At 39.2% G+C, this 102,864-nt stretch overlaps 1 protein-coding gene across 1 annotated transcript; it reads right to left on the bottom strand.

The window, feature by feature from the left end:
* Positions 1-9,677: 9,677 nt before the first annotated feature.
* Positions 9,678-102,127, bottom strand: GALNT2 (polypeptide N-acetylgalactosaminyltransferase 2). Its single transcript, XM_032184000.1, has 16 exons — positions 101,971-102,127; positions 52,003-52,093; positions 46,769-46,922; positions 44,644-44,742; positions 44,021-44,088; positions 43,033-43,098; positions 39,794-39,915; positions 33,826-33,913; positions 29,998-30,085; positions 28,803-28,906; positions 24,567-24,693; positions 20,814-20,906; positions 20,532-20,615; positions 18,627-18,753; positions 14,738-14,857; positions 9,678-12,607 (listed from the first exon to the last, which is right to left on the bottom strand). The coding sequence occupies exons 1-16, from the start codon at positions 102,079-102,081 to the stop codon at positions 12,452-12,454; spliced, it is 1,698 nt and encodes a 565-aa protein (XP_032039891.1). The 5' UTR covers positions 102,082-102,127; the 3' UTR covers positions 9,678-12,451.
* Positions 102,128-102,864: the final 737 nt, after the last annotated feature.

The following is a 102,864-nucleotide window of genomic DNA, read 5'->3' as shown; positions in this document are numbered from 1 at the left end:
CTTGTCATGTGATTTTATTTCTTCAACAAAGTTTGTTTACAATCAACAACTTTGAAATACAGTCAGATATATTACTGCTTGCTTTTTCTGCCTCATTCTTTTCGAGAACAGAGGGAGGGCTGAACACGGGATGTGGGCGGCTGTGCTGGGTCTCAGACATCACCTGTTGGAAACTTGAATCCACAAAGGGAGCAGAAACCTCACAGGGGAAAACCTAAATGAGGTTACAGTGGGCCTGTACCAGAGAAGGAGCAGGGGGGGGAGTCTCGCATGCTCAGTGCCCCTGGGCTCTCACACCTCATCAATTGCAGGTAGCCGAACTGACAGCCCACGAGTGTGCTCCGCAGCCAGAGGGGACCCAAAGAGGCTGCTACAGGCCCCTGCAGTGAGACCTGCCACACGCTGGCCGGGACAATCAATGTGATGAACCAAATGGGAATTTCTTTGAGTTCTCTGTCACGGTTGGAGAACCACCCCCAGCGCTTTGCTCACCGGGCCCTGGATGTGCAGCGACCTGAGCTAATGCGGTGTGTAATCGGGCTCTGTGCTCACAGTTGTGAGCAGCAGTGCGGATCAGCTTTAGCACACTAATTGAATAAAACGAGGAATTTAATTTGTGAAATTATGAAATCCAGGATCTGATTAACACCAAGATGTGTACACATGCATACCCTCAGCATTGTCATTTAAAACAATGGCATCTTTTCAGACCAGGCCAAGGCACGCAGTAAGTCAATCTCCTATCAAATTATTCTCGATAGAATTTGCAATTAATAATTCCAGCACTGTAGTCTTTCTTCATTAAGCCAAACTTAACATTCCATTTTGCTGTGCTTCTAATATCCTAACTTGCCTCTCCATCCCCAGAGAGGAGCAGAGTGAAAAAGGTACCAAGTCACAGATGCTGCAGAGATACCCCCAACCACCACTAAGCCACAGCACAGGCACTTTTAAATCACCTTCATCCAGGGCTCAGGAAAATACTTCATGCACATTTAATGAATTGCAGCTCATCAGACCCCTGCAAAGCAAAATCATCTCAACTCTTCTCACAGACCATCTCCAGTTTCCTTTCAGTTACTGAGCCTGTCAGATCCGCAGCCAGCAACAGGTTTGCTTTTGGCAATGAGGGTTTAATATAGGAAAAAGGTGATGAGAATCAAGGAGCTCAGCACATGGGACCCAGGCTAGAGTCAGCATCAAAAAAAAATAAATCTCTCCAACACACAGGGCCCTTCTGCCAATACCTTAAACAAAAGTTTAGGTATTCCTTCTGCCGGATTTGGACTCCCCAAAAAGAAAAAGGCAAATTTAAGTTCACTGCATTGTCTTATACACTTTGGGGAAACAGCAAAGGAAAATACTAATCTCTTTTGGACAGACACACAAAATTAAAACAAAAAATCTTGACAAGCTTCCAGCAGCCAGACACAATGATGCCAAATAATACTTGATCAAAAAGGAAAGTTGTGAGGGGGAGGAGGGAGACATTTCTTTAATTTGCTGTTAGATTAGGATCTGCAGCCAGCTATGGCAGAATAAATTGCAAATCACTCTTCGAAATTGTAAAGGTGAGTTGCCAACTAGTTCTTCTGTACCTCAAAGCCTTTTAACACTGAGCCTCCAGTCGCACTTTGGCACTTAGAGCCAGGGGTGTCCTTGTGCAAAGAGGGAGGAGCAGCATCCTGTGAGCAAGAGAGATGAGGTGCCTGATGAAACCAGGCTGCAAGGGGTCTTCTGCACTACTGCCCATACCTCTGGGCACTGGAGGTCTTGTCCTGCAAGTTGGGACCCAACCTCATGCCTGGGCATAAGGTTTAACTACCAGGCAAGCCAGACAAACCTCCTCCATGTGCTCACCCTAACTGTTGTCCCCTTCTTTTGCTGCTGTTGTGTTCTGATGTTGCCCAAAAGGGAGAAAACTGGAACAGAAAAAGAAAAAAAAATTGTTTTTTCTCTTACCATTTCCTAGTAATGAGGGAGTTATTTATAATGTTATTAGGTTCATTGTTGCGAGACAGCAGTGCCCTTTCCCAGCTGAGAGTCTCTCCAGCAATGACAGCCTCGCAGCAGCCTGCAGGATTTTATCACCTGAGGTAGCTTAACCCAGTTTCTCATTTGGATAATGAAAATCAGCAGTGGGTGAGATTTGCTGCCGTCGGTGTTCTTCGGGACCCTACACAAGGGCTGAAGCACCCCAGCACACGCGAGGCTCTTCACTTAAACGGATTCGCTTAAAAATGGTTGCAAAGCCACCATCCCCCACTGAAAACAAAGAACAACATCTTAGCTGAAGCCTAGGGGGTTTACAATCCAGCCAAATGCCCTCCTGGCAGCCCTCTGGGGCTCAAAGGCTTTGTGGCTGAGGCAGAGCACTGCCTAGGACGGCAGCCTGAGCCCTGCCTCGCCCACCATGCTGCAGGGCACCGCGTGGTTCGTGCCGCCTTCTTTCCCCTGGGCCTCATGGCCACGTAATGCCCTCGGCAGGGCCTGCCACGAGGTAGTTTGGGGGCATCACTCCCCGTGGAGCAACACAGAAGCTCTGCAGTCCCAAGTGCTGAGGAAGACCCAGCCCCTCCTCAGAGCACAGCCTTCAGGGGCACAGTCTCACACACGCCAGGCCCTTGTTGGCCCTTTTTATCCCCACACCATGGCTGACAGGCCTGGATCAGCCCTTCTCAGCTCCCCAAGAAGCATTCAGCGAGCGTTTGCTCCTGCGTGCCTTTATACAGGCCTTGAGTTACGTGAGAGGCTCCCAAGATGGAGCTGAGCCACCCGAGCCAGGATCTGGCCAAAGATCTTCACTCTGACTTCTCAGCAGCTGGAGAGGGACGCAGGACGAGTGCTTGGCGTGGCTGCCAAAAGTTAATTAAAACAACAAACACAAACTGAAGAGAGAACTCTGCATGCGACATGGTTCACCAGTCGGGTCAGGTAGGACTTGTCGGATGCGTCAAACCAAGCTCCCCACAGCGAGCTCTCTCTACCTTTCCACCTCCTCAGGGCTAATTTAGGAGCTGCTCTTCGCAGCCCATAATAATCGCGAGAAAAATCAAATTCTTTTCTGCCAAAAGGAGGAAACTGGAGCACGGGAGCCAGCAGGGAACTTGTCCTGCTGCCATCTCCGACTTTCCTGAGAAAACTTGTGCTCCAGGGCACTGAGTCACAGAAAGTGGAGCTGCCGCCACACAGCGCGCCTCGGTCTCTGCCCGTGAGGGAAGCCAGGCCAGCAGAAAGCCGTCTGCTCGGAAGGGAAAGGCCACCTCCAGCAGAGAGCAGCAGTGCATCGGTACCTGTAGATTAGATTTCTGGATGTAGAAATAAGCGTACAGTGTAGAGAACCAGGTGGACAAAGCACTTTCTCCATGTATGCCTCATGCTCAGAAAACCTCTTTTGTATGTACAGTCCCCTCAAACCCATCCTCAGGGGCAAGAAGTGTTTAAGAGGATAAGGAATATCTTTTTTTATCATCATTTATCTTTCCCAGGGTACCCCCATCTTGAACCAAGACCCACTTTGTGCTGGATAAGGATATTCAGAAACTCATATAAGCCTTTCTCTGAGCACTGCAAATAAAGGTCTCAACATAGACGCATAGATTCAGGCTAACAGAGAATTCCATGGTGTGTTTTCAGAAGTGCATAAAAACTTATTTTCTTTAGAAGTCTGTGTGAGCTTTCAAAGACTGTCCTTTGTGACTGTGCAATGAAGAGACACCAGAATGTCAAGGATGCTGTCTTCTATCCAAGATGCTATTGAAAATGCTGGCTTTTATATCTGTAGTCATTTTGGATAGGAAGAATATTCTTGATGTTGCATGAGGCATTGATCCCCAAAGGCATTAAACTTCTATTAACAATTATATATATATAAAAAAATACTTTCCTGACTATTCTATGCACTTTTTTTGTTTCATTTTTCATCTTTCCAGATGAAAGTCTGAAATTTAAATAACTTTCTGCAGCTACACACCACTATAATACCAAAATCCACCAACCCCTTTATCCCCTTATTTTTCAAGATGTTAAACAGATGACTTTGTAGGTAAGTTGTAGCAAAAGAAAGCTAATTTGAAACAACAGCTGGAGACAGGATTCTCTATGGAAGATGTTAAATTATCAGTTTCTCCATACTTGTGGGTGTACCACATTAGCACTGCCACCTTGCACACGCCAGGAGATGCACTGTTGTTTACCTGCCCTCCTGTTCTCCAAGATGCTCTGTGCATCCACATAATTGTCCAGCCTCAGGTATGAGCCACCCAGGGTATTTCAGTTGGAAACCATTTGCCCACATGGACCAAAGGATGATATAATCCAGCATCCAGACTTTGACAACAGCATGTGCTTAAAAAAAAAGAGATCAACATTCATGAGATTAATAAGTTTGATATTAAATAGTATTTCCTCCACTTGCCCTCCAAGCTCTCGACATCTCACTTAGAAACTCAGTTTCCATAGTTTTTGGCATCACATGTGCTACTGGATTTCACAACCATGGGGTAATTTCCAACAACATGAAGTACCTTTGTTTTAAACTCGGTACCTGATATCACCCTGTTTTGCTTTTACATTCAACTGAGAAGAACAACAAAGAGTTACTCCCTATGCACATTCTCCTTTACTGTTCAGGATATAACCTTGTCTTGTACGAGCACCATGCTTTTCCATCTCACATCAGACAGAGCAGGACGATTTCTGCTCCTTGCTGATAAAGGACTTCAAAGTAGCAGGAAAAGAAAGCGGGCCACGGCACCCGCTCTGCGCCAGGCAGCCTGCAGTTCAGCTGTCTGCCTCCCTCATTCTATTTTCCACACACCTTCAAAGGTTTACCAGAATGCTGTGTGAATATATATTTTTTAATCTATTCCAGAACATAATCCTGTTCTGAAAAATAGGAACCGTGGTAGGTCAGGGGTGGACAAACACAACGTGGGGCTGTTCCCTAAGCAAACTGACAGACCCTCAAAAGTATTCAGTGCAGATCAGTGCCTGCAAGCACTGCTCCTGGACATCTGACAGCATTTTATTTATTACATGCACATACACCACAAACCTGCCTTATCACCTACAGGTGGAACGTTGATTTTATCTTGCTGTGCTGGATTTGCTGGAAGTCAGGGAAGATCTACCATCCCTCGGGATCATTGATTCAGAGACTCTCAGAGTGCTGTCTAAAAACTGTCTGTCTTTATTACCAAGCCCAAAGCACACCACAAGTGGTAAGCATCAATGGACATCTTACTCAAGCAATAGCTGTAAGGGCCTAGTTCTATTTTTTCTGGAGTCAGGAGGAGGACCTTGGATCCTCACCATCCCTCCATCTGCCCTGGGAACAGATGGAGCATCTGATGGTCTGGGAAAGCTGCTTCTCAGCTAGACTCATCCTGTAGGGGGAAGAGTTAAGAAATAACAGGATCAGACTCCAGAAGCTCTGACATAATACAGAATATTTCGAGGAATCAAAGTTAATTAGCAGAAAAAATGGCTGGGAGTAGAAGCTAGGCATTCAGCCTGGAGACAATTACTCATTAAAACTACCTTCTGTTGGAGTAGCTGACAAGAAAAGGATTAGATCAGCTGAAGAATAAGACTTCCCAATTCTCAAAATTCATTGATTCCCCATGATATTTATCTGCCTAAAATTTATTTATAAAAAAGCGACTGTCCTCGACAATTCTGAAAATTGTATCCTGTCTTTTATATCTGAGAGCATCCAAGCTGTAAGTCACATCCAAACAGAAACTGACGACTCAGCACCGATATCCCTGTTGAAGATATCAGAGCTTATGCTGTAGCACAGAGGTCAGTTAAAGCTCATTTTACCTTCAACTGCAAACTTACTGACTTTGAAATACATTCTAACAATGCTGTAAATGATGCTAGTCTGGAATAAGGAAATTAAGATTTCTCTCATTTTTTTCTTCTTCCCTGATGAAACTTTCCATGTGTTCCCACCTGCAGAGCCTGGATCAGCTTGACCAGGTAACCATTTAGCAAGAATTTTAAGTCCAGACAGAAGGAATTAGGACCCTCAGTTTCTTGAGGGAGGAGACTTCACTCTGCAGGTGCTTCTCCATACCCTCTCACTTTGCACCACTTTCTCTGACCTTTCTACTTCACTCTTCTTTCATTTTTTCTACCTACACATCAAGAGACCAACACAGCATCATTTTCTTTTGTAGCTCTTCCTATGACAGAAGCCCTGACTTCACAAGTGACTGAAATATATCACTCAAGTAACTCATTCAGTAGGAAAAGTCAAATCAAAGCCTTCATACAATTCTGAAACCAGTTGGGAGAGAGCTTTAACAGCAGCACGGTGTGCACCATACCACACAAAACACAAACTGCATGCAGAATGCAGAATTTTCTTTCTGAAGAGCATCTAAAGGAGTGTTAAGTCCATTCAGAGTAGGCAAACCCTTATCAAACATTAACTTGTTGTTGAAACTGAGACTTTGATGCAACTTTAAAACTTCCCCTCCCCATTGCTCTCTCTCTTCTCTTCCCATCTTGCCCCTTTAGGCACAGTTTTCTTAAGACTCTGATACTAGCCGTAAGGCTGTTTTGGCAATAAATAGTGATAACAAAAAGAAGAAAAAGCATCTCAACTGGAAAGCAAAACAGAACATCCCTCAGCTCAGGCTCGCTCGCAAAAACAAGAGATTTGATTTTGTGGTCTAGTTAAGCCAAACTCTAATGACTTGCAGCTACAGAACGTAATAACTCTACTCTTTGCGTTTGGTTTTTGGTGTTTTTTTGTTTGTTTGGTTGGTTGTTTTTTTGGTCAACCTTCCTTACACCCACGCTGGCTCAGCACAAAGCTCCTTTTAATGGTTCTTAGCCCGCTGATCAGCACAGGACAGCAACAAAACAGTACTCAAGGCCTCACTGTGATGCACAGAGAGGGGAAATATCTTAAGCAGATGCTCAGTCCCTCAAGATGGGCAAGAAGCTTTAGCATTTCAGTGTTATTAATGTTCTTGACAGGATGAAAGGAGCATAAAAGTTAAGAGAAGCCCATTTTGCATGAATAGTGCCCACCATGCAGCCAAAGCACAACAGATACTCGGAAGTCACTTTCTAACCCCCAAACCCAAAAGCCTGGATTAGCAAAGGCAAGGTTTAAATAATAGGAGCATAGCAGAAAACAGGTATTTGCCCTATCAAGATCCCTTTTAAATTAAGCAAAACCATCACATCCGCTGGGTAGAAATGAAGAAATGAAGACTTGAAATCACGCAGGTCCCTCTTGCTGCAGGCAGATCAGCAACATGCTTCTGCACTGAAAGAAATCAAATCAAACCAAAAGGGTATCTTGCACCCATTTCAGACAGCCTCTTGGAGGGCTGCACAGAGAGAACATCTGTGGACTGACTTTAGTCCCAATTTTTAAGCTTGATTACTAGTGGATCTTAAAAATAGCTACTGGATGTTAAGCTGCAAATAAAATATGCAGTCTAACAAAAGATCCAACTCTGACATTTTTGCTCATTCTGTAATCATGGCCTATTATCCCAGACTGCTTTTTCCAGTGGCTTCTATTCATTTGAAGTCATTCTGTACAGGAAGAAGCCACTTTCTAGAGTATTCTGTAACAAATTATTTCTATGCAATTATTCCTTGTATTTCGGGCTGGATGAGGGCATTGATGCATGCAACCGAGGACCATGCCAATTTAGAGCGTATCTACTTTTAATATAAATACAAGAAATACAGAGTAGAGTCTTTTCTGCATACAAAAATACAATTTTTAAAAATAGCTACGGTTATGGTAGAAGCATTTCAGGCCAGAACTAGGCAATGATCTATAGGACCATACGAGCCACCTCAAACAAGACAACTGTCCTTAGCTCTAGCAGTTTTCAGAGTTATAAACTCCCTCAATATTCAGGTACATACACTCAGGGATCTTCTTGAAAATTACTAAATAACTAAGATGTATTTTAAATTATGAAGAACGATTAAATGCTCCTTCATAAAGACGGTATAAATATCTGATTTTAAGCATGGGGTAGGCAGAAAAAGCCCATGGGTAGGCACAGGCTAAAAAGCATAACCTGAAATTTAAGCTAAGAAGTTGCACTGAATGAGAAACTTGCCTTATATCTGAATATATAAGGAAAGAAAACAACGGAGCTTTAGTTAGAAGGAACGCAAACTTTGCTGGACAGTTCAGATACTCACACCAGCAGTTTACTAAAGAGTACCCACAGAAAATGCACAAGACTCTAAGCAGAGACATGAGATAGATTTCTATGTTTAACAACAGATTAAATTAAAAGCTACTGCTGCCAGAAGCCTGACATAATTACTTTGTAGTATTACCTACCAGCTCAGAAATGTCAAAGGGTGGTTAAGATGAAGAACCCTCATCTGAGTTCTCAAATACAATCTTTGAATATAAGGTGTTTTCTTCTGTTTACTGAAGTTTGTCGGGGCCATTTTATTTTTCCAGCAATAAATATTAATCAGCAGTCTATCTTCTTGATAGAAGATTTAATTAAGATTTCATTTAGTTTTTGAAAGGTGTCAACTGGTCATCAACCTCTGGCACACGGGGAGACTAAGTTTGCACTGAAGAACTCTCCTTCCCTACAGCTTGAGAGCTAAAATCTTCTTGTCAATACAATTAAAAAGGTACAAAAGCTTAAATCTCTCCTGCAAATGCTTCTGCTGGTTATGCTAGCTGATCAGGTCCTTGGGGCTAATTACAAGGCTAGGTTTCTTAGAGCAGGAGCAAACATCCTAGTCCTGTGTGCTACTCAGAGTGGAAAAGGATGTGTCCAAAGAACTGGCAGCTTGAGGAGCCTCAGAAACTGGATGTCTAGATGTATCAAGGGAGGATTTTACTCTCATTCTCATACTTATCCTTCTGGAGAGCATGTTAGATTTGCAGCCTTTCTCAATCAAGGTGATATTGCTGATGTTGCAATCAAGCAACATGCCCCAGCTGCAGCCCCATAGGAGGACAATCTCACATTCACAGCTTTCCATCACCTACGGTGAAGAGTTTATTCCCTTCCCAATTGGGCCAATATAACACTGCATTTAAAAGCTCTCTGAAGATATACCTGTGAAGTGTTTGTCCTCACAGGGAAAAAAAAGTCATCTTTTAGTTTGTTTGAAATATGGATTATTTCATATCTGGTTGCAAGTGCACCACAGACATCTGAATTACTACCCTGCACATGGAAGAGGCAATCTCTGATGGAGCAGAGAAAGACAATGTGAGCAGATGAGGACAGGGACCCCAATCAACTACAAGAGCTGTTGCTGCAATCATCTTCCTTCAGTTCCTCCAGGCTGAAGGAAGCCCATGATGCTTGGAATAGCAGTTTATGGAAGTGAAGACAGGCATTAGTCTTGAGAAGATTAGATTGAACTGGGCCAGGGTGGGCGAAGTACCTTAATGATGCCTTTTCAGGTGACTACAGTCAGTGTCAACTCACTCAATGGAAAACAGCTTCTAAAAAAAGACAATTTTCTCAAAGCTATCATATTAAATACAAACACATTCTGTCCTTACATACAAATATATAACCACGTATACATACTTTTAGAACAGGAGCTTTATGAAACAACCAAGTGAACTGAAGCATTTGAAAACTGCTACCATTTATAAGTTCCAGGCAGACTTCTTGGTTTTACTCAATTACATTAGCCACCACACATTTATCTATAAAGCATTCTTCTTTATTTAAGTTAAACAATTTTTCAAGGATGGTTTCCATCTATAAAATGAACAAAGTACAAGCTCTGTACAGCAGACTTTTCAAACCAACTGAAAAAACAGTTTCCAAACTATGTTTTGAAAATCTGCAAAACAAACAATATCACCATTCTTGCTCTGAAGACAATAAGAAAAGTTCTCAGAAGACTCCATCACAATTTGCTTCAAGGGCTCTTAATTTATCTTTCAAATGGGCAATTTTCTTAAACATTAAAAACCCCTAAAATCACAGTACGTAACTTTGGCACACTGTCATGTAAACATAACAAAAGGATACCACTTCTTGTCTGTTCTCTCAAAGAAAAGTAATGCTGTCTTTAGCGTACAGCTCCTATATTAAGACCCCTATGCACAGCATCCAGGGGGAATTAGCGAAAATATTCCTACTTTAATATAACACCAGTTGACACTAAAGACTTAAAAGGTGGAATAAGGATTTTGTACTTTCAGTTCTGCCTCAGAGTTAAAAGGCAGGCCAATATTCAGAGTTGCAACTACCGATTTCAGTTAGCACTGTTTACTATGATCAAAGTTGCAAGTGGAAATACATCCATGGCAGAAGTTGTGTTTTTTCTTCTAAATTCTGTTTTTCAAAACCTTCAACAACTGACTTGCTGCTGAGCCCATATATCAGCATTTATTCTCCAGAATATTAAGAAATCTACTGCTATGTTTATGAATCATGTTCCTCAAGTTCTCACCTAGGTTAAAAGACTACAGATAGGGAGGGACAAAGCTGAAAACTAGTTTATCCACTGCATGGCCTCTAAAACAGGCTAGATCTGGGGAAAGTAGACTGTGAAGCAAAAAAAAAAGTATTAATTATCTCTATTAAAGAGTCAGATGATGGATGGGAGAAGCTGTGTTTAATTTCCCCATCCAAAAGGTATGCAGGTACTTGCAGGTCATAACTTCAGAGATGAGACACCAGATAGTTGTGGGCATGCTGACTGACAAAGTCATTTTGCCCATAAGAGTACCACTTCTACACCTAGTGCATAGATGCAGCCAAAGGAAACTGAAAAATCAGGAACTATCCTACCTCCAGAAACAAAGAAAGAAGGGAACTGAATCAGCGTTATACAGTACAGCAAATGGTTTTCATCTCCTTATGATCAACCCTTACATTTTCCCCCGCTGAGATCCATATCTTACCAAACCCACTTCCTAGCATGTCTGCACTCTTATATTTCTTTTTTTTTTTTTGGTTGATGCTCTGTCACTTATTAGTGCTGGAACTAGTTACTCACTTTTTTCATTTTAAAAGCTAAATGAAGCACTTGCTTTTAATAAAAATAGTAAATAGTCTATGCAGATATAAGAAAGGACAGATCAAAGTTGAGGTTAACTTTGACAGTATTATTTTAATATAAAAATGACATGGATTGAAGCTGTAAAAATGCATGGGTTTATGGTTAAAAACACCATAGAGGATCTGCTGGTATCCAGACTGATTTCCAGAACCAAGCCTGAATACATTCAAAAGCCTCGTTTAATGAAAAAACAAGGGGGGGGGGGGGGGGGAATACCGCAGTAGTAGGCCTATAAATTAAGCAAGTACAATTCAGAGAGATTACTTAGCTGCTCATCCTTGCAAATTAAAATTCAGACCTCGTGCTGTCAACAATGACATTATTATTCCATCTTAGAATTCAAAAGGGGAGCTTGAGACAGATTTTTTTCTGATTAGGGCCCAGAATAAAATTGTGCTGAACCCACATGGCTGCATCTGTGAAAGATCTGGACTGTTCATACAATTTTGTAACAAAGGAAGTATTTTTAAGAACATAATATTACAGAAATGATGAACACAAATATCAAGTACAAGATTAACAATATCCAGAGCACATGTAATGAATCTCCAAGTAGGAATAAACAATCCGAGCAATCATCTGTGCAGATGCGTGGGCTTATTCTGCTATTTTCTTTCTCCTCCTGAGTTTCATGATCTCCAGTGAGGGCAAAGCATTAAGAAGTAGATCCAGTTTGCAAAGCAAAAGCATCCAGTGTTAGCACGGACATCATACTCAGCTGCACAAAATCCACACCTTGAGTTTTCACTCTCCTAGCATTCCGATCCAATTTCTGGCTATACATACGTCAATGAATTCGTTGATAATTATAGGGTGATGAAAATTGATATAAATCATTGGGAGCTGACAATATATATATATTTTTATATATTTATATTTAGAGTCCATCATAGAAAAGTCCATATTCAAATTACCAAGTACACACAGGAAAAAACCCTTCAAAATGACACTTCTGTTTCTGGAAACAACAAACGATGATTTCTATGCAAATGGAAGTTTCAAATGACCTTCTCCTAGTAATTTTCCCACCCTCCCTCCCACACCCTGTTCCCCACAGGTGGTTGGTTGTTTGTTTTTTTTTGAGATCCTTTTTTCTATCATACATCAGTTGTTCCTAGAGTTAATTATCTGCTGTGCAAGTACATAACTGAAGACAGAAAGGAACTGTTAAAGTCTTCACACCAAGAAGGAACTGTGCTGTAGCCATGTTCAGTGAAATCTTTGCAGTGCTCCAAGTCCACCAATTCTCTGGTGTCTGCTTCAGCACTCTCCTGCTTTCAGATAAAGATGGAATACTGAGGTATATAAGTTCCGTGGAAAGTTTTAAGAAATACATCAGTAATTCAATCAAAACTTTGCCCAATGTCTATGAATTGAAACAGCATTTTGCTTGTAAGTTCTTCTACTGCTGCAGATTAAGTGTGAATTTCCACTGTTGCGACAAGGAAGGACTGCAGATCTCAACGGTGAGACCACCATTTTTGGCATTTCGGCTGTCTAGACAGAGGTTGCTGCCAACGTGCCTCAGTTTAGAGTTGCTTTCAATTTGTTCCCATTTCTGCAAGAGAAAATAAAGTTACTGAGCTGTAAATGCAGGAAGAGGATGGGCTCTACATCCTGTCCTTTAGTCCTCACATGTTTCCCTGGCTTGTACTTGGGAGAGCTCTGAATACTGCAATTATAGTACATGGTTTAGACAATCCTTGAATAAGGGTATATAAATTATGGCAAGTCTTGCCAAAGCAACTATTCATTCAGCTAATGCACTGAATTAGATACAGAATACACCAAGTCATTTTCCTTTACTTCAGCACTTCTCAAATATACTGTCACACCATGATCAGTTTTGCAAAACCTTTGGCTTGACAAAGAAAATAAAGAGTCTCAAATACCACAATATCACCACTACTACTGTTTTGAATGTAAAAAATTAAGAAGCACAATCACCAAAGGCAACCTTAGAGAAATCTAGAAATCAGTCAGATGCCCTTCAATTATATAGCAGCACAAACTGTTTGTCTGTCACAAGCTCTGTTGCCCAAGGCAATGCCACGGATAGAGTAAATCCCAACTATTGGATGTTAAAAAAAGATTTTTCCATTAGAACTTATTGTATTCTGCCTTTAAAGCAGACCTTTATAAACTTTCTTTATAAGTGTTGCTTTCTTAGTTTCTTTATCTGAAAAGCGACAAGAATATTCTTTCTTCATCAAGGAATCAACATTTCAGTGATCCGTTTGCAAATATTGGGATACAGGAGCAAAGAAGGTGGCAGAAGATCAAAACTGATGACTTTGCAGAAACAGATGAAGTGTTACATGACAAGATAAAAAGGATAGTATGTCTTTGCAAATGTGATTTTCCTCAGGCATGGGAAATAAATGAAATAATGCTGCATTAATAACAGTGCACCGAGGGAATCTAGTGATGCTGCAAACAGGTCACTGCTGACAAGAAAGGAAAGCTAAACCACTCTCCTGAGACAGACTACATTGTCTTCAAACTTCACTCAAGAAGGCCTTTCAAAATTACATCATGAAATAAGTATTTTATTTCAGAAAATGAACATGATAGTTGTAGTGGATTTACATAGCAAGGTTTGGGTGGCAGATGGCCTGCTGCTGGAGTGGCCTTTGTGAGAACTGCGGCCTGTGGAGAGGCCCCTGGAGGAGCAGGCTGTCCCCCTGCAGCCCACGGGTCCCACACGGAGCAGATCTCCACGCTGCAGCCCCCCCATGGGTGGAGGAGCCCCCGGTGGAGCAGGTGGATGTGGCCTGGAGGAGGCTGCAGCCCATGGAGAGCCCCCGCAGGAGCAGGCCCCAGGCCAGAGCTGCAGCCCGTGGAGAGGAGCCCACGCAGGAGCAGGGGTCTGGGGGGAGCTGCCGCCCACCCGTGGGGGACCCGTGCTGGAGCAGTTTGCTCCTGGGGGATGGACCCCGTGGTACGGAGCCATGTGGGAGCAGTTCTTGAAGAACTGCTGCCTGTGGGCAGCCCACACAGGCTCAGTTCCAGAAGGAAGGCATCCCGTGGGAGGGACAGAGAGTGACCACGAAGGAGCAGCAGAGACGAAGTGTTAGGGACTAACACAGCCCCCATTGCCCATTCTCCTACACTGCTTGGGGGGAGGACATGGAAGAGGGTGGATAGGGGCAAGGTGTTTTTAGTTTGCTTTCAGTTTCTCACTGTTCCAGTCCACTAGTGATAGGAAATAAATTAATCTCCCTATGCTGAGTCTGTTTTGCCTGTGACAATAATTACTGAATGATCTCCCTGTCCTTAGCTCAGCTCAAGCCCTTTCCTTTGTATTTTCCCCTCCTCAAACAAAAAAGGGGAGAAGTGGGAGAGTCGTCATGGTGGATTTCAGCACCTAGTAGGGTAAAACTACCACAATAGTAGAAGACTGTCATACATCAGTGCTGCTGGGTGAAACCTCTCTGTATGGCCAATTGAGATAACAGCTGTATATGACAGTATGATTGTTACTGGCTTATAAAAAGGAAAGGTCAATATACAAGATTATTCCTGCTGTTCTGCCCCAACGTCACGTTTTACATACAAAAACAACAGTGAGACACAACAAAGAGTGTAACGGTTAGAAGAAAATACAATTACCAGTGCATTTTCTTGTACTCTCATTCACAACCCTTGTTTTCCCACTGTTTGCATAGTGTATCCATGCCATACTAACCTGTCTGCTGTCATTTTCCCTACAGCCCTGAAGTTTTATTAGTGAACCAGGTGCTCTGTCCACAACAGTAAGGCACAAATCCATATGTTTCACTGACTTGTCCTTTGTTAAGGCCCATTCCTAAAAAAAAAAAAAAAAAAAAAGAAAGAAAAATTAAAAATCATCATATACAATCACATTACTAACACGTGCACAGGGTGCACCTGCTATTTCTGCAACCACAGCACACATTAAACTTCTATGAATGGCTCAGTATGAACATTAGAACGGTTCTTTGTTTCCCACAGAGCGGGAGATGAAAAAACTGCTTTTCAGACAGTAATTGTTCCAGTATCCCCAGACCAACCCTGGGCTGGGCTAGCTGACTACTCCCTCTACTGGCTTTACAGAAGTACAACAGGAAGTTACACAGGACCTTGAGTTGAAAGAGACGCCTTTTCTTTTAAGGCAAGTTATCTATCCAGCTGTATTTTCTGTGTATATTCTACATAGATATTTTGTGTGGATAAATACAGAAATTTTACACACAAAAAATAATCACTTGGGCTGCCATATCACTGGTCACTCTATCCATAAACTAAATAATGCATGTGTGTTACTGGGGAAAACATAAGTTCCTAATATGACAGACCACCAGAAAGCAAAAGACAAGACAGTCAAACCAAAGGGTAGCAGGAGATTGACACTTCCTACCCAAAGCATGACATACAAAAGTACTTCTTTAAAATACATTTAAATATGCCATTTCTGATACAAGAAAGAAAAGCCATTCTACATGCACTGGTGCCTCGCCTGTTCGATCTCAGTGTCCTCCTACACAGGTCCTGATCTTACCCTAGCGTTCAGACTCTCCCCATGCATCTCACCCTGAAGTTTGGTCCCCAGGACCCAGATCAGTCTCCATTTGTCTGATTGTCCTTGGAGGAAGAAAGCTGAGTTCTTCTCTCACTGAAGCCACACCAGTTATCCAACTCATGCTCATTGCTACTTAAAAAGGAAAAGTTAACTTTTCTTCAGTGACTAAAGAAGACTCAGAGTTGTGTAATACAAAATCCTAGGTAAACAGGGCCAAGTTTGACTACACTTTTGTTATTTTGCAAAGAATGAGTGTTTCAGAAAGAAATTAGATGACTAATCCCAGCCCATTTCTAAGCTTGTTTTCTGATACCATAACTCAATGTTTAGCTTGCATGATCACTTCAACTCGGTAGATTTAACAGTGATTAAATTCCTTTGAGAACAGATGCTCAGGAAACAGAGACTCCTCTCCCATGCAATTGCAAGTAATCGCCACCACAGAGGTAGCAAGTCCAGCAGCAAGTCATTAGATGGGTACCATATAATGCAACTACTGGAATAATAACGATTATGAGAAACAAAAAGGCAGAACTCTGCATAACCCCTTACTTGTCTCAAAGCCATATACTGAAGGCTTTTCCTTCTGCTCTTCATACATAAAATATTTTTTCACTATATTGAGACTGGGTGTTAGGAAAGAGTTCTTCACTGATAGGGTGGTTGGGCACTGAAACAAGCTTCCCAGGGAATTCAAGAAGCATTTGGATGATGCTCTCATTCATATGGTTTGATTGGTGGTCCTGTGTAGAGCCAAGAGTTGGACTCGATGATCCTTGGGGATCCCTCCCAGCTCGGCATATTCTGTTCTAACCTCACTTGACAGCAAAATTACTTTTCTTCTCAGTTCCAAACAGCTTGTACAATGTCAACAAGTATCATTAATAGCCACTTTTAAGAATTTAAGGAATTAAGCAAGTATTTTTAGGGCTTATCAAGAATGAATCACAAATGCTACTGAAACAGATGCCACCCTTATAAGATTTATACTCAGTGACATTAAAATACTATCAGGGTAGTGGTAAAAACTTGGAGTTCAAGGACCCTGCAGTCAGTGAAAGTAAGAGCCTTGAAAACAATGATTTTTACATCTTCACCCTTCCATCAGCAGACTGGAAAAGCTTCAGACAAACCAGTAATCACGCGAGAATGTAACACATTTAAAAGCCAAAGCTACAGCTTCATAGAAGTTCCAGGCTCTGCTGCTGGAGACAATGTGATGGCCCTTCATGGTATGAAATTCAGTGTACAGACACTTTCTTCCAGAGATCAGGAACTACGACTTGCTATAGTACAGGTAAGTTTCAGCAAATTCCACTACACCAGAACAGGAAAAAAGAAATGGCAAACAGTGCATGTATGTGCTCAAGGCACAGGCTGGAAACAGGACAACTGTGTAATAACTGGACAATCAGGACATCCAAAAAACCCTGTATCATAAATTAGAAATACAAAGATGGTAGGACAGCAATAACCTTGACCCTTCCCTTTTCAGCTGAGTGCATTTGCCTTTACCTTTAGCTCTTTAACAAATATTTGCATGTAATTGTCAAACAATATACTAGAATTTCTTTGTCCCTTTAGAGGTGCAATTTTTAATCACTGAATTCTAACAGGCTGCTTTAGGAAAAGAATCCCTTTTCAATTAATTTTATTTTTTTTTTGTGTGTGCATGTGTGTGTCATGTACAAGACAGAGCATACTCTCCACATGCTATAGTAGCTGAGTACTCTCAGTAAGAGTAGTTGCAAAACACATAGGACAGAGTTAAAGACCCTGGTTTGCTCCTCATCCCTATCCCATGCTAAGGTCACTCTGTTCATTCCTCCAATCCAGTATGAATTGTGTGTGGACATAAAAATCCTCTTTTGACCTGTTCTGCTTCCTAATCTGTTTGAATGCCTTGTCACAAGGTTCAGAACAAGCATATATTACTTTTTAAAGGTCATCTTCACTGAAGAAGCTACACAGAATAGAGGATCAGATTTGGAGGAGGGGAGTTTGAAAGAAGATAACTTCATACATCTACAGAGAATATACAAGATAATGAGAAACTTCCAAGATTTCTGCACCAAGGCAATTCTTGACACATCCACCCTTTCTTCTAAAAAAATAATATTGTGGTGCTTTGAAACGATGAGTGCATTTTGACAAAAACAACAGAAAAAGCCTCCCCAAATATATTCTTTAATGATATGGAAGAGAGGCATGTCAAATATATGATGGCAATTCAAAGCAACATGATAAATTGCCTGAAATAATATATTTTAGGTTTCATCTGATTGTAGAGTTTTCCCCTTTTAATTTAAGTCAAAGCAAAATTCTGATACAAACACTCTTTCAATAGCGAATCTTAATTAGTAAGCCTTCTATTCTAATAGATGCTCTTGATTATAAATATGAATGTAAAATTAATAATCAGGTTGGTTCTGAAAAGTTTACTGAAAAAGTAGCACACAAAACTGTGAGCACATATGCACACATTTTGTTAATGGTGATGAAGTCACAACTGTATAATTAGATTCTTCAAAATAGTTAATCTCATTTGGTTCCTGGTTGTTTTCTGGAAGAGCTAAACAGGAATTTGAGAATTTTTCACACACCACTACCATAACACATCACGGTAATGCATTCTGACCATTTGACTGACCTTAGGTCATATGCTTAACAATACATCTTTTCTTAAGAAATAGCTCCCCCAAATCAAATATACAAATTCATGGATAAAAACTTCCTATGAAAGTATGAAATTTCTTGGAAGGATGTTACTGGCTTCTAGTATAAAAATAAATATTAATGGAGAAAAAGGAAGTGGATAATCAATCTCTGTGCTGAGATTCTAAACCTGAAGGCACACAAAATTAAATTTGAGAAAGAAATTATTAACAGACTGACTAAATAACAACTCTTCTGTTCATCTGGGTTTAGATACCTATCACACAGTACCTGCTTGAGTTAGTTTCAATTTTACTTTATTTTTTTCCCCTCTTCTGAAGATCACATTTTGGGAAAAAAAAATCAGTAGCATACAGACCTGGTTTCCCCCGGCATTATGACATTCATAAACTCCAACAACACCATCCGCAAAATGGCCCAAAGTATCAAGGCAATTGGTACCCTGCTGCAAAGCCCCAAAAGCTATATCCTGATGATCAGGTACCCTAAAATAAAACCAGAAATATCTGCTTAGATTGTTGGTTTTGGTTTTTGTTTTGTCTTGCTTTTAATCTGTTTTTACTTGAAGTATTTTTAAGGTGAGAGGTTAAAGATGAATGATAATTATGATTTGAAAATTTCAGTTGTCTTTTGAAGATAGAAGGCAATTATTTGATCATATAGATAAAACAAACTTCGAAGCATAGAACAGAAAACGAAAAGATTTGTATATTCATCCTTGTTTTCTCGTATAAACTCAGTATAAGTAAATTAAAGGTGACAATATCATCATTTGAGGTCACTCAAGTCTTAATTCTATCAGTTAAGATCAAACCTTGTTTGTTGCGCTGTTTTTTTCAGCCACGCTGAAATCAGAAACATGAGACTCTACGTTTCTCCTAAAGTGTTCTTACTGAAGTGTTAGAAATGGTGTTGAATAAAAGTGTTTTACTGATATCTCTTTAAACAGCTGCATAAACTGGAATTCACGTAGTCTTGAAATACCTAGACAAATGCATTCAGTACACTTGTTTGATATCAACTTATGGTCTGTCTGCCCCACAATAAAGCAAGGGCATATAAACTCCTTTTAAAACTTCACATTATTATTATAATCTTACTTAATAGTTCAACCCAACAGAATGAGCACAAGATAACATAGAATAAGGTAACATTACACTCCAGTAATGCTTGTTGCAGCACATTTTCCAGCAGAGCTTACAAGACATATTTCTTCTGGCAAATGAAACAAAAATAAATATCCTCTGGCACTTTTAAGAGAAAATAAAGAGTAACTTCCTTCCTCAGCATCATCCTGGTTTATGAGACCCTTTAGTATGTGTGGATCTTCACAAGTTTTACTAGGGCTGTGATAGCTGATAGTCTTGCATTCCCAGCATGTATGCCACGAGTAGTTATCTAACTTTACTGACACAGTGCCCCCAGGAGGAAAAAAAAGAAAACTATTCTTATGAGCCATGTTGCCAGTACTCAACTGACAACAGGCAAACTAGTTTAGAGACTCAGATCTGACAGACATACATAGTAGGATGTTATTGAACAAAAACCTTTTTATTCAAAGTGACAAACGTTTTCTTAGAGGATTTTTCATTAGATAGATGCATTCTAAAGCAGCAACTTTCAATTTATGTCACGTATTGTGTTAATGCTCTAAGTGTTGACTCATTTTGCAGAAAGTATTAGTGATGTTACCACTCATTTCTGTTTATGCACGTGCATAAAGGTTAGCAGTTACCCACTGACAGAGTAAGAGATGATAAAGATGACCTCCCTGCTTCTTAGAACAATGCATTTACCAACACTTGCAAAGTTTACAAGGCTTTGTTATCTAACTTGTGTTATTTGTACCATACTGAGATTCAGTCTTTTCACTCAGATAGGCATGTGCTTAGGTGAAGGCAAAGCTTTAAAAAGAAGAGAAGATGACAGAGAACATTGTGTCTTCAAGCAAACAGCCTGTGTAGGTGACTAACTCCAGGCTCAGAGAAGTTTAGTTCTTTGGACACTGTTCTCTAGAATACTGCGACTACAGCTGCAGTTGCATTTAAGTAGAAAAAGATTACCTGGGAAAAATGAATTTTTAAGAATAGAACTAACAAAACTGAAAGCAAATAAGCCTACATGATGGATTTTATTTTTTTTTTCCCACAAATAAATCAAAAAATGTATCTTTTACATCCAAGGAAGTAGAAAGAGAAACCAATGATTTCTGAGGAAGGCAAATAAAGAAGTCCATGTTATTGCAGTTTCAGCTGAAACTCACCGCAACTCAGGATAAACATTTTCAAGATACCACTTGAAGGGCTTGCAGCTAAGTCTCTTTCTGAGTTCCATTCGGCTTTGAATACTAGAAGAGGAGTAAAAAAGGAACAGTTTTCAAAGTCTGGCTGTTGTATTTATATACAGTAGTGAATATAGAGGAAACTCAAGGTTCTCAGTAGAACTACATCTTAAAGAGATAACAGGAGATCCAGCACTACTTTTAACTCAAGAAGGCAGTATTTTGTGAAGAATAAATGAAGAAAAAGAAGCAGTTGTGACTTACTTGCCATAAGGTACATTTCTGGCTGAAGGCACTGCTGCATAATAAAAGTTTTTGTATTCATCCATCCATACTTCTGCTGCCCTGCGTGTATTTCTAGAGACAAGCATATGAAGTATAGGTTATATTTTTCTCCAGCTGCAATTAAACAGTTTATTCCTGTTTTGATTTTAATCCTCCCTAGTGCTACATAGTCAGCTGCCTCAAGCCAGGCAGACTGATTCCCTATTAAAGACCCACATAACAGAAAACCATTAGAAAGTCACACAACTGAAACCTACGCATTTAGAACAAGACTTGTGCCTTTTCCACACTCTTCACTGCTTCATATTTTCATCTGGAATTTAATACGTCTTGAAGATCTTTCTGTAAGCTTCAGAGAATGTTTGTTTTTGTTTGTTTTAATAAGAATAACTTGACAGAAACCAAATTCCATGAGTGTTTACCTGGATAAGCAAGCTAATTAGAAACAGAAAATCTCAACAATTGGCAGTATTCAATAATGTGTTTTACCTTGCTGAAAACAGATATGCTAACTTTGGCAACACATTCAGTCTGCATCTCACTACTACCAGTATAGCACTCAACATTCCAAGACGACATAAGCTGTTGTGACATTTAAGGCTATGAACCAAGCAAGTCTGCTGCAGCTGAAGTAACAGAGGAGAGACAGCAATTAGAAAATACTTCTAATACTTTAAAAGTCAGAGTAATTATTACCGTAAGTGCAGGGGAAAAAAATAACCAAGATTCTTTACTTCTAATGAAACATCTAAGATTTCTGTCTTTATGTAACTGGTGTCTTTAAATCTCCTTTTGGACAGCAAGATGGTAAGGCTTTTTTCCACCCCCTGGCTTCTATGTCTATGTAAAACTCATTTACTTATTTTGTTCATAATTTTATGCTTAGAAAAAGTCTTACTTGCAACACTGAAGCTTATTTTACATTTGGCAGCAAGTTCATCTTGAGCAACCAAAGTAAACGCTGTCAGCCAACAACTTCAATAGTACTCTTTCCAATTCAGAAGGCAGAAATAGCCAGGAGAAAGTCAGTAAAATTAGTAAGACCCCAAAGAAGCCAAGGTATGGAAAAACAGAGTGTAGGGTGCACTCAGCACTTACATTAGACCACAGATAATGAAACTTAGCATCATGCCATTAGAGACAGTTCTACACGGACCAGACTGGGCTCTGCAAGGTTTATTAGCTCAGATGAAGTTGCATATTAAAGCAGCTGGCCCTACAGAGCAAAGCATATATGTGCAAAGCTAAACTGATCTAGTAAATCCTGCCAGATGCAAGCTGTGTCTGCCCACACCACACAGCCAGGAAGTCATCCCCTCTCTCCTCTCGTAATACAGGACTCCCAGTCTCTCATCCAGAATCATCAATTTGTTTTGGCTGCCCAAAGGCAATGCACACTGACTAGTCAGCTAAAAATAGGAAGCTTATCCAGTGCACTCCAGAACAAGTTACACGCAGTCAAGGGACAGATGATTGTATAAGCTAACAAGTCCCCAGTTGCACAACCAGCACGGATTCTGTGCACCAAGTTTCTTGGCACCAAGGTCCCACACATATCTGATAATATCTGCACCGAGATGGTATCATATTACCCTAGGTTTCTCATTCTATCACTGCTTTGTCTGTTTAAAGGAGCTTTGTTATATTAGACATATGAGACAGCTGACTGAGGAGGAAACATGACCTTTAACTATACAGCAAGTTGTCAACCCTGCTTTTAAGTGATATGCAAGTTTTCTAGGTCAATTCAAAAATAACTCCAGTGAAACAGAGAACTTTAATGGCATTGCAGCATTTCAGACATCTCAGCAGACAAAGGCAATAAACAGCCCACAGAGAAAGATAGATCTGGAAAGGGATGCAAGTTCCCAGGATGCTAGTTCGTAGGCTTTAGTTGTCCTCATCACTCGCATCCAGGTGGGACCTCTTTTTCAAGTAATTTTGAACACAAGTGACCAGAAAGCAAAACGCTACTAAAAAAAACTGTCATAGCAGCTGTCAGGACATTTGAGTGATCAAATTACAATGATTATTCGACTTCACAGCAACAAAATTTAAAAGTTTTAACCACAGTATAAATCAGTATAAATGCAGAATCTTCAGCCACTGCTAATGTGATATATTTCTGATGCATGCTCTATCCTTGCACACATACAGCCAGACCCTTTTCTTGCTTTTCAGACGAGTTATGTTTAAGTACCTATTTAATATCACAAGAAAAGCAGCATCTTGGCAACAGACCAAAGACAGAAAAAGCTGCAGAGCAGGAAAACTGCACAACTTTATTAACCATATTATTTATTAACCTTGATCCTTGTTATGACATCAGCATTTTAAAACCTACTGTAAAACTAAAACAGTTGCTTCCTAATCCTACATAATATGGTTTAATAGGTAGATCCTTCTATCCTCCTGGCACACACTATATATAGGGGAAGTTCAGATTGGATGTTAGGGAAAGGTTCTTTACCAAGAGGGTGGTTGGGCACTGGGACAGGCTCCCCAGGGCAGTGGTCATAGCACCAAGCCTGACAAGAGTTCAAGAAGCATTTGGACAACGCTCTCAGACATATGGTCTGAGTTTTTTTGGCACTCCTTTGTGGAGCCAGGAGTCGGACTCCATGAACCTTGTGGGTCCCTTCCTGCTCAGGATATTCTAGGATTCTATACTGGCAGAGATGTAACATATTAAGAGAGGATACTTCATCACTAGCTTTTGCTTTCCCACCAGTACTGTTATTCATTTTCACTGTAGCATGAAATACAGAACTCAAAGAAGAGGGGAGCAGAAAAATCCCTACTATGACTACTGGAAGAAATGAAGACTGTGACTTTATTTTAACAGACTTAAATTCATTAGTGTCACATTGCTGGCACAGCCAACATGGAAAAGAACAATTTATACCTCCAAGGTGATTGCTCAGCCAAAGGTGAAACACTATTCCAAATATATGGGCAGCTTGGAACTTAGTTCCAGACTTAAATACAACAGTGCTCTGTGCTGTTTCTTGTTAAACAGTGTTGGGGTCCCATATTCTTCAAGGATAAATAAATGATTTGCAGCTCTGAACTCATGGAACTTTGAGCTGAGACTTATACTCCTTCAGGCCTCTAAGCATGGAGTCCTATACTCTAGAAGAAAATCTACACAGATGCCTCAGCTAGAACTGACTGAGCCTTGGTCAAAACATGTCATACACTCATGCAGTGCCTTAAACCATGTGACTTAAAACACTGTGAACATGAATCAGGATTACTGTTCTCATTCCACAGAAGAGCAACTGTGGAAATAGTTTGGTATTCCAGCTACTGCCATGCATTAAACCAACAGCAAAATTAACACACGTTAATTTGAGTTCTTAATACTGCAGTTTCTTAGGTCTATACAAAAAAGCATTTTAATCTTGTTACAAGAAGGGGAGATATGATATAGAATGAAGCTTTCAACAGCCTGACACAAATACCAGAATCAGTCTACACAATCATTTATATATCTCAAAATTGATTGAAAGCAAAGTCAACCATTTCCTTCTCCATATTCTTTGTCTGCCTCTACTACAAATTTCCTCTCTTTTTTTAAACGAACAAGGTTCTTCTCAGTCTGCATAGCTGCCTCAAAATCATCTGCTTCCTTTAAGAAAAAGGTCCTTAAAATGAAGTTACTGCCACCTGGTGATCATTTGAGGAAATCCAAAACATTGCTATTTAAGTGAAGATCAGACTAAGAATTACCTTGCAAATACAGTACCACTCCCACCAGGAAATGTGTAGGGATGCTGTTTGCGGAATACATGACCAACTCTGCTGCAAGGGATGATTTCTAGACTCCCACCACATTGCCAAACTCGGAATGAGATCTCTGCGAAGAAAACATGAAACACCAACATCACAAGAGAATGTAATTTCACATTATATTATTTGCAGGAAACTTGATTGTTGCTGAGATCGGTAAGATTTTTTTGTTTGGAGAAAAACCTACGATAGAACTAAGGCATATCTGAGCATTCTACTTCATTATTCTCAAAGTTCGGAAGAAATAATTGTATTAACTTGGAAAGAAAACTGTGTCTTCTGTTATCTGAGGTTACCCAGTATTCTCCAAATTCACAAACCCTGCTGCACTTTGACAAAGATAGGCCTATGTTCTATTACTGTGTTTTACTTAAAAGTTAAGCAATAGTAGAAAGACATAACATAATTATCTTTTCTAAAATAAATCATCTAAAGATGAAACAGAACATCAGGCGAATTCAAAGCATGATAAAACAATCAATAGTTTTGAGCTGCTGACTTTTATCAGATAAACACTCCCAAATGCTGGCTGTGGCAGAAGTTATAGCAAGTCAATATTGATTTGAGAAAGACTGAATGGGGAGGTGACATATATAAACCGAAGGCTATGGACTATATACTTCTAAGCCAATCTAGCAAGTTTACCTTGCTGGTGAAGACAAGGTCTAGAAATATTGTTGCATGTTTCTCAGCTTAGACAATTGATAGCACAAGTTACCTTCTGCCAACAGAAAACTTGTCCTCATTCATTCCCAGTAAGCACACTGGTGCTTCCAGTAGCACTCCTTCAGTTTTGATTATTGCCCTCTTTAGCCTAACAGCTGCCACTGGTCACCAACTCCTCCCCTTAGTTTCAAGCCTCTTTATCACCACTTGACACCTTGCCACAGATTTAAAACAAACAAAAACCACACACACAAACACTAAGCAGCTCTATTTTGATGTCTACTTTTAAGACAACACTAAGTGCCATTCTTCCTCCAGAAGCCTTCCTCCCACATACACGAATAAAAAAAGTCACAAAACCCAGCATTTCTAAAATTAAAGTAGAAAAAAACTATAGAGAACATGTCTGACCAGAGGAAAAAAAAAATGGTGCTCTGATTTAAAACATTGACAAAGTAAGATGACTGCTTTTCTCCTGAAAAGTCGTTGCTTTTACACGGATTGCCTCGTATTTGCTTTACCTCAAAAATAATTGCTATTGCATCAAGGCCAGCTAGGCATATTCATGAATTCTAAACAATCAACATAGTCCCATCTGTAGACAGATAATCTTCCAAAAATATTAATAGGCAACAACATTGTCTTTGGCAGTAACTTATGACCTTGATTTTCAAGCTGAATTAACATGGAACAATAGGCAAAATGAATTTTAGAAGCAACTGAACATGACATTCTTGTTGTACATTTTTCACAGCACTTGATCTTCTCTTATTTTGAGCTTAGAACAACAAAAATAAAGAATTACAACAAATGATCAATGTTTCTATTAAACAAGTTAATAACAGAAGGGCTTTTATATTTCTACCAGAATAAACTACACAGAGAAGACTTCAGACTTTCCCCTATCCAGCTCAAATTTGATCCCACTGTGCTGAAATTGTGAAAGCAGAGAAGTAATAATTTTCTTATATCACTTTGAAGCATAATTTATGGAGTTTTATAATTCCTGGAGTTTTGCTTGAAAGTTCAGACAGTGATCAGTCTAATGTGAGAGTTTGTTACATGCAGTGAGGCTGGGATGTTGCTTAGTGTAAGATAACAGCAAAATCTGACCAAAGACAAACACTTTTGCATTAGACTAACAAATGCAGGCTAAATGCTCAGAAATCTAGTATTAAGCTTCATTAAGTATTGGGAAGTATATCCCTCTCAAGTGAAGGGAGATTCTGGATAAAAATAAAGGTCAACGCAATATACTTAAAGGCCTTTTTTTTTTTTAAAATGATTACTTTTGAACATTTAAACCAACACATCACTAACATCTTCATTAATGATCTGATCGTGACCCAGATGTAGGTGCTGAAAAACTATTCCAGATGTAGTTTAGAAATGCCTTGTGTGTTAATTTTTTTTCATTATTCATAGCTTCCTCTACTGTGTATGTTAATGCTTTGTCATTTGATTAGTTCTCCTTCCATAAATGCGCAGAACATAGACCTATAACTCAACACAACACTGAACAAACCTTGATCCGTCTTATACAACAAGCATATGTAATCAGTCAAATTTGGAAACAATGTGAAAACACACCATCTCTTCATGATAAAAACAATCATTTGGCTAATTTATGGACTGTAGGCAAAATACTGGAAGCCCATCTTGGAATTGGTAAAGTTGAACCCACACTAACATGAAAAAGAGATCTTAAGTGCTTTGTACATGCCTGAAGGAAAAATGCTAAGTTTTACAAAGTATAAATATGTTTAAACTCATTTTGCAAGTCCACCTAGCAGATCACCTGCATGTAGCATCTAGAGGCTGATCGAGAGATATTCTGGAGAATGAAGAGGCCATACAAGTGGGCATATTAGATACTAAACTGCACATCACAGATTTCCACTATCTGGCATATGTAATTTCTTGCTAATTAAATAATACACCATGCAATTTTTACACACCTTCTGTTAATCTTGCAGCTATGAACAATTAGCTGTCTCCTGTCTGACTTTGCTTTTTCAAGCAGCAGAGAAAAGGCACCCCAAAGTCTCCATCTCCTTCCTCCCATGGTAGGAGAAGGGGGAACAGAATGCAGCAGAAGCAAACAGCTTTTTGCATGCAGACTTTCCACCTAGAGTAACGAGCTGTTGCTTGTGCCTTTTACTGCTATCATGTCCTCAATTATCAAAGCATACAAGCAGCTGTTAAATTTTCAGGAAAAACTCAGTCACTCAAGTACATGTTTACAGCTAATCAAATATTTAAGTGCTTTAGTGGCAAAAGAGGTTCTCAGAGAATGCAAGTATTGCTGTAGTAAGCTTATCCAATGACTTTCCAGGATGTTTTAAAAAGCAAAGAACAGTTACAATGTTCTAACTCCTACAACTTAGTCACATGCAGCCAAAATGGGGGGTGGGGAATAGAAATAGAAAGTAATTGTTCAGAATGTGCAAATATTTGAGTACTGCCCAGGAAGGTCAGACAGCAGACCATAAGGATGTTATCTTCCAGCCTTCAAGTTCTTTACGCAAGTTCAAGGAATTTTAGGATTTTGTAGATTGCACATGCAATAGAGAAGTTTTAATCCTTAGAACTGGTCCTAAAACACACTTATTTAACTTGTCTGAGATGCATCTCTACCTCGAAAATAGAATGACATACTGCAAGTCTTGAGAAGCTGCAGAGTTTGGCTCCTCGTAAATCACTTTTAATACAAGTATTAAAAGTCTTAGCTGAAAAAAGTCATTCCACAATACTGCTACGCAAAAAGCCAGAGAACCCTACTAATGCTAAATCTAACCACAATGTCAAAGAAGCAATGCTTGATGTGCAAGTTCTCTTGGCCCCTCCTCCTTCTTCCCCTAAATCCTACTCACTCTAACATGTGAAAACAAGGAATTACAGCAAAAATGCTTTCTCAATCATAATTATTTTGTTGGGCTAAAATACAGGTATAAAACACGAAGGTTAGATGCCAAGCAATATAGTAGGATCAATGATAAATAATAGACCATTCTTCGGTTAGCTAAGTTTCGATTGATTTCTTAAAGTGTATGTAAGTACATTAAACCCATGATCTCCTACATTCTGCTTGTCATTAAGTTTCAGCATCTTAAATATCAAAAAGTTGTCAGCATTTAAATACCATTTTTTAATCTAAAACATTAGAAAATGATATGACTTTCAAAACAAGGTATCATTTTTGGAATTAATTTCCTATCTACATCCTGAAGGTTGTTTTTTGCATGCCAACTTTCATTCTTTTTTTTTTTTTTTATTGTGCAGTGAGCAAATACTTGCATTTCCTCATACGTAATTTACAATTCCTACCTGTTTTAAGTCTTTTGCTGATGTAAACCTTTTGGGTTTTGCCAGTAATGCACCTGAAGTTTTAACTCTGTTTCTTAATCCTCTCCACACAAAACCACAAAGACCATGAATCCATGACAGTAAAGACAAAAGTTGAAAGGTGCTTTCTTTCAAAAGTGATCCACTGGTAAGTGATATACTTACCTAAGTTTTCTCCACCCCAAACATCCATCATCATGTCATACTTTCCTAGTTCTTCAAAATAGGATTTATCCATCACAAACAACCCGCCAGCTATCATGGGTGTCCTAAACAGACAAGAAAAATTAAATACTTATAGAACCATGAACTGGGAGGTATCTATTTGCATCTCAAGTTTAATACATCCTTGAAAAAAAACTATAATGTTTTCAAAGGCAACTATGTTTACATCTATCACTTCAAAGTTTGTCTGCATACCATCATACAACATTTCTACAACAGGTACAGAACTACGACCACCATTCAGCTTCTGAGTCAATTTCCAAATTTCCATTTGGCTCCCAAGATGTCTATTTAAAGACTGGGAATATGTGCCAACAATAAAGTATTGAAACTGATGCTATATTTCAAGCTGTCAAAACGTATACAATTTAAACACAAAATGATACGTTTGATATCTAGTTTTTGTTAAAGTAAAATAATCTAACAGTCGGTGGTCTATTTTGTTTGTTGGTGTTGTTTTTTAATAATCAATTTATTTGAGAGTCTCAGAAGGCTACACAAATATGAATGACGTTTCCATATTCCTGAAAGCTATGGAAAAGATTCCTTTTTAGACTGAGAAAATGAGTTCTAGCTTTGTTTAATCACCAACTACTTGGTCCTGAATCCATTTCTATTTTTAAATCTATTTCAAGTATAATTGCAAATATATGGTTGCTATATCTCATTGCACGTCATTTAAAGTAAAACGACACAGACGAGGAAGTTGACTTAATATTTTTTTCTTTCTTATGGGAAAACAAAGGATGCAAATTCTACACTACAGACAGTGTCTGTTTTTCAGTATTAGAGTTTATAATTAGCAACGTAGTGTTTCCATTTGAACCTCCCAAACTGGAAATATTAGCTTTAATCTGTTTTGAAAACACAACATACACAAAAGTAATAGCTACATGAACAGTCTTAGAGGTACACTCTGCTTCAAGCTATGTTCTTCTAATGTCCTGAAGCAATGGAACACTCTACATGATTTATTGTGTATTTAAATCATCAGATAAACTAACCAACACTAATCCATTTGCAATGAAGAGCTCTGACAGGAACAGAGTCCCATGAAGATGGATCAGTAAGTTTCTTTTACTCAAACAAATGAAAACATTATCTATCAAAGGGAGAAAAAGTGGGACAGACGCACTTTATGGGAGCAACTGGGTTTCCTTGCCGTGCTCTTCTTTGTTCTGGTGTCATGTAATCCCATTTGAACACCAGGTTCCAGTCAAAACCTTTAAGAAGAAAATGATAGAGATTAAGTAGGATATTAAAAAGACGGTGGTCATCATTCAAGTTGTAGTAACATAATATTGACCCAAACCACTTGGAACTGAAATTTACGTTAAAAATTTTAATTTGTACAACCTTATGGGTAGAAAACAAATGAGGAGAAGACTGGATAAAAGGTAAAGAAGTTGGACAATAAAAAATCAAACCTGAAATATAAAAAATGATTTCTCTTGTTGCCATCTATTACACAAAGTAAGGAACCCACTCGACAAATGAGAAAGTATAAGCCTTAAATATGAGATACTGGATTCATGCATAAGTCATATTGAATATCATACGAGAATCTTCATCCCATTACAATTGCTCTCAACAGTTCTTACTGTACAATTACATTTCAAGTCTACGCTCACATTTATGCTTACACAAACTTCTCAGTACTCCTCTCTATCAGCAGCAGTTCTCTATCACAAAGGTTGCAACAGATTACGTAGCTCCCACTTCTCTTACTAACATTCTTTTAAGTTCATCCTTTTCTACTGCATGCTCCTAAATACAGCATGTTTAAACCCAGGATAAGTGCTGGAGAGCCAGAAATCTTACTCTTCTTATGCAGGTACATGTGTCTGCATGCACAGCAGGAGAAGGTCTGGACCTTTTATGAGTTAAGAACAGAAAAAAAGATCACCAGTACAAACAAGACCAATAGGTCACCTCCAGCGGCTTTCTACCTGCCAACAGTTTAAAACACCTTCCTTTAGGCAACGATACAAGAAACACAACAAGTATAAGACGACCCTACTACAGGAAACACTAACTATTTTTGATCTGGGGTAGACCATTAAGCATGAACCTCTACCAAAAAACTACAAAGGCTACACAGCACTCTCCCAATATGCCTAGCAAATCAGCCTTATACAGACTGCCTGCTGCCAAAAGCATTTAGATCCTATGAGGTAATGTAATGAATGATTTCCAGATTTCTGTTGCACAGATGTCAATAGTTTTCTTTCTCTAGCATAAAGATAAAGCAATTACTTTCTGGGGAAGTGGGAAAAAATTAGCTAAACAGACAAAAATTATAGTCCTACAGGCTGTTTGTCTGCACCAATAAATGCACATGGTAAAGACTGAGGTGGAGAGTTTGAAATGAAAGTTTAGTTCTCAACTCCCACAATACTTATGTCTCATGCACACAATACAGAAGTTATCCTAAACAGTCTTTACAACATGTATGCCGAGTCTTCCTCTACAAGTTTGAGCGCTTCATAATATGTTGCGCTGTAAAAATGAAAGACCATCTAAATACTCCAAAACTCCAAGTAGCAAAACAGTAAAATGGATACAATTGATAGCAATGCAAAGCCTTCAGCTTGAAAACAAAAATGAACTCCAATCTTTCCATGCAGTTAAAAAGTCTCATTTCATCATACATACCCAGCAAAATTACTTGCATCTGGGAAAACCTGAAAAAACCCTACTGTTCTCCGGCACAAGTGGTAGAGATAGTGTTACGTACACCCTAGTGAACACAAGGGGTCTCTTTTGGAACACAGCACTGTGTTGCTAACTCTGAACAAGTGTATAAATTGTCTACCCATGAAAATGTTTTTTCCGTCTCCATTTTCACTGAGTCTGGGAAAAAACTGCACTCAATGAGATAGTATCAGTAACTTTGTAAAAGGAGTATTTTTAAACACAATTTAAACACAAGTGCATATCCAGTATGAAATTCTATCATGGGTAAATTGCATGATAGGCACAACCTAAATTATTAGATCTCAGTTAACTACAGTTTATTTCAGTAATTAAAGTGCTTCTCAGGGTGTAAACAGTTTTACAAGCCTTCTCCCCTCCAAAACAAATTTGTAATACAAAGTGCATGGATCTAGAAGCGGCCAGACTTCAGAATTATTTCAGCCCTGTCCTCTGTAGAATTTGCTGGATGGCTTGTCTTGGGTGATTAAGTCTTTTGCAAAACAGACCAGGCACAAATGCTGTCCCAGCTGTCTCAGCTCTCCATGCTTCAGCCACACAGATACTCTAAGGTTGAAAGCATGGTTTGATTTCCATGTTTAGATTTGGCCCCATTGAAAGTGTCCTGTGATGCCAAAAATGCTATAGCACCCCTTACGCGCTCATCTGTCCTTTGGGAACTGAAAGGGAATATATTATTCACACTTCAACATACCCCAAATAGTATTTAGATATTGCTATGTGAAAAATGTGTTGTTAAAAGGCAGCTTCTCACTCCCCAGTACGGTAGTACAGAGGCTCAATGCGCTTTAAAGAATCTACTTCTATTGTGTATGATGGGAGAAAACGAGCACTAAGGAAAAAAATGGGAAACAGATCCATAGATGAAGCATGAAAAGCAGTAAGAAGTAAAATGATCTCTCAATTCTCTCCCACTTCAGTTGGGAAGAATTAAAGAGCATGAACCCCACAGGAACCAATCAAAGGTTTCAATGAAAACTCCTCCTCCCACTGCAGACAACAATAAGAGCCACATAATGGTATAGAGATTTCCATACTTGCTGTATAATGAGTAGATTGGGTAAAAGCCTTAAGGTTTTAATAAAGCTGGCACACAGATAATAGCATAGTATTATATATTAGCATATTGTGAATATATCCACTGTAGGCAGTCTTTCAGAACATTAATTAAAAGGATATAGAAACTCCCACCTCCAGGTCATGACTGGAACTTGAAGCATATGCAACATTATGCAAATATTACTTTCATTTGGGTTTACTGGAACGAACACTTGGTGGCCAGATCTGGACTTGGATGTCACAGGCAGAACGGGCCTGAAATTGATTTTGCCTTCCCCACTCTAGAGAGCCCATTCAGAAAAAGCTGAAACAACGTGGGAACAGCACCATGCAATTTCTATATTGTGGCTCATCTTATATCTGTTATGCAGACAATACTTTCCAGGGTTGCAGGAACAATTGGGGGGAGGAGGTGGAGACAGCTATTTTCGATGTTAGATTCCTGCTAACAGTGAAAAAAACTTTAAAAGAACTTGTAATGAATAAGGATTTTAGCATGTGGTTGCCCTCCCTCCTTCAGAAAAGGAGAGGAAGAATTTGTTTTTACAGGGCTTCACAAAGCTTTTTGTTTCCTGTCAACAGTTTACACTAACCAGACAGTGAAACTGTAACATTTCTAAAATGAATTTACCAGGAAGTTTTGTAACAGTAAAGGTATAAACACTACAAAATTTAAGGTCACATTTTACGCTCCTCACAATTACAGATCATCACTAACAAAAACGTTTATTTTTTTTAAGCACATTCCAAAGCTTTCTGCTTTTTCAGAAGCATTTAATTAAGCAAACCAGCATCTTGAAAAAACTCATAGGCACTGCATTGCTGATGGACTTCTAAACTACAGAGCAATTAAGGCCTGTCTTATCTAAAAACAGAATCATAAGCTCTGGTCATAAGCTGCTTCTGACACATGCACAGCGCTACAAACATTGGAGTGACTCTTGCACATTAGTAAAAGGCAGCATAAACTTAGAAGAATTCGTATAACAAAAATGAACTGTTTTAAAGTAGAAGACAGTAAGGCCAATTAAAACCCAAGCCTAGAGAAATAACTGACATCTAGAAATTAAGCTAGAAAAGTAAAAGGGAAGAGCAGTATGTTAACAGCCCATTCCACAACTGCAGTGATTATGAGTTTTGATTCTTGATGCTTTTTATTTTGTATTTGTATTCCAGTACAGGTACATACCGCCTTTTAAATCAGCTGACGCCCCCACGTACTGGAAGTTGTCCATATTAATTACATCAATAATAGGAGACACAACTCTGGTCTTGTCCTAAAATAAATATTAGAAAGTGATATTGAAATAATGAAATCAATATACAAAGATTCATTCAGGATGAAATCCTACAGAACTGTGCAACATCTCATCAGCACTTCTCCCCCAGCTTTTCCCCTATTTCAGCTTCTGACTCTGAGTAGTACTGCTCACCCTTGCTTCAGAGAAAATGAACCAGACTATATAGATGAGAATCCACTCTGCATTCTAGGCTAACTTATGGGCAAGTAAACCCCCCTCTTCTGGCTTGCTCTTGAAGCAAACTCATACTTCAAAAGGCAAGAGAGCAAAGAGCACTTCCATTCCTATTTTTCAAACTGGCTCAAAGAGAAGAACTATCCAGGTAATACTTTCACAGCAAATATCTGGCCACACAGAGTACTGCAGTCTTATTACTTCAACCTTTAAGGAACATTTAGGCCTTTCTACAATCAGATAAGTCTTAGGTTAATGATAACCCGTTTCACACTAGAAAAAGAATCACACTTCACAGTCGGACACCTCTTAAAAAAAAGAAAAAGCAAAAAGCACCTCTTAAACTAATGAATGCTATTAATCTCTGGCAGCCAAGATTCCAGTGGCACGGATGCCGCATTCCTCTGTCTGAGCATGGTCTCACACACTATTCCGAGCAATGTTAATTACCTTAGCTCATGTGTTTGTCAAAATAGTTTTTAAGGGAAAAACATCTTTCCAGCAATTCCACATGCATCATCCATCAGGACAATAAGATATCTGTACTCTAGAAGGGACTCGTCTAATATTAGAAACACAGTATCATAGTTAAACCAATTCCTCTCCATGAAGTACCTCTTAAAAAAAAAAAAAAAAAAGGATTTACATTTAGACACTGAAGCATAGCTGCTTTTGATCAAACACATAGTTTGGGATCAAAATAGAACTTTGAGCGCCAAGATTTAGCACAATTCAGAGAGTACAGGCACCTTCTGAACAGTATTATCACCAACTCTGTGAATATAAAAATGCTTTAAATAAACATGGGGTATTTTGGTAACTCTGTTACAGAGAATCTGTTCTCATTGTTAAAAAATACCAACCTCAACGTCTCCATTTTATGTATGTACGCAGAAGTGTCTTCAAACAATACATGTATTCTGAGCAGTGGTTCAACAATACTTCCCCCTTATTCATCCAGTATTATACACAATAGGTCAGTACTAGAAGCTAGTAGAACAGTCTGAGCTCATAACAAGAGCTAACTAAAAAGCAACTCCTTTAGTCAAACTCTTAGGTTAGTCCAATAAGATCATTAAAAACACATTTTCATTTATTGATTCTTAACTACCAAATCTGTACTAATTTTAGCAATCCAAAACTTCATAGCTGGCATATACCAGGTCATTCTGTATGCAAAAAATCATTTACTTTCTGTATTAGCCAAAAGGAGAATCTGAGTTAGGCTTTTGGCTGACAACACAACCAACAGCTGATGGCTTGTTATTGATTCCACATTTCTTTTAAGGATCAATTCAGCTATACCATATGGACCAAGAGTACATCTTTGCGAGGAATGTAACACAAATTGTAAACAGGCCTTCCACTAAGTATTAATTAGCTAGGTCTAAAACAAACTTGTAACACAGACAAAGATGACCAGCCTCTTCCATTCTGCTGCTGATCACATCTTCAGCTCACATTTCTGTTAGCTGTAGCCCCAAGTCTATGTGTTTAAGATGACAAGCATATGGGTTTACTAACAGTGTTCTACCTGGGAGGCAACTATGATTTATTGCACCTGGACTACAAAACTCTGTGTCCTCCTACACCAATAAAGCACTTCAGGTGTACCCGTGATCTTATTTTAGATATTCTACACACAGCAATAAAGCTAAAAATCTTCTTTCTTTAAAGACCAACGATATCTTCTAAAGAAGTTACCCAGCCTATCCTGTATTCGCAATACACCCACCAGCATGAAAGAGAAAGGGTCATTTCACATTTGTATCTTTCTTGTTCTTTCCTTAGCTGAAACTGATGTGGTTTATACATTTGTGTCCATCTCTAACAATCATTTCTCGCAAAAAAATCTGTATTTTCTCAAATGGTTCACAGAGCTGAACCTGGTAGTAAGAACTGCCTAAGCTATCATCTGTCACATTAGGCAGATCTTAAGTTAGGATTCAGGTTTATCTCCACTATGCCTCCATAAGGCTGAATAAGCAGGTAGCACATTGTCTCTACACATTCAGGATTTCCTCAGGCCATTACTGTTTATCTGATTAATTCTATCAATATCAGCACAAGAGCACCACTTGCGGCACTGTAAGCTTAAGTAACATATTAAGTTATTTCCCTGACACACAAACACCCAGGTTGCAACCATTCAGTTTGATGTACAACCACCACTTTCTGGGCCTGGGAACATGCTGTTCCTTCCACAATTTGAAGTGATAGATTTGTTCAGCAGCAAAGTGGACAAAATACTTGCACATCCTTAAGGTGACATTTTGCAGGGCACTGCAAAGTTGTTAATGCAGAAACTGCTAAAAAGACCTTGCAAGTCTCCAAAGTACATGGAGTTCAAAACCATCCACTTAAAATACTAGAAAGCAACTGCTCCTGTTAAATTGATAATGGAACACAATTGGAAAATCTTGTGCTTCTATGTGAGGATAATGGAAAGAAATAGCCTGTGAACACTGCAAATCTCTAGTGACTGGAAATTTGTAGCAGACTGTTTCATTTTAATATTTCATAAGAAGGTTATGTATGCTCTAGAGAGTTAGGCTACTATTAGATATTATTCTCATAAACCTTGGGAAATTATCCTCACAATTCTGCATGTATTGCTTCCCCCTCCCCCCAACTCAGTACCCAAAAAATCTTAAAACACTTCAAAGATTAAATTTCACAACAGTCTTAAGAGAAAAATCTAAATATTTTCCTTTCAGCAATACGCCAGTTAAAAGTAACTCATTCAAGGTCACAGAATCTGAGACAGATATGAGAAAGGAATACATGTCTTATTTTTTAATTCTAGTTCCTTAACCATTTTAAGATCTTTTGTTTAAAAATATTGTCAAAAGTGATGCAGGATCAGTTGTGCTATGAAAACAGATTAGTTTAGTTCTGCTCCAGAAACTCCCTTTTTCCTGTAACTGATATTATAAGACTAGAACAAAGAGCTTAATAATAGAAAAAGGAAAAAGCGAAGTTGTAAAACATCCATAAAATAACCTAGTAATTACCAACGTTTTCAAGATAATGGGTACTCTTGATTATTATTGATATTTGGGGATAAATCTGTTGGTTAAGCTCCACTGATTCCTTGTTTAAGCTCCCCTAATCAACACACACACTGCCCTAGAAGACAAAATGCATTTAGACAGAAAACCTCTCTGCAGTAGGGAGCAAGGTGGGAGAAAGCATACCAGCTCCAGTTTACAAGGGTATCTGTACATTCTGACTGCTAAAATATTCAGTTTGTGTGTACAATTTTATTGCCTTAAGCCTTTGCTCAAATTGCTGAAGGAAATCCCTAGCACTGTCAAATCCCTCCAGGAACAGTAGGCAAGCATGGCCAACAAACAAGGACATTCTACCTAGGAAGCCACCTCAAAGAAGAACACTCTGGGATGGATCATCCTTCAATAGAAGAGAGGATCTCAAGGCCTCACATCCTCCTTACACACATAAGAGGTCAAACACACAGCTTTCAAAGGGAGTTACAGCATGTTAGATAGTATATTGTAGAACTGATTCCATTTAAACTGTTTCTGGATGCTATAATTTTTATATTTTAAAACACCCAATTAGGCCCCTAAAGCTCCCACAGAATTAAATATCAAGTGGGCAATTCTGAAACTGAAGGAAAAAGCAACCCTCCCACCACACACAGAATAGATGTAGCAGAGCATCAGAAAATGCTGCATTGATGTTTAGTAACTCTAACCCAAAAAAGCTACCTTTGAGGCTAGAAAGGAAAGGAAGTTCGAATCTATTCAGCTTCTTGTCACCAAGACCATTACGAAAATGCTATTAACATCAAGTAACACCATCTGCACTGTGAGCAAAAATCAACCCATTTAAAATAACTATACTATGTGCAAGCCCTATACATGTGTGCCCTAATTATTTGAACCAGCAGAGCACTTAAAGGCACCTTTAACAAACTCCATACCTGCTGCTTGGGAATCCTCCCAGATAAAAGTAAAATAAATGATGTGGAATTCCAGTTATTTAACAACACATCAAGCTTTTAAGAATGGAAAACTCTATTCATACAGCTGAAAGCTATTCTGAGGCACACAACTAGTATGCATCAGGGTGACAATTATAAGGAGCAAGTTTTGAAGGATCTAATCATTCATGTACTTCTAGAAGTAACTGCAGCACAAAGCAAAATATGCAGCTATTTCTCCCATCAATTACACTGCATGTAATGCCAGATCTTCATTAACCTGTCAGCCACTTAATGGGAGGTTTTACATTCAGTTATGACAAAAAGGTAACACTTTTTCATATCCCATATCAGTTTCAGAAGCCTAAATTGAGTATACCCTGAAAAAAATACCAGAGAAGAACGAGGGTAAACGGCAAAATATTTGTCTTGCTAAAAGCAGGGCTTTATTGACCAAAACTACCTTTCTTTTCAAATTTCTCAAACAGGTAGATGATTCAAACAAATTACACAAACCGGCTTGAGAACAGTTCCCACATCCTAGAATCAAGCTAGTGCTTTAGCAACAAGCATTCTTCGCTTCCTTCTGAGATGTATTTAATGCCTTGAAGTTCACTTTCCTGGTTAATAATTACACAGAAACTACCCTTCCAGGGCTGTAACATTCTACATAGTCACAAAAATAGAGCAAAGTGTTATGTTGCTCATGCTCAAGGGCTCTGTGGGCTGCAGGTACTTTAGCATCCAGGTTTGAGCTGATTAGTTATTTCTCCTCCAAAACAGGATTTTAAATGCTGATAAGTCTTAGGCAATTTACAGTATTTCTTGAATGCACTGTAAAGCTTTGCAGAAAAACAGAATAAGAGAAGTTATCAGTTGATGATGACTGGTTTCCCCATTGGCATATTGAGGACACGGCTTCTTCCTCCCCCTCTCTTTTGGAGGAAATGCAAAGGAGAGCATATGGAGAATAAGCAAGGAACTTGGCATTAACAAGACAGAGTAGCTAAGTAGAACCATTTTGACCAGGATCACTTTGAAGGAAAGCCTTTCCAGACTAAGATATGTTAAATTAAAAGAAAATGCAATTATGGAAAAAGCTTTTTTTTTTTTTCATTTGAGCATCCCCCAACATTTCCTGGAATCACACATGATTCGCTTTCTACTTCAGTAGAGTTCCTCCGGAGTAAGTTAACATGGGTAACCAATCCCTGGAGAAAACAGCGTACTTTCACTCTCAGTTCTGTCAATAGCTTTTCTGGGACACCGGCAAAGCATCGTTTTCACAAAAGCTGAGAGCCCATGGTCCCTGTTAATTTCCATGAGAATTTTCGTTTCACAGTTCAACCTCTTTCCCATTATCACACTGAATCTTAATGAGGCATAAATATTCAGGTAAACTGAATTACATTGAGATGATATTGGTTGAGGAGAACTATGCTTTGCTCTAAAGATTTTCAACACTTACTGAGAAGGTCCCTAAAGAACAAAAGAAGCATATATTTGAATTGCTTTTAAAGGTAATAATAAATATTCACATTTTATGTTCCTATGTTCACAGATTAAATGAACAAAAAGTGGGTTTTAATCACAGAACCTCCGATCATCTCCATCATCTTACTTCAGAGAAAAAGCCTCCTTACAAAAATGCATAAAATTAATGTAGTATAAACCAGATGGCTTTAAAATTTAAAAGCTACTCCTTCAGGAAATTACTTTAGAAGAACTTTACTAACCTCAGCTACTCTTTCCAAAAGTGGTTCCAGCCAGTGCTCATTGCATTCACAGTGACTATCCAGGAAGGTCAGTACTTTTGCTTGGGCTGCATCTGCTCCTCTGACACGAGAGCGCATCAAGCCTGCAAAGTAAAGAAAAAAAAAGTCTGTAGATTCTGGAGGAAAACAATCAACAGCAGAAAGACAAACAATTGCATTTCAAGATGATCATGAATTAAATTACTATAACTCAGGACATAAACACACAAGTTCCACTATAAAAACAAGATGCTGGTTAACATTTCAGTGAAAAGATCTCAGAATAAAAAGCCTGCAACTTTAACTATTGCACTCTAGTCTACAGGTTCTAATCTTATTTAAACAAAAGAATTTGAGTGCCTTTTCAAAAATAAAAGTAATATACAAGTGCAACTGGATCTACATTACAGTAAACGGCATTAATGCTGATTCATTTACTCAACATCAGTACCGAAAACAAATCTGCCCTCCCCCAAATCCACAACAGGATATAGTACCACTTTGATTTTATTTATTTATTTATTGAAGGATTACTACTGGGTGAATTAAAAGTACTCCTGCCTTTATGAAAGCATAATAGAACTGCAAAAAATATCAACTTATCCTAACCGCCTTTTTGCGCTCCCCCCACCTCCCCATTTTAAAAGTTCTCAGAAACAGTCTGTCCATCCTTCTGTCAACTTCTTCCAGAAATAGCCACACTTGTTTAATTCATGTTTAGGAGCCTTTTACCCAGCCCCTTTCTGTCTGTCCTGTGTTTCTTGCAACTCACTTGTTCGTCTGTTTTGGATTTTTTGTTGTGGTTTTAAAATCTTAACCCTGAGAAGATTTAAGAGAAAGCATCTGATGAAATCAAAAGATTCTTCTCTTCTCTACGTCTCATTTATACAGACCTCCCTCACTGATTCGCCCTGTTCCTTTTTCTCCTTTCCCTCTTATTTCCTCACTGGACCATTCCTTCATGTCCTTTTGTATTTACACATCTACCCTAGGACATCCCACCATGTTTTTCAATACATGAAAGAATGAACTTACACTCATTCCTTTGCAAGTTTCCTGCCTATTTTTCTGTATTACTGTTCAAAACTCATCAATTTCACTGCCACTCAAGATCAAAGCAATTACTTTTTTAATTTTCCCATTGATTCTCACCAAGTCTGTTTTCTTAACTGAAAAAGGTCTAAAACAGATATGCAAAAAAACCCAACTACTTCTTTCCATCCTCCTCACAAAATCAACCTGCAAAATATAGGTCTGACAAACAGAACACAAGTAGCTTAAGAGGAATAAGCTATGGACTTGTTTGCTCTGTCCAACATTCAGCAACTAAATAGCCTCATGAAGATCTTTGTGCTCTCTTATCACAAAGATGAGCACTTCACTAGTATAGATACACTCCATAATGATGCTTTATCAGTACTTTCTACCTTACCTGTTGTGCACTTAAAGCTAATCGTACCTTATGCCATCTCCCCGGTCCCAACCTTTGCATGTTTCTGTGCACCTTTTCCATGCTGTTTGTTTTACTTCTACAGTTCCTCATTCCAGAGCTTTGTATTTCTAAGTTTCATTCTTACAGAACCTTCATCTACTTCCACAGAAAATGGAAGTGACCGTTATGCCATCAAGTCCTCTGAAATCACACTGAACCATACAATAGGAAGAGTTCAGAAGGTTCCTCTCAACATGTAGTCTGTAGATTCCCCCACCCTCCGGAACACATCTGTTCCCAGAACTGTGGTCCTAGAGATAAAGCCCAAAGCTACCATATGTATTTCTGAAAGCAGAGCAGTCAGTACCATCCCTGCCTGAGATATCAGGCATCAGGCTACACTTGAAAATAAAAAGCAAAGTTAGTATTAAACTCTAGCATAAACACCCAGCAACCAAATGAAATCTTAAAATATTTTAATTAAAGAAAAATCTGATTGCATAAATGAATATCCAGGCAAAGCCTCCTAAACAGTACAGTAGCTCCCATTGGTAATAATTTCATCCTAATCTCACGATAACACCAAGTAAACTAGTATTGCACCTTGAATTTGAAAGTAAAAAATCTGTCAAATCATATTATGCATCAGTATATCTGAAAATGAAATTTGAAGTATGAAGGAAAATTCAGTTCATGTTTGTATGTACAGTACAGAATTAGTATTTATAGTACAGAATAAAAATAAAAAACCGTTGCTTCAGTCAAATTTTCCATTACTGTTATCTCAATATTTAAGCACTGCACTGCTCAGAAAATCAACTCACTGAAAATCCTACAACCATGGCAAGTCACAAAAGGTCTGATTTTCTAATAAGCCTTTGTTCGCAAGTATATTCCAAACAAATACTTAAATAGTAAGAACGCAACCGTATGTAATAGTTTTAATTATGGGACAACACAGGTTTTGTGCTGTCACTTCCAGCTTCTGACAGTCTAATGATTCTAGCTGCTCCCCAGACCAGGCTGGCAGACAAGATGCAGTGCCTATAAAAACAAACAAGCACATATCTGCTAACTCAGTCAGCTATTTCAACTGTCAGCTCTCGGTTATTATTTCAAACAGCTGTAGAATAACAGTTGCCTCTATCTAATTCTTTAAGCTCCACAGACAGGAAGCTGCTGACTGAAGGGCTCAGTGATACGAGGCCATAATTTACAAGGCAACAAAGAAGAAAAAACGCAATACAAGTGTTTTTTTATGACACAGAGGCTTCAACAAAACTGGCAGACATGGTCCCTGCCCTCCTGGATGCTCGAACTCCCTCAGTTTTGCCAAATAAACTGTCTGACAGGCTGTCCATCAACTGGATCCTTCAAGCAATCTCTAGTAAGGGAAGCAGTGAAAAAGGATACTTTTAAACAGGATCTTTGCAAACACTCTTACAGTTTACAGTGAGGCCTTGCATACAATTGGAGCAGCTTAACAGAGGATTGAAATACAGTGAGAGAAAGGAGGGGCTGAGGGTGAAAGGCAATTTCTCAAGTTGGCTTCTGCTGTGAAAGCCAGCAACGTGCAACTGCGTACAACAATACTGAATTAATTAGAACTACTATTTTTACTTGCACAAATACATGGGTTTTCATTCCTTTCACTTGCAGGTTGATTTATAAAGTGAAAATCCTCCCCTCCAAGACAGAATGTTCCTTTAAAACACCTGATCAAGATTAGCAAACGCAGACAGTCCAACACACCAGAATTTATATCTTCCTTTCCCCAGGTGAAGCCTACCTTCTCGGCGATCATTTCGAAGAACCCGCACTTTTTCAATTTTTCCCAAAAGAGCACCATCATCAGCTTAAAAAATACAAATAAAGTGATGAGAAACAGTTTGATATACCATAAAAGTACATTTTCCTTCACCAAAAAAACCAAAAACTTCATAGTGGAAAATGTTTGTGGTTGCAAATAATTAAGCTAAGATACACTTTAAAAATGCCTCACCAGAGATAAAGAAAAATTATCAGGCTAAGAAATTACTACCTTTATTATGTTATTTAAAGCTAATTTGATTTTACACTCAAATATTTTCATTCAATAATATTTTTTGCTTACTTTAGGTAGTTTCTACATGTTATAAAAAGCTAAAGCATTAAAATATGCTTTCTTTGCATATCGGAAGGCTCACACTTTAACCAACATTATACTTATTGTGGAATACATTTAAGCCTTGAACTAGCAAATTCCTTTTAAGAAGTGTTACTCAGAAGTCCACTGTTCAAGTTCGCATTATGATACCCTAGTACTTTTAAAATCTTGACTTATTCTATATTCAGTATGAAATTTCCAGAAGGCTGATGGAGACAACCATTCTTTTAAAGCAGTGCTACGAAAGTATTTGGTACAAGCACCATAGATTTAATTTTTATATCATATAACATGCTACGGAAAGGCTGTTCTCAAGTCTACATTTTGCTTCTTCAGCTAGCAGAAAGTAACAAAATATAGCTGAAGTATTCTAATCAGAAGTGGGTGATACTGGTGGTAGGGGGGTGGTTGCACCAGATGATTTTAGAGGTCTTTTCCAACCTTCGTGATTCTATACATGCAGAACTCTTCACTTTTCCATAATGACAAACATGAAAGATTTAAGATTTGGTTTTGGATCAGTCTTTTCAAACTCCTACCCATATAATCAATTCTCCACTAAACCACCCACTTTCATCTACAGAAAGTCTCAGCAAAATAAGTGAAATTTGGGCACTAAAAAATTACTTACGATCATTACTGTAGTCATCTACCAGTATGATTTCCTTAATTAGATGTGACGGGCTTTTTTTAAGGACACTGAAACCATGAAAAAAAGCATTCAATACAAAGTAGTTTTCATTTCCCATGATAACGTCACAAAAACCACTGCTTTGTTATAAGCCATACTTCAGTCTGGCCCAGGATCCTATCTTCAACAACAGCTATCAGCTTATTAACTAAAGAGCTTTTGAGAAAAAAAGGCACATGTAGAATTGTTCTCACCCCCAATAGGAATTCCAGCTTCCAGAAATCAGTGAATTAGACAACTTGGAAAATGGAAGCTTTACAGGTATCTTTAGATCAAATAGCCCCTGCGAATTTCTTAATTTTTTCTTGAAACTATCTATACAGCCAATCCCCAAACATCATCTTGTAATTAGTTCCACGCTTTCATGTATTTGTTGTTAAGGGGAACATTTCTTGTTTAATTTCAGAATGTAAGAAATGGAGTCATCAACAAAATTAAGTCTCAGCTTTCCCCTCTGTAAATAGTACAGAAAAGTATATTGGATTGTTATATTCCTTCTTTATCATAAAGTAGTATCTGACACAAACTTATTTTAGGGAAAATCAGTGTCTCTTAGGTAATACCTGACGACAGTTCGAAGCAAAGCAGATCTTGCTTCATTATGAAAGGTGATCACCACACTAGTAGCTGGCAAATCTATCCGCCATTGTTTCCGTTGACACCTGAAAGACACAATACCCTGTCATTTGAATGTAGCATTTACGTTCCAGCCTTAGCAGACAGCTGCTTCATCATGAAGGATATCTACTAAACTAGTGTATGCTCTCCATCTACCTAGGAAGTATCTTGTTTTCAGATCAACTCCTCCTCTGCCACTTTTAGTAGTTGTCTTTGTATACAACAGACCCAGTGAGTGCCAGATCTGGGTACATTGACAAAAAAAGTCACTGTACTATAATTGCTGCTGTACGCTGAGTACCTTTCATACAACTGAGTATGAAACTGGAACACTGTTTCACATTATGACCATTTAATGAATCTAAGTAAACAAGCACATTAATGAACACACGAGGGTTACTAAGCTACCGTACACATCTCCTTTAGAACAGCACTCAGCCACTTCACCCTTTATATTCAAAGCTATTGTAGCATCCTTGTCTTGCTTGTAGAAGTAACTTCTCATTAGCATAGAAAAACGTTTAAGATTCCAACGTTCAAAATTTGAAGAATAAAGCTAACAGTGACGATATTCAGCCAACTAAATGCAGAACAAAAACCTTACAAACCCTGAAGGTGACATAGTCCATCTATGTCAAGTCATTTTTCAAGACCTCTATTAGCTCTTCACAGAAAATCGTACAATTCTGATAAACTGCTTCTAAACAGCCTAGACAGTCTCAGCAATTAAGTACTACTATATGACTATTTTCAAGTAAAATAGGCTTTTAGACACATCAATACAATTAATAAAAGTTGCTTAAATAGAAACATTCCCTCATTTTTCTTCAATAAAACTCTGCAGCAGCTCCAAAGGAAATACTCATTTTAACAGAGTTGCCTTCAATTTTATTGAAAATAACGTGCCACCAAGTGTCACATGCACTTAGATCTGGAATATATTCTTTCCATGGCTATTACTCTTGCTCTTCCCATTAGAGTTTCCACATAAGCATTTCATACAAGTTCTTCAGCTTCTGCAGTGATTATCCTTGCCAAAATAGCTATCAGCCACCCTCTCCCAGTTTTGTGTCACCTGAAAACTTGCTGAGATTGTACTTTGCCCCCTCATCTAGGTCGTTAATGGAGATATTAAGCAGTAGTGGACCTAGTATTGACTCCTGCTCCCTATGTTGCTCACTCTCAGAAGTAGTTTCTATACTGCTTAGTCCACACTGCATGTTCATTGACGCTACAGAACCACAGCAACATGCAGCAGGATTCTATGTTCTCCCAGAACCAGGTAAGATAAACAGTGTGGCTGGGAAAAGAGAAGAAACTATCCTTTTGTTTACATAAATGTAGTCTATTAAACGCAATGCCATATTTAATAACTATCTGCCTTGTTCCTACAGCAAGAGGTGAAACCTGAAACTCAAGTAGAGGAATGTGCGTCATCACTGAGCAGTTGATCCAGCATCTTTCCAAAACCACACAACAATTCGATCCCCAGTATGAATTTTGATGCCATTAACTCAGGCCAATTTATATACTTGAAAAAACATCACAGCCACATGACCTTAAAGTAATCATTTTGGTGTTGATCACATGTTATTACTCTGTCCATGTCTCCCTTAAAAATGGGAAAAGGGCTCAGCAATCAGCCCAGCTTACTAGGAAAGACCTGCAAGTCAACTTCATGTAAAGAACTACACAACATGTCTCTAGAGATTAGCAAGTACAGAAATAATGTCAGAGCTGTGCTGATTGAGGTGTCAATCACCAGAGTGAAGTTAAGATAAAACCTGCTACAACTGTAGAAGCCACAAAAAGCCATCAGGTAAACAAGAATAAAGAGACCAAAATGCAACACCAGCTTTGATACAGAATACACACTGACTGAAGTCATGGAAACAGAAAAACTTGAACAAGATTTGTTGTTCTTACCCTGCTGTTTAAGGATCACATCATAGTTTGCTGTTCCTGTCATTCTGAAAGCTAGAGAAGTCCTGCTTTAGGAAAGTCACCTGATGCTCAAAAGCCATAAACAAAAACTAATCCAAGACAAACATGGCTCAGTTTGACACTTACTGATCATGCCTTGTGTCAGGAATGTTTCTGTCCATTCGAAGTTTGTCACTTTCTACCTGATTGAACTTGTTGCGGGCATACGGATCCTGACCAGATCGCACCATAGTAGCACTAACATAAGCATCTTGATCAAAATCTTGCCACCGAACTTTTCCTACAATAGAAAAACAGGAAAAAACCCAAATCAATCTTTGCAATTTAAAAGGAGAATTCAGCAATTTTTTTGTTGTTTTACAACAAAATAATTAAGTCCCAATAGTATTTAACAGCATAGCATCACACTCACTTTTGCATATTAGATTTCTATAATACCCTACAAATTAATGCAATTGAACCACTTTACAGCTTAGTTTACCCTAGTCACCACACCATGCTTTATCTTATTTACTGGTTGCTGTTTTTTGCAACAACTACCACAATTTCCATTAAAAAATGTTCCACATATCCACATGCTTTAAGATGGTAGATCTCTTTAAAGATCTAAATTTCAAAGACATGACAATTCAGTTTACTACTGTTGCATTTCATAAAAAATACAGCCAGACATAACCAAACTATTTGAGGACCAAACCTTTTAGAAGTACAAGATTGCATTTTTCTTAAAAGCTAGCATTTCGTGTAGGCAGAACACTAGATTGCTCTCCAGTACGTGTTACATGCCACAACTGCAACTTTCTTTATACTCAAAGGATTCGCAGATTAATTCTTCTTTAACAAAGAGTGTGTTATTATATAACTGGTTGTGGCACTTGGATTTGTATACCTAAAAATTGAAAGGCAGATTTAACATCAATCCCCTAGAAACAAAGTTTCAGATTATTTACCATCTTCTTCAGCTGTAAAATAGTTGGATACCAAATGTATTTAAACTATTATTTCTTACCTCCAATTAAACATTTACTTTTTTTGTATATCAACAGCCAAACTAATGTTACCTGCTGCAAATTAATACCAATTAACTCAAAGAAAACCAACAACAGAGCTTAAATTCTAATATAATGTAAACACTTCTTACATGGATGCATACAAGAATCTTCTGTGAGCACGTTATAGTGAACACAGCATGCTGGTGGCATAAAAATAGATACATAGGAAAAGTTGCCTTTTGGGGTTACTATCTATTACAGATGAATGGGGTCATTGTTTTCACAGGTAACGCACAAAGTTTTCGAAGTACTTCAAGTTCAGTAGGTGGCAGATTGCAGAGATGTCACTCCTTTCAAGCTCAGCTTTTAAACAAGTACAGTTCACGCATATCCTGAAGTATGCTGATAATGCATAGACGGAATACCATTGCAACAGCTGTGAGAGTCAGAGGTTGCTCAGGTGTTTCAAGGTTTGCCTTTGTTCTTTCTCTCAACTTGTGAATAATGGAAACTAGGGCAGTTAAGGCAGACCTCATTCAAAGCTTTCCACCATAAACTGTGCCCTACCTATTGTATCTTAACTTCTGCTAGAAAGTTCTGATATTGAAAGAACCCTTTCCTTCACTTCATATGGTAATCATCTGTTGTTTGCTTAGACAAATACCACCAAGCTGATTAAAAATGCTCTATACATGTAGTTTCAGGACCACCTGATGAGCTAATTGACAATAGCAACCTGAACAAGGTGTGATTTGGTTATCACGTAGCAGCAGAAGGTTGCAACACATGGAAGTCACTGTTTTTCTGGTCTACAAAAAAAGATTCAACGCATCACTGTATTTTACAATATATTTATTATAATCTATACTTGAAGTGCTTTTATATACATTTACATAAGAGCTTTCAAACAACACTCCAAGCATTCAAAGACTTGAATGCTTCTCTGGGGTACACTCATAGGATCCTATTCAATTTCTTCTGGGGAGTTAGCTGGCTCTGTAGTCTCCTGAAATTCAGCAAGTTTGCCATGTGAAATGAGTATGCAAAAATGTAAATATGTTATTTGAAACCTAAATTAAGCAGGTTGGTAACTTCAAACTCAAGCATGTGTTTTTTGTTTTTTGTTTTTTTTTTTTATGTTTGTTTTTTTTTTTTTTTTTTTTTTTTTTTTTTTTTTTTTAAGGATATCAATACTGACACCTAACATGACAATAAATCAAGAGCAAGTGAACTGCAGGGTTTGCCACCAGTGTCAAACAGAACCAAAAACGACTGCACTAGCTAAAAAACAGGAACCAGGGGATGCTACAGCACTAAACTTGTTTTTGACAAGTGTTTATTTTACAGATGTTCTTCAGTGTTTGTTGTTGTTGTTAATTAGGTTAGATTGTTCTGAGGTGGATAAGCTGAGCTGAGCAGAGCCAAGATAAAAAAAAAAAGTGAAATCCAGCAAAGTTGCTTCTTTTTGTCCACAGACAGAAGCAGGTATTTCTCAAATCTGAAGTTTTGGAGAAGGTAATCAATGAAAATAATGCAATTCTCTGCAATTATTTTTAATGAGCTGGTTGGTTTTAAACATGAAGCACTTTTTTTTCCTCCACTCTAACTGTAATTAGCTGCATTTAAAAGAAAATAGTACTAGTTTTGTGGATTTTATTGCATTATTTCCATCCAAGGAGAGCTTGATAAAAATCATTAGAGATATATCACCTATTATTCCCTAGGACTTTAAAGTCAGCAAATGCAAAGCTAGTGCAGAAAACATAACAAATTTGAGGAAAAATAAAGGAGACTGTGTCATAGCGCTAGATTTACTGAAAAGTGGTGCCAGCCCATAGAATATAAAAACAAATGAAATTGGCTTCAGAAGGCAGGACGGATGCAAAGCTTGGCCATGGCTCCAGCAGAGGTCCTGTCAACTGTGTGGAATATGAATCAGATCTATTAGGGAAAAGCCAGATAACAGTAAAAGCAGGTTGAAGTCAGAAGAGAAAAAAGTACAACAGAAATCTGCATGAAACCAAGCAGCAGGCACCAAGGAGTAGGACTAGATAGATACAAAATTCCACAAATAGCTTGCACTCCTTCTTACTGACTCAGAGGAGCTTAAAAGCAGTAGGATACTCAGTATAAATATGATTATTTTGACTTTCAGACATTCAGAGATTCCAGATCTTTGTTAACTAAACAGAAGGAGCTGGTTGAATAACTGCTGAAACTCCTATTATTACTTGTTCAAGGTTGAAAAACATCTATCTAAAAAGCACTGGCTATACAGTTCTGCTTTAGTTATCCACAGAGACAGTTCAGGGTCAGTCTTTCTTACTACAAAAGCTGACAATACCATTTTTACAAATCAAGAAATAGAATTTTGCAACATATAAAAAAGTCATCAAATGACAAAGGATAGATACATTCTGATGTACAGAAGGTAGAACAGCAGTTAAATCCTTATAGTAAGCCATTTCAAAGACAAAGATAACAAATAATTCTTTACTTTCTAGAAATCCTGAAAGATACCTGACAGTGAAACCTAAACCACAGGTCTCCTAACCTCAATGGAAAAGTAAGAAAGAATTGAACCAAGCCTTTCCAAAAGTTTGGTCATTTTGCCTTAAAACACCCCACAAAATATCTGCAGAAGTATGAATTCCAAGTTCCATTACCATGTGAATTCAAAAGCTTGCCTACACAAATTGGAAATAATCAAAACAGTGGTTTAAGAGTGCAAAGTTCTGTGTAGCGTTTGATATTTGCCTAGAGACTCTCATGCTACTTTGCAGTAACGATTCTCTTGCCTGTTAAATCAAGTCATAAGAGACTACTAATCAATGGATTAAATGAGAGGAGTCCTGACCTGTTCTACTTTACACTTAATTTTACTTCTAACCTTCTAGCTTCTGATCTCTCTCCCTTTTGACCTATAACACTTCCCACCTCTTAATACTCACGGCTACTTTGGGCAACATAGAAAGTCTTTGAAGACACATGTAAGGGTTTGGTTCTGCATACATAAATATTGAAGTAGAAATAAAGATAATTCCTTCCAGAAATAACTTTCCTTCTCAGCTGGAAGGTGTGAGATGGACCAACCTGTAAACCCAGTATTAGGGAAAATATTCAATAAATTTGAAGAGTTCTGTTAGATCATCCCAAGTATTTTTTTTTTCCCCTATATGAAACCAAGTTACATTAGTCAGGTTTTTTTTTTGTTTGTTTGTTTGTTTGTTTTTTTTAAAAAAAAAAAAGGATTTATTTCTCAGTTCATACAAAGATTTTTTGCTTGTTTGTTTGTTTTACAAAAAGCATACATACATAGCCAGAATCTCATTTCCCTCTCCAGAAAGCATCTGAGACAAGGTAAGCAAAATGCTACAGGAAAAAAAAAGCCGTGAAATTTAAACAGCTTATACTGTATCAGAACTTTAAGACTGTAAAACAAAAACCACTCATGTTTTGGGGGATGGAAATTTCAACTCCTTAAAGTAGAACTTAATCTAGTTCTTTCCTCAAAATCTCATAAAATTTCAAATGTTTGGCTTAACATTTGTTTTCTAGCCCAACATAAGGATTAACTGCAGAACAGTAAAGTGTTGTAAAGCCATCTGATCATAAGTTGCCCTCTCTGTACGGTAACCTTTTTGAAAGCAGTGTAAAATTTTCAAATCCATTTCAATATTTCTGCACTCCTTCATACGTCAATTCTGGCCACCCATTAAATCTCACTGATGTGAAGCAGTTAAGCTGCAAACTAAGTTTTATGGGAGCAGTCACACAAAATGAAGATTCCCTAACATTTAACCTTCCCAGCTCATCTCCAAGGAGAGACTCCATTTCATTCAAATAACACAAAAATCATGTTCTTCTGTTTATTTGCCAACATTCAACAAACACTGAGCAAGTGTGAGAAAAAATAAGGTACACCATCAGCACACTTAAAAAAAAAAAAAAAAAATCAACCTGCCACAAAACGTAGATGAAGCTACAAAAAAGTCTGAAACTTGTCTGAACCTTCAGTCAGAAGTGTAGTTTCAAGGTGACTGTCTGTTACCTGCCAGCATTCTCCACAGAGAAATGGGCTACCTTTGTACCAGAGGCTTTTACAGCAGCTCAAACCTATTGCAAGGCAATATAAGCGTACTAGAAAAGAGTAAATTTCTTTCTATGACTTAAAGCCCAAAGGAGTAGTGAAGCAGGCAAGATAAGGAAGCTGAAGCTTTAAGAACAGAGATACATACTGCTGAAGTAATCCTATCACTTCCAAACTACAAAGAATGATTAAAATCAAAAGAACTGCTTAGCTACTTGAAAGCCATAAAGCAATGATCTGTGCCCACGGATCTTTCATTACAAACTTTACTGCGATACCTGGAGGTAACGTCTCCACACTTTGTGCCTTGTCCTCCCCATCGCTGACACGCACATCTTTCCTTTTGGGGTCAACGTCATTTGGATCCTCCTGAAAAAAAGTACATACTCTTTAAAATAATATCCTTAACATAATTGTGTTTTCAATGCAAACAGCAATAACAGCCTCTGGATTTTAACTTTATGATGTGGTTCAACAGAGCTAACGATGCAGTTTGGAAGAGAAAAGTTATTTCCTACTTTAAAAATGGCAGAAATGGGTAAAAAGTTTAAGATAGGATTTTGCATTTAATTTATGCAACAATTCTTACTTGAAGAAGAAAAAGTAATATGTAAGAAGACAATGTACCACAAAAAATAGAATAAAAAAAGTTTGATCAGTAATACTCAAACGAGCAAGACAGTCAAAAATTAAATAAAACCTGAAGAAAGCCTTCTTCCAGTAAGGAATAACCCAAATATGGAAGTTACCTGAAAAAAAAGTCAGTTCACCTAGCAGTTATAACTAGAGCGCCGGTTTTCTGACTGAATAAAAACCTTCCAAAATATTTGCAAGTTGCTGTTTTCATGCGTTTGTTTCGGTGTAGCTTATTCAAGGCAACTCTGATGGATTTGTTATTCCAGTAATATTGGTAATACCCATTTAGAGATGGTAGAAAAAAAAAAGCATTAATAAGTTTCTTCTCTCCTACCCGCTCTCCGACCTCCAACGTTTATTCTCAATCTGTAAGTCTCATTTTCCTTTCAACAGGGAAAAAACCCACACTCTTGTATTCTCATTACCACAAAAATACAAGATGTCAAAGAAATTTGGATTCATATCATATTATGCATTTGGATGAAGTTGAGAAGAGGGTAACTTTTTTTAAAAAAGATAATTAGCAATGGTATGCTGATTTGCACACTACGCTTCGCCAACTGTTTTTCAGTGCCAGCAGCTTTTGCTGCTCTTGGACATGTGTCAAAGGAAATTCTGTTGCCCTTTCTACATCCGCCTTGAAGTAGTCCCGGTTTTAAGACAGTTCCATTCGCACAACCCCTCTCAAGGCAACATCTTCACTATGAATAGTGTCGTGCAAAAAGATACAAGGCTGTGCCTGTGGTAATCAATTAAGTGCACCTAGAAACAGCAGAACAGTTTTTAGCCATCTGCCCGAGCCTCCAGAACAAGGTGATGGTACAGAAGTTGCCCGTTGCAAATGGTCTTGGCCACCGCAAGTCCTAAACCATATCCAACAATTCTTTAGAATAACAAGTAGTTGGAACTGGCCAAATTCATGCTGGAGAACATTTAAGCCATAAATTATAGCATTTCCACAGGCACATCTGAATTTTTCCAATGTAAATTCAGCCAAAGTTACTACTTACATTAAGTAGGCACCACTGGTTATTTGTGTTTCAGTATTTTAGAAATACGATGCCTTATATTCAAAACTCAATGCTGATGTTTTGTTATTGGTAATCATTTATAGAAAGGCAGCCATATAAACACTAAATCAGTTTAAAATGAAATGTTACCAATGCACATTTTTCAGAGAATCAAGCATTCAGGGTATCAGAGAGGGAATATGCCCAGGTGCTTATACTATATCCCATCACGTAGTCCATGTTTCAGGCTATTGGGCCTTGTGGAGGTCAATACATTTGCTTTTCTTTTTATAATTAAGACAATAAGAGAACACATTTCAAGAGAGCTATCACAGCATGCTGATGAGGGAAATTATCCTTCACTATCCTCTAAGCCCCACCAACACACTGAAACAAAAGCTTTCTGTGGTTCTGGAAAGCTGTATTTTACTTGCTATTTGGCTCGGTACACCGTTTTAAAGATAGCAGTGCTATGGAAACTTAATTCATTAACTGCAAGTATCAACTGCACTTAAAATGCTTCTCAATACAATAAAGTCAAATTCTGCCAATTTCTACCAAGCTCTTCTCTGTCCCAAATTATTGGGAAGCATCCAAAACTATGTAAATTGGAAAATAAATGCAAAACATCCATTAAGCAAACAAAAAAATGGAGGCATTTTTCCTGAAATTAAAGAAAAGGCACTGAGTGCTTCCTCATTCTCTTTTCTCCCTCCCCCACCCACTTGAAGTCTTTAGGGGAAACCTCTGCCTTCCTTGTATATGTATGCTTAGCATGCCATTAAGCACAATTAGTTATCAAGTTCTTTCACCTTGTTTGGTGTTTCCTCCCCCCCGAGTTAAACACAAACTACAAAAGGCAAATGTTAAATTTAGAAAAGCTGAATGCAGTTTTGAATTCTTTTAAGTCTGAGGCTTCTACGCAACTATTCAGCTACAGTCTGCAGAATTTCTTAGGCGAGCCCCATTGCCAAGAGAAGTTCCTAACACAGACAGCTGGATCTTCAGCCTCCCTATCAAACGGAATAGGTCCAAGAGAGTATGGGATATTAATCTCTAATCTCTGTGCCCTGGATTAGAGTTTTGTGGTATTTTTCTTCTCCAAAAGAAGTCTATTTTAATGATGCCTTATTACTTTCACCCAGTAAAGCATTTGGAAAGTATATGTAGACATCCAATGCCTTTTAGGGGAAAAGATACCTATATCCTTTAGAGAACTCAAAATGCACAAAAGGAAAAGAAAGCAGACATTAAAGCCATAGATATAAATACACCAGACCAACCAGTTTCTTTGCTTCTAACTGTAAATTGCTTCAGCATGTTAATTTGGTGCAGCACACAACTAAAACATATGGTCAAATGACATTCCTATGTTGTCATCATCACAGGAGTTGCTTTTTCAGCTTGCTTAGAGTGAAACAAAATACCAATTTCTAATGTAATCTTCAAAAGTCACTTGCATTTGATGAGTAATCTTCTTGATAGAAGAAAACAATGCTTGCACTGACAGCATTCATTCATACAAAAAACTAAGCTTAAGGCAAGATTAAAAGCCACTGAAACTGCTCAATGGGAGGCACAGTTCTAATCAGGAGTGTGAGAAAGGGATTTAACGAGAAAAACTAGAAAAAGGCTAATGCTAAAATATTGTTAATGCTGTTAGTATTTAATACTTTAAAATACTATTTTCCTGACATACTACGAAAAAAAAGCTGACAACATCAGGCTCTAATCTAAAGCCATTTTTGTTTGCTGGAAATACATTTGGACAAGAATTTTGAGCTTATTGAAAAAAATAAAAAGGTAGCTACCCAAACAGCAAAGATGCTAACCAAACGTTAGACGCATGTGGAGCACCACTACAGCAATATCTTTGTGGTCCTCGTTTGTGATGTTACTTTCTCAGGCCAGGAGTCACACCGCAACATCAAGATGGGTGCACTCCATTGATACTGCAGGTGTCAGGGATTTGGCACACGTTGCTTTTATACATCATGTCACAGTTTCCCATTATTCTTGATTCAGGACCAGATGGGCTATGAAAAGAAAAAATTGCAAGCTTTCAACTCCGTTCAGTGGGAGTTCTTACCCCGGTATCGTAGCAATATTTTAGATGTACCAAATAAACCTAACTGAAATGCAATTAAATTTTTAAATACAATTACCAGCATACCTTTATTTCAAAAGCCCAGGAGTTAACATGATGTACATTTACCTTTGCCACATTTTTTAAAACCTGAAAATCATAACAACATTTCATTTTTTTCCCCCACAGAAAATTAAGGTAAATGGACATTTACATTAGCTACCCAAGTCTAATTGTTGTTTGTTTTTAAATTAATAACATTTCAGAAAAAAGGACAAGGAAAGTGCTTACTACTCGACATATTGAACAGAATAGCTCAGTAGCTTTAACTACAGGAAAAGGTAGATAAAACTGAATAAATTTAAGTGTGTGTTTTTTTGTTTTTTTTTTTTTTAACTCGGTCATTAAAACGCAGCAACTGTTTGTTTCAGAAGCCATTGTACTCTCTGTATGCCAGAAAAGGTTCACATTAGTTTATAAGCCTTGCTATTACCACTTTTCTTTTCTTGCTCAACTCATCCACTCCAATAAGACAACCTGGCAGATTCAATTTGAGATTTCAAACAGGTGAAGTAGAAAATTCCACAGCCTCAAGAATCAGTCTCAGCTATTTTAAAGACACAAGAAAACGCTTCATCAAATGATGAGTTGCACATTTAAGGCTGCATTGAGGGGAAAGGGAGAATGAAGTAACTTATACAAACACTAGGCAAGATTCAAACTCACTTTTTACAGCATTTCTACACAGCTACAGCAAGACATGATCACATTCAACACAAAATTTAAGAGGAGTCATTTTAGTTTAGAAAGCTGTAATTATACACAGACATACATTAGTGGATAATTTCACTACCATTACTTAGGCCTTCCAGACTGCTTACCCTTCTGGTTTTGGTATATTTATTTGCATCTAATGCCATATTCCTTAAAACTGTTTTCCTTAAAACTGTTTCAAAGCAATTAGTGTTTTGTCAATTGTTATTTCACTTGGCACCAAAAAAAAAACAAAACAAAAAAACATTAAACTCGTCCAAGTCTCCAGGTATTACTCCACTGTAAAAGTGCTTTTCCTACTTATGCCTACCTTTCTTAAAGTGAGGTTTCACATATCACGGATTTGACATTTAACTGTGAGGAATTAGACCTCATTACAGAAGAGATCCTGCACTGGTTTTCTGGGTGACAGAAAGTCATGTACCAAGGTGTAACGTCGCTAGATATATTAAGATATCACACGCTTTACAAGTGCCAGGTCAACGCACTTCTCAGCAAAGCTCTTGTGGTTGAAACATCTCAACTGCGAGCCAGGTTGACCCCAGTACCAGCCTTTTCTACCGAGGCCCCACCATACAACACCCCAGTGCAGGAGATGGCTGGGGGCTGACTGCACCAAGCTGCTCACCACCTCCTCCATGAGGATGGCAGCAAGCCAGATGAGAACATCTCATGGGCCAACACACAGTGCTACCCCACAGGATAACACCACCCAGCCCTCTGAAACAGGTCAGACACGGAAGACACCAGCTCCTTTGCTCATCACCATGTAGCAGCACATTGCAACGCTGTTCATGCAGAATACAAAGCAGGGAATTAAGCAAAAATAAAATAAAAAGTTCTACTTGCTTTGGTAGCATATGCTCAGATTTTGAGCAGAGTGGCATCATGGGATAAAATACATGCGAGGGCTTAATATCTGTTTTCGTACTTGCTTTTAAGATGTTGGCCAAGGGCCAACTGCAGACAGATTTTCTTCTACTGATAATTTTCTAAAAGGAAGCTGAATACTGCCAGCATCTTCAAAGTATCATCTGATCCAGCTGGCCTAATATAAGGCTTCTCTGCATCATGCAGTGCACATCAGTCAAATCGGTTGATTTTGGAAGAGATGCTCTTGCTGCAGCAGGCGCTCCTCACAGCACTTCATATACTTGTGCTCTGATCATGCACTTGGGGCCAGATACACAGCAGCACTTGGATGTTTCGTAGCAGGCCACTTGGCATAGCAGCAGTTGGGTGCCTGCTCGGATTCAGATGCCCGGCCCAAGCACGAAGGCTCCTCGCAGAAGCTAGTACCTACGGAAAGGATTCAAAGCCAGCTATGCTATGGATGCAGCCAAAGCCTGATCTTGTTTGCTGCTGGTGGGGTTTAATATCTGCCTCGCTTTTTCGTAATCCATTTTAGAAGCTTACAAATAGGCATCACATTAGATGCTTATAGAACAGCTAAGCAGGCTCTGAAGTACCACTTACTCCCAGTCCTGGAAAAACTTAAGCAAGGAGAGTCAAACTCGTCTGCTGGTTACTGACTTGCTGCCTTCCAAGGGGATGTCTCAAGAAATATGACTCCACGTCTCTCTTTCTGGAGAGCTTTTCTACATGCCAGACAAGCACTCTAGTAATTTAATGTAATTACATTAAGGGGCATCCATGCCTTCCCCTGTCAGCAAAAAGCGTTTTGCATGAAACGACAGAGCAGGCTCAGAAAACGCCCAGAATGCTGCTTCTTACAGGCAAGACTGGCAAGAAATATCTTGTAAGCAAATGCTGAGTTGGTGGTTGCCAAGTTGCTTAGCATTAGTAAAACAGACATGTCCAAGTACATCAAGAAGCAAAACATAAGTAACCAGAAAAAACACTTTGCAAAAATTTGATTAGAAGTAATATATTTGTTGGAAGTAACGTCTGAAATTAATACAGCACAGAATTTAATTTTCCTTCTAATTCCCTTACACAGTTTAAGTAAATTACTGCCAAAGGTACATTTCTTTCACACGTTTGAATATTCAAAGGAAAAATAGAAGCTTCCAGTAAGGGAAAACAAAAAACACAAACACAAGCACCACACATGCATACAAGAAGGCAATTTTAAATTCTCCAGAAATGTGGAAAAGTAATCAAAATTATAATTTGATAGCTCCTCATATGTTTGATATAGACTCAGGGAATATACTCAAAACATTTTGAAAGTGCCTGTTACCATAACCTGTCATCTCCAGACAAAATTAAATGCCTTTGGGCCTTACTTATCTGTAAAGTTTACCTTCAGTTAGGACAAAGCACATATTTTAGTGCTTACGGGCAATATTTGAAGTACCAGAACAACTATAAAACCTGACATGACATTTTATAAACTGAGATTGGATTAGACAAAAACAATGCTTTCCCCGAAGTTTCTGGCATACATGGATACATATTCTCTGAGGGAAAGCCTGATCCAACTTTGCGGCAGCAGGCTTATTTGTACAGCGAACGAGATAAACTGCAAGTTCTCATTTCAGCTTCGTTTTAAGATCTCTGGGCATTATAAACTTATTCCATTGACAAGAGCCAATAGCAACAGAAACCCCCCAGGTTAGGGCAGGTAGGGCTATTCAGGCAGTAGGCTTTTAAATGTAGTTATGTTGGAATGCAGATCTTTGTATTTCACACTGTATATTAAAGAAAAAATCCAAATGGATTTGAAGATAGCTTAGAAGTAACAACACATTTTATCCTTCAGATCCCTATGTTGGTTTAATGTGTTACATTAATTGAAGAGCAGGCAAACGCCACACAGTTTTTGTATGCAATACAGTGTTTTAAATAATAAGTGGTGAACTCTTCTGTAAGCATCTGACATTGGATAATGTTGATCCTAAAGGTATAAAAAGAACACAATACTCCTACAGCTTTGACAATTCATTTATCCAGTGCTAACAAACCATACTCTTATGCCTAGAGACTTTGACTCCAGTAATGTGTGTCTAAACTAAGTGGTTAATTTTAACACCTGTCAGTAGAGTAGAAGAAAGTAAGCACTGCCTGCCTTCCAAAATTGGCAAGATAAGTATGACAAAAAAAAAAAAACAAAACACAGAAGAACACAAAAAAAAAAAAAAAAAAAAAACAACACACATCACATCCTTTGTTTTCTTTAGCTTCAACAGCCTTTTTCACCTAGAGCTGAAGAGATCCTCCAGAGGACAGTCAGAGAAAGGCAACAGTATCTGCTCACTGAAACATCTAACCATTTAAACTAAGGCTGAATAAGAGCACATCTTTGTGGCAGAGGCAACTTCTAATAAAACCAGCTAACCCACATCTCCCCTGCATAAAGCAGCCCTACCAACCAAGCAAAAAATACTCAGCACAGCCTACCACAGACAGAAGCAAGAATGGCGTTTGATGTAAAGTGCTCAAGGACCAGAAAGCAAACCAGAGTCTCCCTCCGACTTGTGGAAGAGATTGTCATCTGGATCCAGAAATAGCCGAGGAATAGCATGAAAGCCTCATGCACCAGAAAAAGATGTTATTGCAATGGGAACACTGCAGAGGAACCATTAAAAAGGTTTTGCTGCTTTTACAAAGCCTATTCATCGATCCCCATAATTTAGAAGGCTGCAAAATGTGTAATGGGATGGCAGGGAAGGAAGGAAAGAAAAAAAGAGGAGAAACATTTAAAAGTACTGGGATCAATGGTAGGGTGAGTTGTCAAATGCACCGGTAACTTTGAAAGCAAGGAAGAACCATCTCTGGCAGAGATGGAGGTCAGAAGCAGAAAACAAAAAGGTCTGTCTAGTCAGTATTTCCTGTTAAATTTTTCACATCTGGAATAAAAATATCACTGGTCTTTACTAGCAGCTACAGACTACAAAAATAATACATCACAAAACATCTGCAATAATTATTTAAATTCAAGATAAATATTTAAGTCTTATCACTCAGTTTTAGTTCCCAAAAGGAGAGTGGAAAGAAAAAGTAACCAAAAAAAATGTCATTTTAAATAACATTTACAACAGCCTTCTATTCTGAACTGATTGTGTCAGTGCAAACACGTCATTCCACGATTTACATGGTAAGTACACACAAAGCAGCAAGAGCATTTACACTGCTCTTTTAGCTGCACTAGATTGGGAAAAAATCCAAGAATAAATTAATCATAAATCATCATCACTCAAAACATGTACATCGGATACCACATCACTCAGCATATGTCATAAAAAGAAGCTGACAAAAAAAAGAAGAGTCAAAGAGACATCAGAAAACTTCCCCAACTTGTTGAAAGCATCTTGTTGGTACAGCCACCTCCAGGGAGGTTTCTGTCACCACTGCCCCTCTTGTATTGGTTAAGAAGTGTTTTTAGGTATACACTCTAGCAGCAGCACTGATTTTAGTATTCCTGTCTCACACCTACTGTTTTCCATGCACTTTGTGACATTTGTAAATCATTTATTTTCTTGTTTTAAAAACTGACCAGCTTCTGGAAAGGGGCAATGTAGGAAACGCAGCCACACAGGTCCCGAAAAGGTAGGGCACGGCTTGATGCGGATACAGTTTCTGCTCGCTGCGCTGCTCTCAAAGCCCACCGGGCTCGTTTGAGAATTACTGTGCATTCAGCTTCATGCTTGACAGCTCTGCGAGATGTGAAGTCTGGACATTCAGGTAGCTTAATGCAAGGATACATACCCTGATTCAGATCCAAGAAACACAGTGGGCATTAGAGCCATTCTAAAAAAAATTAACCAGATAAGCCTAAATCCCTGGCTAACAATCCCACAGACCCAACGGACTTGGCAGTGAGCTTTTTGGCCAGAATGGGGCCAGGGGTACAGATGCATTTTGTTGGTTGGGTTTTATTTAAACCATCAGTTCAACCACTAAATTATCTGATTTGATGGATGGGAAGCAGCTGAAGGTGTGTACAGCCAAGGTAGCAGGGAAAAGTGTAATGGGAATACCACTTTCAGCACAAGTAAAGGATTAAAAGTTTAGTTACAACATGAAGCCACACATTACTCAAAACATTGCCTTCTTTCAAGCAGAAAAATCTGCAATTACTCCAACAAATGTTCAGGCACGATTTAATGCCAGCTCTTGTTAATTCTACAATATCAGAAGTGCCCAATGAATTACCCTGCATTTCAAAGTCCTGTCTCTAATCCTCTTTCAATTCAAATCGTCACTGCTTGTTCTTACCTCCGAGACAGGCTCTTAGAAGAACAGAGTGGGGGGGAAGGAAGAAAAAGCGGCTTTTTCAGAGGGGAAGAAAAGCACAGAAAGCAATGGATGTGCTGTTCTGCTTTAGTATTTCTGCACACGAGAAAGTCTCTTATTTTCTGGAAGTTTAGGAAACTTAAGTTGTTGTTAATTGAAAGAAAGGTGAAGGACTGAATAAATCGGGAGAACTCGTTTTACAGTGTGTGAATCCAATAACAATTATTTCAATAACCCAGGTATTTCCAATTCTCCTCCTATACATTTCTGAAGGAAGCAGTAAGCAATCCCTCAGCTGCAATACAGAAAACAGCTGGGGCGGAAAAGAGGAATGGAAGAAAATTCTCATGCCTTTCACACACATCTTGAAGTAAAGACTGCAGAGAAGGAAAGCAATTAGAACTAAACGCTTTTCAGCTTAATTTTGTTTTATAAATATTTAAACCTGCAAACATAACAGAGATCAAAAGGATATACATGTATTTATCAGAAATGCAAGTACATCTAAAGGCAAAACCACTCTTGCAGTCACACAGTTTTGTAGTAAAGGAAACAAGGTGACTTAAGACAAAACAAAGCAGAAACAAGATCCAAGAGAGCTATTCCAGCAGGGGGAGGTGAAGGGGGAAGATGCACTTGACAGGCTGAGTGCTTTGCTGGATCAGATCTGCAGGATTATAATGCAATGAAGCAACAAAACGTTACACTGTATTTCCCTCAGCCCTAGCAGAAGGTTATCACAGGCATAAAAACCAACTCTAGACAGGCTGAGATTAGCAAATTAAAGTTGCTGTCTCAGATCTTTTGTATAGCACGCAAAAGCACTGTGGTTTTACTTTCCTTTTGTTTTCTTAGGCTGTAAATGAGATTGATTTAAAATCTGAACCCTTTTAAAAAGGAGAAAAGATCCATCTTTAGGTTCAGGAACTGAGCCACTGCAGAACAAGGGAACCATTTCCTTCAACCTCTTTCAAGATAGACACCTTTTGAACACAAACAGATGGAAAAAATCCCTGAAGTCTGAAAAATTACTTAACTCCTCTAATAAGGTAACTTTATGACAAGCTTGCATTTGACAGGTGACTTCCTTCAATAACTTTGCATTTTCCCCTTTCATCCCAACATTAGGATTTACAGACAAGTCTCTGCAACTCCAGGCACATGACATAGCACATTTAGCATCACAATTAAACATCTACATAGTTAAACACTGATGCTAATTTAAACAAAACAAAAACCACGAGTCTAATATGCTACCCACAGGAAGTGTAGCTTTAGCGTAGTCCAAAATTCTGACAGGAATTCCACCCAATAAGTGATATCCAATCATGCATTTAATCATTAGATGTTCCGTAATACAAAATTCACACAGATGCCAATAGCATCTTTCAGTTTTGCCTGATCTAGACAAAACCATTCATCCTGAACACTCAGGACAACTAAATGAAAGCTCAGTTCCACTATGGGACAAGCGCCTATTACAAGACAGCCAACAAGTGTGAAAGGTAGAGTCCTGCTTCAGGAGGAAGAAACACAAATCACAGCAATTAAGGATATCTACCCTTCTTTCAAATCATTCCTGCCAATCTTTAGTACTAACATTTGTATCTGGAGTAGGTAATGTAAAGCTTTACATCTCTGCTCAACACAGAGCAAAACCATACCACGTTACACGTTGGTGAAAACGTTCTGCAATGAGGTGTGAGTTTGAAAAAAAAGCCTTTTTTCTTCTTCCTGCTACTAAGCATTAGATCAGTTTTGGTGTGAACCTGTTACAAGAAACAGACAAAGCACTATTAATAACATTTAAGCCATGTACAGACTCACAGCTTTAAGGCATAGATGAGGGCCCTTCAGACGCAGTTTGGGCTTTGCGTGCAAACCTTCACAATTCCCACTGCATATCTAACCTTTATGGGGCCTGGGAGAACATAACCTTCAAGTGTCACGCAGAGCTGGCAGTGCACAAACCTGTTGAGAGGAAAACAAGTTTTGCAGGGCTGGTGGGAAGGTGTTTAGGAACAGCCGGGCTCTTTGCTGAAGTATCCCAAGAATCCTGTGCGCTTGAAAGCAGCGAGCTGGAAGCCAGCTTCAGCTGTACGCACACCCTGAAGTTAATCTCGCTCTAAAAGCGGCAGAAAAGCTCACCCTGGATGTTGAGGCCTAGCCAGAAGCCAGGAGCTCAAGTTAAGGCCTATTCATCCCAAATCCCTCAGAGGAGAGGTCACCAACTGCGCGCTCTCCGCTGAAATCTCACACCAACTCCACAAAAGAAGCCTTATAATAGAAACTGACCTAAGAGGGGAAAAAAACAGAACTAAAGACTGATCCAAGCATGACGGATAAACCAGGTGCAACGCAGAAAAGCTTTTATGCTGCTCTCAAAACCCTCAATAAGAAATGCTGTGGAATTTAACAACTCAAAAGACTTCAACAGGAAACATAGATTCCACACGAAGGCTGATGAAGAATTGTTCATAAACTATTAGAAATTTTTCAAAGTTTAAATCCTTCTTGGAGAATGTTATGAGCTACCCTTTTCTAAGGCTCATTACCTCAAACAACTTTTTTTTCTTTTTTTTACTACCTATTTCGAAATAGAGTATTAACGTTGGCAAATGCCACAAGATGAAGTAAAAGCCATAATCTGTTTTGAAAGTCATGAATGGTATATAAAAGATAACAGCAAAATGTCACTCCCATCTTCTGTTTCCACAATATGTAGTACCCCATTATTTTCAATAGTGAGCTCTACCTCCCTCTCATTTGGTATACACACCTTCTGAAATTTGTCAGAAGTCAGAGAAAGAAAAGGATTTGAGGAGTCCTTACCTTCATACATGTGCATCTGTATACACACAGACCAAATGCACTTTCAAAATTGCAGCAGAAGTCCTACAGAATAATTTCAGCTACTATCAGAAGACAAAAAAACCCTAAGTGTTAAAGCTTAAGTGTTCTCTGGAAAGTGAAAGAGTTGAAATTCTACTTATAGGAGAACAGGACTAACAAAATTAAGAGATACACGAACTCAGAGAAAAAACATCAGGGGAAAACAAAGTTTCACAAAAACTGAAGTAAATTTCAATATGGCGATATCAACTGTCTAGAAGCAAGCAATAACAGCATTTTTGAGTTTAGCCCATAGAACAGGAGTGTCTTCAGCTTCCTGAAAAGCACATTGTTATGTGGATTAGAAAAGTGCTTAAAAATCAGGGAGTAAGGTCTACATCATACTCAGGAAAGAAAACATGTTTTTATAATAAGACGGCTCCAAATAACAAATTAGTTTCAGTAAGCATAAGTTCATCAGTTAGCTGCTTGTAGCAACCATCAGGCTTCATATTCTAGGAAGACCACTGTGGTGCCATAGCTATACTGCCATCAATGTGTGAGTTCCCCAGTGTAAGCACACTAACTCATTCATACACTGGTGGTCAACTAAGTACAGATACAATAAAATAATACAATAAGTAGCTAACAATGTAATTTTTTTCTTTAATAAAAGCCAACACAGCTCATGGCCATAAGGAATTCATGTTTATTAATAGGATATTACTTACTTCTCATCATTATTCACTAATGTTCTGTATGTCAAAACAGAAGGGCAACTGGCAGAATGAAATAGCTGATGTGTTGGAAAAGTATCAGGGATTTTGGTATTGACTATTCCACAGAATACTCAGTAAAATATGATTTGAGAAAGATGTTTTCTTTCCTTGCATCAGTCTGAAACAGATTTTATTTATGCTCTCACACACCACAGATGCAGTCCTCAGTTTTGCACAGTAGTAACTGCACTCGCTCCCAAAATCTTACTCATCAATTCATTTCCAACCACTATCCAACTATATTATCATCTCTATGGGATAGCAACCTTCTTTCTGGCTAAAATGGTGGTTGTTGTCTTCATAACAGAGTGAGAGACTGCTCTAAATTTAGCCAACACAGCAGCACTTTATCAAAGGCAATTCATCACCAAAAAAAAAGCCATCAAATAATTCTAAACACTGCTCTGTGCAGTTGGATTGTTATGACTGTATTTTCCATTTTAATGGGTCATAGAAACTGTTTATTCTGTTTTATATGGAATCTCGTTTTATGTAGATTTTTAAGCAGGCTCATCCTTTACGAACACTTAAAACAGCTGCTCATCCCCAACGGTTCAGACAACGGGAGATGAAGAGAACAAGTGTTAGATACCGCCTGTAGACATCAGAACAGTTGCATGGTTTGCTCTTTCATCTCCTTTTTTTTTCCCCCCCAATAATCTGTAACTCCTCAACACATGGAGGCACTTGAAGCATCAACTTCCATCAGACAGTCCTTTCACTTCAAGGCTGAGTGACAACATTCCTGAGAGCAACAGGTTATCTGTAGACACCCTGTATCTCAAGCCTGAAAGCTAGATAGTCCAGGGCAAAGCAAATATCCAGCTTTTCTAGATATTTCTCCAGTCCTAGAACAGTTTGTTTTACTTGAATGATGCAGATGATTGAATAATAAACAAGCTATTCAAACTCAGAGGGAGTAAACTACATGAGTCAGAAGTTCTCAAATATTGCCCCATCTTCCTAATGGCTTGTTTTGAATAGTGCAAGGTAGAGTTGGCTCTGGCTTCAAATTTTAGGCCAGCCTTGACATCCAAAGTTAAGAGACACCTGATTTTAATAACCCCACAACACATACTGGTCTGATTTTTCACTCCGTTTTGTTTATATTGGAAAAAAGCACCAACACAGAGCCGCAGCACAGAGTAAAATTGAGCATCAGACGGGTAGCACTGAGCACAGCCATGCTTCTCGTTTACTCAGACTAATAATTCAAAAGCTATTTCTAGACTCCTGGAGTGACTCTGACCTGTCAAAATCCTTTAAATTTTGACTCACGTAGCTAGATTAATAGTTCAGATACAGCCTAAAATGCAGCTTTACTATTTTTAATACTTCAGTTAGACTAGAGCAGATAACAGACCTATGCAAGCAGCAGCATTTTACAAGCTAAGGACAGGAGAAATCAGGCTTTGTAATCTTAGCCCACAAGGAGTTACATATATTTCAATTCACAATGCAGGTATTCCTTTGGGCAAGCCATAATCTGATTTGCCATTATCTACTACCTTGTCTGGTTTCAAAGGACTTGACAAAGATGGAATATTGAGGTCTATTTTGAATTGAACAACAGATTCAAAAGCGGTTGGAGAAAGAAGAATAGGGAAGGAAAGAAAAGGAACAGTCCATCAAAAGAGTTTTCTTGAGGGAGGGGGAAGAGGCTAAAAAACTACTACTCAAATACACACGGATGCAGAAGGATCCTAAAGAAAATGAAGAAAAACTTCAAAACCACCAAGCAACAATTCAAAGCCAGTATTTCTTTGACATTTAATTCCCACTACTGGATACGTACCTTTCAGATAACAGCAACTTTAAAAGGTTTATTATTAAAAACCATAGACCACTTGAAAACTCATTTATTTTGCACTTGCAGGAAAACACAGATAAGGGATAGAGACAGATTAGGTCACCTGCTCTTAAAGTGTGTGCTGTTTTGCTGATGGATATTATTCACATGTTGAGATTAAAGTTGAAAAAAATGAACTGCTAAAGAAAATTATAAAAGATAAAATTCCCTATATCTATCTTCCACAAGCACCAAAACCAACATTCACAAATTTAAAAGATTGAGATGGCAGGGTGGGAGATGGATGGACATCAGACCCACGTTAGTTTCTCTGGCTACTGAATGCTACTTTCCAAAAGCCAAGTATCTGGTACTTTTTGCCAGCCCCAAGCACTATTGCTTGGTGACTTCAGCCTTTCCTCTTGCCCCTTTCCCATTCTTTTCGCTCATACATTTACACTTCCTTCCTCTAAGAGGATGAACCAGTCTTTAAGGTTGAATTCTCTGGTGCTGAGAGCGATGATGTGCTGCTGAACCAAGCTGCAACACAAGCAGGAGTAGGTTACGGTGGTGATTTCTTACATTGCTTTTGAAAGCTGCCTGCTCTACTCCCCCAACCTAACATCAAAAACTGTTCTGATCCTGTATTTCACAATGCTGTTCCTTTCTTTTCTCCAAACTTTTTGACTGCTTGTGTTATAAAAACAAAGAACTTGCTTACTGTCAGCAATAGCTGCACCTGAAAATCCTATATACAATAATTTGGGATGGCCATGGTTCTAAAACAGTGCTAAGGACCATACATTTATTTTCCATTTACTGCTTCAAAGCCATGAACCTAGCAGCCACCAATTTTAAGATTTCCTGTGCTTGTGACACCTTTACCATCAACACTAAAGGCAAAGCACTCAGAAACTTGCCATCAGCGACATGCCCAATGTTAACCATTTGTTACAATGGCACAAACTTAGAAACAGTGCTGAGATTGTAGAAGTAGTCTCTAAATCTTCTCGTACAAGGAGAAGTGGCCCTGATTAAAGCAGCAGGTACACATCTTGGACAACAGTTTCCCTTCATAAGTACAAGAATTGAAGGGTTTTAGAATACCTGTTGCACAACATTATTATTGTGTTTATGCCTGTATCAGCTGCCTTCAATACTACCAAGGGAATTCTCTTTTTTACCTGGAGTTACTGAAAAGAGCAGCCAACCCATTCCTACAGATGAACAGTCAGACATAAGCAAGAACTTTCAGAGTTTTGAAATCGTATTTGAGTAGGTAAAGCAATATTTAATTTGTTGAAATTCATGACTTACAATGGGAGCAATCGGTTTTCTGTTATTGAACATCTTTCAAAGGAAATTACTTTTTAAATCAGGCTATTAGTTTAAGTGTGTTTCAGCTACAATAATAAGAACAATAAGTGACAACTGAGAATAGCCTTCGTTCGTTGGTGGGTTACAATCAGCCTGAGACAGTACACACAGGTTTCTTTTTTTATTATTAATTTTGGACATGGGAAAGTCTTGTATTTACATTATCAACTTAAAACAAAGATAAACTTACACACTGCAGTTTACACTTCACTTTGAGATGGTACTGACTCTGTCTTATGTTTCATTTTACTCCTGTGACTATGACCTGCCAGCATTACTGAATGCAAACAAGGCAATTTCGGTTTTAGATTTTCAAATATTCCTTTGCACTGTTTTTCAGAAATGTTTTAATGAACAGTAAAACTATATTTATGTGCTAATGAGATACCCTTGACAACACTGCAAATAAGAAGCAGAATAGATTTTTTGAGCCTAGGATACAAAGTCTTATAGCAATTACTCTAGCCTTGTCTAGTGAATTTAGCATTCAGAAATAATTCTCTGGCAACCCCACTTTAAGCCTTATGAATAACAAAGAGCACCTTGTATGTCTTAATGTCCTTTTATATAGGGATGCATATAGGGATGCACCTATACCTATATCTTCCCACATTAAGCTCTTCCGAGTTGATGAAGTAGCACGTTTTTTCATTCCTGTGTAATTTAGACTTCTTAGCCTAGTTCTTCTACATGCTAATGGATTTTTATTACCGTCTTGCACTCCACTAGGTTTCTGGATTAAAATGTTTTCTTTGATTTATTTTAAATCTAAGGTCAATCACTATACTCAGAAGAGTGGATAAAAGACACTACCTCCAAAGAAGTTTTCATTTTAGGTGCTTAATCTTGCTTGCCCTCCTCCCCAGCATAAAAAATTCACGGTACCTCTCAGTTTACAGACCTGGTGGTAACTCTAGGGAATAATTTTGAGCAACATCCACTAAGAAAAACCACCCACCTGATACTGAAGGTCTCAGCCAGAACAAGGAGGGTGGGCAGGCAGAAATGATCCGTGTAAGAGCTGCCCCGCATGATTTATCAGCCCTCGTGTGATACCAAGAGCGCTCTCTTCTGAGAGAAAGATGATGCTTCAAACTTCTTAAACCAGATTAGTCCTTTGTGTCTACTTTAACCTGCCCAAGTTATGTTCCAGAAATGTCTGTAGTGACAGTGGAAATAAAGGAATTTGTGAGGAAAAATGCAGAACTGATAGAAAGAGAGTCAAGAGATTTTCCTGGAATAAAAGGGTTCATATGGAACACTGCAGAGGGAAGAAAACTGTGGCAAAAAGGTGAATATAAAATCCTGTTTACACAAAGCACAAATATATAAATTTAAGAATAAATAAGCTTTATATAGAGGTTCAATTATGGAAGAGAAATGGATCTTGGGGTTATTTTTACTCTTGGAAAGCATCATAAGGAATAATTTCACCCAAATGAAAAGAAATCCAGAGCTCTATACCAGCAGAAACAAGCTATCAAGAAAAAAAATGCTCTGAAGTCCAAAATGTATCTTAATGAAGAGTATCTATAAACTAGACGGTACGTTGGTATGAATAATATATATTCCAGATTACAGAAAATATTTGTTCTCTTAACAAACCCATTCCTTTGGAGCTGAAATAAAATATTGATTGCTGTATCACATAACTGAGTTCCCACAGTTTTGTCTCCTCAAAAGATGGACAACTACATCCCTAACAACAACAGATTTTCTCAGAGAGCACCAGTACATGCTGTAGAGCTCTGAACTCTCTAGGAACTATACTGAAATCTTGTAACCTTTTGAGGGAAATAATGTCATTATTGCCAAACACTAAAAGACTAGATTTCTGTAGTCAGGGGCAGGGGGAAAACAGTATAGGAAGAAGGATGTACACAAAGTGTCAGTGAACCCACAGGAGAGCACCCATGGAAGACCAATACCACTATCACACTATTGATAAACTAAGGATGTTTGGCTTTCAGTTAGAGGCTAACTTAAAAAATAAAGGAAACGGTTTATTAGACAAATACTATTTCCTGCTCTTGCCCCAGACTTTTTGCAGTTTGCATTTATATGGTTTCTGCATTGGTTCAGCACACAGAACGTGTTACAAGCATACATTGGCAATACCTATAGTTATAGCTGAAAAAAATAGTTCAAAAAACTTAAAGCTTATTGCTAAAGGTATCCAGTTGCAAATATGTAGAAAAGCAAACCTATTTTTGTCATACGCACAATGCCACAAAAGACTACCTACTGTAAAAAAAAAGTAGTGATTTCAATATTCTGGTAGTAAATTTAGTTGCATTTTAACTCAAAGAATACACTTAAGAGAACATTATCCTTTGCATAAAGTTTGCCCTAAATTTACAATAAAAAAAGTTTTCATGCACACAAGAAATAAGAAACTAAAGGGTAGGCAAAATTAAGTCATAATACATTTTAACACCTTTAGCAGGTACAAAGCTCTAAGATATGACATTTGTTTTGTTCATTCTCCATGTGTCTACTACCTACAGGTAAAGTTTCAGACGGGTTTTTCTTCCTTATAAGAACAGTAAGCAAGCAGTGAACCCTTGTAACACAGCAAAAATCTGCTGGAAACAAAACCAGATTTATTTCCATCATAAGATTCCCACTTTAATAGTAAGAAATCGGTTCCTTCTCAGAAGGCTTCCTTTCCAAATGCTAACACAGACCACGAGAAATCATTCTTAATGCACCTTACACTGCAGCACTGACTAATAAAACAAAAAAGATGTTCCACCTTTCCTGTTGGCCCCTCACATTATTATGATAAAGCCAAACACCACAGCAGATTCATAAAAGTTCCCATACAACAAAAAAATATTAGATGAACAGCTTTTTTGTTCGCAACCAGCAAACTCCATGGAAACTTATTCCTTTCATAAGAAAAAATAGTTACAGGAGAGAACAAAAATAGCTGTCCTGGCAATCAATACTTCTTTTATCCTAGAAGAGACGTACTGCATGTCATCCATTATGAGAAATGCATTAATAAAGGAATGTAAAGTCTAATAGTCTCGGGCTGCCAAGCTTCACTGCAGCACAAAAAAAATAGTTTGGCTTCCTCTTACTCCTACTCATGATCTTATCAAGTTCTCATATTAGCCTTCCTATGACTCACTCGCAAATAAACAAATTTTCACCTTTTAAATGCCTTTTTAATTACATTACTACTGATAAAATTTATATAGATGTAAACAAGAAAGAAGTACTTTATCAAAATAAGATAGACAAAAATGTAAGCAACACCTAAAGTTTGTGTATACATACCTGTGGGTTGACAAGATGCCCATTCTGAACAATACTCTATTTAAACCAAGATTTATTAGAAGTTCACTAGCTGTACCTCTTGGTCTAGCAATTAAGACACTGCCTGCTAAGACTATTCTCTTTCATGGGCGATTAAATAGCTCCAACAAGTCTGCTAGAATTGTCTAATTTACACATAAAAAAGATTACCTAGTAACACTTCTTTCCATCTCAAGAAGGTGACTAAAGAAAAGGATTTCCAACTTTTTTTTTAAACCTTTGGAAGAAGGCGTGCTGTAGACAGTACACAAGTATTTGTGAGATAAAGCTCACAGAGTACTACAAAACTGTCAAACACACAGCAACAGCTAGCTTTTTAATGCAGCTAATACAGGTTACCTGAACTACCCCCTCAACATCATGTCAAGGATTTAAGCATATCTTTATAAGAAGTTCCCAACACTGAAATTCCTATATACTTTAATATTATGTTTAGGGTTCCCCTCCCCTTCTTTTGTTTTGTTTTTTTTTTTTTTTTTTTTTTTTTTTTTTTGTTTTGTTTTGTTTTGTTTTAAAAGAAGAATAGATACTCCTGGCATTTTTTTTTTGCAAAACAACTTTAAGGCTTCAGAATGAATACACCACAGCAAGGTACTGCAACATGATTCGTATCTTTCCCAGGGACTACCTGAAGAGCAAGAGCTGAATTAAATTTAAGCCAGTCTGCCAGCATAAATGGGGACATGAGTAAGTGGTAGTTTTCCTCTTAATTCCAGAGACTGTGTTTTGGGCAAAATTCATGGCACTGCGACCCAGTGAGCTGGGGAAGAACCATCCCCAGAATTTGCATCTTACCTCCTGGCCACGGGCTGTCCTCTGCACGAGACACCGGTTGGCAAGAGGCGCCTGCCCCGAGCTGCCAGCACGCTGTCTCTGCCAAGAAGCCATTACGCGGCGCGCTCAGGCTGCCACAAGTCACACCAGCGGCAATACATTTTCTGAAGACCAACAGTTACTGGGCAAACTTCACCAGAAAACACACAGTAATCAACTGGTATTAGTTATTCTGACAGCAAAGACCTGGATAGGAGTCTGACGATGGAAACCAAGGGTGGGGGGGGTGGGGAAAAAGGATGGCAGAACTGAAGAGTTGACAGAACCGAAAGGTTTCTCACAGGAAGAAAGCAACTTATAACTGATTATTCCTTAAAAATACCTTTAAAAGTAGCAAGTACTACAGAGCATGGTGCTCTTCTGCAGCCATATTTACTGCAGTCTTGAGAAGCATCAGCGCTTCCTCCACTGCTGCACTTTGCCTACTCGGACAAAATGCATCTGTGTTTTGATGACATTTAATTGCTACAAAACAGAAATGCCCAGACAAGACTTCCCCGTGTACATTTGCTGAGCACTCAGTCCCCTTTTTTTTTTAGGCTGGTCATGACAAATACAGCTTTAGCCTCACCCCTTATCAGTTAATCTTATCAACAATGATTTGTTAGAAAAATACACTCCTTAGTTGCAAGCAGTGCAAAATCCCTCAAAACCAGACAAGCCTTCGGCTATGTATCACGGCCTACTGACATAGATGTTGGCAAACAAAATTAAAGATATCTAATTGAATAGCATAAAAGCAGAAAGCAGACTAAGAGCCAGCTTTTTCCATTCATCTTGCACTGCACAGTAGAGGGCTATGGTGTTCTTACCAAAAATAAGCAGTAGGTATCACCGCCAGAGAAGTAATAGGAGATTTTTCTTAAGTCTGAGGCATGTCTAAGGTCATAATTGGGATGTAGCTCCTCTGAATCCTTAAATACAAAACAACGATGCTCGTTTTCCAGTTAGGCTCGTAGGCAGCCGTATTCTCATTTTTAATGGGGAAAACTATCCCAGAATGAGTGTTGGAGTATGTGATAACAACGGCAAGCACACTTGTCAAACATCCAAAACGATTATTTTGGAAACAAATAGACATGTGCAATCTAATTTCACTTAGCAAGTGCTAAAAGCCAAACAATGTGGTACTAAATTAGTTCATGCTGACAACGAAAGGAAATTCCCAATTACTCTAAGGATTACTTTCTTGAAGCCAACCTTCCCTAATAAAGGCAAAACTCCTATACTTGCATAAAAACACTTGATAAAAAGATTAAAAGTCTATGGAATTGAGTTTCTGAACTTTAGAGAAAGTTACTACAGAGATAAGCCTTGCATTACAGCACTTTTAGTATTGTAAAAAAGCTAGAGAGCCATTAGAAAAATATTGTTTCATGCAACTTGACAATTAGTGCTTCACAATAATTAATGATTTGGAGGGGAAGCAGGGAGGACAGCCTCATTTCCAGCTGCCTTGGTTACCCAGAGTGCTGCAGAATTAAGAGGTAGGGTGCTGTGCTACAAATATACACGCAGTCATATCAAGGAAAGGAAGAATTCACGTAACAGTCAAGACTGGAAGGTCCAAAATAATGAAAAGGAAAAAAATAAAAAGTCTACAAGAACCTCTTCAGCATTACATATGCTGAGACAAAAAAAAAAAATAACCAGAAGCCAATTAAGACAGCTCCTCCCCATCTTTAATAGGCAGACATCACCAAAACCCCACCTTCCTTCTCCTCCCCAGACTGTTTACCTGCACAAAGCTAGGAGCCCTTATCAAGCTTTGGCTGTTTGAGAAACATTCAGTAAGTCTGGAGTCTGAAAAGACTATATATTTTTTTTATAATGCAATAAACCAAATTTGATGTTAAATGAAATTTAAGAAAAAGAAGGCTAAGGAATAAAGCCTATAGAGATTTGCTACAGCTGGGCTCTTGATGAAGTCCTCCAAGAAGGAGGCAGAGATAAAGGCAGATTGATAATTATTATACTTAAAAGCTAATACTGAGAATTGGAGGGGGAGGGGGGAGGGAGGATGAATCAAAATCAAAGCAACTGTAGTACATGCTTACACACCAAAAAATATTAAATGATCCTTATTAGTGCCAACACAGTTAAGATACTTTAAGCCTGATAATTAAAGAAAGGGGGGAAAATGCATATATTTCAAGTAGTCTGTATATTAGGCCTACTTGGTATGAGCTTATCCTCAACTTTATATAAAGCCATTCCAAAACCTACTCTGCAAACAGATTGGAAGTAATTTATCATGTAAAAAGTAGGTCCTCAGTATAAAATTCCTTTCAGAGATGCACGTTGTTAGAAGTCTGTCCTCATTAACCGGTAAAGGGATTTTGAGCACTTAAGATCCATCTAATTGCCAAAGCAATCCTAAAGATTAGTACTATGGTATTTCTAATAACTTTCAGTCTGCAGAGTTGCTTTGGGGAAAGCCTGATCTCTGTCATATCTGCAGAGTAATTCAAAATCATCGTAATTAAGGGGGATAGAAGAAAACCAGGCAGTACCATGGATTCTTAGAAGGCACAGACTCAATACAAATATTTTGCAAGTTAACCCTAGCAATTTTTGAGCATGCATATCAAGTCAGACATTCATTTCCAGTCCAAAATGCTGAACAACATTTTAATAAACCATTTAACTCCAGGAAAACATTTTAAACAGTAAGTATTTACAAAAGTAGAAAATATCTTAAATATATAATGAGTATCCTTCTACAAAGGAGCTCTGGAGTATTACAATCCTTGCCACAAGGCCTCAGTACAGATCAGAAATCAACTCCCCAGATGCGACTTCTGTTCTCCTGCAGGCACAAACGAACATGGCTGCAGGTGAGAAGGTATTTCCTTCTCTATATAGACTTCTATAAACATCTTTGCAAGAAGCTAGAGCTCCCAGCGAGACATCTCACACCAGCTAACCTCGCCACCAAGTCTTCTAAAGTAACAGCAGCCTTTTCCTGTTTAAGCTGAGGGAGGAAGTTTTGTCTCAAATTATCAGCCATGCTCTGAACAAATGTTTTTATAGCCAGGAATCCAAACCACTGTAGGTTTCTCAGCTTAAAAAATTATCATTGAAATTTGTATCTTTTGAACATTATTCCTAACTATTTCCAATAAAAGAACAGCAAGAGGTGAGATACAGTAGTTTTTCCAAGCGAACTCTTGCTCAATGAAAATATCTAAGCATATTTCAATTGATGTTAGTCTCATGTTCAGCTAGGGCTACTAGGTCATACTACAGTATTTCCTCTAAGCTTCTTTCTAAAATCGCAGCAGGCTGCAAGAACAGGAGTATCACCGAAAACAGACAGGGTCTAAGGACAGGGTCTCAGGGTACCTCTCGGCTTCCTTTCTGAAGGTCAGACATTAGAAAGTTGTCATCTCCTACAGATAATCTTTCGGGAGTTAATTGAATGCAAATTTACAGCAAAGCATCCCTGTTTAAACCCCAGTATTCTTGCTCACAACTTCCCCAGAGCACTAGAGGAATATAAGTTTACTTACTTGAAAGATTTTGCTATTAGTCATCTGGGAAACTATGCAACCTACAAAAAAATCTGGCCGCTAACTGGCTGCAAAGCAGTCACAAAAACAAATGACGGAGTTTTAGATTAGAGACCTTTTTGCAGTACCCTTGAAGAAAACCCTTGTGGTCCTCTGTCCAGATCGAGCGGATGTTCAGAGGGATGCTACACCTGCTCCCAGAGCCTGGAGGAAGTGCAGTATCTGAGCAACCCTCCCAAAAGCCAGCAGGCAGGAAACGAGAGCAGAACCCATTTCTTCCCAGCATAAAGAACCATTAACCCTTTCCTTTAGGGGGTTGATTACTAATGGGGGTCTTCAAAATCATTCCACTCTGTTAGAGATGCACTGGAGTTGGGGGGCAGTACCAAGAAGTTTGCAGAACACGGGCACTGTTACACCCGATGCAGAGAGCAATGAGGGCACCTGTCAACAGTGGGAAGAGCAAACTCTGCATGTGCTCCATGTACAGCTGCCAGGCTTCTTTCTGCAGGAGGAGGACAGAAAGAAAGGGATAAAGCAACTAAGGAGGAGAGCTAAAACACTGTAGAAAATAAAGTACAAGTAAACAGGCAGGAAAGAGAGTGATTAATGCAACAGCGAGTTGCAGTACACAGCACCAGCTGCAACCTCGCAGTTAAAAGTCACCGACCTCACAGCACCCAGCCAAAACAAACCAAAAAAGCTGCTCGGCTCTATTTCCACCCAGGCTACCCAGGCCTAACTCTTGTTTTAACCCACAGGAAAGTTTTCAAAGCTTATCACTCAGAAGATATTAGCACCGAACGGGAAGCACAGCATCTGACTTTGGAGACGGAGATCGAAACGTAATTGTCAAAACAATTTTGAGAAAAGGGCAGATCTGTGCCCGGCTGTCTCTGCTGTTTATTAGTTGAAGACAAAGTGCAGTTCTGAAACGGCAGAAACAAGCTAAGTTATGCAAAACTCATCTGGCCAGCATAGCATTAGACAAAGAAAATGTTGATACAAATTTACCAGCAGATTGTTAGGGAATAGGAGGCATTTATGCTCGCAGCAAGATGCTTTCAGTGTCCAACACGGAAGCATTAAAAGTGACTTTGAAAATTGTCACTCGCAAGCAGGGGGGTGTTGTGCCAGCGCTTCACATGGCACGCAGCACTGCCCATCTCCTGGGCAAGATGCAAACAGCAATGCCATTAGCACAATCAGGAGTCTGTCTGTAACACAAATGCTAAAAAACATTTGGAACAGACCCACGGATTTTTATATAGTCATGAGAGGCACACAGCGAGCTGCATCTCTAAATCAATGTCAGGAACAATCAATACTCCTCTAACACAACAGAGGGGCTAGATAAATAAATAAAAAAAAAAAAAAAAAACTTAGTTATTTTTACAATTTGTGAGCAAAACAATGAAAAAGACAACCCAAAATCTGATTCAGTACGAAGAATAATTTTTCTGTGGTTATTCTGCCTTGAAATCACTGCAATCTCTCTATTTTCTGAGTCACCTAAAGCAGCATTATCGCAAGCAGCACCAAGAGTATTTTCCCTTATCTAAAATTATAACCCTATATACTCACAGTAAGCAAAGAGGCATTTTGAAATCTATAAGACTATATATGATACTTTTTTAGAAGTCATTACAGAAATACTATGAGATACTGAGTTTGTACTTAAAGAAAAACATTTTTATAGGGTAAGCCACTACACTGTGCATAAGATAGCGATGACTGAATTCTCAGAAAACAGTCTTTTAGTTTTGGAGAACTGAAGACGTGTCTTACCTCTTGAAAGCACACACCGAATTAGCAGCAGAACATCACAGAGTGTATTGACAAGAGCAGTAGGAACTTTTAACCTCTACTCCAGTAGAAATTCACTGCAGGTATACAAGTTACTGAAAACCAAGTTACTCAAAGGCAGCTGGCATACCAAAAATGAAGCCTTACTCTTTAAAATGCCGAAGAGTATCACAAGAACTTCATTGTCTTATGATTGGGAAAGATGTCCTCAAACACTAACCAGTTTACTGCAGTCCCAGTAGGTAGCAGCATGCACAATGAAGCGCCATGCTTCCTTGCTACCTCACAACTACACATTTACAGCTGCTCTGCAGCAAATTCACACTTGTGCTGTGAAACCTAACTGAGCTTTCCCTCACTTGAATTCAGTTACTAAGCACCCTGTAGAAAATATTTATCTATAGCAGTCAAAATTCACAATAATCAGGATATCTAGAACTTCAAGTGGCACTAGGAGATGGAGAAAAAGGCTGTCTAGGATTTGGGGATAGCAGGGCACAGAGAATAACAATGTGTGGCTTCTGGAAATAGGAATACCACTGCCATGTGCCCACCCCACGCTCCACATTCCACTGCTGGAAATTAAAACCCACTTAATCTGGACTGTCCCTTTGATATCCTGGACCACCAATTCAGGACAGCCAGTTCTACAGCTCACTGTGGTTCAGGACAGCCGGTTGCACTGCAATTCAGGTTGCCCACATGCATGAAAGATTTGTTGCTTTCATTTCAGCTTTGATATCAAGTCAGCAAGTAATATTTTTTTTTTTATTTTTTTTATTATTAAAATAGGCTGGAAGATGACTAGGAATTTGCATTTTCTAGAATAAAATCTAACTTTAGGAGAAAAAAATAAAATCTAATTTCACTATAGTCGGTCAACATTTGATTACCCCTGTGCCATGCAAGTACCAAAGACATAATCAAAAATGATTAGAAAAATTGCAACTTCAAGTTGCATAGCTTAATATTAGCAGAATCTTGCAGAAATCTCAGAGTTCTGATTTCACAGAAATTAACACAATTTAGCATTAGGAGTTCCTGAAGGTGAAACCAGTCATCAAATCAAGGTGATACTTGTTTCTTCATGTAAATTTGTAAGGTTTATTTTTATGTATATGCAGATAACTAATGAAAGAACATACACAGAACTCGACAGCAGATCTCAGATATCTGGATCCCACAAACTTTGAAAGGAGGCATGCCACATCTGACCCCATCAAGTATGACTTAGTGTCACAACAGCTTCCAATATTCTGAAGCATCTCATCCTCCCACTTCACTTTTCTGGGACAAATAAGTATTTGGCAGGCAGATTACAGCTGGCTGGAAACGCTGACACTCGAGTGACAGACATGGCTCACACCAGCTGCAGCTACAGCAGTGCCCTAGCATGCCGGAGGGGCAATGCTGGATCACTCCCTGGGGAAAGTCCGCATCCTTTCAGTTTTTGGAAATATGCAGCCTCTACCAAGAGAAAACCCAAGCATGCTTGGGCCACTACGGGCCACTGTCTGTACATCCTTACTTTTACCAAAGATGCCAGATCCTCCAACAGCTTGTTCTCCATGCATGTGCTGTGCACTCGTAGGACTGACAGCTAGTGAAAACTTTGCTGAGAAGCAAAATGCAAAGCAGACACGAAATCCTAGAACCATGGTAAAACACAAAAATCTACAAGAGATGCACCCACCCCGCTTACTACATCAGTACCGCACGCGTGCCGATACCTAGCTTGGTTAACTGGCTCTTAAAGCTAAATATAATTCCTAAATTTGTCCTGTGGCATAGTAAGTTGTCAGGGTTGGAGGGGGAGGACTGCATTCAAAGAAACCTCCAGTTTTTCCTCAATATTCCCCATCTGTGTATGAAGCAAACATACGAGCAAATATTCTATAAGTACACTGATGTGAAATTTTAGTAGTGAATTAACATTTAGGCTTATTTACATTTTCTAAAAAGTGATGATAAAGAACAGGTGGTTGGTCTGCCCACTGCCACTTTAGAGGCACAAGATCAAAAATAACATGCTTCAATTCCTTCTATGTTCTACCCGCTTTTCACTAAAACCCATCTGCTCCTTCAGCTCTGCAGGGCCCACTCCCTGCGCTCTGCCAACTCCTCTCCTAAAGCAGAGCAGCTATTCTGGCTGTGCTGTGTCGGTGATACCCTTTGGTACATGGCCTTTCTTAGTTTTCCTTCTGCCCTTCTGCAACCCTGCCATCTTTTCTAAGCATCTTTTCCACCTCCTCCTCCACACTAACTTCCCTTTCTCTCTGCCTTAAGGGATGCAGAACAGCTGGGTCTAGTAAAGTTTGACTAGCCTATTAGGACTGCCCACTTAATTACCTATTCTTGCTAAGTAGGTATTGGTACACAATAACTGAGATCACAGAAACCTATTAACATTAATAAGGTGATAAAAGAAGGTTCTGCAGAAGTCCAGAGCAGTCAGCTCACACCTGAGCAAGACTGCTTTTACAGATAGGCTGAACATCAAGGTAAAAAGAAAATTGTTTCCTTATCACCATTACTTCACTTCCAAACTATGCATTACCTTCCCAAAATTTACAGACAAAGATCAAGGGCACAGGCTCAAAACTCTTGAAAATCCACTTGTTAGTGACACGGGCTTTAAGGCAGCAAAACTTTTGCAGTACAGCAAGGTAAAAAGGACACTGCTACTTGTTATATTCTCTTGCAATTGTCTAATAAATAATCCCATTTCTAGGTACTAGGCCACACATGCTTACTGGACCCCTAACAAAACTGGTCACTATTTTCAATCAATGGTGACCTTCTGTCCACTTTTATTTCCTGAAAATGTAGGAGCAACCGCTCTGATTATCACTGTCTCGTTTAGCATTTAACAACGCACTTTCAACAACAATGTACAAAGTTGTCACAGACCCATGGTCACACCATTAAGGCTAGCGAAGTCTCTTATCTCCAGTAACAGTTTCTATTTGAACACTTTATGACACTGTAAATGTGCATGTGAACTATGCACTTGAATTTGTTCACTGCTCTTTCCCCACCACCTTTCCATGTTTTACATTCCTTATGTCACAAGTTGCTACTCACCTAAGAGTTGAGGAAAAGAACATAAAAAGATGGCCGAGCTTTACAGAATTGTTGTACGACAAGATGTGGTCACTTTACCAAAGTTACTACAATAGTCTAAAAAGCAAGCAGTAGTTATGAAGTTTACACAGAACATCTGCAGATATTCTCCTACCTAACTGAGCACAGTTGAATGACCAGCTATATTCACTTGCTTGATATTGAAAGGAATAGCCTTCAAACATCCTTGTTGCTTCCTGAATCTCCTTTCTACTCTGTGCATTTTTTTTCCTACAGTACTCATTCCTTTTGTCATGAACTAGATAGCCAAATCTTCCTGACCTTGCAAGCCATGTCCTAAAAACCTAATCCTAATCCATCTTAATGTGGTGGAGAAAAATATATCCCACTCACCTCAGCAAGCCAAGGCTGACGGTACTCAGTCATTCATAAGCAGGAAGACGTCTAATCTCTGCTGCAAGACAGACCTGTTGCTGGGTTTCCAAGGTCCTAGCCATCCTGCTGCAGCGGTCCTGCAGGTTTGTACTCTGCTGCAGCCGTGAATTTAGTCCTTTTATCAATAAAATCTCCCAGAAAGTGCAGCCAGACTTGCAAGCAGCAGCAGTGACTGACTTATTTCCAACTACAACAGCCTTTTCCATACTATGTATGTTGGGGTGTGGATAGACTGAGCCTCGTATCTTCAACTGACCTAGTGAGTGCCAAGGGAAAACTGTCACATTACTAGAAAAAGGAACTAAAAAAACAACAATACGCTCCGTAGGCTATCTAAATTACAGTACAATACAGCACAATCAAAGAAAAAGGGTAGTTGCATACCTAGTTATGAGGCTTTCTTCTTCACCACTGCCATTTAGATTCCGAGCAAAAGAGCTTCCAACATAATACAAAAATCAGAGGATTTATGAAATTGCTTATCGGCTTGCTCTTTGGAATCTGACCAGCCTAAAGAACTGGTTCAAGATGCTACTGATCACATTGTATACCCCCAAAAAAGGGAATGAAAATCTAAATCACCCAGGAGTACAGCCTTAATACTTTTAAGGGTGCCAAAATGCCATCAGTATTAGATAACAGATTTCACTCTTGAATTTTGGAAATTACTCCATTGATTTAAATATATACACACGTGCTACACGGAGTATCTGCAACCATGTAGCCTCTCCCCAGCAGCCCCTGCCACCCCCAAATAAAAACAACTTCAGAGTTGCTTCTAAAAATGTATTATGCATTATGCACAGTTGTCTGAGCAAGACACACCAGGAAAATAATTTAAGTCTAACACGAGACTTCCCCTTGAACTCAGTAACACCCCTCCTCAGATTCCTTGTTCTCTTGATATTCTCCATCCTCCACCGGAAAATAAATACACAAAGATTTTTTAGATATAAATCTGTTTAGGAGTGATCAATTTAATCTACCTCAAATAAAAGAGGAAGGAGTTGTGGGGGAAGAACAATGCTGGGGGCTGAATACGGGTACTCAAAAGAAAGAACTTCATTCAGACACTTCCTGTAGTGATGAATTTTACTCCCTTTACCTCCTTTTAAAAGAGGATGTAACGAGAAGTTTAAATATAGCGAAAATTCCCAGTCTTGTAACAATTATGAAAGGCTATCCAGCTGTTCCAAGGGCATTCTTCAGAAACATAGCTGCAGTTCAAACTACCAAAAATGCTGGTTCAATAAACACAGGAACACCGATATCGTGTTTGGCTTAAGAAACCCACTTCCCCCAGCACGTGTTCCCTGAGAAATTACATGTACATGCTGAACCCAGGCAAGGATAAGCTTTCTTTATAAAAACATACATGAAAGTTTGTGCAGTTTGAGAAAGCTCTGGGTTTAGAAACTTTTTTTTTCCACAGTGATGGCCTTTAAAGTCTGTGGCTGCCTGACAAGTGGCGTCACATTTCCCAAAACTTCAAGAGGAGGAACGTTCCCCAGCAGGCTACGGCCACCCGCTGCCCATCCTGGAGAGGTGGCAAGTCGGCAAGCTAGTCAGTAACCACAGTGAGCTAGGCACAATTTAAGCTATTTAAGTCTGGCTATTAACAAAATCATCGTCAGTCACTTGCTTGCTGTACAAACTGAGACCATTTATCCACCTACGTGATTAGGTACGTCGCCAAGCAAGTATTGACTTGCTTTCTGATCAGAAAAAGGAGTTACTCAGGGTATGGCCCAGCAGAGGGTACTACCGTCGTGGCAAAGGGAAAGAATGGCTGCTTTAAAGATTTGACCTTTCCACAGGGAAACCGCAGACTGTCACAAACCTTCAGAGCAGTTGCATGGATAGAGAGGAAATAATGGAAGCAAGAATTCCTGTGCCTTTAAAAAAAAACACCAAATGGATTGCTTTTTGCTCATCTCAGACAAACGCTTATCCTGGCTTTGCTGACCAGACATCTAACAAAGGTTTAGCTTGAAGTCAAAGATGGAAAACTAAGATTTTTAAAACGTGGAAGCTTCTCAAGTGCTTGTGAACACCAGGCGACGTTTCAGCTCCTCTATCTGGCTGCTGATGTACAGCTTCAGTGCCAGAGGCTGAATTAGAGGGGGGGTTTCTGCATTGTGATAATTTCTATTGGTACATCTACTCTGTTGATAATCCGCACTAACAGAGCATAGTACTCTGTGGTTCACATACTATACTCTTGTTGTCAGTACCTCCTGCGGAGGAATCTCGGACGTGAGAAGCAGAAATGTTCAGTTTTATACTCCTCTCAGTAAATATAGACTCCTGGGTTTGAAAACCAGCTCTTCCTTTCAAGTGAAGCAACTGAAAATGTCATAAAAGCAAGGGAGGCTTCAAGGAAGAATACTGAGGGTTATATCTATTTTATGGGATGAATATATTCGAATGAGCAGAACAAAGATGGTTGATTTTGTATGCGAGTAGAATAAAGAAAAAGCAACATCACCACTCTTCAAAAATGAATTCCCAAGCCTTTGGAGTTATGCCACACCACACAAACACAGACTCCAAGAATGCTACTAGAGCAGATTTCTTTGGAAAAAGAAAGCCCACAATGACTACAAATCCAGATTTGGCAGAAATCTGGAAGACGTTTTTAAGTTAACCCTCACTCCCCTCATTCAAAAAAAAAAAAAAAAAACAAAACCCTCCTTGATAAATTCATATTTAAGTTCAGTTTGAATCTTCAGCTTGCCTGATATCATAAGCTGAAGATTCGTCATCTCCCTCCTGCTACTCAGTCTGAAGAGTTACTGTTTTGTAAAACCAGTATATTCTTTGGGATCTGATTTACCATCAGTGTCGTGCTTTCCCTCCAGCAGGAAAACAAGAAATAACCATGCTATTTCTTCTTTGTTTCTGAACTTCCCCTTTTCACACTAATTTGAGAAGTCTCTAAGCAAGGAGAGGGGATTATTCCTATCTGATGACAAGAATATTTATTACATTACTCCACATACACACAGACTAAAGGTTAGCAGTCTGCACCAGTGGCCAAAATAACTCAACAGGAGGCAAGAACTCTACTGTGAAGTCTGAGCCTACAAGTATGGCTTGCATCAGAAAAAGCACTCTTGTAAAATGAATAATCCAGTATAACTCCACTGGCAGCCAAATACTTTGAAAACCTGGTACAACAGAACAGCACAGCTCCCTATAAAGACAGGAAAAGGGAAACAGTACCCTTGAGGTCAGGAAATACATGGCTACTAACCTGCTGCAGAGAAATGTCAGCTGGAAGGGAGAAAACCAAACTCAGGGACAACAGTTACTGGATGCAAGGAGAGCCTGTCAGCACAGAATCAGCTCCTCAGTGATCTTTATAAACCCAACTGAAGCCAGGAAAGCCAGCTCCAGGACGGCGGCTATGTTCCTGTGAAGAGCAATGACCCTCTGAACAGAGGATTGATTTAAGTAACGGCTTGAAAATAAACATCAATTTCAGCTTGTAAGCTTGGTAGCCTTTACGCTACTTCTCTCATTCAAAGAAAAGCTACTAAACCTTACTTGAATTTCAGGCACTGGCTAGGCACCAAGATTATTTTTATTAGCTGATGATGACTGGATGCAGAAGATGCTGTTCAGGCCCTGCAGAAGGACTTAGTTGCGAAGAACGAAGTGCTTGTTTGAGTACTCACAAAAGCTACTTGGTCTCCCAAAGGCCACCACTTTTTGCAACTCCCAAAGAGGAAGTGTATATTAAGACTGTTGCTATTCATTTCTATTAGCTAGCACTTCACAACTCAAAGCAAGAAGAACGAAAACACCATCAATTTTTTTTTAATTAAGTATACTTATGACCATATGATCATGGTATCACACCGTGAGATAGTTCAGTAAAAGTGTATTTTCCTCCTACGTACAAAGATAAAGTTCAAGTGTTAAAGTTAAAAGTTAAAGTTCAAGTTCTTGCAGATTTTATTCCACTCTATCAGTCCTTCAGGGAAGAAACTATTACAACGTCCGTATCTCCAAGACGCTTCAGGTCAACACTTCCCAGGTTTGGAAAAGGTGTTCAGCTACAACCATCTAGTAATCTGAGATCTAGATGATAGGGCGGTAATTCAAGCGTAGAAGAGTGAAAGCTCTGACACTCCCGGTGATTCAAACTGTAGCAGAATAAAGTGCTCTGAAAGAAGGGATTGGAGACATTTCACCGTCCTCAAAAAGAAACAAGTTCCAATGTAGTTAGGAAGTTCTCAGGCCTGTGAACAGCACAATTGCAAAAAACTAACAAGCAGATTAGCTTTTATTTATAAGACCTAATACTTCCCACTTTCACTCAAATCTGACAGTTTACGAGTACAATAATCTGCTTGCATCAAGTAGTAAAAAATATTTTTGGAAGAAATGGTGCTTGTTATTTCTTGTGATAGTAGAAATCTCTGTTCTTTCTTTCACAGCCGTGACAACCTGTGACAGGACAAATTTCAGTAACAGAGGTGGAGATGGCAAGGGATGCTGAACATGCAACACATTCAGAATTACTGCATTGCTGGGAAAGCAGCAGCAAAACGAGTCTTGACAGATACAGAGAGCTGTGAAAGATACAACTTAACTCCATGAACAACCCAAGCCTACTTTTTAAGTAAAGCTTGGAAAACACATTTTAAAATAGTAAACGCGTTAAGATTTGTAGATACCTAACCATAGGAGAGGACTAAGTCAGCAATTTAATCTGCAATTATGAAGGAAGATCTCCTCTCAAAACATCAGCATATTTCAAAATTGATGAAGAGAAGCCATGCAACATTAAGATAGATTGATCATTAAGGTAGACGTACACATTTCCAGCACCACACCGCTTACTTGCAGCAGCAATGGCACAAGAACAAAGGGAAAGTCAAATCCAAGTTCTCCTCTCTCTAGTTAGAAAGACAACCTAAATCCACTGTTTCAATGACTGGAGTCCCAGAGATGGTTACAGAACAAACTGACCCTTCTCTTCAATGGCTTTCACTACCTTGCGTTTTTGCCACAGTTCAAGCTGCAACTTCACTTCTCCCACCTCACTGAATCCTTTTTAGCAATTTTGAAGCACAATTGGTGGTTACACAAAACTCAGACTTTCAGAGAACTGTGACTCAAAAGCATTTTGAGATCTGAGCCTCAAAATTGGGTACACGCAGAGCATGCGGCATCCTAGATGAAGCAACCTGACTGGACCATCCTTTTTCTCAATTTTGTATATTCCTGCACCACATATTTAACCTCTGTATATACCATACCTCAGAGCTGCCAAGAGACTCTGCTATAGATGAGCACTCTCATCTATATAGACTCTCACTATAGATGTGGTTTGTTTCTAAAAGCTAATGCAAATCTGAAGACAGTTGAAAGATTCCATTTATTTTATATTCAAAGTCTACAAAAAAGAAAATCTAATTGTCACCACTTAAATCCAAACATGACTGAAAAAGAAATAAATCAGTCAAGCTGTCAAGAAGGGACCAAATGGGTAAGCAAAGGGATACAACAGCATAAACAAAATATAAACATGGAGAGAACAGCTTTCCACTTGTATTTGTTCTTAATGGGAAATACTTGCATTTGTCTAGAAGTCAACTCCGTAAATGGGCATACCGAACAGCTCAGGCTACAACTGCATTGTCATTCTTCACAGACACATTATAGATTGGTTTGTAAGCCTCAAAGCTAAATTAATTTAATAGGACAACTACAATTACACATTGTTGCCATTAGTACAAGCAAACAAAAACCACAATCAGATCTGCAGCGCTGTATTCTCCCCAGATTTCCTTCAGTTAAACTGGACTCGGCTTTCATGCAGAAACCAGGTAATACGGGCAGCTCACAACACTAATGGTAAGATTAGAATGAAGCACATTTACTCTCCTAGGGCTTGGGACAATTTTCAGAGATAGAGAAAAGGGAAGCAAAAGGCTAAGCTTCTTTAGGATATCCTTCTTTCCTATTTGACCTAGAGCTTATCTTCCCCCATTCCTTCCTTTTCTTACACAGGATGCATTGTTAGTAGCTGATGAAATAATTACGTACGACAGATACTATGCCTTTTAAAACAAAGGAGCAGCCTATATCATCTTCTTTTCCTTTTCTGTTGCAGAACACAAATAAGATGTGTGTTGGTGCATGCCAGATACTATTGAAATGATTAGATTCTTGCAGCCCTCCTTCCTCCAAGGAAACTCCATCTGGTTTTGGGCATCAGAAACGGAAGCAGGCAGTTCCTAGTTTAAACGATTTGCTGCGACAGAAAGCCCCAGTGAATGGAGCAAACACTTCCATTGAATGTTAACACAAAAGGTGCATTTTATTTCCATTCAGCTATCGACATCCACCTTCCAGATCTCTGCAAGCCACGCCTTTAATGAGTGGACACATCACAGACTCAAATTTGCAGAGGACACGAACACCTACATGCCAGAAGTGAAACGAAACAGGAGGATGAAGTTTCAGACCAGCAAAGAGCTGGAACAGCTATAGCACAGCTAAATACATTTACACAGAGCCAGCAATATTAAATGGTTTGAGGGTGGTGACCATTTATTTTCCAAATGGAAGAGGAAGGAGCAAGTGAGAAGGATCTAAGAAACAAGCTGCCTTCTCCTTGATTTTAATGGTTGGGAAGCACGAAGCAAGCTAACCACTCAGTCCATGCTTCTGTCTTCATGACATGAACAGTCCCCCGTCTCATGCATGACGGTATGTCGGGACAGCTCGTAGTGATGTAAAGGGCAGCAGATACCTATCTCCACTTCTCCTTGCCCTTACTTCCCAAATTCTGCCTAATCCAAAGGCTGAAGAGACAGCAGCAAAACCAAGGATGCTACCAGCTACGCCAAGGAAGTGACTGTCAGCAACCTAAAGCCCTGGGAGAGCTGTTTTGATTTGTTATCATCTTCCCTAAAGTAAAATTAAGGGAAAATAGTCTCATAACAGAACACCTTATCAAAATTTGAATTATTTCAGTGAGGTATAAAATACAAGTGATGCACACAAGAGGCTTCCAAGTTGGAACATGCTTTGAAAGACAAAAATCCTGAACTGAAGCATTCTTAAGCACTCAGGTCCTTGACAAAACTAAACGGGGGCTGCGACAGAGCCAGTTTGAACTTTTAATCTCATTTAAGTCCCATGGAAATGAGGAACTTAGTCAGCTTTGGGAAACAGAAGTGGAAAAAAAATGGGGGGGGGGGGGGGGAATGGAAAGCCCAGTTCTGCAGCCTTTTAAGAATTTACTAGAACTCCTGATCTCCAACAACCACAAAGGTTCCTCCTCTCTTGACCAACAGCACTCTTTCTTTAGGATTGATACAGACTGCAAGACTATAAAGACAGGAAACAAGGATCACCTACTCTAAACACACCCAGAGCATTTCCCCAGAACTCAATTTGTCAGGGAAGTTTTACCATTTAAGATAACCCTTGATAAACTGTTCTCATCCTGACAAAAAAAAAAAAAAATCAAACCACTGAGCTCTCTTTTAGTATTCCAGTGGAGGCAATTATTTAATCCTTAAGTGTAAGATTACAACATTTCCAGTCAATGGAAACAAAATAATCAAGGAACAATCTAACTTGCTTTTTGTACGCTCCTGGTTACACGGATTTCCACAGAAGTATTTGCCATACCTTCTTTCTTTCATTGCTAGAATACAGTCACATCAATACCAGCAGCTTTTTGTACATGCAAGGAAAGAGAACACGCAATTTATTTATACACTAACGTTTCCCACCAAAAATATAAAGCTTAAAGCCAGTAGAGATTTAAATACAAACCCACAGGAAGTGGTCAAACGAAACCAATGCAGCTTGTGCTGAGCACCTCCAGCCCTCAAGGGAGTAAGACAGCAGCATGCATTGCAAGTCACCTCTGCTGTTTCAAGTGGGCACAAAAACAAGAACCATGCTTCCAGGAAGAGACAGAATCAAGTTTTGATAGTTGAAAAACTGCATGGTGCTACACAAGATGTTTTGTTGTCACGGTACTATCTAAAAACTGACTGCTAATATCACAGTAGGGATTGATTACTCAAACTGTAAGATGCTGCAAGGCATCTGCATTGTTACAAGCAACAAGCCCGTAATTGCCATTTTCTCCAACAGGAAACAAAAACCCAACAAAACTGTTGGCTAAAATATAGAGAGGAGTCAAGTTAACACAGAGAAGCTAAGACCACATACTTATGCACTGTATACTACTCAAAGGAGGCACAGAAACACAGCCCGTACCATGCATTCAAACAGCCCAGCTGGGACAATTCCAGTCCAGCAGCAGCCCGACCCATACTGGCACCAGTGCATTAACCAGCAAGCACTGCCATTTACTGACAGAGCTGGGAAAAAGCAGATTTTGTTTTTCTAGCAAAATCCAGCACTCAGGAGGAGGAGAAGGAAGAGAATCGACAGCTTGATCACCGAACTAAAGGCAAAAAATAGCAAACAGGAGCACAAGAACCACCGTAGCTGATGAACCAGAAAGGAAGCCGCAGCACGAGCACTTCCTGCCATGCCATGGCCATTTGCTTTGCTATTTGTGCCGTGGCAAAAGGCCATTCAAATACAGGAAAAACAAGGGCTATAAAAATTGTCTTAAACTGCTAAGTCTGAAAAAGAAGAATAAAGCATGCCACAAGAAAGCAAACATGCTGACATCCCAGCTGCTGCAGTCTACTGCCAGTAAGAGCACGAGAACAGCCGAAATGAAAACACAGCACAGATGCCAGAAGAGCAGTTACACTGATATACTTCCAGACACTCTCCCACTGGAGACTCCTCTTTTTCAACTGGCAAAACAGCCAGCTAAACAAATTCAGGGCTAGAAAACTGATACCCACGAGCACTAGCTGATCACATAAAAACCATAAAGGAATCCTAACTAAATGACCAAAAGAATTATTCTGATGTATTTCTACATCAGCATCTATTTTCCAGGCTGATTACTTAAGAATCCTTCAGCAACCTCCTTCCACAAGGAAGAACACAACGTAACCTATAGAAAAGGACAAAAAGAAGAAAATCACACTTGTTCAAATAATGTATGAGACAAAGCAACAAATATCAGAGCTTACAGAGGCCATTGTCTTCATTAAAAACATAAAATGTCAAAACCAGTTTTACATCTACCTTTACTTGTGCAATAAAATATAAACACTACCTAAAATCTGCCTTAACCAAGGTACGTTTTAGAAAAAATCCACCCTGTGCCATGATGTTCTGACGAAGTATCACAACAGTACAAGATGAAAGTGACACAGTCATCTAGCTAAGGGGAATTAGCAACACACAACAACATGGTGTGACACTCAAACAGAAAAGTATTAATAATTGAAGCTAAACTGCAGACTTTTTAGCTGTTTTGCATCCATAAATGAGTGCTAAGAGTCTTTTTTCCTGAGGTTTTGCCATAATTTCTGTACTTCTATGGGTTATCCTAAACCACAGAGATTGCCTTTTTAAATACAGAGTATTTCCTTTAGTCATACTAGTCACACCTGTTTAAAAAACAAAGATAACATCTTGGAAGATTATCAAGCACATACTCCCACTAACATCCAACACCGTGCTTATTCATCAGTGTGAACTGGCTTTCATCACAAACCATGTACAAAAACCAACGTTTCTTTACATAGTTTCAGCAGTCTTCACAAGACTTAACCAAGTCACTCATGCAGCAGTTCCACTGTAAATTGCTTTGAAGATTTATTTTCTTGTGAAGAGCAATCGGTTCAGGCATTGTAAAGCACTCAAAAGAAGTAACTTCCAAAGTACTCCCATACCCCAAGAGTCATCTAACAGCATCCCTGAATTGCCTCCTGCTTTTTTTCTATTAAAAAAAATAATAATAATAATAACAGAAGTGTCCTTCGTGTTCCAAAAGTTGTTTTTGTTTTTTTTTTTTTAAAGTTTTTTTTTTTAAAAAAAAACAACTTTTGGAACACGAAGGACACTTCTGTTATTTTTGGGAGAAAAATAATCACAAGATAAATCTACTTCAGAGATTAGAATAAAAAAATTATAGCAGTTTTGTGTACTTATCCAGATCTGTCACCGGAAACCTTTTGAAGTAACAGGGATAACAGCATTGTGAGATGACAACCGCAATCACAGTTAGTCTGAACAAATGCCATGATATTTCCAAACCATTGCTTGCATCTGAGCTGTTGCTGCTCTTTGAAATAAACATTAGAATATCACAATCCTAAACACGAATGAACATGCATGAACCGGGGCACATCAACCACATAGGATTAGGCACAAGCCACGGTTCTCTGCACAGCCAGCCTACCTCATCATATCCAGATCCACAACACATCCAGTCCTGTTCTCCTCAAACCTCAGCAGCACTGGGTCACATCACTCTGCGATACCACAGCCTGAGAAGCTTGAGCTCTCTTTTCTATTTGAGTATAAATTGGGATGTTATCATTTGTTAAAGTCCACTGCATTACTAAGCTTTAACCCGTACAAACCTATTCCCTAATACATCTCAATGAGATATGCATAGACAAAAAGGGTTGTTTGGAACAAGAAGCCACACCAAAAACTGACTATGTAAGTATTTCCACTGTGAGACCACAGCTAACATTCACACACGGATATCTAAGTGCTCCTAGGAAGAAGCCCTTTTCTAAATTCAGGGCATATAAATAACCTGCCAAGACGGCTTAACAGAACTGGGACCCCGTACAGTGCTCTAAGGCAAACAGTCAAAAATCCTCCTGAAACAGTTTGGGGTATCTTTTCACCAGACTTTCCAATACTGACAGGCAGTGTTTACAGCAGTCAAGTTTTTCAAGAAATCATTACTTATACACAGACAACTTAGCAAACGTACTTCTTGAAGTTGTCAAAAATATTTTCGACATGCTTAATTTCAAAAACACAACTACTCTAGCGTATCACTAAACAAAGACACAATCATGGCCACATTTGAAACATGTACAGCCATTAAGGAATAATAATTAAAAAAATAAAAGTCACACTCCAAGAGCATGCGTGTGCATAAAAACAGTTTTTGACCGAGTTTCTTGCTCTTGAAATGGCAAGCACTTACTTAGAGAACACTAAGTGAGCACAGACTGATGTTATCTTGATTTTCTAGCTATTGTTCCCACGATGCAAGCAGTGTTTTCCTAGAACACCGCTATGATCTGCATTACTTATCTCAGTAGGTAACCAAAATGGATTTTTAAGCAAACAGCTTTTGCTGAGCGTAAAGCCAGGTACTTCAGGCCTAGGCTAAAGTGGACATCAGGATCAATCTTTTGCCTATTTTTACTAGAGAACATTCAGTAAATGTGGGGAATAATTGAACAATTGCACCTCAGCAAAAGGTACTGCATCATTGCTACATCTCTCACAAACCTGACAGTCACTGCAGACAGCTCTTTGCAATTTTTTTTCCTCCCTCGATCGGCACAAGTTTATTTGTCCTGATGTATTTCTGACTCGTGATTGTGCAGTGTTGGCAGCGATGCTCTTCCACTCAGCACCCTCTCCCCTCCCTTTTGCACATCAGCTTCAGTATGAAACCTGAAGAGGCAAAGCAGAGCTACTGTTTGCTAGGCTGCTACTGACTACTTGTATTGAAATGCTTCCTTCAGACTGCAAATGCCTTTTTATTTAACTACCAAGGCCTACAAGCTTCAGATGCACTTATTACCATAAGTCAGACAGCTTAACAAATGGAGAGGAGTTGTTTTTGGTAGGCATCTATTTATTTAAAAGGTATTGAGAATGGCTCCTGTGAGAGTGTCAAGTAGGAGAAGCAAGCTCCAGCTCTCTCAAGGGGACCCCGGTTGGACTTGCCACAATTATCGCTCCCCATCATCACCTACAAAGAACATGGGAAGAGAAACAGACACTTCATCAGTGGAACTAAGAACATCCCTAAATTAAAACTTTTGGTTGATAATTTTCTATCTGGGTAATAACTATTCCCCATGCTAGAACATCAGTTACCAATTTGTTAGGAGTAAATGACACAGCTCATCATCGCGTCAATGGTGTTTTCTCAGCAAAGCAACAGGGCAAGGACCCAAATCCACACTGTGTTGCAAGAGCACTAGTCAGAGGAGTAAAGCACACACCCTGTTTTCTACAAATAGGTAATGCAGGATGAAAGGAGCAAGTTTGCTGGTAAGGGATGGTCTGGTACAGCCTGAAGTATTCCGCTGTAACAGGAGACTGACTGCCCATAACAAGGATTTAATGCACTGTCTGGACAACATATGCACTCCTAATTTCGTGGAACACCCCAGTAGAAAATACTGTAATTCAATAGCCCCCACATTTTTGCTAGGTCTGCCTACCACAGCAGTGGTTTTGTGAGAGGGACATTTCCCAACGTTTGAGCAGAGACCAGTAATTATATGGGCCAACCCACCATTAGCTGATAGCAGCTTGCTACCAAATGAAATAAGGAAATTGTCTCTCTCCTCACTAAGGGCTTGTGAACCTACGCGTACTTGAGAGAACAGACTTTTCCATTTAAGTTAAAAGCAGGAAAAATAAAAGCCTAGCTGTATAAAAACCTTACTGCTTCAACTCACTAAAATATGTCCATACACACACGCTGACCGTCCTTAAACCAACAGGCCAGCTAAAACAAATTTACTTTAGTAACCACAACTAATTTCAGCTGTGCTGATTATTTTCAGGGTGGTTAAACATTTGGAACTTCATACAACAAGAAAACATTTTCTTCTCATCAGGTCACGGCTCTTTGAGGATTTGTTCACAATAGCATTAGCTCAGTGCCAACTCTTTGTTGAATCTTTCCTTGGCTAAATTCTTTTTGTTTCAAGCAGCTCTGTTACAGCCCAGACAACCTACTGCATTTTGCTAATGCCTGAAATCAGCAGAATCTCGTTACTCTGTTTTCCTTAAAAAGAGTGCCCAAATTATATAACAAATAACTTTCTGAAGCTATAAAATCAGTAGCTGTACTTGCAAAGTTTTCAGTAGGCTCTTTTATTCCATAAGAGAACATAGTTTTAAAGATGACAAATACAAATTATTGCCTTTGATGCACACTACATAGTAGTTTCTGTGGATATATCAAATGCTCTAAAATTCAGCCTGCTTTTAATATCTCATTCCTTTTCCATTTGAATTTTATAAACAGAGCTCAGAGGTACTATCTGCCTGGGTAGTCCCTTTATGTAGATGTTGTTCTGTCAGGTGGCGTAGGTATTTAACTAGAATATTTTAACTCACTTAAATGACAATAAAAGTACTCTGGGAAATTAACAAAGCCAGCATTTAAAAAGAAAGAATGGTGGGGAAAATAAACAGATTAGACAGATGAAAATGCAACTGGAAAAATAAAGCGTTGACAGCCTTCAAACATAGCCTGTGTAAATTGCTCTCATATGAACAAGTTACTAAATAGCTTCAGCATGCAAGCTGATGCACAAAAAAGACAACGCCCCCTGAAAAGCCTACCTTTAAACCACAAAAGAAAATAGGCTATATTCCAACAGGGTAAATACAAGTTACTGTTTTTAAAAGGAGAACAGATACTGAATGTTAAACATTTTTGCTAATTAACAACTGCCACAGGACACAGTAGAAATTCCAGGACTACTTCATTCACAGCAATATCATCAGGCAAATGGACACTTACAGGATAACAGGTAAGCATCTGCGTGGTCTGCATCAGTAACATACAGATTTCATAAAATAGTCCGTTGTTCAAAACAAAAATGAAATAAAGTAAGCTGTTTAAAAACACTTCACTTCCAGTTAGGCCTACGATATAAAGATTTATATGAAAGAACATCATGGGCCCATAGGAAACATTAGAAAGTGAATCATTTCATGTTATCTAGAATACCTTGTGCTACGCCTCTGAATTCCCAACACAAAAGATGAACATTTTGATGTTGACATTTAACTTTTTTTTTTTTTTAATCTTCCCTCCTCAATTCCTCCCTTCTTCCTTTGAAAGCTTACACAATACAGAAAAGCAGAAGATGAGCACATAGTCATTTCACAACAAACACGATAACAGAATGTATGCAGATTTTAAAATTCATATAGCTTAAGATACCAGCGCTTTGAATTACATTATGGCAATAAAACAACTTGCTTAGTGTTTCCTTCTACAACGCCCACACTGATATACTGTTTCTGCACTAACCCAATATATGCAGGCAGTGACATTCAACCCCTTATTCCTGAAAAAAAAAAAAAAAAAAAAAAAAAAAAAGAAAAAAGATGCATGTGTCACACTGCTTCCTGCAGATTCATTACAAGAATTCAAGTGCATTGCCAGCACATGGCATAGCCAACATACCAGCAATACATCGCTTCTCCACTAACTCCTAAAACATCACATTGATGCCTTGCTACTAAATGTCCAGTCAATTGAAAAATACACTTGTACACCACCCAGCTGCACATCAATAGCTAAACTACTATCTGAGCAAACTATTTATGAAAAAACTTGGGTGAACCAGATCATCTTGAACAAAAATACAAGTTTACATTCATCGTTTGCACTGACTCCTTTGACCAGCTTAGGCTCATCACCTGTGTTGGACAGGATCAACTGCATCCTAACGCTTTGTTTTCAGACCAATTTAAACTTAAGGTCCTGTATATTAAGTTCATTACAAAATTTATGTAGTTACCTAAAATCCAAGCAAAAAAATCTTCCAGGCTGTCTACCGGTGCTGTTTTTAAACATTTTCTAGTCATGCAACAAGGGTTATTCTCTCATGACACTCAGTGCAAATACAAAGGCATATCTTCTCTGTAACAGAGCATGGTTGTGAGCAGGCTTTCTGGCAGACAACACCACACCTCAGATCCTATCTGTCATCTTGATAGAACAAGATCAGTTATACACAAGCACTTGGATAATACATAGCATACATAACTTCATAAAACAAAGAAGATTAAAAGAATAGATATGAAAAGCAGGGAAAAAAAATCAGCATTTCTAAGGAAAAAACATGGAACTATCATGGTTTTTTTTTTGGAAATATGGGAAGTTACATGGAATTATCATGCAATTTTGAAGACAGAGACTTAAGTTCTCCAGCATATTTAAACGTTTTATGTCTGGTTGGGTTTTGTGTTTTGTTTTGTTTTTTTTTCCTAGATTGGTCTACAAGCCAAATGATGGCTATTTCATTTTGATGTCCACCACTGACATGTCTTTAATAATACTTTTACTTAATACGTAGCAATATCATGCCTTTTCTAAGCTAGGAAAAAAAAAACAACATACTTTTCAAGTTGTATTTTTGGAAGGAGCTGGAATACATTGACAGAATGACTGGCATTTATTTACAACACTTCTCCAAATGCATGACTGACAAGACAAAAACAGGTAGGGTACATGGCACACTGTTTGCATACTACTTCATTTCCTAACCTACATCTCTCAAAGGACATCATTACAATTTACAAGAAGTCATTCTTGTTTCCTCAACCCCTTCTGTGAATCCAAACGGCCCTGCTTCACTTCTCTGTTTATGAAACAGAAATAGGTACCAGTGATGCAAGAGCAACAGCATCCAAACCAAAGCCAGAGTCATCAGTTTCTAAACTGATGGGTGTGTTGCGGGGACGACACAGCAGCCTCTGACTAAGAATTAATTTCTCACTACCCTGCCATATCAGAGAAATGCCGCATTGAATCATCTCAAATTGCAGGGGAGACGAGAGGAAGAGCCTCGTGCAACCACAGACCTAAGCAAACAGCACAGAATTTGCAGGTGACTGCCTTTTCATCATAAACTGTAAGTTCAGGTGTGAGAGAAATAATCCACCCAGATGAGTTGTTTTGCCAACTGACATTTTATATTAAGAAAATACACACATTTGTCAAACTTCAGACTCTTTACATTCCAGCAAGAGTTTTATTATCAAAGTGCCCGGACCTTTAATTTGTTTCTCATTGTCATAGAATTACATCAAAGAAAACTATCTGCTGGACAAGAAATTGTTCCCCGTTAAGCAGAGGAACGAGCTTTTCTATCTTGTACTTTGTAGGAAGTGAATGCCAAGTGTTAATTTCTCTTTTTCAATCTTTAGTATCTTCACTTGTCTAAAGATCAAGATACCTGAAATTACATCCAATGGGGCGTTGCACAAGGCACTGAAGTTACCTTTCAAAATGATGTAATAAACTAAACTCTCAGTATTTAGCCACTGAAACTGTCAATGCCTGCCTTAGGCAAATGAGGACAACAGAATTGAGGTGGTTATTTTTAACAACTTCCTCCCAAAAAGCAGCTCTCCTGCCTCCACACACCTTGAGAGTCAAACAATTTACACTCCGCAGTTTCACCCTCTGACAAAAACAGGCTGGTGTACCTAAAGTTAAAACACACTTCCTCCTTCTTCCCACTTAAACCTTCAAAAAGAAGCTCGTGTACACTAAGTCTGGAAGATATGTAGCTCTCTTGCTGTCCTTCGACTGTCATTATACATATATATGTCATGCTTAAGAGCCTCATTTAACACTAACGGAAATAGTTCAGAGGTTAAAAAAAAAAAAGAAAAGAAAGAGGGAAAAAAAGCCTTTTGTATGCTGAAAGGAGTTATTCTAAAATGTTATCCTTGTAAAACTTAGAAGAGAGCAGCTGGCTTCTTTTCCCCCTCCTCTCCCCAAAATGCTTGAGTTACTTTTAGTCAGTCCAGTACTCAAGGCATCATTTACCTTTGAATTTATTCCATCTCAGCTAGCTTCATAGTACAGACACTAACAAAAGCCTGCTCAAAAAAAAAGTAAAAAATCACCAACACATTGCCCTCCCCAAGCCCAAAAATACACAAAGCCAGGAAACAGAAAAAAAAAAAATACCAACCTCACAAAACAGTACTGTATGCAGGGCAGTAACCAGTTCCACAGGAGAAGCCTGCCTCCTTGTGGCTCGACTAACTGTAAATTAGTTTGCTTTTTTTTGTTTTTGCAATTCATTCCATTGCACCCAGAAAATCTGGCAAGGCAAGAGCTTAACAGGCTTCTAGTTCAAAGCATTCAGGGGCTGAGGGCGTTTTGTTTTGTTGGGGGGGAGGGGGATATGATGAAAAAGAAATGTTTCTAATTTTAAGAGGTACTGGCAACAGTTATCCATCTCCGATTACTGAATAACTGTTTTTACCCTCTTTCTCTAAATAGCACCGAGGGGAAGAGAGGAAGCACAGCACAGAGTGGAGGGGCAGCTTGAGGGGACGTTCGACTTGAAAAGGAAACGAAAACCACGTTCTTCATGTGGCAGCAAAAGCTTGTCAGTACTCTGGCACCTAAAACCAGAAGACTCCAAACCTTGGCTCAGCTGTGGCTTAGCCTAGCAGGCATCTCCTCTTGATGCCTCAGCTTTCAACAGTAAATCCCCTTTCAGCCTACAGGTCTCCTTCAGGGTACGCCTATGAGGAGTTCCCTCTTGGCAGCAGGGAGGTGTTTGGTGCTGTCAGTAAGATGCAGACATTCCTCTGTCCTGCCTGAAGGGCTCCATTCAACAGGCCTACTTCCTTAATGCTTACAAGAGTAAGTTCTTTAGAAGCCAGCTGGATTTTTCGCTTTGTTTTAGAACCCAGTCACTCAGTTGTACAAGAGCTTAGCAGTTAGAGTACTCAAAAAAATAATCTGAAACTAGTTAAACAACTTGTTTAAAAGACCAATTCAAACTCACAGCACCCTTAGAAGGGGGTCATAGCATCAGGACGACCTTGGCTTGGAGGGCACACGTAGCTTTCTAACCATGTTGAAGAAGCTGCTCCATTTCGTGCAAGTCAGACACGGAACATGAACCACTTTTGCTATGGGCTAGGAAATTATCCACAAGCTTCGTTCCAGTCTCCACTCCAAAGGCTGTTTAATATAAAGCACATTAAGCGAACACAAAAGTAAGCCACATTTCTCTCAGTCTCGCAACTGTTGGGCTTGCAACTTGCTTTCTTCTGTGTCACAGCCTCTGTTTTAGGAACTGTTTCTCTAACCACTAAGCAAGTGAATCAGACTCACTCTTTCCAATCTACAGCCCAGCGATCTGGCTGGTAAAAGGAGTGAACTGAATCCCTGGCTTTCACGGTTACAATCATCTTAATTGGAGATTCACCAGAGGAAAAAGAAAACAAAAAGCCACCTCTAAGTACATTCTGAATGAAAGGCTTAGGCTCTGCCCTTCTCTTCTTTTAAGAAGAAAAGAAGAAAGCCTGTCATACCCTAAATTCCAGAATCGGAAGAAGCGATTTCATTCTACTGCACTTCTGTGCCTAGGTCCGGAAGCATTGCTCCTTCATGTTCGTTTTTAGTCATTACTATTTACATATTTACTAATGAGACAGCTCCTACTTTGTGTGCTTTAGCTCCGTTTATGTGTGCTCAGCTCCCGCAGCCCCACGACCTGCCTAGCCAGAGCACCACACACACAGCTGCGGCTTCCACCACTGCTGCCAGAGGCCAAAAACTTAGGCAAGGCTGTCCTGCACGCTGCAGCATCCAAATAGCTCAAAAGGTTATAAATAGAGAACCAAAATAAGTAGGAGCTTACATTAACTCTGGCGCTCCTCTAATAGGAGAAAGGAAAAAAAAAAAATAAACCACTCTTCTCTCTTATTCAGGTGCAATCCTGGAAAAGGGCAAATACCCTCACCTCTTCTAAAGGTAATGGGAATTGATGGCGTTCATCACAGGACTGGATGTCATACTGAGCAAGTCCAGTACGTCTGAAAAACACCCTAGGTCTGTATACAAAAAAAATCACCCTCATGGAAAAACCATTCTGTTTCCATAACTAGATCTGTAATTAACATGCAAATTACTTATTCGCATAAATGAAGAACTATCCCCTTCTGGCTTCTGTAATTTTATAGACTGAACACGGCAGAGACTCCAATTTATAAAAAGTGATGTTCTTCTGTAAGCAACTCTGTTTTCATTATACTGAAATAGTGGGAAAGTAATAAGGACTACATGAAGTCATACCAACCAAGAAATTTACTACAGCAGGGTTTCTGTTCGTAAGTTTAAGGCGGTTTGTGTTTTTGCTTTATACCAGGGTCTGACACTAAGTTAATAAGCCTTTTATTGAGATTCAAAAGCTATTACATTACACACATCTTCCTCTACTTACAATTGCTAACCTACTCTGAGGCCCAGGATTAAATTTTACGCTTCGCTGACAGAAAATAGAATCCTAAATCAGCAATCCACACGTAATTGTTAATTTCCCCACTTGTTTCTTACGGTCACAGTACCTGTTTTCTTCCTTACCGTGGCCTTACTTCAAACTTACACGTTTTTAGACCTAGCACTGATCTTCAGTTCAGGCTTATGAAGTAACTCATTTTCTTTAAAGTTAATCTTTGCTAAACTCTCCCAGTTACCCACATCAGTAAGGTTTATTAAATTTCAAACAGAATGACGGCAAATAATCCCAAGGAAAGTATCACAGGATCACAGATCCCTTAAATCCATAAAAAAAGTTGTACTAATAGCAGCAAGAAACAGCAGCAGGTTCTAGGAGACAAAGTACCAGACTTGTAGCCAGAATAACTGGTTTCCTTTCTATTTTGTTCTCACCTGGTCTTCTGGGTGACCTTGTGCAAATCACTATCCCCACAGCACAGTTTTCCCATCAGTAAAAGTGAATTGAACTCATTTGCAAAGCTGACTGGAAGCTCCAAGTGAAACACACTAGGAGTTAAACATATATTCCCCTATCTGCAGATGTATTTGCCTTAGATAGCATTCCTTTATCCCATTATGCATCACCAGCAGCACAAGATTGCTTTTACTTTCTAAACACACTCGCGTTGTTCTTCAAGAAAGGCTTTAGGCTACTGCCTTACTTTTCATCACGCGCTTGATCCATTTCCACCGCTGCTGTATCTACTCTGATGGACCACGCTTAACACTTGCGTTAATAAATTGTGTCAGAAGTTGCTGCTGAGAACGAAAGGGGGAAAATCAGAGCACCGAGCCAGTTATGAATGAACAGAGACTCCTTCTGCAGACCCTTGCGGGAGTGACTTTGTACATACTGGTGCAAACACTTCCTCCCATGACTGGCTGCGGGAACCGGTCATCACCAAAACCCAGCGGGCTTTTACCTGGAATATAAGCACTGATGCACTGAAGTAACCGTGCAAAGCCCTGGTGTGCTACATACACGTCAGCGGAGCGGAGAAAGGCCGCGCTGGCTGCGAGGGGCACGGCACTCCTCAGCCCGCACCGAGCCTAGGTGCACTTTGCCCACTCGCCCTCTGCCATGGCGGGGTTCAGCCGGGCAACTCTGAAGATGCAATTTAGCAGCGAGAGGCTTCGCTGCTGTTCCTGGCACACCACAGACGGCGGAACAAGCCTGGTCCGGGGGGGAGGCATGCACACACACAGACACAGACACCAATTACTCCCCGGCAGCGGGCAGGGCGCCGTGCCCCAGCAGCAGCAGGCTGGCGGGCACGGGCAGGGAGCACCGGGTACGAGCCCCCCCGCCCCTGCTGGCAGCCCCAGCCCCCGGGGATGTGTACCCAGAGCTCTTCCCGCACGGCCGGGGCGTCACTGACCGAAACACGACGGGGGAGGGAAAAATAAATAAAATAAAAAAAAAAGGGGGGGAAAGAGGAAAACATAAGGGGGTGGGGGACACGGCACGACCCAGCCCTGCCGCGCACCGGCGTAATGAGGGCAGAAGCGTTAAAAAAGACAATAATTAAAAAAAAAATAAGGGCAGGAGGGTGCGAGGAGGGGCAGGGGGCACGCTACCGGCTGCCGCTCACCTTCCTGCCGCCGCCGGCCAGCGCGGCGCTGCCGCCCGAGTACATGTAGTAGGCGATGCCCAGCACCCAGAGGAAGGCGAAGCACAGCAGCAGCCGGGACCTGCGCCGCATCCTCCTCCCTCTTCTTCTTCTTCCTCCTCCTCCTCTTCCTCCCCGCCCCGGGCCACCAGCAACCGGGCAGCAGCCGCCCGCCGCTCCCGCCGCCCGCCGCCGCCGCCGCCGCGCAGGGTCAGGGGGCAGAGGGCGAGCGCCCGCCCCCCGGCCAATCCCGCGCCGCCCGGCCCCGCGGGGGGCGGCGCGGGGCGGGGCGGGGCGGGGCGGAGGCAGCGGCGTCGCCATGGTTGCAGCACGCCGGGAAGCCGCCGCCTCCTCGCCCCTCCTCGCCCCTCAGTTTTTGGGGTCCCCGGGGTGTTTGAGAGGTCCCGGCCGTAGGGACAGGCGAGCAGCAGTGCCCCGTCCCCGTTGTCGCCCCCCCCCCAAAAGGTGGCTCCGCTGGGTGTTGCCTGGTGGGGCTGCGCGGCTGCTGCGGGGTGGGCTGGGTGGTGGTGTCAAAGAGCAGGGCGCAAAACTCAAAAGGGAAGAGGGTAATGGTTAAAAAGCACCGCATGATTAACACCACGTCGTTAACCCTAATGGTTAAGAAACATCACGACTGTATCTGCGGTACCCACTCAAAGCAGAACATCACAGAATCACAGAATCACAGAATTTCTAGGTTGGAAGAGACCTCAGGATCATCGAGCCCAACCTCTGACCTAACGCTAACAGTCCCCACTAAACCACATCCCCAAGCTCTACATCTAAACGCCTGAGTTTAAAGCTGTTCTCCACCATCTCACCATGTGTTTCTCAACAGGCTGTTTGATCGCTGCCCGTTTTGACCAAATCCCACCC

This window comes from Aythya fuligula, chromosome 3, assembly GCF_009819795.1.
Source record: "Aythya fuligula isolate bAytFul2 chromosome 3, bAytFul2.pri, whole genome shotgun sequence".
NCBI classification, from domain to species: Eukaryota; Metazoa; Chordata; class Aves; order Anseriformes; family Anatidae; genus Aythya; species Aythya fuligula.
Note: the sequence above shows the minus strand (reverse complement) of the source record. Positions and strands in the feature narration are given on the sequence as shown.

Bases quoted from the DNA above. Each gene is read 5' to 3' on its own strand.
- GALNT2 (XM_032184000.1), bottom strand. From the start codon at position 102,081: ATGCGGCGCAGGTCCCGGCTGCTGCTGTGCTTCGCCTTCCTCTGGGTG. The intron at 44,089-44,643 runs GTATTACCTAAG...TCATGGTTTCAG, and splicing joins TTGCTTCGAACTGTCGTCAG to TGTCCTTAAAAAAAGCCCGT. The intron at 43,099-44,020 runs GTAAGTAATTTT...GTATTTTTTAAG, and splicing joins AGATGACTACAGTAATGATC to CTGATGATGGTGCTCTTTTG.